At 38.7% G+C, this 144,179-nt stretch overlaps 7 protein-coding genes across 9 annotated transcripts; 3 read left to right on the top strand and 4 right to left on the bottom strand.

The window, feature by feature from the left end:
* Positions 1 to 4,316: 4,316 nt before the first annotated feature.
* Positions 4,317 to 6,179, top strand: dio3b (iodothyronine deiodinase 3b). Its single transcript, XM_036581827.1, has one exon. The coding sequence runs from the start codon at positions 4,501 to 4,503 to the stop codon at positions 5,392 to 5,394; it is 894 nt and encodes a 297-aa protein (XP_036437720.1). The 5' UTR covers positions 4,317 to 4,500; the 3' UTR covers positions 5,395 to 6,179.
* Positions 6,180 to 47,368: 41,189 nt separating this feature from the next.
* On the bottom strand, positions 47,369 to 73,481 carry ppp2r5cb (protein phosphatase 2, regulatory subunit B', gamma b). Of its 3 annotated transcripts, XM_036581824.1 has the most exons (16): positions 73,369 to 73,481; positions 72,520 to 72,579; positions 71,210 to 71,372; positions 62,026 to 62,225; positions 59,340 to 59,450; positions 59,154 to 59,246; positions 58,937 to 59,067; positions 58,781 to 58,840; positions 58,582 to 58,690; positions 57,566 to 57,619; positions 56,894 to 57,064; positions 54,842 to 54,969; positions 54,296 to 54,397; positions 54,129 to 54,201; positions 51,859 to 51,975; positions 47,369 to 50,014 (listed from the first exon to the last, which is right to left on the bottom strand). In XM_036581824.1, the coding sequence occupies exons 1-16, from the start codon at positions 73,402 to 73,404 to the stop codon at positions 49,880 to 49,882; spliced, it is 1,743 nt and encodes a 580-aa protein (XP_036437717.1). In that variant the 5' UTR covers positions 73,405 to 73,481; the 3' UTR covers positions 47,369 to 49,879. The 3 variants fall into 3 exon arrangements, with proteins under 3 accessions (XP_036437717.1, XP_036437718.1, XP_036437719.1); XM_036581825.1 differs by lacking the exons at positions 71,210 to 71,372; positions 72,520 to 72,579; positions 73,369 to 73,481 and adding an exon at positions 66,186 to 66,413 and having other exon boundaries at positions 49,867 to 50,014; XM_036581826.1 differs by lacking the exons at positions 71,210 to 71,372; positions 72,520 to 72,579; positions 73,369 to 73,481 and adding an exon at positions 62,374 to 63,289 and having other exon boundaries at positions 49,867 to 50,014.
* A 1,729-nt stretch (positions 73,482 to 75,210) lies between these two features.
* Positions 75,211 to 81,733, bottom strand: hsp90aa1.2 (heat shock protein 90, alpha (cytosolic), class A member 1, tandem duplicate 2). The gene is made up of 11 exons (XM_036581822.1): positions 81,579 to 81,733; positions 80,036 to 80,185; positions 79,468 to 79,834; positions 79,027 to 79,160; positions 78,248 to 78,568; positions 77,960 to 78,125; positions 77,680 to 77,870; positions 77,069 to 77,216; positions 76,676 to 76,944; positions 76,233 to 76,566; positions 75,211 to 76,084 (listed from the first exon to the last, which is right to left on the bottom strand). Exons 2-11 carry the CDS (start codon positions 80,183 to 80,185, stop codon positions 75,975 to 75,977), a joined length of 2,190 nt encoding a protein of 729 aa, XP_036437715.1. The 5' UTR covers positions 81,579 to 81,733; the 3' UTR covers positions 75,211 to 75,974.
* A 172-nt stretch (positions 81,734 to 81,905) lies between these two features.
* On the bottom strand, positions 81,906 to 86,478 carry hsp90aa1.1 (heat shock protein 90, alpha (cytosolic), class A member 1, tandem duplicate 1). Its single transcript, XM_036581823.1, has 11 exons — positions 86,351 to 86,478; positions 85,195 to 85,347; positions 84,714 to 85,080; positions 84,469 to 84,602; positions 84,077 to 84,376; positions 83,821 to 83,986; positions 83,478 to 83,668; positions 83,242 to 83,389; positions 82,858 to 83,126; positions 82,418 to 82,751; positions 81,906 to 82,307 (listed from the first exon to the last, which is right to left on the bottom strand). Exons 2-11 carry the CDS (start codon positions 85,345 to 85,347, stop codon positions 82,198 to 82,200), a joined length of 2,172 nt encoding a protein of 723 aa, XP_036437716.1. The 5' UTR covers positions 86,351 to 86,478; the 3' UTR covers positions 81,906 to 82,197.
* Positions 86,479 to 88,432: 1,954 nt separating this feature from the next.
* Positions 88,433 to 89,761, top strand: wdr20b (WD repeat domain 20b). The gene is given in 4 exon segments (XM_036582677.1): positions 88,433 to 89,385; positions 89,387 to 89,459; positions 89,462 to 89,539; positions 89,541 to 89,761. Coding segments are annotated over 4 exon segments (303 nt in total). The 5' UTR covers positions 88,433 to 89,317; the 3' UTR covers positions 89,625 to 89,761.
* A 4,985-nt stretch (positions 89,762 to 94,746) lies between these two features.
* On the bottom strand, positions 94,747 to 99,038 carry mgat2 (alpha-1,6-mannosyl-glycoprotein 2-beta-N-acetylglucosaminyltransferase). The gene is made up of 2 exons (XM_036581821.1): positions 98,837 to 99,038; positions 94,747 to 96,463 (listed from the first exon to the last, which is right to left on the bottom strand). Exon 2 carries the CDS (start codon positions 96,230 to 96,232, stop codon positions 94,892 to 94,894), a length of 1,341 nt encoding a protein of 446 aa, XP_036437714.1. The 5' UTR covers positions 96,233 to 96,463; positions 98,837 to 99,038; the 3' UTR covers positions 94,747 to 94,891.
* Positions 99,039 to 101,170: 2,132 nt separating this feature from the next.
* On the top strand, positions 101,171 to 102,438 carry rps29 (ribosomal protein S29). The gene is made up of 3 exons (XM_036582676.1): positions 101,171 to 101,301; positions 101,893 to 101,992; positions 102,324 to 102,438. The coding sequence occupies exons 1-3, from the start codon at positions 101,240 to 101,242 to the stop codon at positions 102,330 to 102,332; spliced, it is 171 nt and encodes a 56-aa protein (XP_036438569.1). The 5' UTR covers positions 101,171 to 101,239; the 3' UTR covers positions 102,333 to 102,438.
* Positions 102,439 to 144,179: the final 41,741 nt, after the last annotated feature.

Below are 144,179 nucleotides of genomic sequence, written 5' to 3'. Positions count from 1 at the left end.
ATGGAGCAATTTGAAGAAACAAGCCAAACACAAAAACATGTGTAGCACATAAAAGTGACCTATAAATTTCAAGTGTTGCAGACAGAGCACGGGTAATGGTAGGAATTTTAAATGGATTCAGTATTAGATTTATTTATTTATTTATTTATTTATTTATTTACTTATTTATTTATTTGAACCTTTTAAACCCTGAGGGCTTGTATGTGGGCCCACACTTGAGTTCCTCACTCTCATAACTACATACTTTATGAACTATGGGCCGGCTTCCCAGACAGGGAATAAGCCTAGTGCTGGACTACACAGATTTTGAACAGAGATTTCCATCAAAAAGAAAATATAGTCTAGAACTTGCCTTAATCCCTGTCCAGGAATCCAGCCCTACATATTCAAAAGTATACAGACACCTTCTAATTAGTGAAAACAGGCATTCAATTGCACACACTCAGCTTGTACAGTATAATCTCCATAGAACAGCATTGTTAACAGAGTGAGACTCTCTGGAGCAGCCGCACATGAACTTCAGTTCACCATGCTAAAGGCCAAGCATCGACTAGAGGGGTATAAAGCCCCCCAACACTGGACTGAAGAGCAGTGAAACTGTTCTCTGGAGTGATGGAGCTGCATCAGTGCCTTGCAAATTAACAAAACAGTTGTATGTGAATGTGTCACGCCAAAACAATGCTTGCCAAAAGAAGAAAATTGTAATTGTATTAATGTAAATGCCAAATTTATGCACATGTATTACTGACTAGGCCTGAAATAATGGAAACCTCTTAACTTAATGTCACTTATCCTTAATTAAGTGTTTCAAACTTGTTACACGTGTAGATTACTCAACAAAGGCTTAAAACATATTAGTCGATTTAAGTACATTTTCCTAGTAGTGGTTGCACAGGTTGCATTGTTGGGCATAACTGTAAATCCAGTACAAAGGACAAAAGCCAACTACTAGTAAATACTTCTCGATTATACTTCTTTTTCAACATATATAATTATCTTACAACTTGTACTAAATTATTGAAACTGAATATTCAGTTACATTTATAAGAGAAAGAAACATACTTTTTGCTTCTTAGTAAATAAAGGATTGGTACAAATTGCAAAGGCCATGAAACCATTTTCTTTCCAAATGAGTTACAGTTTTTCCTTTTTTTTCATTCATATCACTGTAAAATGTATGTAAACCCATTCCTGCCAAGTATAGGAGAAAAATATCTACACTTTTTCCTCCTTCTCTGTCTCTGGCTGCAATATGCTAAAATATCAACTTATTATTTTGAAATAACTTATTTTCTTGGGATTTTGAGATGTTGAAATGTACATTGACATAATGCTTTTTCACTTAATTTCAAGAAGGTGTGTAAATATTTTTGAATAATGAGCCATTATTATGAGATACTAAGTCAATATTCTGATTATCATAGTAAGTTTTTATTTAATTGTTTCAACATAGTAAGTCAAAGCTTTGACATACCACTGCTGGAAACAGAGAAGGAGAGAAATTTTTTTTTCTTCTTCAGCTGCTGGGAATGGGCTTCCATAACAATGAAAGTGTACTACTACTATGCTAATTCATTTTTGTTCAAGGTCCAGTATTGTTCATTAGTCACTGCACCAAACACATAGTTTGTTAAAATGTTTTAAAAAGGCAGATTCACTAATCTAGCCTATATAGAGTTTGATCCTCACACACAATATTAAAGTTACTTTAAAGTGTACATTAACTGAGCACTTTATTGGGAACACTATACTAAGGGCCTCCCTTTGTCCTCAAAACAGCCTCAGTTCCTGTGGCATGGGTGCCACATGATGTTGGAAATATTTATTTGAGATTTTGGTCCATGTTGACATGATTGCAATATACAATTCCTGCTGATTTTTCAGGTGCACTTTGATGCTGTGAATCTCCCAATCTACCACATCCCAAAGGTGTTCTACTGGATTTGGTGACTAGGAGGGCCACTGAAGAACATTGAATTCATTGTCATGTTCATGAAACCTGTTTGAGACGACTTTTACTTTGTGACATGGTGCATTGTCATGCTGGAAGTAGCCATTAGAATATGGTAAACTGTGTCCATGAAGGGATACCCATGGTCAGAAACATACTTAAATAGGCTGTGGCAACAGGTGCTAATTGATTGGTATAAACAGGCCCAAAATGTGCCAATAAAACATTTCCCACACCATCACACCACTTACACCAGCCTGTTGACACAAGGCGGGTTGGGTCCATGGAGTCATGCTATTGGTGCCAAATTCTGACCCTACCATCTGTGTACCTCAGCAGAAATGGAGACCAAGCTACATTTTGTCAGCCTTCAGCTGTCCAGTTTTGGTGAGCCTGTGCCCACTGCAGCTTTCTGTTCTGACAGAAGTGGAAGCTGATGTGTGTGGATGTTGTAGCCCATCCACCTCAACAGTCAATTTGTTTTCTGCTCACCACAGAGTGGTTATCTGAGTGACTTTAGCCTTTCTGCCAGCACAAACCAGTCTGGCCATTCTTCGTTGATGTCTCTCATCAACAAGGTGTAACTGTCTGCAGCACAATTCTGAGTAAACTCTAGAGACTATTATGCACAAAAAATGTCAGGAGATCAGCAGTTATAGAAATATTCAAACCAGCCTGTCTGGCACCAACAATCATACCATGATCAAAATCACTGAGATCACACTTATTCCCCAATTTGACGGTGGATGTGAACATTACCTGAAGCTGCTGGCCCGAATCTGCAGGATTTTATGCTCTGCACTGCTGCCACATGACTGACTGATTAGGTAATTAAATGAGAAGTTGCTCAGGTGTTCCCAATAAAGTGCTGGGTCAGTGTATTTGAAAATGTCCTGACTCTTAACTTTATTTGTTAAACCTTTTACTTTCATTTTTGAGCATGTTTAAATGGTGACACTTCTTGAGTTTCACTCAAATATATGTTAAACTCCATACAGTTCTGCTTTTAATTCAGTAGGACTTTGCCACAGCACCCATACTTTCACAAGTCTCTGCACTGCAGCTGAGCTACACCTAATCAGCATGTGGATTTCTAACCTACAGACTTTATCTTTCCACGAACGTACAGCCGTTTGAGGGCGGACAATTATGTGGAAGTGAATTACTGGGATGTTCGGTGTTCATTGCATCACCAACTCCTAAGAGTATTTTCTAAGAGTTTTACCATTTCAAAACTCAACATTTTAATGAGAGGGCAAGTGGGAGAGAGAGCGAGAGAGAGAGAGAGAGAGAAAGAGAGAGAGAGAGAGAGAGAGAGAGAGAGAGAGAGAGAGAGAGAGAAGAAATAAAAGAAGAGAGAGAGGAAAGAGAAAAAAAGGATAAAGGAACAGATAGAGAAAGAAACAGAATAAATAGAGAGATAAAAGAAATAAAGACAAAGACAGAGAAAAGACAGAGAAAAGAGGCATAGAGGGTATGAGGCAGAAAGAGAGGAAATGTGAGGGTGAGAAGGAATAAAAAAAGAAAAGAGAGAGAGAGAAGGAGAGTGTGAAGACAGAGAGAGAGAGAGAGAGAGAGAGAGAGAGAGACAAAGAGGGGGAGAAAGAGAGAAGAAATTAAAGAAAAGAGGAAAAAGAAAAGGGATGAAGGAACAGAAAGAGAAAGAGACAGAATAAATAGAGATAAAAGGAATAGATAATAATAAATATAGAAAAAAAGGAACAGTGACAGAGAGAAGAGGACAGAGAGAAGGAGAAAGAGAGTGCGAAGAAAGAGAGAGAGAGATAGAGAAAGAACGAGAAAGAGAAGGAACAGAGCAACACAGAGAGACCCCTAATTCGGTGAGTGTGAGCGCCCCCTGGCGGGATGAGCGCGCTCACTCTTCTTCTCCTGAGCGAAAGAGGGTAAAGAACGGAGAAGAGAATGAAAGCGGAGAAACGGTGACAGGCTGGTATCAGAGTAAGTGTTAACGCGCCTCTCCTCGCGCGCTGCACTCAGCCGTTTCTGAGCGATGACTAAACGAGCTGCGCCGTTTCTGCGCTTTGACCGAGCTCATCTCACTCAGAGCCGGCCGCTCTCCCGCGCGGCGCGCTCACTCCGCGCGCTGACGTTCAGAGCTGATCAGCGCGCGGCACAACACCATTAGCTCGCGGAGGAGAGACACGCAGATGTGAACGCGCGGAGGAGCCGGTGAGCAGCTTTCCCGCGCTTTTACTCTGTATGATCTTTAGAGGGTGATACATTACTGACCATAGCGCTCTCTCTCTTTTTCTCTCTCTCTCTCTCCCTCTCTCTCGCTAACAGGAGGTAATCCCCTCCATGTGAGGAGGCGGCCCGGCTTGCGGAGGCGTGTTGTTTTTCTTTTTTCTTTTACTTTCCTCCCTCGCCCTCATCCCCTCCACCCTCCACCCCCCCTCCTCATTCAAATCCTTTACTGGTCCTATATAAAGCGGGACTCCGGGCGCAGGAGCAGGAGGACAGGAGGAGGAGGAGGAGGAGGAGGAAGAAGAAGAAGAAGAGGAGGCTGCGCAGCCTGAAAACCCCCCGAGATGGAGAGAGTAGGCGAGAGGCGCGCGTGCGCGGCGGGCACGGCGAGCGCGGCGAGCGGCCGCAGGATGATGCAGGACGTGCAGGAGCTGGCGCGCGCGCACGCGGCCAAGGCTCTGCGGAGCGCGGCGGTGTGCGTGCTGCTGCTACCGCGCTTTTTGCTCGCCGCGCTGCTCCTGTGGCTCCTCGACTTCCTATGCATCCGACGGAAGGTGCTCGCGAGGATGCGGGAGCGCGAGGGCGCGGACGGTGACAGCGCGGACGACCCGGCCGTGCGCGTGTCCGACTCGAACCGGATGTTCACGCTGGCGTCGCTGCGCGCCGTGTGGCACGGCCACAAGCTGGACTTCTTCAAGACGGCGCGCGTGGGCGCCGCGGCTCCCAACAGCGAGGTGGTGCCGCTCGTCGAGCACAAGAGGGCGCGCATCCTGGACTACGCGCGCGGCCGCCGGCCGCTCATCCTCAACTTCGGCAGCTGCTCGTGACCGCCGTTCATGCGGCGCTTGGCGGCTTTCCGCCGCCTCGCCGACCAGTACGCGGACATCGCCGACTCGCTGCTCGTGTACATCGAGGAGGCGCACCCGTCGGACGGCTGGGCGAGCTCGGACGCGCCCTTCCAGATCCCGCGCCACCGCTGCCTGGAGGACCGGCTGCGCGCGGCGCAGTTCATGAACGCCACGGTGCCCGGCAGCATGATGGTGGTGGACACGATGGAGAACGCGGCGAACGCGGCGTACGGCGCCTACTTCGAGCGCCTCTACATCGTCAAGGACGAGGTGGTGGTGTACCAGGGCGGCAGGGGACCCGAGGGCTATCGGATATCCGAACTGAGATGCTGGCTCGAGCGCTACCGCAGCGAGCTCGAGGGCTCCAGGGCCGTGGTGGTGCACGTGTAGGACATGAAACAAAACAAAACAAACAAGAGAAGGAAACGGTGCACGAGGAGCGCGTGAACGGAAGGAGTGGTGATGGTGGTGGTGTTTCTGTTGTTATTTGTTATTGTTGTTGTTATTGTTGTTGTTGTCATCAGCGGTGCGAACGCATCATCCTCAGAGACTGACGACTAAGCTCAGACTAAAAAAAACTAATGGAATCCACTCTTATGTTTGTTCATGTTGATTATCTCCTTGTTGTGGAGCGGTTTATTTTTGTATGGTCTGTACTGTGTGTGTGTGCGTGTGTGTGTGTGTGTGTGTGTGTAAATAGAGAGACTGTGTGTGTGTGTGTACGTGAATGATGAGAATGTGTGTGTGTGTGTGTGTGTGTGTGTACGTGAATGATGAGAATGTGTGTGTGTGTGTGTGTACGTGAATGATGAGAATGTGTGTGTGTGTGTGTGTGTGTGTGTGTGTGTGTGTGCACGTGAATGATGAGAATGTGTGTGTGTGTGTGTGTAAATGGAGAGACTGTGTGTAAATGGGGAGACTGTTTGCTGTGTGTGTGTGTAAATGGGGAGACAGTGTGTGTGCGTGGCCATTAGGCTGTTTTATTGTACTCTGGTGTTGTTGTGAAGTTCGGTTTTTAAAAGGATTTGAGCCAGAAAACCGGTACTGATGTATTTTGACGCTAGAGTACTTGCAGACAGAAGAATGGCCTTTAATACTAAATTGCCAAACATTGTTTCGTAAATTGTGTATATTTTATTGAGCAAATATTTTTTAAATAAATAATAGAACACCTACTTATTACCTTATTATTATTATTATTATTATGTGTGCATGTTTTAGTGTATTTGAGTGTTCTGTATGCAGGCAATCAAATGCTATAAGCTTTGCAGTGGGGCTTTTCTTTTCTTGCTTCATATCTTTCCACTGAGGTCCACTTATAACATTTATGTGGTTTTATGAACCAAAAGCAGTTATCATTCATTTTTACCTGGCCATTTTTCAACCTCTCCTTTTTAAGCGTAGCTCTAAAATTAAACAAGCTGTGCCTTTATGACTGATATAGGCAAACGGCATTTGTTCTGATTGGCTGCCATGTATTATACCACATTCCAAAAGTAACTTCAGTGTGACATCACAAACACTATGAATTCAAAACGGGCTGTTTTTGGCAGCTTGTTTTACATATATGGGATGTACAGACTAATGAGTGATTGTGAAACTTCAACAATGCTCACATACTACACCAAACTCTTTTATTTATAAAAACGGAAAAAGTCAGTTTTTCATAATATGGGCCCTTTAAGATTCTTAATCAGCAAATGTTTGAAGGCTTGAAATTAATTGATGCAGCAATTTAGAGATTAATAATTACATGCTTCAGGCCTGAGAGTACGCTCTTTCTATCTTTTATTCTGCATAACACACACACAAGAAACTAGGCTAATATAAATAAGAATGAGAGTGCCACTTTTGCTAATTTACTCAAGATCCACAGGTTCAAGGGAAGTTTTAAATGCCACTAATTAACCCACCCACATTTAGTTGGATTACTGTAGTAATAATAAGGGTACATTTGGTTATCTCAGTGTTTCAGTTTGGCCGAAAGTAGCGGCTCACGATGCTCGGGTGATCTATCCACATGACTGTTTCTGTCTGGGCTTTTTTTTCCCTTTTGCAGCCTATGAAATTCAGACAGCAAACTTGCGTCATCCTCAAGGTTTCTATGCTGATTACTTTTAAGGGATTTGTACAACCAGCATTACAAGGGTGAATCACTTCAGCTTATAAATACTGAGACGCAGGCGGGTGGCTTCTTTGTAGAAACGGTAGGAACTGTCGCTACTTGGGAGGTTTTCTCGCAAGCAAGTTTTGTAGAATTACTGAGCGCTGCGGTTTTGAGGGCACTGTTAGGTAAGGTTTGATGTGGTACACATTTAACTTCACATGACTGTAAATGCTGATTTTGTAACACGCAAGCCTCCTAATCCTGCGCTTTACCTGTATAAACACGATAGCACAGCAGATCCCTTGGTACCTCTGCTACGATAGTCGTATTGCTTTCAAGATGAACGTGACCCGTCCAGTATCTAGGCAGATTAAAGCACAAATGAATGTTTTGGATAAGGACTGTTCATGCTGATTTCCTACCACTGAGTGTTTTTACGGGGTGACTTGTAATTATTGGGCCTTGGACACAAAGCAGTGCCCTTTGAATGAGAAGCCGAGTACACACACATGAACCCACACACACTCTCTCTCTCTCTCCTCTCTCGCTCTCTCGCCCTCTCTCTGAGCATCGAGCAGCAGGCAATGTGATTGGGTCCCACGTGGCAGCCGTCCGCGCTGCTTGATTTAATGTATTCAGTCCTGGGTGAGTAGCCCTTTAATCTGTGCGCAGTGTTAGCAGTGTGTGTTCCTCTCAGCTTCTGTCATGGAGCAGTGTGATCAGCCGGCCTGCTCGCTGTGAAGATGCTGCAGCGTTCAGGCTGAAGCCGCCCTCAGATACAGGGAGGGGCTGGTCACTCACCTATTAGGCTTGTCACTGTCCACTCCCTCCAGACACCTTTCCCCAATTCACCAAACAGTGCTGCGTGATGGATTTACCAAACATATGCAGCGACAGGCCCAGTCAGGCATTCACCTTAAGGATTTTGTGAATTTGATGGCACACCATTCGGGCTGCGGAAGCTCCCATGGCTCTCTGAGGTTCTGAGAAGTCATTTCTGCGTTATTCAAGGATGCTGCAGTGAATCACACAGACTCAAGAGGGCCTGGGAACGCTGAAGTGAATTCCAATGACACGAATACATAGTCACCATTCTGCTCACTGTATTTTTTTCTGAGTCAAGCCGGTCTGGTCTTTGTTGGTACCGTCTACAAAAACACTTTGAAATAAAATAAATGAAGGGTTTTTATTACAAAACACACTATTGATCATTTTCAGGAATTTTAATTTTTTTCATGACGTTGTTTGAAGAGGAATTTACAAATCTAAAATTTATCAATGCTATGTTATGATTAATATCAGTTTTATTAAAGAAATAAAAATTTGTTTTCTACATCAGTTGTTGTTCTTTTTGAAAAAAATGTTATATCCAAAATTGTTACAAACAGATATACAGTGTTTTGGAATTAAACCCTTCAAATATGAATACACCAAGAATCTGATTCATCTGTTCATGGTGTAAACATGTTATGATAAACACATCAGTAGAAATGGTTCAAAATTGGTTGAAATGCAATATTTTTATATTAACATACATCAGTGGTGTACACAGAATAAATGTTTGGGTAGGCCTGTGAAAAAGTGGATAGACCAACTTGGTAGATACAATTTCCAAACAAGCTAATGTCCTGTAATGTCATTAAATCAGGCTGTAGTCCATTCTTAACAGTATCACAATCATCACTCTCAACAAGTTAATACAAACCAATAGCAATCAACCAGAAAGCCAGATTCATATAAACACAATCAACACTGCAGCACCCTTCACTATGAAGCATGCACCCAACAGGCACATTTTCCCAATGAAGACAACACAACTAAGTTAAAATCAGGCAGCTGAGTTGTACAAAGACAAGTAAACAAAATCACAGCAAACTAAAAACCTAAAGCTAATCATCATAGGCTAAAGCATACTAGCATGGCAGGCATGAAAGATGTTTTTGAGTCATTTATGTCTTTCACAAAGCCCATGACAGCTTTTATAGTAAAAGAGCACTGTAAGTACCAAATTTTCAGATGGTGTTTTAAAATTTGTTTTAGCTCTGGATGTGTAGAAAATGACATACTTTGTGGAATGAAATCTCACTTTTAAATGTCTCCAAGTAACATCTTTGAGGGCAGTGACTAAAAGGCTAAGAGATGAAATCAACTTAAAAAATCAGATTAATAAATGTTCTGTCCCTATTTGATTAGGTAGGCCTGTGATCAATCTGTGTAGGCCATTTTCTTAAATAAAATCTGACCCTAAAGAAAGATTTCAATGAAAAAAAAATATGCATTGTAGCTATATGGGCCTAATTAGAAAGTATTTATTACTTCCAGTAACTCAATAACATGTTCATCATGTGAATGCAGGGTTCTCATAAACCTGTATATGAAGTTCACATGAGCTCAACAGAGTAAACACTGTTTCCAGTTTTCATCACCAGCATCCAGTGACAGCGACAGCGGCTGCATGTTCCATCTCCTCCACCACTGTAGTCTCTCACCCTCATATGACTATGGTGTATCTTGTTTCACAGGGAAACAAAGCTTTCAACTTCAATGTGGCTTTTGTGAGTTTGCTGCTTGTTTATTCATCTATATTTCTGCTGCAAGCACTGTCCAGTGTAATCTGCAGAAGATGTCCTCTGGTGCTCATGCTACTGCTTTTACTGATCAGTACGGTCACTGGCTAATAAAATGAACAAACTGTCTGCTCTAACATGGACACAATGGGAATACCGGGAATGCAGCATTCTGTGCTTCACAGAGTCTGTGCATACCAGACCCTCATGTTCATCTGAATGGTTTTACTCCTGTGAGGGCGGACAGAGTCTAACAAACTGGTAAAACGAAGGAGGTGGGCTGGCTGTGTTCATGAACGACAGATGGTGTAATCCTGGTCACATCACAGTTAAGGAAGTGGTATGCAAGCCAGACATTGAACTGTGTGTTGTTGCTATGTGCCCGTACTATCTGCTACTCAAATTTTTCCACGTCAGCCTGTGTGCTGTGTACATTCCACCTTCAGCCAATGATGACACAGCATGTGACGTCATCCACACGACCATTGCGACAGTGCAAAACCAGAGCCCTAGTGCATTCATTGCAGTGTCTGGAGAGACTTCAACCACGTTTCCCTCTCATCATGTCTGCCCACTTTCAGCGAGTTTGTGGGCTGCAAGATGAGACAGATCAAGACACAGGACCTGCTGTATGCCAGTGCTGAAGAAGCATATAATTCTACAGCTCTTCCCACGCTGGGCCGTTCAGACCATAACCTGGTTCACATCACTTCACGGTACAAGCCCATGCCTCTGAGACAGGTCTATCTACAAGGTATCTACAAGGACAGTGAGGAAGTGGTCACCTGAGACTCTAGAAACACTGAGGGGCTGTCTTGTGGCTACACAATGGGATGTCCTGTGTGAACCACATGGTGAAGACATCGGTGCAATAACATCATGCATCACTGACTACATCAGCTTCTGTATGGGCTCTGTTTTACCCTCCAAGACAGTCTGATGCTTTCCCAACAACAAACCCTGGGTTACCAGTGACTTGAAGTCTTTGCTGAACCAGAAGAATAGAGTATTTAGGGCAGGGGATAGGGAGGAACTGAAGAGGGTACAAAAAGAGCTTAAAAACAGGATTAAGAAGGCCAAAGAGGAATACAAGTCCAAGCTGGAAAACAAATTGGAGCTGAATAACACTCAGGAGGTGTGGAGAGGCCTGAAAGATATTACTGGCTTCAACCACCGCAGCCCTATCCCAGCAGAGGGTAAGTACGAATAGGAGAATAAGTTTGTTTTGTTTATACGGTTTGACATCGCTCCCTTGTTCCTGTTTCTTACACAGATTAACATACATGCAAAACAATGCCATGGGTCATTCACAGCCTCACTGTCCTCCACCACAACATTCACACCTATGGCCATCAGCAACCGCTGTCTTTAATATATGCCTCTCACCTGGACACATTAGGCAGGACTGTGAGGATCATGTTCTTCGATTTTTCCAGTGCATTCAACACCATACAGCCTGTGCTGTTAGGGGAGAAGCTTCGGCTGATGCAGGTGGATGATTGTATCATCTCATTGATAATGGACTATCTGACTGGACGACCTTGGTATGTGTGATAAATAAAGTCACCATTCCACCAGCTGGAAATAATTCCTGTAAAGATGCCATCAACTGGACTTGCAATTTAAAAGCTGCATTTGAACAAAAGAGCTATAGATTCTATCATAGCAGCATACAGCATACAAGCAGCTGGACTTCACACTGAACCTGTGGATGGTTCAAAAGGTCAAGCAAGGAAAACTTCTCGACCACGCCAAGCATTATACAATGACTTAATCATCCAAACATCATATTGTACCCCTCATCTAACTACAAGACAGGTTTTCTTAAATGTGCTATGTGTTCATACTTTGACAGGTCTTGCATGTAGCTACACAAAAAGCTTTATTGATGTAGTCAACACAATCTAGCTAGAGATGAAAAGGCTAGACACACATTGCAGTCTTTCTGGAACATCTGGATTGATGGGATGTAACTCCATGTGGAGCAGTGAAAAGATAAGATGAACTGAATATAAAAACTTCCAATGAAATTTATGACAGCCACTGTGCCCTGGCCACGTGTGGTAAATTACTGGGACATCCACAGACATGTTCTGCTGGTTTTGATCAGAAGTCTTTTTTAGAAGTTGGTCTTATCCTCTTTCACCCTTTGCCTTTTTGAGTCTTTCACATGTAAACAGTGGAAAGGTCTTTACAAGGTCTTTTAAAGTTTTCAGCCTATTTTCTGTGTCTTTATCACACCATCAGCGGTGTCTTATCAGCAGTATCTTAACCCATGATCTGCCTTCAGTTGGCCAATATTGAACAGAGAGTCCAGAGGGAGAAAATACAACAAAAATTAAAGGTGCAGTGTGTATTTAGATTAGGGGCATCTATTATCAGGAATTGAATATAGTACACAAAACCATGTTTTCATTAGCGTATAAGCACCTGTAACTACAAATTGTTGTGTTTTTGTTCGCTTAGAATGAGCCCTTCATATCTACATAGTGAGCGGGTCCTCTTCCAAGAGAGGCCACCATACTGCACCACCTGTTTCTGCAGTAGCCCAGAATAGACAAATCAAACGCTGTCTTTAGAGAGAGTCTTTCTTTTGATGGCAGAACTTGACGGCCACCATAGGTTCCACTGCACACTTGGAAAGGGAGGGGTCAGGGACGGGTTTTGCATTCTGCAATCTCACCACTGAATACATACTGCACCTTTAACTTAGAGTTAACCTAGAGTAGCTAGACTAAATAGACTCAAAAAGACTCAAGTAAGCACTGAATTAGACTCAAATAACTGTTAGTTTAGCACAGTGTGAAACAGTGTCAGGATTGATGCCAACCAAAACTATTGAGAGTGTTTTATTCATAACAGACATGGGATCTAAGACACAAAGAGAAATTTACCTTCAGCAAATAGAGAAATACTTTCTCCCAGTGCTAAGTTGCTTGTTACATGCAAATAGCCAAAACCACACACCTAATGTTTTGCAGCCCTACATGTAATTTATTGTGTGTCAAATGCAATTGAATACGCTATGCAGAGTGCTCTCATTTAGTAATTATAAGGGATTATAAAATCAGAAGTTTTCTTCATCCAGTTATGTTTAATTTTATTAAATAGTACGACATATATTTAGTAAAGCATATTGAATTAGATTAAACCAATAGAACTCACTTATATTGTCCTCATATTTTTGTTGTATGAAAAAAGTATCTTCAAAATGGTAACTTTACAGAGGAAGGTAAAAATATGCTTTGCTTTTGAACACTTCTATTGGTCCATTTATCCTGAACTTTGGCAAAGAACAACTGCTGTGCTCAAATCATGCAGAGATACATGTATGTTTGTTGGTTGGTTGTTTTGGGGTTTTTTGGGCATCACTAGTGATAAAATTACATTGATCTTGGGATGAGGCATGAAAGAAAAACAAAGAGAGAGAGAGAAAAATTAAAGCAACCAACAACGTCAAGAGAAAATGCACTGAGGCTTTTGCGTGACTGAAATTCAAAGCTGTATATGTTCATTTCACTGATTTTGCACCTTACATGAGTTCATTCTTCGACCAGTAAAACTCACTCTTGCTAAGCTTTACCTTAAACCTTAAACTCATCACAGTCACCCCCTCACACATATATGATGAGAGCACTTTATACATGTAGCTTAAAGTGCTTTACAAACAGTAAAATTAAGTAATAAAAATTTAAAAAACAGCAGGAAAAGAAACAACATGAATAAAACTAAAATGACCAAAGTATAAATTAAGGTAAATGACAAGTAAATAAAATAAATGGCAACAGTATTTTATGTAAAAACTAGGTTAAAAAGATACATTTTTGAAAAAAATGAAAAGCAGAAAAAGGAAAAAAGGAAGAAAACTAAAATGATCGAAGAATAAAATAAAATAAAATATGATGACAAGCTAATAAAATTAATGTTTTAAGTAAAACTTACAAGAGATAAAAAAGATTCATTTTCAAATGTTTCTTGAAAATGTGAACTGAACTTGACTGCCTAATTGTAAGAGGTGCAGAGTTTCACAGTTTAGAAGCCTGAAAACAGAAGGAAGCCTCTCTATTATTTCTGTAGTTCACACAGGGCATGTGGAGAAGGCCAGAATCTGCTGATCTAAGATCACATGTTGGAACAGAAAATGAGAGACATTCAGTGAGGTACACAGGTGCTGGACCATTTAGGGCTTTAAAACCCAATAAAAGTTTTTACAATCTATCCTGGAAGACCCAGGCAGCCAGCGCAGATTTTTGAAAATGAGAGTGATATGAGCTCTTCTTTGTCTTTGTTAGGATCCATGTTGCTGCATTTTGTGTGAGCTGTAGGGGATGGTTTGTTTTCTTAGGAAGCCCAGTAAGAAGATCTTTACAGTAATTAATTGTACTTGTGACAAATGCATGAACAAGTGTCTCTGTATCGCTCTGGGAAAAGGTCTGACTTAGATGAACGATATTTCTCAGTCGATTTAACATTTGATGCCAAAGCACCTAATTTCTCACAAATTAGTTCTCTCTGAGACTCTGAGTGCCATGAATCAGAATTTCAGTTTTGTCCTGATTAAGCTGCAGACAATTTTTTGACATGTACTTGGAGATGTAAGGCACACAGCTTGTTAGCCTGTCGACAGAGTCTTGACTTTCAGAGGGAAGGGAAATGTATAATTGTGTGTCATTATTAGCTATGAAAGTTTACTTTGTGTTTCCTGATCACATTTCCTAGAGGTAGCATGTACATTGAGAAAAGTAGCGGCCCTAAAATGGAACCTTGTGGAACTCCAGAGGAAACTTCAAAAATTCAAGTTTTGGATGAATTATTTACCAGTGCAATAGAACACTTTCTATTGATCAGATACAATTTAAACCACTCTAAGACAGTCCCTGAGATACCAACCCAGTTATCAAGTCGATGAATCAGGATCCCATGATCAACTGCACCTAGGTTAAGTGGGACCAGAATGAATGGTTTACGTGAATCAATGCTAAGTCTCAGGTCATTCACAACACAAACCATTACCGTCTCCGTATAATGATTGAAGCAAAATCCTGAGTGAAAATTTTCTAGTAAGTTATTAGAAACCCATTAATTTCATTGTTTATAAAACATTTTTTTCTAGGATTTTACTTAAAAATGGAAAATAATTTACCATGTGTATCCTAAGTTCCTGATCACCGATAACAGTAAAAGATGTCATAGCCGGTGTAGGTGGTGGACCAGGACAGTCATACTTTACTCTGTCTTTGTGTTTGTTGATTAGACTAGAGAAATATGGCTGTTGTGATTTTTCACTGGCTTGATTTTTTGTAAATTGAAATCTGTTACATAAGAAAATCATAATATATTGGCATTTTGTTTTTTCTCCATAAGCATTCAGCTTTATGACAGCTTCTCTTAAGTTGGCCTCTTTCCTCATTTATCCAAAGAATTTTTTGAGTATGTGAGTTTTTCTTCCATTTGTGACAGACTAGACCAAGACACGCTGTAAAAAATAAAAAGAAATAATAAAAAAGGAAAACAATTTATTTTAAACAGACCATTCCAAGACAATTTCTTTTTGGTATTCTTTTTAAAAAGGTGGCTGGTTTGTTTTGGATTGTCAAAATTGAGCAGTTTTTTTTTTTGCTGATTTTTATAGGTTTGCATCTAAAATGACTTTGTACCCTTCCAAGCTCATTATCCCACCAATAAACACAAGCTACGCAACACCATCACCCCAGATTTTGATGTTTCTACCTCTGTGCTCCCTTAGTACAGTCTGGTGGGAATTCTTGATGTTGTCCTAGAAGTGCGTTGATTTGCTCTGAAAAAAATATCAGGTTGTTAAACATTAGAAGTTGAGTTTACCAATAGTTAAATGGTTAAAGTGTCCAAATATATTTTGGGGCCACTGTATACATACATCTTGGTGCCATTGAAACAATGTCTTGCATCTTCATTTTTGTCATTTTTTATTTTATTACAGAATTTGGAAATGCTTGGAAAAAATCTTTAAACACCATTTAAACTGAGCAGCTTTTATCATTTTGGAAATATAAAGTTTTGTCCTGACAGTAATGATGTTCATATAGTGCTGTGCCAAAGCCAAGAAAAGATATGAAAGCTGCAGTACTGGTAGTAACAAGCAAAACTGGCAGTAAGTGTTTTTTTGCTGGTCAAAATACTATGCAACATTACAGTAAATACAAATAAACATAATACAGTAAAACTTAATATTTTAAAACATTATTGAGATCTTAGTTAGAAGCATAGAGTTAGAAAAACATGTTTGGCTCCTGACATCTTAGTGCACTTCACACATGCATTTGTTAAATTCTATCTGTAGCACACCTGATTTAAGTTAATGTAGGATTGATTAGATAAGCTAGTTATTGGATTGTAACTGTAAATACTGGGCTTCCTCAAGGAGATGTTTAGAAAAGGCTGCGACACACATTGTTTATTTTCTTACTCATATTAATTCTAATCTTAGTGTTTTATTTTTTTAAAGCTAGAGGCTTACTGTCCAGATAAATGGCTTTACACACGATTTTCTCACATGCCTCAGACTTGTGAACAATACTGTATCACTGAAAGACACAAAATGACCTTTTCAAATGTGGGAATCCTCCTACAAAAGCAGACTCAACGCATGTTAACCACATCTGACGAATGGAATATTCTCAAAGTGTGGGAGCATGTGATCATGTGGCTTCTGTGGAGCACGGAGAATTAAGAGGAGGTGAAGCTGGCAAATCTGGGACACTTCGGGACAAGAGCTCATCACAGCTCTGGCAGTGGGTGCGCGCATGCACACACGCACACACACACCCACACACACGCACACACACACACACACACACACACACACACATCTGAAAACAAGCTCGTCATCTGGCCCTGTTTGCTCCACTTAATTTGTTTAGCTCATTTTGACCAATCTGGAGTTGTCTAAGGAGGGCATGTGTTCTGTCAAAAATTTGTTCTAGTTTTACATAAAATGGGTGCCTTAAGTGTTCTGAAGCTCTGACTCCTGAGGAAGGGTAGGACTAGACGTCACTTTGCAGTTTTAGGCATGTGTCATGGGGGTAAAGTTCACAGAAATCCGAATCTGGGTCACTAGCTAATTGTTTAAGGAATTTGGAGCTTGGAACTTATTTTTGTAAATACTTGTATCGATTGCTATTGGTAAGTGACACAGCGCAGGCTCTCTGCAGGCACTATTTGCCTACCATAAAACTGTGCTTATGAAACCTGCCTAAAACACGCATTCTGTTGGTGGTAAACAAAGAACTTGATTTCTCCAATCAGAGTCACATTATTAAAGAGTTCAAAGAGGTCAGCTGAGATATCTATTAACTGTGCACACCGTACACATAAGTAAGCTGATAAAGCAGTGACACGCACATATGCACAGTCAAATGGCAAAACCCTCTCCAGAATTGGAAATGGGCTTAAAGAGTAGCGGAGTTCCGGAGCGATGACATTTCATTTTAATCTGATGACCTTTTATCATAATAATTCATGTTATCTCCTCGCACTGCAAACAATCTCCTTCACAGAAGCTCACACAGCTGACGATTACATGACAGAAAGTGAACAAAGAATGCTTTATGTCTTAAGTTCACTTCTGGAATGCCTTACTTACCAACTTCCAGTCCACACTGAAGAATCACAATGTTAAAATCCTGTTACAATTCGTCACTATGATATTTGCTAATAGTTAAGCAGTTACTGTATGGGCTATTAGCAGTGGCCTTTAGTTTGTGCCATAAATATTAAAACTTGATCAAAACGACAATGCTCATTTCTGCTAATACTTCTATGAGTATCTAGGAGAATGCTAGGGCTAAGCTAATGGCAATTTACATGAAGATTTTTGGCCATTCTAGATTAAACATGGACATTTAAAGCTTGTAAAAGACACTTCATGTTTTAGTTGAAGCTTGCATCAGACATATCAACATATATTTTACCTGGGTTTCCTTCCTACTGACTGAAGCCATTTTTGATGTATCTAGGCCTAGAGTGATGTTTGTTTTTTCTCAGTAAATTGATTCCACCCATTGGAAATCAAAACCTGATTAGTTGATTCCGCTGTCAGTTCCATAATGCATAATCTCGAAGGTCTAACCAATAGAAGAGAGCTCACTTGGCTGGATGTACCTAAATACCATGGAGAAAAAAACTTGATTGGATAATTGTATGTTGGGTATCATTTCATTCCATTAGTCAACAGTACAATTATACAGGTTCCTCCTAATACAAACACAAACAGCTCTGCTAGCTCTGCACTCCACTCACCAACTCATCAACACTGTTAAACAAGAGAACCTCACTGAATCTATTGAGTTTAATGTAAAAACAATGGCAGTTTCCTGGATAGCGTTGCGTATTGATATATATGCATGACTGATGAGTGACTGATATTAATTACATCCCAAGCATGGCAAACTCTTATAGTTCTCTAACGGTTATGTAGTTTGCCCTTTATTTATTATTACCTGTAAGACTGACTGGGTTGGAAAGGGGCACATTGCCCTTCGGTTTCCTCTGCACATCACACATTTAGAAGAAACTGCAATTCATTTATTAGTGTGCCGTTTTGTGTGTGAATGAAGTGAGTATCTTTTACTCACCATCATTAAGGCATGCATCCGTATTATTAGCTGTGTACTTCAGTTAGTGTCACATACACATTTGCGGCTGTAGAGAGTTATTCATTTGTAATTGCTGTAAGTAGTGCTTAGTGGTTAGCATTGAAGTTGCCCGTTTGTAAAGCTGCTTTGTGTTGTAGCGCTGTTAAAAATAAATGAATGATCTTACTGTGCTGTATGTGATCTGTGGCATGTGTTAGTGACTATTTTGTTGTTTCCTGTTCATTTTACAGCCATAGAATCTCACACTCTCACACAAAGTTCATTCCTGTTCATGTTTATGCTCTTAGCAGCACTCCAAAGTGAAACTAAAAGACTGGCCTGTCGTCAGGTTTCCAAATGTTTTAGAACCAGTTTATTACTGCAATACATGAAGAGTTTAAATATGAGAAGTTTGGTTATAAACTTCTTGAATTTATTAAAATGAAGGACAAATTACCAGCATGTATTTTTATAACTTACAGAAATGAATATACCTTCCCCACTGTATATTCGACACAGGAAACCGAAGAAAGATATATTTTTTGTATCCAAGAAAGATTTGATTTGATGTGATGTATAGCGTCAAACAAAACAGAGCACTAAGATTTAATTCTGAACTGGATGCATGGATCGTTTTTTTCAGTTTTCTTAAAAGCTATAGCTATTTCGATTGGGCTCACCTGATTTCATTAGAGATAAATTAGTTAAAATTAATAACATAAGTTAGTTATTAAGACTGTTATGTTCCAATTCATTTGAACTTGAATGGAGCAGGAGACTGCAGATAGCATCTAAATCATCAGCCCACAACAGAATGACCACTGTCTTCTCAAAGATGTATAATGGTGTTTGTAGACAGATTGTATCTAAATCTCTGTTATTTATTGTAGATCTATGATTGTGCCTCTGTAATTATGGTGGTTAATGTTTTTTTTATTTATTTTTTTTAATTTCATTCTATTTTTAATGTCCCTTGTTTAAACCCATTTAATTCAAATCTGGCAGGTCTGGCAAGACCTGGAAGGGAAAGCTCTACATTGTGTACAGAAAGGGAACACTAGAAACAATAGTGCATGAGGTTTTTGCTTTGTTAATGCTATTAATTTCAGTCTGTGACATTCTGCGACAAGCTTTTTCACAGAACATAATCCTAAGTGTGTATACCACAAAAGCAGAATTCTTGAGATACAATCTACCTTTGTGTTTAACTGTACCATGAAACTGGCTTGATTACAGGAATAGAATCCTAGAAGTGTTAATAATGTATGTGGAAATGTTAGCTGTCAATTTTAATGCCTAAACAGGTTGTACGTAGCCTGTGTTAAATCTTTTCCATCTATTCTTCCTGCAGTTGAATGTAGCATATAAAAATGTATTAGCTTTACTAATACCCAGCATGAACCTAGCATAGATCAGAATGCACTTTTAAAACATTTTATTTCTGCAACAAATGCGCCAAGTAAGAAATTTTATACAAAACATACAAAATACAGTTTGAGACATTTGGTGAACTTCCAGTGTAACAGGATCAGTGCAGCCCATTTTTATTGCGCCACCATTAGGCCAAAGAATGCAGTAAGAGTCCCTTTTCAATTTGCCACAGAATCATGAATGTGCAAGACTCAACCCTACACTCCTAAAAAAACAGGTGCCAAAAAGAGTTCTTTCTTGTGATTCCATGGAAGAGCTACTTAAAAAAACTTAAAGGTGAAAACATTAGTTGCTTGAAATTGACATGAAACTAAATTTTACTTGAGTTGCATCATGTAAAGCTTCCAGCAACTCACTTTTGTCAGTCATGACAACAAACGTGAAATTCTCAAAGCTAACATTTTTGTAACCTGCTGCGTTAACTAGCCAGCCAAAGCTAACAGATGTTTAAATGTCTGCGTGTGCCAGCGCTTGTTCTTCTTTAGCCTGCTGTTTGCGAGTTTGGACCATGCTCCACTCTAAGAACTTGGGCAGTAGTTCTGAGAAACTTTTTTGTGGTTGAATAAGCTGGACCTCCCCATCACTCGGAAAGAGAGAGTGGTCTGAAAGAGTGGGAGGAGATGGGCGGTGGTGGGATATGAAGTTTTCATCACAGGAAACTGAAAGGAGAGGGGAAAATTTATAGGATGTGATGGATTAATGGATACATGAAGTGGGCTATAACCACAAATGGCTACTTAAACACTAAGGCTAAAGTTATGTTAAAGCCTCAACATACAAACCAGCTACAAAATATATGGTAGAAAAACAAACATATAAGAGTAGATAAATTACAGCTATATAGGTATGGAAATGGGACATAAAGATAACAAAAATGCTGCAAATATGTAAATCAAATCTCATTGATGACATCAAAAATATGAACTAGTGAAGTGATTGAATGTATTACACAGCTTTGATTGTTGTGTAAGCTGTTGTGTAAGATAACTATTTTTGTAAATGAGTGAGTGTGATGAACCTCTCTGTAATGTACAAGTTCTAGAAGAACCCTTAATTAGTACAGAACCTTTACTTTATGTGAAGGCTTTTTAACCTTTAAAAGTTCTTCACATTCACAAATCTCAAAATGGTTCTTTAAGGAAACAAAAATAGTTCTTCTATGGCAGGGCTGTCCAAAGTCCGGCCCCAGGGCTTATTGGCCCTGGCTTCTGTTTAAAAAGTGTGTTATTAATGACTCACCAGCCAGTGCGCTGCAGTTTTTTCTTTCACCTGATGGTGGCAGATTACAGTGTAATGCACCACACCGTGGTAACAAAGTTAGCTAAAGTTTAAGAGTTTTTTTTTCTCTGACTAGACCTGCAGCTTCATTTACTGAATACTTCTTATCAGCGCAAATTCAGTAGATCAGCAAATATTAACCGTTTAAAGATATTTATGCTGCTAATCGGTAAACAGCGATTTCTGAATGCAGTTGCTGCATTTACTTGATACATAAAGAACATTATCTAACAAAACTAAACAATGTATACATTTCGTCTAGGTTTTCTAACAAATTATATTTTTTAAACAAGTAAACACTTGAATAGAAATATACTTAACATTAAACCAATTTTATTGTTCCTCTTAAACAAGTTAATTATCTGTCCTGAGCACTTACTGATCCAAATTGCTCTGACCAATCCAACAATGAAAGAAGCTTCGTGCATCTTTTATGCAGTGATAGGAAACACGGTAGCACACAAGAAGCTCCGATTATACACAGTGATATTTTGAAAACTTTTGTGAAGAATATGTCAGCCCTCAGATATTTTGACACAGTACGACCTCGCCCTATTTGGAAAAAGTTTAGACACCCCTGTTCTATGACATTGCTCAAAAACCTTGTAATATGAATCTAGCTTAACTAGCACTGCATGGTTTAGATGAAGCTAAATGTGCTGAGCTTCATCCTTGATACACCTCTCGTCTCACCAGATTGATTTAATAGACTGGGTTCAACTGCCCTTTTTCTGTCATCGGCTAGATTGGAGATAGACTGGAGCCATGGCTTTGTTTTTTTGAGGGTCACGTAGCAGTGCATGAGATTAAAATGGGCGAGTTTTTACACCGTACTGTCTGCGCCACCGAAGAACAATCTCTGTGGTACTTCCAAGAAGCCTTGTATGTGATAAGCAGTGGATGTACCAGAACCTGTTACATTCACTGCTTATATCAGCTGTGATAGTAATTGGAAAACATGTAGCTTCCACAGAGCCAATTCTCAGAATGATATCCAAAACAGAGCATTATATTCAAAATACATAATGTCTGGCCTTGAAGCCAGTTTGGAGGACTAAACATTTCCTGGGTTATCAAACTACCAGGTATTAGTGATCATGTGACTTAATTACTTTGAACAGGACAATGAATGCCTATAGTGAAAAAGAAGGAGTTCCATAAAAACAATTAGTTGCTGAAATTAGCAGATTTTACAGCATCACCAAATCCCATTACTATTAATTTCACTGCTAGATTTTGTCCATCCTTAGAGTGCTTCAGGCTAAATTCCTCCATATTGATTTGACAGTCATGAATCACATATTAACTATGAATAGCCTCTTCAATGTAGTGTTACTTGCAACCTCTCAACAAGTAAAACCTAACAAATGAGTTAAGATTTGAAACCCATTTTCTTAAAGTATTGATTCCAAAAATTTCAAATGTATACAATTTTCCTCTAACCTCAGATACAGTCGGTCAGCCAGGGCATGTTTGGTGTCTAAATTTTCCTTCTTTAGTTCAGCACTGCAGCTACAAGGCTAACATTGCTAACAAGCAATAGATCTCAATAGTCACCCAAATCTTTTCCATAAATACATCTATGAAAAAAACTGCATCCAGGTCTTCATTAAGGCTGTGCAGGGTTGTCAATATAAGGTACACTTTGACTTATTACAAATTTAAAAAAATTATTTTTATATAAAGCTTTTTTTAAATGCTATGCAGCAGCCTGTTTGGCATATAATTACAGAAACATTTGAGTGATTATTGACTAGTGTTAGCAAAGTTAGTCTTTTAGTGCTAAAAGTGAACTAAAGAAACAAAATACCACATGTATCTTGGCTGATCAAGTAAGTCTGGGACAGATGGAAAACTGTATAAATTAGATTTTTTGCTGAACGCTTCCTTTAGAAATAAAGCGTCTTGAATGGTTCTTGATATGGAAATATAGTTCTAGGAAAAACTTTTACATTATGTGGAAGTTTTAAACTTTAAAAAGGTTTGTCACTCTCGCACAACACATTCTCATAATATATTAATATAAATGTATATTTTTTTAATAACAATAATCCACAAAACGTTTCTTTTTTAATAAGGGAACCAAGCATCACACCAAAGAATCATTTGGGCACCTATATATTTAAGAGTACAGGTGTGCTATAAGGTCATTTTGGACCTTTGAGGTTACATATTGGATTTTCTCTTAGAAGGAATGACCAGGCATGTGGGTTGTATCAGAACCAACTAATTAATGTTTTTTTTTTCATTCCCATAAAGTGTTTTACAATACTGAATGCAGTAGTGAGACCGGCTTCACATGCATCTAAGGAACTATATGCTTAATGCTAGATTTGTGGGGCAAGACTGCAATGAGGGAGAGCCATGGTGTACTAGGAACAGGTGATTAATGAACTGCATTTAAATGATAGGAAAATTAAAAAAATGTTTTGAACAAAGAAAATCTATGTTGTTGTAACAGAGTATCTCATTAATCCAATCTGATGCATTCGTCATTCATCTATCTGTGAGAGCATACAGAAGGTAAAAAAGGACCCTGATTTTCAGTTTTGGCAGAGAGAGAGAGAGACTGCCCGGCAGACATCTAATCCCTCCTGGACCACTCTGGTCTGACATCTGCATCCCATGTTGCCATGGGGACCATGTTGCTATGAGATCAATCTATTTGTGCCACCGTGGATGGCACTGAGTGCCTTTGTAAAGCAGTGGGTCTTGTTGCAATGGTACTTGCTTTTATTCAAATTCACATTTCACAGATGTAGCCCTATTTTCTAATTCCTTATGGTGGTTTATCTCCATTATCTTTTTATAGCGGTTCCTTTGACTTTTGGTGAAATATTGCAGTACATGTGGGACTTGAATTAATCAGAAGACACATGTTTGCATATACTTCCAAATTTTATAATGGTATAATTGTATATTATTTTATATAACAAACACTTTCAGGGATTGGGGAAAACATTCATTACAAAAATAGTTAGGCAATGGCCAACTGCAGGAATAATAATCTTTGTCTCTTTTTCTTGCAGATGACAGAAGCCCATGGCAATCTTAGATAGTAGGACATGCTACAGGTACATGCTACAGCACTGGGGGGCTAGCTTGCAGCAGTCCTTCTCACCTTATTTCTCCAGAGCGCCTAAATCTTTATCAGCAAACTGTCCCAAAGGTGTTAGTGTGGGAATCACCTTGACCACTAAAGAAGGCCAGTGACATTTGCTGAGAGAAAAAGAAAAAAACTGAGGTTGTTGTGTGGCAAGATGCAGTATGGCAGCTGAGTGCCAAATCCTCCTAGTTAAATTGGCCAGGAAAGTGAATATTAGGTTCTGATAATCAACAATTCGACCCACGGACACAAGTGAGAAACAAAAACCATACTGCATGGTACCACTTGAGAACAATAGGGTAGCCAAGTGCCCCCTTGAACAGTTAAGCCGTCAATCCTCTTAACTGGGAAGATTTCCAAACAATTTGAAGAAAGGAAAATTCAGGCTCTTTAACAGAGTGCAGCAACTTATGAAACAAATAATTCTCAAGAGGTAAATTAATGACTAAAGAGTCATGATGACCACAACAATTATGTCACTGACAACAACAATGATGACAACAAACTGTGACATTGTCACCAGTGACAACAGGTTTGACTACATTTGCCATGAAGGAAAGTAGCTGTATCAAGAGTTGGATTTAATATGACAAAGTTGGGTTGAGCTGGCTATTGGGTACCATTTGTTTCTTTTTCGGTCTTTGTGAGTTTTGAGATGTGGCTGCCAGGTGGCCAGTGAATAGAGTGACCACAAGATTCAGATTGAGCAGTGGAGTTTGAGCAATGTGGTGCACGCAAAAGGAAATCATAAACTGTCCAGCTTTTTTTGAAAGAGCCTCTTTCAACAACTGGGGCATGCAATAACTATGATTAAGTATGATCATCCAGGCCAGTGATAAAAGGTTGGAATCTGACATTTGCAGTGGTGTGCAGTTCACCAAAGGTGGAGGTTAAAGACTGCTGTATGAGGACCCCAGTAACAATCTAGAGAACCAGTGATCATTGCACCTCACACTGAGGCTGTTTTGTAGGTCCACACACACTATGCAGTGAGGCCTATGACTATGACTGAGGAATACCGCAATGCTCCACACCATTCCAACTGGTGATTGTCACCTTTATTCATGGACTGTATGGGCCAGTGGCACCAACCCTTCATATCCTTAGACCTTTCTTCAGGAAATGTTGGAGAGCTTTAATCCCTAGAATGAACCAGCTGTAGTAGTGCGGAAAAAAAGAAGGAACTGTGAGGATCATAGTTAAATGCTATCACAGTCCTTGACTAGCTTTAACAAGAAAAAATGGCTAATGGACGAATTAAGAAATGAATCAAGAGCTGGGGAGAGCCGACATGAATAAAAGCAAGACAGTCTTAAGTCTTTCTTAGGCTGACTTTGCACTGCTGCGTGTACTGTTAACAGCCTCCAAACATCAGATGGTGTTTTGGTCCAAGTACAGGATGAATGGGATAAAATCATTGCATATTCCAGCCAACGCCTGAACAATGAGCAATGAGAGAAATAAGCAATATAACCGTTCCTTTAAAGTTTGGTTTTTGCCTCTGAACTCAGCTGTAACCAAGAGGTTTAAAGATCCTACCGTGCTCTAGACAAAACGTAGAGTTGTAACAATTTGAAGTGGCTTTTACAGCATCTATGAGTATCTGGCCCTTGATCCACCTGCAGACTGATGAAAGGTGGGGGCAAAATTGACAAATTATAGACTTCTTAACGCTGGAATAATGATTCCTTGTCCTGGCTCCATTAAGTTACTTTTGATAGTAGGGCAAAGGCTAAGAGCTTCTGCTTGAGGGCCTACTATGGGCAGACACAAGAATGTGGGTCTGGAGCTGGCTCAGGTATGACAGTGGCATCAAATTGGAATGGAACCAGCTCCAAAGGAGCCCCAAACCCTTGGAAGCAGACAGCAGCCACAACAGCTCAGGCACTGTAAAAGCAAGCATTCTAGCCATCTGGGGGCTTGGAGATGATTGTGGTGACATGGGGCCAGCATTAAAGGCTGCACCAGTAAATGTGTTTTCTTTAAAAGAGTTGCGAGATTTAAATGACTCTCTGTCATCCCTAGGGGAATTGTGCTTCTGTACACGGTTCCTTCATTTGCTACTGATGAGTGTTTCATTGATATGAACCTTGTATATCTCAAATGGACTACATTCTCATCTCTCTGTGGATATGGTCTACAAATATTCTGTATGATATCTAGTAATTGGTTTTGAGAAATATCTGTTGCATTCTTAACTAAAATGAGTAACGAGTAAAAAAAAACGCAACCTCAGTTTTTAACTCTAGACTAAAAACATACTTGTGTAGTTGAGCCTTTGATAATTAGTTTTAGATGATGCAGATCTGGTGGTTGATGGACTTAGAGTATTATAGTAAACTGTGAATGCTGGTGCTGTCTTCCCACTGGTCTCACACACTCAATCAGGTTTGTTGACAGTGACGCAGAGGGGCACTGAAATCTCAGGGATCCCTCGTTTCTTTGCTATCTTGTGGCTCTCCCTTTTTAGTTAGGCTGTAATAGCTAGGCCTGTCAAAGTCACCACTTGCACTCTGTTAACACTATATATTGTGGTAAGTGATCCCAAACAGAACTAACAGTCTGTGTGTTTCTTTGCTGAGCTGAATGACTGCCCATCCTGTGAGGTCTGATGCTGTTGCTTCATCTGTTTTGATCAGGTGCCCCTGCTCACCTCCACTTGAGGGAGATTTTTCTTGCCACTGTTGCCCAGTGTTGCATCGTACAAAGCTCATACCTTATGTGTAAATTCATCAGAGGAACTGCAATAGATTACAGTTGCACCTTGCTGGTTAAATGGTCAGATTGGTGGTGAACTACGCTGTACCAGGATACAAAAATAAATGGAGAAAATACAGTATGGTGCATTTTTTCAGTTGCCAAGTACCAGAAATCCTGAAGTAGTGGCTAATTGTTTTAAGCTACACACAGATACCAAAGTTGAACACCTCTACAAACTTAGGGATTAGTGATCACTTTCCCAGATGAACACTACTTAAGACCAGTGAAAAAATGCAAAGCAGATTTTTTTCAAATGCCAGCTGCTAAAGAAAACTGCTGTTCCCTCTATTGTATTTTCCACCACAGAAACTCGAATCAAAGAAAGATTTGTGATTGAAATAAATTAGTCATCTTTAGCCACTGTATATATATATATACATACATATTATGGCAAGTCAAACAGGAAATATTTAATGAACATTGATATATATACAATCAACTTTGATATATATACAATGAACATTGATATATATGGAATGAACTTTGATATATATATATATTGAATGAACATTGATATATATAGCATGAACTTTGATATATATTGAATGAAAGTTGCTGTTGAAGGGTTGAGGATGGCCAAGAAAAACTACATCAATAAATGGGCATTAACAGTTAAAAGTTATTTAAAGTTATTTAAAGTTATTTAATGTTGCTGTGTTGTTGTTCTTCACTTACAGTGTGTGTTTGTGTTTACTGTGTTATTTTGTGTCCAGCTCAGAGTTAGGGAGAGTGTGTTTGTGTTTGGTGACCATCAGAAGAAAGAGTGGGGCTAGGAGTGACCTACCTCAATTTTCAGTTGCTTTTCAAGTGGCATTGTTTTCCCTTGCTCTCAGTAAAAGAGCATTTTTCAAACAGAAGTTATGGCCTCATCTGACTCTTCTTCTGCACCATGTCAAATTATGTATATATTAAAACTCCACCCATCTGTGTCTTCACATCATATATCAGCCACTCTCAGGTCACTCTGTCCATGATAGGTCACTGTGTATAGATACTGGTCAGAATTCCCTTCCTTTAAGCTCCACCTGGAGTTTGTTATGCCCATTTATTGATGTACAGTTTTTCTTGGCCATCCTCAACCCTTCAACAGCAACTTTCATTCAATATATATCAATGATCATTCCATATATATCAAAGTTCATTGTATATTTATCAATGTTCATTCCTTATATATCAATGTTCATTGTATATATATCAAAGTTCATTCCATATATATCAATGTTCATTCCATATATATCAATGTTCATTTCATATATATCAAAATTCATTAGATATATATCAATGTTCATTAAATATTTCCTGTTTGGCCTACAAAGTAAGCTTATATCTAAAGTAGGCCATGCAATAAAATAACTATCTACCTTGCTAAAGCTGCTCAGAGTACATATTGTGCGTCTGCACTCTGTTTATTACATTAATAGAGTTATTTGCAACCTTTTTTACTCACCATCCTTGAAGAAATATCTTTTTTCAAAGTGATGCCCCTAAAATTCAACTGTGAAAACAATACTTCTTCAAAAGAAGAATACTTCTTCTGTTTTTTATTTAAGACCATATATTTTTAATATAAGATCTTTTTTATTTATTTGAAAGTTAAAAGATTTAATTTTATCATGAGTAAATGTTTAAATAATAAACTTAAAAAAATGTTGTCCCACATTTTCAAGTCACTATCCAAACCCAAAGGGTTTTAATCCATAGGCGGAGCCTTATTTTAGCCACAGCCCTGCGTTTTAAGCAGAAAGTGAGACTGCATCCCTGTCCCTCATGGCCACAAGGTGAGCAGCTAGATCCCATTATTTAAAGTAAATGTGTCTCAGAGTCTGAAAATCATTGTGTAACCTTACGAATTATCACTCCCAAAACACACATTTTTTCTAATTTATTAAACTTCTTGATTTTATGTGTGTACAGCTGTGTTTGCTGGTCATGTACTAGCTAGTGTTTTTGAATTCTGCTCAAAATGAGCTAAAATGTTCAGAAACAGTCACTACTGAAAATTTTGGCAATGTTTTGGTAGTATTATTATGTGTTAGCAACAAAATATTATATATTCAATCATTCATTTTAATACCAATAAACATAACTAAGGCATAAGGTCACTCAAACCTAAAGGATTTTAGTCCAAAGTCCAAGTCAGTTAAAAGTCTGAAATGTGTTTTAAACTCTATATCCCACACTGCACATAGGATGGCTATACAATTCTCTATAATAATAGTTCTCCAGCTTGAAATGTATTGTTTTAGGTTAAGAGGTAATAACAATTGAATTATTATAGGTGAATTATTTTAGAAAAAGGAATGCAACTACTAATTACTTTACTAAAACTGTAATGGGATTACTTTACTATTTACTTCCAGGAAATAGTAATCTTATTACTTTACTTCTGTGTTACTCTGTAAAAGCCAAACAAAACTGTACCAGTGGGGAAGTACTGGGGAAAATCCAATAGTCCCTTTCAGTATTTAATTTAGATAAAAATAGTCTGTCACAGTAAACATCATTTAAAAAGCCTGTCACTGTCCCAGCCTTTAAACAACACTCTTACGTTACACTGACTGAAATTATGAATGGCTGATGCTGTTTGAAAACCTAGAAACCAGCTAGTAGAAACATTTCAAAGTTCACTGAAATAAAATCGTTCTGAATAAAATGTAAAGCTTACAGAGCTGGTTCTGTATGACCTGTTTGGTGAGGCCTGTTTAGGTGAGGGTTGTGACTCTCTCTTTATCAATTTCATATTTGCGAGATCAGACAGTGCCTTCAACATATGGTGGCAGTATGAGGGAAGACTGATCAAGGGGAGTGAACTCAGAACATGGGCTGGAGCTCCGGGCAGCTTCTGCTTGGAGCTAGAAGTCACCCCCACCCCCCACACACACCCCTGGTTTTTAACTGTGCTGGGCTGATGTACAACTGAGCAACAAGGAGGAGTTGGTGTTGGTGGTGGAGATTGCGAAAACATTGTCACGGGAAATGGAAGGTAGGAATGGGAATTTATAGGGTGTTAGATTGGAAGCAGGAGGGGTTTTGGGCAAAGTCCTCCCTTTGAATTTCTGTTATTCCACAACTCCATTTAGTGAGAGTAGATGCTTCGACAGATTGTTCTCAGAGTTTACAGTGCTGCACTGCTCACATTCACAATCAGTGTCGGGAGGAGTTTAATGTGTTAAACTACGTTGTCACTAGAAAAAACATCACGTTACACATTGCTTGTCACCCCCCAGCACAGGGTGGCAATAGACCCTGCTTTTAGATTTGAGTTTGGTGGTTTTAGAGATTTTAGTCTTATGCATTAATATTTTCAGGCTCTCAGGGAAAAGTTGCATAAAGCTCAACAACAGTGATGCTCCAATGCGTTGGAGATACTTTGCCACTCAAATTCTCTAGAAGCATTTTGACTTTGAGATTATTATTATTTTTTAAATAATAATAATAATAATAATAATAATAATAATAATAATACTTTCTTTGTTCAAAGCAGTGAAAGTAAGCACCTTTAAGTTTAAAAAATGGCTTTAAATATTACAGTGTGTGGCTAAATGCTGAATGTGCTGTGACTATAGCTAAGGGCCCCTTATTGGCAATGAGCCTCCTTCTTCTGGAGTACTGCCAAAGTTGTCACCCCTCTGCTGTGCCCCATAATCCCAAGTTGCAATAAGAAGGTAAAAAAGAAAAATGCATTTTTGGAATAGGGTTAGTGTTTCTGAAACCTCTGGAGAACATTTCAAGATACATTGGCAATGCATAGGATAATAAACCCTCTAATGCCCCTTTAACTGTGGATTGCACTGTAGAATTGCTTTTAATTTAGAATTTTAATCGAACATTAGAGTTTGCTGCATAGCTCTTACTTTAGTTCCTTAAGATGGGATGAGTAAATGTGATGTTTTTGTGCTTGCTCCTTCAGTATCATGTGGAGGAGGATTTCTTGGAAAAGCGTGCGCTGCTGCACGTTGCCAGAGAGCTGTCAGTAATGCCATTCATGAACGAAATGAGCTTACCTCTGTGTCGTGCCCTGGAAGTGACCCTGTGTCTTTGGTGACTCCATCTGCAACTGTTTCTCTTCCTCTAAGCTATACACTAAGGATAATCCACTTCCTCATGAGAAAGTATTCCCTTATCAAACCCCTGAAAAAAATAGTGTTACACAACAATGGGTGATAGGAGCATGGCATCTGCCCTCAGTGTAATCACTGTGGATGAAACTGCTGATTGAATCTGGTGCTGTTGTATATGGACAAGAGTGTATGTTCTAACATGACTTACAGCTTAGAATAGGAGCATCATTTAATCAGTTATCATCATTTTAATGCTCCTGTTCTAAGCTGTAAGTCATGTCAGGACATATACTTATGTCCATACAGCAGCGCTGGATTCAATTAGCAGTCTCAGCCAAAATGACTGCTAATAGCATAATGTCTGTGGTAGTGTGAAGATTACTGGAGCAGCCTTTTTTTAGTGGGTTTACTTTTTACGCTTTCCAAGTATAGGGAAAAAGAAAGTGTCATACTGACCTGTTTCATTAAAGTGGAATTTACAAAATGTCTGTGTAATTAAATGATTAAGGTTTAATTAAAGCCATTCAGTCTGCTTTGATATGAAATGCGCTGTCCAGGGGAAAATTAATAGGTCAGAATTGTTGACAATGATAAAACCAGATAACTGAAAGCTACCTTATTACATGAAATGCCTGAAGTCTGAGACATTGTTTTAAGTTGCCTGAGATGACATTTTGGCCTAAAACGTATTTTAAAAAGTCATTTATGTTGGGTGTTGTAAGGCACAATGGTCACCAAAGAACACTGATGCTTTCAGATGTATAACTTTTTTACCATTATCAACCTTACATACAATACTCAGAAGACACGTAGAGATTCACAGGTTGTTTTGAGAGCAAATGTAATAGCTATATTTGCATTTACATTGCAACACTTCCTATCATTCCACTGCACAGATATCAGAGTCAGTAAGTTTCTCTACAATGAGCCATTCCACACAAAAACACTCTGAATGACTTTACATCTCAATGAATGGCCTGTGTACATTTTGAAAAAGTCATTTGAGTCCCCCTTTAACTCTCTCTGAATGACAAAAACTCATTTATTCTAACAACTGTGTTCTCCGAAGACATTCATTCTTTCTAAAATTACCACGCATAACAATGAAATGAATGTGATTTTACTGGTTCACTGAAAAAGTACAGGATCTATTCTATTTCAAGCAATGGAGTAATTTTACCAACATAGCTCTTCACAGAAGGCCGTCTAGGAGGACAAACACAGTGCAGATACTTATCTGAACATCATTTGATAGTGTTTATTACTTCATTTAACATAATCGAACCTGTGTTATTTGTAGACTTGGAAAATCAGACACTGGGCCTATGCTGTAATCCAAATGTGTGAGCAGGAATCCAGAATATCGGGTTAGATCTGTTATTCATGCGTTCCCCTGTGCTAACCTGCAGATCAGCCTTTAAGACCTGCAAGCCTCTAAAGCCCAACTTTCAGCCTATACCTATTACTCTGAACCTTAATGTAATCTTATTGCTCAGTATCACGGAAACAGTTTGCTGTCATTTTTTTTTGTATTGCATGTACTGAGATGTCAAAGATATATTATATAAGCTCGTCTGAGGAAGGAAAGAATGCATTTTTGGGTAAGATGATGTTCTAATGACATCTCTGGCGTGCCTTTCAGTTCAGGCTAATTGTGCCTTCTGTCATACACGTTTTCATTTCCTGAGCTGAAAGAAACATACTCTTTAAAAATAAGGATAATTGCAGCCTCCCAAACCAATTAGATCCTTTTGGTTTCTTTGACCATTAGCCGGTTCTTTCAGACCGCTGATGTTGACCTGCTCTGTTGTTGGGCAGAGTTGAGTGAACAGACTGTCTCTGTGTCCTCAGGCCGCCCCCCCTCAGCACTGGTTGAGTGGCACGCTGCCTCTCAGACAGCCGCTCTAACCTCCCCTGTTGATTGGATTAGCGAAGGAGACACTGCAGGAGCTTTAGCGTTCTGCTCTCGCCTCAGGTCACCTACGGCTCACCTTCCGTCACCTCAGCTGACCTCATGAGGCCAAACATATGAACCCTTCTGGCCTGCTTGTCATTTGTACTCCTTTCTTTTCCTTTTTTCTCTCCTTCTGCCCTTGGCACACAGTTAAAGAGATGTTCTGTCCCTGGAACACTCTGGAGAATAAAGGTGCCAAAAAGGGTTCTGTAGAGCTATGACAGTTCGCAAACTGGTCCTCAGGGTCCCCCAGATGGTCTACATTTTTACTCTACCTCTACATGTTTGGAACAAAAATGTAAACTATCTGTGTGGCCTTGACGACCAGTTTGAGAACCACTGCCATACAAGAACCACTAAAGAACATTTCAGTGGATGGTTCCTTTTTAAGGTCTCAGCAGGTAAATGTTTTGCTAGAATCACAGGTACAGTCCAAGAACCATTTAGAAATCTTTAAGAGTGAAAGAAAGAAATAAAATTGGGTAATTTAGCTAAGGCACTGTTTGGTGCAGAGGGCAGTACTGGGACTGGACTTCAAGCTCCACTTGTCTATAGACTCCCCCCCACCCCCCCACCCCCAAAACAAAAAAAAAAACATATATTTTGTGTCATATGTCAACATATGTCAGTGGTCTGTCAATGCCAAGTGAGAAGGATATCAAGGTTCCTCAGCAATGGTCCAGCATGCTTGTGTTCCAAATACATTATGTAAACAGTCTTTGCCTGTCTGTAGCCTAATTGAACTAAATAAAAAGTGGTTCTATAACACACTTCAGAGGATTAATGATTTTACATTAAGCACTCCATGAACACCACGTGACATACATGGGTCATTCTACATAAGTGGCATGGCATACACTGTAATTTACTTATACATTTATACTAATGTCAATTTATATAACTAACGTAAATATTCATTCAGAAGTTCTTTGTTAAATGTCATGCTGAAATGTTGAAATGTAGTCATGTAGTCTGCTGTTCTCTTGGAGATATTTGCTTCTCCTTAAAAGCCATTTTCTGTGAAAAATTATGAAATTTTACTTCGTTCTACAGTGTGCAGTGCATTATTTTTAATAAAAGAAATTGTGAATTAACAAATAAATGTCACTACTGAAATGAATATTTCAATACTAAACATACAAAAGTACTTTTGTAGTGACATTTGTTTCAGTTGTGAGAAAATACAAAATAATTTTGTACTTATTTTCAAATGGACATTTTATTTTCATATCAAAAATCTAGCAGCAATTCATTTTTCACAGATAAGAAAAAAATCTTTAATTCTTAAAAACATGTTTGGATTTTCTGATTTGCAGCAGTTTTATTTCAAAATTTTAGAAGACATCTATGCGCTATGCGGTAAGATCTATTTTTTCTCTCTGGTCACATATTTAGTGGCAGGGCCACATTCAGTCCAGAGAGATTATTGGTGTTTATTTCAGTAGTGACTTGAAAATATTTTTCAATTTCAATTCATATTTTATTCAGTTTTTAAAATTAATGTATTTTAAATGTGTTGCTCAAATCTTTAGTGAATATATATACTTAATCAGGAAAATATTTTTGAAATTGATATTTTTGAAATTGATATTTTTCAATGTAATTGTAGTAATTAGGCTTGGGGACATGCAATACACAATATAGAACAGCATGTGAACACATTTTTTTTTCAAATGTATAAAAAATAGTTTTAAATGTGTTACTATGTATAAAACAAAGTGTGTAAATATGTTTACATTTTTCCAATAATTCACATATTGTCACTGTCTATCTTTACATGAGAAGGAAAAAATAACTCTAAACATTCAATATATGTTAATATAATAAAATTGTATTCATAATAAATTTTGACCATTTCTGTTGGTGCATTCATCATGAAATTTTCCCACAGTGTAAAAGGAAGCTGGTATTTTCAAATTACACCAAAAAATGAAAAATGACAAAACACAATGACGATATGTTTTGAAAGAGGGACAATCTTTTGAACTTCTTGTGTAGAATGACCAGAATAGAACTTCAATGACTTTAACAATCCTACGTCATTTGCAAAATATGAGAAAAGTAATACATTTAAATGTAGATCACCTCCACATAAATATGTGAATACATTTTTTGTCTATCATTTTACTTACCTTAGGTAACAACTTTCTTAAATCAAATGAAATCAATTCATGTTTATCATCACATCATGTTTACAAAGTTGCAAAATAAAGTTGTAAAAATATTTGGTGCAAAGTCTTATTGTAGTACTTAAATATTCAACAAAATATATAAGAAAAGAAACAATATATATATATATATATATATATATATATATATATATATATATATATATATATATATATATATATATATATATACACACATTAGACTCTAAACATATCCACATATTCACTATATGCACAATAATATACACCAGTGTTGCACCATTCCAATATGCAGTTTTTGTACAGTGATATGTTATGAAATAAAAGTTATATTGTATTGTATTAGTGTATACTGTATTGTCTTGTTTGAATCCATTAAATTTAAAGCATCTCTTTTTTAAGTGGCCACTGTAAGACAGGGATTTGTTGGCAAGATAACTGGATGAAATGAGTCAATAACTTGTTTACTGTGCATTTCAGAACCAAGATGTTACTTTGTTTTTCATGGAGGTTGTGTACAATGCAGAAATGGCCTTGAGTGTGTTTACTGATAATTAGTCACATACAGGTCAGAAACTCAACATCATTACCAGAGCAGGAATAAATCTGATTAAAATTCTATTTGATTTTGTATTTAAGCTGTAAAACTTTATGAAATTTTGCTTAGTCAGGACCTACATCCTCAATGTGGCCTGAAGAGTGGACCTTTTATGACGAGAGAGAAGAGTCCGGTCTGATGGCTGTTGTCCTTTTGTGTCCTGCGGGTTCTCTGGTTAAGAATAACTTATGCGGCTATGTAGCTATTCTGAGCCTGGGCACAATTCGCACGAAGACATCCCTCCTTCTTTGTCCCTGATTTTTTGACCTGTCATTATGTCCTTAATTCTTTGGCAGAGTCAAAACTATATTAATATTGTATATTTTTGTTATTACAGTGGACAGATGTATACTGCATGTCCTAAAGTATCCAGACACCCCATCTAATTAATCTAATTAGTGAATTCAGCTACTTTAAAGTGCACATATTACTGATACAGGTGTTCAGTGAGATGCTCTGGAGCAGCTGCACATAGGCCTAAGTTCCCGATGCCCAGTGCCAAGTGTTTGCAAGAGGGTTTCAAGACCCCCCAGCGTTGGGCTGTGGAGCAATGGGACTGCATTCTATGGAGTGATAGAGCTCCACCCAGTCCCTTTGGGATGAGTTGGAGTGGTGTTTGTGATCCAGAACTGATCATCCAACATCAGTACCTGACCTCACTAATGTTCTTGCGAATGAATGCAATCAAATCCTCACAGCAATGTTCCAACATCTAGTGTAAAGCCTTCCCAGAAGAGTAGACGCTGTTAGTGCAGTAAAGGAGGACAAACTTCTTTTCAGTACCCTTGATTGGGGAAGAAGTGCCGTCATTTTCGCAGCAGAAGCGGTTTACCATTAAGTTGAGTGCTGACGTCTCTAGCCGACTCTCTTTCTGCAACATTTTGAGTGGATGATGATGAGAGAGGAGTGCGCCAGCAGCATGTTGGCTTGCTCTTTAAGAAAAGTCACTGGCTTTGTTCTTTTTTTCTATCTCTCTCTCTTTCCTCTCTCCTCTCTCTCTCTCCACCCTCCCCACTTCTGCCTTCACCTCAGAAGAACCGCGTCAGTGTCAGGCCCAAATAACCATATCTAGGAGCCTTATCACATAAGCAACAAACAGAAAGTAGGTCAGCACAAGCTGAACTGGCTGTGTGGCGCAGGGCTTGGTAGAAAAGGAGCAGAGCTCTTTTTTGCAGAGCAGCTGGTGGTTGCGGTTACAGGGACGGGTCACATAGACCTGTGGGTGTGGAGAGATAGAGAGATGAGAAAAGAAGACAACAGGGACACGGATATGATGGTGTAGCCTAACCTGAACTAGCTCTTCTTCCCCCAGGGCCACAGTGACTCAGGGGCCTTCTCCCCCCCGCCCCCTGCCCCCCTTCTCCTCACCTCTCCTCACCTCTCCTCAAGGGAACACAGCCCACCCCCCTCCCCTCCCCCCACCCATTTCTGTTTCGTCCGGATATAGAGTGTGAGGAGCTGAGTCACAGAGAGGTGGGGGTGGAAGACTGGAAGACACACAACAGAGAGAGAGAGAGAGAGAGAGAGAGAGAGAGATGAGGAGAGGGGAGTGAGAGAACAGGGGAGAGAGAGAAGAAAAGACAGGAAAAAAGCAAAAAAGAGGAGAGTGAAGGAAAGGAGAGAGGATGCAATAGAAAGAGAGTAGGTGGGAAGGAAAAGGAGAGAGACAGACAGCGAGAAAGAAAGACAGAGAGAGGAGCAGGAGTGAGAGATCATGAGAGAGAGAGAGAAAGATGGAGAAGAAAGAAAAAGAAGAGAGAAATGAGAGAGCGAGAGAAGAAAGAAAAAGAAGAGAAGAAGGAAAGAGAGAGAGAGAAAAGAAAGAAAAAGAAGAAAGAAAAGCTAGAGAGAGAGAGAAGAAGCAAAGAGAGAGAGAGAAAGAAAAGAGAAACGTGAGAGAGAGAGAGAGAGCAGGAAGAAAAAGAAGAGAAATTAGAGAGAGAAAGATAGAGAAGAAAGAAAAAAGAAAGAACTAGGGAGAGAAAAAGAGAGAGAGAGAAGAAAGAAAAAAGACAGAAAGAGGGAGAGCGAGAGAGAGAGAGAGAAAGAGAGAGACAGAGAAGAAAGAAAAAAAAAGAAATAGGGAGAGAGAGAGAGTGAGAGAGAGAGAGAGCACCAAACAGCTGATATGTGTTGGTGGATTTTGCTTCAACACGATTGGATACATTCGCAATGAGGTTGATGCTTAAAAGTTCTGATGCTTGTTACCATGGCAATAAGAGCTGACACCATCCCGTGATGTTTTTTAGGATACGGAGGCCCTGGGTTTCGGGAATGAAGCTTTTTAACTGCAGTGGCACAGAAGCAAATGCAAACGGGGGAGAGAAAAAAAATTGAATTAATGTGGTGAAAAAGGAAAAGACGAAGAAGAAGAAGCAGCAAGGCATTTTGGCTGTCAGTGCATGTATTCAATGAACTCATAGACCCAGCTGAGGACTGAGTCAGGAAAACAACTAGAAGGGATTGGTTAAGAAGGTGAAAAAAAAAAGAAAAAGAAGCAGTCATAGAAAGAGGCTGAGGCAGAAAGCGAGCAGAGGGAGGTTGAAAGAGTGCAGTCTAAAAGAGATGCAGACTGAAACTCACATGACCTGCTTCTCTGTGCGTGTGTGACATCCGATTTTCGTCACAGGGAGCTCCTATCTCCATCCATATCATGAGCAGTGATGGTATTTGTTGGAGGCAAATACTTTAAAGGAGTCAGAGGAGGTGACTAATCTGTTTACATAAAGGAGCTATTTTTCCTATTTCCAAAAAAAAGAAAAACAACACTTGGACAGCCCATCTCAGAACAAGTGTGACCAGTGCCTCAATGCATGCATCTATGTGAGAGAGGCTCATCTAGGATATGTCCTGCACTGAACCTGAACCTGTGGGATGGTTCCTGTGACCGTTCCTCCCAAGGTGCTTCAGAAAAGCAGCAGACGGAGCAGCGGACACGCCTCGGTTTGTCAACAAAATCGACTTTCTAATGAGTGACGCAGAAGCTTGAGCATTCCAGGATTCAGAGGCATTAAAGCCTGGTAGAGAGCAGCGGAATACGTGTGAAGTGAACTCGGTGAACTCACAGCAGAGGCCTTGAGTGGGCTGCTCATTTGTTGTTATTATGAAGCTGTGTGAACTGATGCTGTGAGATCAGCTTGGATGTTTTTTATTAATCAATGAAAGCATGCCCCTGCTCTCATCTTAAGCCCACTGAAGCCCTCACAATCTCCATTCCAGCCTTCATGCAGTGACACTTCAATTCAATGCAATTTTACTGTAGATCTGAGTGAAGTGGATCTGATGTATACGGTCAATACACTATAGAAAACAACCACCTGACATCTATGATCTAATATCCATATACTGTTCTCTGAGTCACACCAGGATGGTTATATGATTGGAATTCCATCTGAAACAATCATTTTCCTTTTTTTAGGGAATCCCAGTCTAGTGATTGATGTAGTTCTAAAAATGTTCATCAATGATTAGCTAACCTGTCTGAATAATTGTACCGATTAGGATGACGATGAATTGATAAATCCTCATTCTAGATCACTTTTTTTTTCATTTGTAGTCGTATGCAAAAGTTTGGGCATCCCAGTCAAATGATGTTTTGTTGATTGAAGTGCAAATCAGTTAACACATCCTTCACAGAGAACACACTTAAATATGGCATTTTTCTGTGAATTTTAGTGCACAATTTACTGCAACAAAACTGGTTTTATATAATTGAAACAGTGATTCCACTTACATTATATCTACACTCATTGTCCATTTATCAGCTCCACTTACCATACAGGAGGACTATGTAGTTCTACAATTACAGACTGCAGACTGTAGTCCATCGGTTTCTCTGCCCTCTCACTCTGCTTTTCAATGGTCAGGACCCACCACAGAGCACATATTATTTGGGTCATTCTCAGCACTGTAGTGACACTGACGTGCTGCTGGAGTTTTTAAACAGTGTACTCAATGTCACACAGATTAGCTATCAGCTCATATATATATATATATATATATATATATATATATATATATATATATATATACTATATATATATACACACATACATACGTATAGTGTGTAATATATGATATCTGTATATGTAATATATGAACTATGACATGTACATAGTTTAATGATGTCATCAGCAGTGTCCTTAAATGCTGCTAACTACTACAGGACACTAATGCTCTTGATAATGAGTAAAAGTGAGACCAATCAGTTAAAAAACTGTAGAACGAAGTTGTGTTCCTGCTCCACTCAGGCCTTCATTCAGCCATGTTTACAAATTTGGGGTGATGAATATTGGCATGAACATTTAATAATGGAGAAGATGTACGCTGATAAGACCCAGAGCCTGAATTTAAAATAGTTCCTCCACCACATACAATTACACACGTTCTGCATCATGTAAGGTTTCCTGGATAGTGTTTAGAAGTTTGTCAGAAATCCCATGTTTTTCCAGTTAAGAATGTTAAATGGAAGCATTTTAAAACTCTTGGAAACCCCCTGGAGAGCAACACAGTCAGGCCGTCAGTTTCCTCCGTCTGCTTACAACCTTCGGCTTATTTTTCTGCTACTATTTAAGGGAAAGGTCACAAATGAGATAACATTCCGCAATTAAAACACACAGCGAGTTCTCCTCCACAAACAGCGTTCAAATATTCTCTCTGAACATCATTAATTTAACTAAACCTAACATACGTTACATTTTCCATGATCAGATTAAAGTACGAATTTTACATAATTATTCAACCTATTTTTACTTGTTTTAAGTAATGTTATCTATAGAAATTGTGCCTCTACATTGACATAAATGTGCCACAAAGATATCCTACCAGACATGTCATGAGTTGTAATGATTGGTTTTGCTCAGTAAAATAACAGTGCAGTGTTACCATTACTGATAATTGTCATGACAGATTTCACATCTGTTTAATGTTTGACAGCTAACCAGAGAATACAGGTAAAATGAGCATGTGACACTAACAGAGCTAATACAGTCCTGAAAATTTCATTAGTTTTTGTTATGTAGTTTCTCATTTTAGTGTTCAGTGATTTTTTGGTTTCATTTAGTCTTAAAAGCACATTCATAGTTTTAGTTTAGCTTTTATTCAGTTTCAGTTGTAGTTTTAGCTTTTAATATTATGATGAACACTGATAAGCAGGTATTTGATGGCCGAACACAGAAGAGATCCACTTCTTAACTCTCATTACCACAATGAAAAAAAATAAATACATAAACAAAATAATGTTTTTTTTTTTCTCAGTAATTCCGTTTCATTTTACTTTGTTTTTCAGTGGACAGTTTTCGTGTCATTTTCATTACAGTTAACAAGCACATTTTCTCACTACTAGTTTTCATCTTAGTAATAGTTGTAGTTAACTGTAATAACCCTGTTCTCATAACGAAAAACAATATGGCAACTGTCATGACATTTACAGGTAATGATAACATGACACTGACATATTACTGAACAGAATTTCTCAATTCATGACAGCATACAGTAATACTAAAAATAACACTCTTTATTATAGCACCTTTCATTTGATTTCATTTAAAACACAGTGCAAAGTGCTTTGCAGTGTGAAGTAAAAATAACAGAGAAAGAAACCAAACAAGACGTAACAAATAAAAGCAGTGACCAAAAAACAACACCTATTAAAACAGTAAAAATAGAATGAAAGAGCAAAAATGAAAATGATACAAAAATAACATAATTCCAGGAAAAAGTAATGAAAATAATGAAAGCTAGTTAAAGTGAAAAATAAGTTTTTAACTGTTGTTCAAATCAATGACTGAAGGAACTTGAATGAATGTTTACTGGTGATGTGTTTTATTTTATATATATTACATTATATATTACATTAATACACACACACACACACACACACACACACACACACACACACATATATATATATATATATATATATATATATATATATATATATATATATATATATATATAGCATGACATCTTCAATGGCATGTTTACTGCATGCTTATGTCAATGTTATAGCAGGGTTCAATGTAAAGTGCTACTGAAATTGTCAATGTTTTGGCAGCTAATAATCTTCAAGAAAAAAAATGCAGATCATTTTCATCATTTTTGGAAATGCTTTAAAAGGATCAATATTATCAGCCAGTGGAATAAGACTGTTTCACTGGATAAAATGACTTCAGCATTCTGGAAATTGGCTAATCGTATCCTTACAACAATCTCACAATGAAATGAATATTATGAGAAACATTAGATATATTGACCAGATTCAAGATGATGTGAAGATGACATTTTTCGCACAGAGCAATAAACAGTATCTGAGCGCTGGCCCATACAGAAATCTGATATATCGCCATACATGTATCATAAGGGTCCAGCATGTATTTTAAATATATATGTACATATATGTTGTATACATATATGTGAATATCATATATTGGTTATGTATGTCAGTGAAGTTATAATTGTTACTATGTTATCCATTTGCTTTTAATTATTAAATTATTTACGTGTCAAGGAACAATATTTTCATTTATTACATGGTTTAATAATTGTATTGCAAAAACAAAGATCCATAAAAATCTTACATTATATAACATGAAACTAGCATATATGAGTAATATATCGCATCCATATATGAATGTGTTCTCTCATATATTGTTAAATATGTATTACACATGCATGTTTGTGTATGTTGATATATAGCTGAAATCTATGTTACATATTTGAAAATATGTCAAGTTGGTATGTATGTCACATACATATCTGTATGTGACTAGTATAATTTGGATATAATTGAAATCCATATGTGCTAAAATATGTCATATATTTGACAACAATATATTTTGCCCTTTATCAGATTATTTTTTGGGAGAGTTTTCGAGGGAGATGAACAGGGAAACAGATTTTGACTGTTGTATCCTAGTGATTGTTTAGGCCACTGGATGGCAGCAGAGGGCAAACAAGGGACATAAGGGACCTGCTATACTAATGAACATATTCTCAGTCAGAACTCGTGTAATAATGTGGATGTTCTCAGTTACGCCTCTGTAAGGCCTTTGTTTAGGTTTCCACCCTCCGCTTCAGTTTGTCCCAAATGGAAAAAATATATATATTCCAAAAGTATTTATCAACTATATATTTGCAATTTATGAAAATGGCCAAAATGTATTTGCTAAAAATATTTTTTAAATGCATTAATTTGTTTTTGTTATTATATGTTTCAATCATATGTAGTTTTAACAAAGATTGCAGATATAACTAAATATACATGATCTGAATGAGTAGTACTGACTTCTTCGTTTCGCACTGCACTTTGCATTAACCGTATGTACACACGTGGACAAAATTGTTGGTACACTTCTGTTAAGAAAAAGAAAAAAAAATTACTGAACATCAACTAATGAAAATCAGACAGTGCTTTTGAATTGTGGTTCAAAAGAATAATTTTAAAAAACAAACTAATTAAACTGGCCTGGACAAAAATGATGGTACCCTTAACTGAATATTTTGTTACACAAGCTTTTGAGGCAATCACTGCAATCAAGTGATTTCTGCAACTCTCAGTGAGACTTCTGCACCTGTCCACAGGTATTTTGGCCCACTGCTCATGAGCAAACTACTCCAGCTGTCTCAGGTTTTAAGGGTGCCTTCTCCAGACTGCATGTTTCAGCTCCTTCCACAGATGTTCAACAGGATTTAGATCAGGGCGCATAGAAGGCCACTTCAGTACAGTCCAATGCTTTGCTCTTAGCCATTCTTGGATGTTTTTAGCTGTGTGTTTTGGGTCATTATCCTCTAGGAGGACCCATGACCTGCGACTAAGACCAAGCTTTCTGACACTGGGCAGCACATTTCGCTCCAGAATGCCTTGATAGTCTTGAGATTTCATTGTACCCTGCACAGATTCAAAACACCCTGTGCCAGATGCAGCAAAGCAGCCTCAAAACATAACCGAGCCTCCTCCATGTTTCACAGTAGATACAATGTTCTTTTCTTTGTATGCTTTTTTTTTGGCTTATCAATATGCATTTTGGCAAATTCCAGTCTCACTTTTTTTATGATTTGTTTTCAACAGTGGTTTCCTCCTCGGTCGTCTTCCAATAAGTCCACTTTGGCTAAAACAGCGGTGGATGGTGCGATCTGTCACTGATGTACCTTGACCTTGGAGTTCACCTCTAATCTCTTTAGAAGTTGTTCTGGGCTCTTGGGTTACCATTCGTATTATCTGTCTCTTCAATTTGTCATCAATTTTTCTCTTGCGGCCATATCCAGGGAGGTTGGCTACAGTCCCGTAGACCTTAAACTTCTGAATAATATTTGCAGCTGTAGTAACAGGAACATCAAGCTGCTTGGAGATGTTACAGTCTTACAGCCTTTACCTTTAACATTTTTGTCTATAATTTTCTTTCTAATCTCCTGAGACAGCTCTCTCCTTAGCTTTCTGTGGTCCATGTTCAGTGTGGTACACACCATGATACCAAACAGCACAGTGACTACTTTTCACCCTTCAAATAGGCAGATTGACTGATTACAAGTTTGAAGACAACTGTAATGCTAATTACAGGACACACCTTAGTTTAACATGTCCCTATTGTCAAATTATTTCTAGGGGTACCATCATTTTTGTCCAGGCTGGCTTCATTAGTTTGTTTATTAAAATTATTCTGTTGAACCACAATTTAAAAGCAATGTCTGATTTTCATTCGTTGATTTTCAGTAAATTTTTATTTATTATTACTTTTGTCAGTTTCAAGTTATTTCAGTGACCGTTGTGAGTTTTTCTTTCTTTAACGGAAAGGTACCAGCAATTTTGTCCACGTGTGTATGTAATTGGTAAAACACTCACATGAAATGTGTTTCAAATAAAACAAGTTATCAAATCAGAACTGCATTGTCACAGCGTATCAGTACCTACAACACTTTCTTTTGCCATGTTGAAGATTATTTGCTAATACTTACGACAGTGGAGTCCAAATTCATTTCAAAAGGTATCCAAACAGTGCACTGGGCAGTATTTTGGCTATTTTTACACATTTTCAAATGCATTTGATAAATACATTTACATACTTACATTTTTTGCATGGTATGTTTTTATGTGTAATATTTCCCCATACATTTAAAAACAAATGTATTTTGAAATATACTCTGAAATATATTTTAGTAGAATGTATTTTGTCATGGGTTGCAATGTATCTGTAATGTATTTCTAATATATAAAACTATAAATTTCTTTCTTTAAGGGGTTGTATGGAACAGAAGCAGGCAATATAAAGAGTGGCCTGTTGAAAAACTGATGGATGCCAGCACAGAGGAGAGCCAAATACCACCAGAGCACACACAGGATCACATACAGGACTCAATACAATGTATGCCTGTAAGTTGTTAATGGCATTAACTTACATTGAAAGTTCGGAATTTTTTTCCTTCCTCTGTAAAGTTGATAGATAGATAGATAGATAGATAGATAGATAGATAGATAGATAGATAGATAGATAGATAGGTAGGTAGGTAGATAGATAGATAGATAGATAGATAGATAGATAGATAGATAGATAGATAGATAGATAGATATAAAGCATTGAAAGATACACTAGAAAGGCTACCTTTTTTGCTACATGTATTTTTAAAGTGCAGGTAAGTGGCTCAGTACATGCACCTGTGTTTAATGCTGAATGAACAGTTGATGTCAGTCTCTGCAACTATATTTTGCCATCAATCAAAAGTAATCAGTTACACTGGGAGAGGACAGTTGGGTTGGTGGACAAAGCTCCTGAAGTAACTCCATGGGTTTTTAAAAGGATTAGGGTCAGGGCTCTAACTGAGCTACTCACAAGGACTTGCCACTGTTGCTTTTGGTAATGTGCCTAAAAAGGAGTTCCACCCATTTCTCATAATTCCATAATTACATAACTCAGTGGTTGAGATGTAAACAGTCATTCAGAGTGGTCTAATATGAAATGTGTCGTTGCAGAGAAACTTAACAAAACTTACTGATTTCTTTACAGTGGTGGTGATCCAGAAACCAGGGGTCACTATGTGAACTACACAAATATAACCAGTTTATTTCATTCTAAAGGAACAGTGAACCAACAAACTGTCCTCTGAGCTTTTATATGAATGTTAATAATGAAAAATCAGATGGTAAATCTGAAAAAAACGTTACATTTCTTTAGGTACTATTTTGCTTTACAATGGCATGCATGTATCTTTCTGCCATGAATGGACTACAAAAAATAGAAGCTTTAAGCCAAAATCTTCTCAAAACTACTGTAAAACTCTGTCTCACACATCAGGGAGTGTGTTTGTAACCATGTCATGTACCAGCTTTCTGTGAGGGAGATTTAAGAGACAGTAAGCTCTTCAGACGTCTTATTCCTATCAGCACCACCGTGAACAATTCTGACTCTCTAGGAATTGTAGAGCCCCCAGCTCACTCTCAGCTCCAGTCCTATAGCAATGAGAAACAGATTCCCATCAAACAGTCTACATTCTGCACCATCCATTCATGTGCAGCATTCCCACAGGTATCCCAAAGAGGAACTCCCACCTAAAAGAAGGTTTTCCTTGAGTGACGCAGGCTATGTACTTTTCAGCACACATATTTTACAAGGACGGCAAAAAGGTTATTCATTTTAGTTTAGTAGATCACAAATTCTTACCCAATAGCACTAACATGTTGCTTCTTGTCTTAAAGCAGGCCTGCCCAAAAGTACATGATTTGGCCCACCAGAATGTTGCCTTTAAAAGGAATTCCACCAATTTTTCCAGATTTTCTGCATAATGATTAAGATGTAAAATAAGTCATTTGGAGTTGATATGAAATGCTCTATTCCAAAGATACTTACAGAACTGTTCAGAGTGGTGATGACAACCAAACATCTGAAGCTTCTAATGCCTCTAAAAAGTTCCCTCACAGAAATACACCGAAGAAATACAATCACATGAGAAGCTTACAAATACACTTTGCTGACACTGTTCAACGATATGCTTTAGACTTCTAACATTATTAAAATACATTCATGGCAGAGAGGTATATGCAGGGTGTTGTAAGGCAAAATAGTCCCCAGAGAAAACTCCCCCCACCCTGCTGTATCACTATTTTACCATCAAAACCAACACTTCTGAAAACAGACGTGTAGGTTCACTGGTCATCTTGGATAATAAATAAAATGGCTGCTTGTGTTGCAGAGATCACAACCCCTGGTCCCCATCACTACCACTGTAAAGAAATCTTAAGTGGTAATTTTCTCTAGAATGCAACATTTCACACTACACCAGTCTGAATGACTTTGTTGACATCTCAACCTTTGAATTATGCAGTAATTTTCACTGGAATTCCCCTTTAACCCTCCAAAACTTCAGTCTGCAGACTGGTTCAGCACAGGGTTTACCAGATGAGCAGGGGATGAATTCAAACTAAAAAGGATGGTAATCCTTTCAGCATTCTTGCCTCAATTTGTAGTAACTACTGAGAGGCAGAACACCTAACTGGCTACATACAGCTTCTAGAGGTAGATAACATTTACCCATTATGTCTTTCACTGTAGCAGCAGTAACATCTAGGCTTTAAGACTTAACAACTCGATTCTCTCTTACTTCAAATTGTTCTCAATAAATGTCAAATTACACCACCTACTGTTTGAGCGTAAAAACATCTGCTGGCTCCAGCTTAAAGAATTCATGAACATTCACACACACTTACCTCCCCCCAGCCACACACAAGTACAAGCCACTGTGTTTCCTCTCTGAATGAAAATATAAAACTCACAAGTTTTCTTTATTTACTATATATAGATGTACACCAATTGAGAATTGGTTAAAAGCACACAAATGCTAACATAGGACAGATCTCATCACAGATGACAGAATGCTGAAAATTAAAAGTTCTGAATTACAAATTGATAAAAAAAAAAAGTAGCATTTAAAACCTAGATATTTCTAATGCAAACAGTACCATGTACAGAAGTCTGTGCCACTTTATCAGCTGTCTGCAGTTGCTAATAACCTTTTTTATCTGTACATGACAATTTGTACAAAGAGATCTACCATTTAATAATAGATAGAACATAAAATAAAAGTACATAATATGTACAATATTACATGAAGCCATTTAATAGGGGGCACATACTAAAGGACACTTTGCAATATTTGTTTTTTTTGAAGGAAAAAAAAGCCTCCAGAGATTTTCATTTAAAGCCATTTAATGCAGGAAAACGACCACCAAAACAAGCTGCAGTGTGCACGGGGAGGGATGATACTGACTTTAGTAGTGCTTTAATACATTACATCTTGTAAAGCACTAGCGTAAGTATGAAAATTAAAACGCACTAATCTTAAAAAAAAACAAAAAAAAAAAAAACAGCCCAATACCAGGAAGGAGGAACAAACTCTTGTACTTTTAGGACAATAAAAAAAGAGAATGTGATTGTGGTAGTTCTATATACAGTTTGCACATTCAGATTGAACATTAAAAAGCTAATGCAGGCAAAAAAAAAAAATAATAATAATATATAAAAAGAAACAAAACTTGCAAGCATTTTGAGCCCTAGAATGTCATGAGCTTCTCTTCAGTTCCAGCCACATATCAGAGAATGGAAGTTCAAACAATGGTTCAGATTGAATACCACTAAAAGAAACTGGAAGTAAATGGGAAAAAAAAAACTAGAAGCAGGCCAAACTCTTCTGTTTTAGAACACAAGACAGAGCATACTGACTCAGCATGACCTGATGTGTTTAGCTGTTCTCTTATCTATATTTTTCTTCAAGTTTCATCAGGAAGTGCCTTCTCAGTTGTTTATGAAGTTACTCCACCACCCACTCATATTTCGACCCTTTCAGCCACTGTAACAGACCAGCCTAGTCTCACCCACAGCTAAAACGTAGCAGAGAGCATCTTCTCCAGCTACTCTGGGTGCATTCTGCAATAGAAAATTGCTTCTAAATGAAAGACTTTTGACATTTAGATAATAGAGTTACATGCATCTAACCTGAACAGTATTTTTCTAAAGTCTTCCACTATGTAAAAGGCACTCTATGCAAATAAAGGCTTTGTTTTCCTTTTGGATGTAAGCAAAACTGGTCTTTTATAAATCCGTAAAGCACAAGTATAGGGAGCTTTAATGCTTACAAACGGAACGACTTGCAACAAATGTCTGCACAGCTAACTCTGAGGAACATCCGCAGAAAATGACAAGCTCTGAAAGGAGATCTCTGAATGTACCAAGACCTCTTAATGCCTCGGTAATCCTAGGAAAAACGGTTTAAGGTCCAAATATATTGCTAGATGATTCCTCAACACGTTTCAGGTTCCACAGATTTATTCCATTAAAACAGTGCAAAATACACACAGGAGAAGCACCCAACTATTTACCATTGTTTGAACAACCACACTCAGTCAGGGTGAACTTATTGCCAGCTGTATTGTGTAGCATTTAAAACATATTTAAAATAAAAGAAAGAAATTGGCACAAAACCTAATTCCTACAGAGGAATACTCTCCTTCAGAGATCTACCATGGATAGAAGCCTCCAAAAGACAGGCAAGCTCATCTGAAAAGAAAAATACATACCATAAAGTTTCTGTTGCCAGTGACACTTGGCTGACAGTCCCCATTGCTGGACAAGATAACACTCAAAAACAAACACACATAAAATGACATGAACCACCAGTCTGAGGCACAAAGCTGGAGGCAATAGCAGCTGTGTCCTAGCACTGAGGAAAAAAACAAGGTTGGAGATGTACATGCGTTTCCACCCAAAAACTGCGCTCTATCGTCTTCAAACGGGGTAGAAAGGCTTTCGCTCATTTTAACACAATGGTCAGCAGTTGTACTGCAAGTGCTCCTTTGTCAAAAACACAACCTGTTCACATTTTTCACCCTAGCACCTACATTTCAATGATCAACAACGATAACCGATGGTGGGGAAGCGGGGGGGGCACTGTGGAAAAATACCACAAAAAAGTAAAAGTACACCTGAGAAAGTCTTTTTAAAATGAAAGAAAGAGGAAAGAGACAGAGAGAGACACAGAGAGACAGAGAGAGAGAGAGAGACACAGAGAGAAAGATGACCAGCGTAGGGGTCTGGGCAAGAGAGGGTCACTGTGGCTGTTCTTGGGAGCAGAGCTGGGTGTTTCTCAGGCCACATCAGGCTGTCCTGTACTGCTGCTGCTGCTGCCATCAGTGCTATGCTGGGGCACTTTGCACTGGGCGTGCTGTGCCCGGCCAAAGGAGGCTGGGTTGAGTCTGGGCTTCTCTGGTCCTTTAGTGGCCGTCGTGGGTGGTTATCATTTCCTCTGCACGCCGGTGCGTTTCTAGGGCCTTAACTGTAGACATGTCCTGAGGCAGCTCTGATTTGCGGCGCATCAAAGGGCGCTCTTTCCTCTGGTCCCTCTGAGGCTAAAGCACAAAAATAATCATGCTGGTGAATCTGCTATTGTAACTGTTTATAAGGGCATTAAAGAAAAATATGGGGAAAAACACCCAAAACAAGTATCACTGGATGTTGGTCAAGTGCCTCACTGTCACTTCCAAAGTACCAATTTCAGAGTTTCAGAGTAGGCTAGACCCATGACTGAAGACAAGACAGTGATTAGACTAATCAGAGTTAACTTTTACAACTTAAGTAAAATATCTTGTTGTGCAGAACAGTTAAAACAGAACAGAACAATATATAAACCTGCAGTGTGTACCCATAAGCACACAGTAGTTTCTCGGGCTCTACAAAAACGGTGCTGAATGTTGTTTCACATCTGAATTTTTCAAGTTATCTGTCTGATATCTGTACTTTTAAAAGAAAAACATGCATCTCCAAAATAGCAAATATATAGGAGATGGCAAAAAATGTTTAATTATAATGTAAGTTAATATAATGAAATTTTATTTCAAGCGATTTTGGAGCATTTCTGAAGGTCCATACATCATGAAATTTACAGAATGTGAAGGGCAGTTGCTGAGTGCAAATGATGCAGAACACACACACACACACACACACACACACACACACACACACACACACACACACACACACAAAAAAAAATTCACAGTGACGTGTCCCCCTTTACTCACGTTTACGTCTCTGATGCATGCTTGCATCAGAAATTGCTTTGTGTTGTCGGTCACTAATTTCGATATCCCCATAGCCAATTTTGATACTACGTTTAAGTGCCAGTATCGGCACAACACCAACAATTACATAACATTACATGACAATGTGCTTTTCTGAGCATAACATGGATATCATAAGTACTTAAAAGCTGCAGTGTGTACGATTTAGTGGCATCTAGTGGTGAGATTGCAGACTGCAACCAACTAAAGACTCCTATCTCACCCCTCTCTTTCCAGGTGTGTTCTAAAACCTACAGTGGCTGGCATGTTTCTGCTTCTTTGATGACAAAAATTCACCCTCCCTTGCTTTTTCTTGTGCTAAATAACCAGTATGAACCTCCATTCGACAAACTTCTCACAAGACAAAACGGTTAGCCAGCACCGACAGCAACCACTGATTTTTCTTTCTCCATCTTTCAATCAGTGCTACTAAATTCAAGCTGCCTCTTCAATATGAAAACAGAGCCAGCGTTTAGTTTGTCCATTCTGGGATAATGTGGAACGAGGTTGCAACATAGCAGCCTCTGCTGGAAGAGGACCAGCTCCCTATGAAGGTATGAAAGGCTCATGCTAAGCAAATGAAAGCACAACGATTTGTAGTTACAAGTGATTATACAATAATGATCACTTGTAACTACAAATCGCTGTGCTTTCGTTTGCTTAGCATGAGCCTTTCATACTTTCATAGGGAGCTGGTCCTCTTCCAGCAGAGGCTGCTATGTTGCAACCCCGTTCCACATTATCATTTCTGCTAACAAATGCATAACATGCATAACCTTTCAAAGATTCTGAAATATTTCATTGAAAAGAAAAAATAAATTAAAAACATTACATGGCAAAACAATTAAACTTTTCTTCATACTCTGGTTGAGACAAGCAAAAGAAACATCTGAATTGGTGATCTTTTGTAAATGAGTAAACTTGACTACCTTAAAATGTTTTAATTGAACTTAAATGTGCTAAGCTTTCCTTAGCATGACATACAACATCAACTATACTGGGAAACGCTGGCCATCTCACTAGCCATGATCAAAATGTGTCAAGCTACAGGATTAGAAACGTAGTTAAAAGTTATTGGCAGCATAAAACCTTCTCCTTTCTAAAATCAAGACAATTAAAGGGCACTGGGTAATTACCTGAGTAGCTTCCTCTTCCACTGTCTTTTTAAGCATCATGACATCATCCATCATTGCGCCATCTGTTTCAATCTCCATTGGACTGCTCAAGCTGGTGGAGTCAATATACATGAGGAACTATAAAACACAAATTAGCAACAAAAATTAATAAACTGTACCAAATCTTAACGTAGCACTAAAAACACATGCTATACTGTGTCTTTTTAAATCCGTTTTTCAATCTAAACAGAAGCTGAAACGTAATAACTAAATTTAAATAAAGTCTGTTTACACTTATCCACTTCATGCATCCTGGGCTCACTGGACTACTATCTGATCATGAAACAGCCAAGTGTAACTAAGACACATTGGAGATGGTCTGCTATCTGACTGCTCAAATCACTTCAGGAGCTGGTTTAAGACACAAAAGCCAAGTGTAAATGTCTGTTTCTTTAAGATGAATATGTAATCGCTACCCCCCTCAAATGGAACTGCTTCAGTAGACGTTAGCTATTGCTAAATGGCTACAACAGGTCGATTTTAATAAGCATCTCCAGAGGTATGACCAGGCAGAGATGAGAATTCCATCTAGACAAATGGATCTGCAATCGATTGTGTAAGAAAGCAAACATTCTAAGCTGCATAGCCTTTCAGGGAATGTACCCAACATTATCCTCTCCCACCTGTATCGACTCCTCTGTCTCTCACGCACAGAGCGCTTTCATTAGTGAAATTAATCATGGATAACAACACAAAAGCTGCACGCAACAACTCCTGCACCTTTTACACTATAAGCATCATAAAAACTGAGCTCTTTCCATGGCTCCAGGCATCACCTTGGCAGATGCTGGAAGACAATTCCCTGGATTTGCATATAACATAGGAAAAATAGCACTAATGCACTAGCACTAATACTGGATTTCTGTCTTTTATCAAGTGTACATGTAATGTGGCTAAATCTTACGAGGACATTATCTGCAAATGAAATGTGTGAAATGGCAATGTGTAAATACGCTGAATAAAATGTTGTGCTTTTTTGCAACTCATTTGCATCTACAGGCATCACCAGACATTAAATATATTCCCTAATTGTGCTTTGGTAGGTATGTAATGCTAAAATTTTAAATTATGGCTTATTTAAGGAATGTTTCAGCATCCATTTCATCTTTAGTACGTGAAATGTTCAACAGTGAGTTTGAGTTGGGCCACTGACTTCACCAGTTAAGAACAATGCACTTTTGGTCCTGAAAACTTTTGCAGCGGCCTGGGTTTTGAGTCACTACCTTATTGTAAGATGTAGCCCTATCCACTCCAAGTTTTAAAGCACTTCAGAATTCTTTCTGTTGCTGCCATCACCAATCACATGAATAAAAACCAGTAAGCCAGTGCCACTGATAGCAATACTTTCACATGTCAAGTTTCACAGATTAGCAGAAACAGTCTGAATAATGGTCAGCCACCCCCCACACACATGTATCGTGCTGTCGATCTGTTTTCTCTCTATTAATTAATCCAATTAACCACTGCTGTGGTGTTCCATGTGCTGCCGTTTTGTTTGTCAGTAGGGCTGCAACAACGACCTGAATAAATTGCTAAGATTGTTAAGTTAGTTAGCAACAAATCTCATCACTGAATAGTTGGCTTGACAATGCTTATGACAGTTTCTCGTAAACTCCAAGATCGACCTCACCTGGCACGGCTGAATTACTATCATGAGTGAGAGAAAAAACCCTGCAGGCAGAAGCTTAGCAGGGTGAGCAAGATAATAATAATAAAACTGTAGTCAAATGTCAAAAAAGCTGCATTTCGAAATAGTTTGTCTAAACTGAACGGCTAAATTAGACTGTTCCATTGCTTCAGTTAAGTTCTGAAATGTTGCTTTTTCCTCTGTGTTTTGGCATCCTGGCTACACAAAACAGTGTTTTAGGTCACTGAAAACTGAGCTTTTGGATAATGTTCTTCATACTGAAGATTTTTTAGTATTTTCTCTGCAGAAGGGTACAACTCGTCTTTAAAAGTGCTGGCCTAATGCCTGTGGTCAGTGCTGTTTTACTAATGTTAAAGAGAAAATTGGATTAAAGTAGTATTTTCAGAAGTAATACAAAAGATCTGTTAACACTGCCTTGGAAATAGTCCTTTTTTGATGGTAAATGCCATTTAGAAGATCTAATGATGCAGCAACACACAGGTGTCCAAGAAACAACTAAGCAGGGAACTGTCTAATTACTTTTCCAGCCAGGGCTATGTTGAGTACTATGAATTTTGCCTTTACAGTCGAGAGAAATACTCACCTGTGGATTTGACTTGGCAAGGTTCTCTATCTTTATCCATGCTTCCTCACGCTCTTTCCATTTTAGCTTCTCTCTAAAAGACACAAAAGACAAAAACACTCACGTAAGCTTGAATGTGTAGAAGTGAAAACAAGACTGGAACTAAAAGATGATGAGAACTGTCATACTTATTTTTCTCTGCTCTAAACTGCTGCGTGCAGTCATCAAAGAGTTTCTGATTCATCTCCATAAAGAGCTTCAGTGCATTGTAGATCAAGCCATGGATGGTCCTGAAGGAAAGGATGGCAAGAAGAAGGAACACTTAATGTTATGCCCAGATTATTTACCTCAGGTCACTCAACATTTGACAGTAGCATGAAAGCTAGGTTTTTAAAAAACTGGCCAACAGAACAAGATAAAATCAACAAAAGAATCAACATAATTTTACACTAAAGGTTTGTCTGAAAACAAGACAAAGAATAGTTAAGAAGACAATGTTACTGCAGTAGTTGAACAGTTTTTGTAGCTACACTTCTCTTGCATGCACAAATTCTATTACATTAACACATATCTGATTTGGATAAATTCATATGCTAGGATTTTTGTTTTGTCCCATACATCTTTCAGTACAAGATTTTCTTCTTCACAGGACTACTCTGAAACCACTTCGCAACCCATCAAGAGTTTCTTTACCAGAAACAAAGTTCTGGCCTGGTGAAGAGGATCTGACTCACTTGTTCCAGTGGGTTTTGGAGTTGCGGTAAAGAGCAGGGAACATGATGGGCAGGATTCTGGCTGCATTGTCACTGATCAGACTCATTATGTACTCATTGTTCCAGTAGTACAGGGCCCGCTCTGCAACCTGTGGCAATACAGCTTGTCAAAGTCTGGCAAACAAACATGTGACTACAGGACAAACACTGTACACAGAATTCCTTAATAACCCAGAATTTAATCTAAGATAGTTATTATAGTTTCCCCCGTGTGCTAAATGACAAATCTGCTAGAACTACGTAACCCCTTGCACGCTAGACTTATTAATCAAGTTATTAATCTTAAAACATATTATTCATCAACTTTATTTGGTCACTCCTATAAACTAACAATAAAATTATGCATGTGAAGAACTGAACAATCAGCCCACAAACAGACCTTTAGAGTAAAAGGAGTTAATCGATTATTTATCAATACTTATGCCTACATGCAAATAGAGATGGCAAACATCAGCAGAAATGTCAAAAAATATCATCTATACACCTTCATATATCATGAGATTCCTTATGTTGGACAAAGAACCTATAGTTATGTTTACATTACAAGTCTCATTTCCTAATTTAGATTTTTTACTCAGATATCATCTTTCCATCTTTGTAACATTATATTCACATCATATCTGTAATAAGGTGAACAAACTCATGCTCTGAAAAGCCCTGCATGCGCACTTCTAACCCAATAACGTCACCTCATGAATGTATCTGGTCTAGGACCTCATATGAAAGTGGTTCAGATCAAAGTCCACACAGCTCTGAAAACATCTATCTGCATCATATTAAGGCAGAAAAGAAACCGATTTGTGTCACTTCATCTCAGTAACGTGAACATAGTTTACTTGTCAGAAAGTGGACAAAAAAATAATGGTGCAGGGGCCAGATTTAACGAAAGGCCTATTTACACCTCGCATTAAGATGTATTTTTGGTGACTGAACCACTTTTGGATTTTACTTGATCATGAGAAAAGCCAGGTGTAAACACACCCAGGATGCGTTGTACGTATATATCGTCTCGATCACTCAAACCACATTCAGAGGTTGTCAGAGATGAAAGCTGACTGCATTTAACACAAGTGTAAACACAATGCATTTTCGCTATCTGTATTCAATTACGAGAGCAGAAATGCGTCTGCCAGAGTAAACAATAAAATGAAAGATGGAGGATACGCAAGGTTGAAGTTAGCCCCAAACCAAGAGCCTTCATGCTGACAAAAGCGTTTTGTCACCTCATATCGTAATGGGGAAAGAATAAACAAAGGTAAAATGGAAACAACATGAGCGTTTACGTGCTTTTTATGCAGGAAAAGTACAATCAGATCAGATCTGGTCAAACTGGGAATACATTTTAGTGAAAAGTTTAAATGGAATCTGGCTAAAGTTTATCCAGAAACGATCTGGACACAAAACACTAATTCAAGGTGTAAAACAGGCTCACAGAGAGAGATGTGGAGGTTTGATTGTCCAATTCCAATACCTCAATGGGATTTAAATCCGAACTTTGACCAGGCCATTCAAAATATGACCAAACTGTGCTTCAGTTGCAGTTCAATTGTGCCACACTTTCATCTGTTACTATAATTATTAAATCTATTAACTATTGATTAATAAATTAATCTAAACAGAATGCCTACTTTGGTCCCTCTTTCATTGTCATTATTCAAAATTCCATCTGAGCGACTAGGAATTTCTTCTTTTATGATGCAGGGATCCTATACAGATACCTCATAGTGTCTGTGAAGTAAGATTCTCGCCTCCCAAAGTCATCTCATTGTTTACAGAAGTCTTCCAATAGCAATTCTGCAAAATTCTCTACAGCTGAGTTGGCCAGATACCTTTGCACACATGACTACATGTCTAAATGCGATGTCTTTTTCCATTACCTTTCCTAGCCACAGAATGGGGGCTGATATTCAATGCAAAAATGCAGAAAATGAAACTACGCAAATACATAGTACAGCTTTGTGCCTACAACATATTTCCCTTTATTCAAATATTCTGAAAACAGTGTAGGCTGACCTGAAAGTGTGGACTGGAGACACATTTAGCTAACTGCCTGAAGAGTGGCTCCATTACTTTGACAAATTCGGAAGGTTCGATGACATCCAGGATCTCCTCCAGCTCATTGAGGAACATCACCTCCTTTGGACTATGAGTCTTTGGCCAGTACTTCAGAAGAGCCATGACCACCTTTGGAAAAAAACGTTCTGTAACTCCAGGTTTAAAAAATACAATATACAGAGCAAAAAAGACAGCACATTACTGAAATTCATTTAAGTTACCAAAAACCATGACCATAGATGGTCATTTTGTTGTTGGTTTTCATCCCCCCCCCCACCCCCACAAACCTGTCAGCACCAACTACCTAACTCAGTTGATGCTTCAGTTTACAGAGAGTATATGAATAGAAAGCAAACAGCATGTTATGCAAACCTACATAGGAAATAAGGCTGCCTGACTGCCAAAGGCCAGATACAATCACACTTCAGATACAGCAACTACCAAAGGTTACTAAAACGAATAAAGTTAAACTCATTTAAAGAATTCTAGTAACTCTAGTATTTTCAGGGAAGTTCTGATAGCTTTTTGAAGTCTGTACAGCACTGCCTGCCTACAGCAATGCTTTATAGCTTATTCATAAAGTGTCAAACATTTGGCGAGTAATACTGTGAACAAAGAGGCAGAACGTACTGGCTCAGTGAGGGTGCTGTCCTTCTCCAAAAACTGTACCACACAGTATGCCAGCTACACAGACAAAACAAAGAGAAAATGAGAGAGAGGGAAAAAGTGAGTGCTACAGTGCCATTTGCTCATGCATCTATCTATCTATCTATATCTATCCATATCTATATATATATATATATATCTATATATATCTATATATATATATATATATATATATATATCTATATATATATATATATATATATATATATATATATATATATATATATATATATATTCACTTTTCTGACCTGAAAAATCTATCACCATCCTCACATTTCACCTACAAATCACACTACTACTGTCCATGACCTGCTGCTAGGTTACTGCCAGGGCACAGAAGTTAATTCTCCTGTGCAGTTTGCTGGCAAAAAAAGGACATCTGATATAAAGAAGGTTGAATTTTTTTTTAATTACTTATACTAAAAAGTGTTTGTCAGCAAGCTAAGCTACAGGTTAGATAACACTCATTGACTACAACATACGTTTGTTAGAAAAAAAGTGATATGTGGGGAAACTGTCCTCTAAACAGTGTAAAGAAAGTAAAGTAAAAGAAAACATTCATATTTGTAGAAGAAAAATACACTTAAACACACACAAACCACACATTTTTTGGGAGTTGTTTTTTCCCTTAGTAAAAGTATTGTTTTTCTTTTAGGAGTACGAGTAAAAATATGAACAATGGAATTCTTTCCAATTTGTCTGAATGCATGTCCAAAAAACAAATAAATAAATAAATAAATAAATAAATAAATAATAGACGACAGCGTTCTGGTCACAATAAGCCCACATTTACTTAGACACAAATCTGTTAGAAAGTCTAAAGGTCATGTCCCGTGCGGTGCTCCTCCACACTGTGTGGGCTGTGGGAGTGTCTTGTGCATCACTAGTTTTCATTTCTCTATAATTCCATTAAGTTTACAGCCAAAGTACAGTTAGCTTCTGAAGACAGATAAAAGCACATTATGACACATAATTCATACCTGTGGGTGGTAAACACTGAGAGACTTGACTTTATGCAAAGGCAACAAAACTTTCAATAGGAAAATCTTGTGCTCTTCTTTCAGCGGTAAGGCAAACCCGTTGATTATGCTGGAAAAAAGACAGAGGCATTATAACTCTCATACGGATACTGTAAAAAGATTTGCAAAAACTTTATGAAAAAGGTTTGAAGTAACACACCTTCCTAATATTTCCAGTAACTCAGCTATTCCGTTATGATGTTCAGTTTCATAAATGAACCTGAAATTAGACAGTTTTGGGGGGAACATTTTTAGAGATTTAGCCAGACTGCCAGCTCACAAACAACTTCACTGGTTGCAATTTCTAATGCCTTACCTATAGAAAATGTTATTAATTTGCTTCCTGATGTAGGCTCTAAGGCCTAGAAATTTGCCATAAATACGATGCAGAGTGGTCTTCAGGAAGTCTCTTTCCCGAGGGTCTTCACTGTCAAAGAGTTCTAAAAGCTGAAAACAAACCCACAATTACTGGGTTTTACTTTTAAAGGATAACAACGCAGGACACAAACACCAAAAACACTGTAAAGTCATACCTGCATGACAAATCTCTGGTCGATGTACTTTTTGGCTATGTTTGGCTGGAAGTCTGGGGACTCTAAGAACCGCAGAAAAAATTCATAGACAAGCTGAGGAAGGAAAAAGACAAAGCACAAAGTGAATGAGCAGTGTAGTGTGGACCGATGTTGAGTGTATATATGTGAGTATGCATGTACACATACCTGCAGGTGTGGCCAAGCAGCCTCTAACGTGGGCTCATCTTCTTCTGGGTCAAATTCTGCCCCTGTTGGGTTGGATGAGGGCGGTAATGTCCTAAACATGTTAACTGCAAACTGCAAAAGACAAAAAATAATATTGAGCTAATCAGATGGAGTAATTCGTTCCCCTGACAATACTACGCACTGATTACACAAAATAAATAATTAAATTTAATACTTTCTTTTTTACATTTCAGTATAGCATTTTAGAAAAAATACTGAACTCACTGTGGCTCACAGAATTGGAGTCTGTCACAAGTGCAGGATCACAAATTTAGTCATAGTGGCATAATATTTGTTTAATCTATAATACTTCATTAAATGTGGGAATATTTTTAGTGGAAAAAATGCATTTTAGATATAATTAAACAGCGACATTAACCACTTATCAATGTAAGGTGTTACGCTGCGTTGTTATGGCACAGGCAGTGATGAGACAGCATGTACCTACAAACCCATTTATAAACTTTTGAATTCACAGATAGGGAGTGAATGAGTGTCAAGAGACTGACAAAATACCAACTAACAATATTTTCACACTTTCACACTAGGTTTCTTCCACACCCAAAGCCACTTGCACCGAGTGTTCGGTACATACGGGCAACTGTGAAAGCTGTTTTCAAACTTGAGTGCGGTCCATAAAACAGCACTGGGCGTGCAATAATGTGTCATGTTACTTCCTGTTTCAAATTTTATTTCTTCTTTATGTACACAGTGTGGTCCAAATAATTTTTACTTTCCTCAAAATGCACAATTTAACATGAATGAATTACCAACTGCAATTTATTTTATTAAATGCGAAGTCCTGAGACCACTGCACAAAACACAGTTCTTGTCACTGCCTGCATCTTCAAGTGAGCAATGTACGTCATTTATTGGTGTTGTTGCATGAAATGTGCCATGCTCCCAGCAATAATTTCTAATCATCACAGTTTGGCAAGTGACACAGAATTGCACAATCCATCCATGCTTTCAGAAGGAACTTTCCAGTGTAAACAAAAACTTGTGATAACGCACCCCTCACCCAAACAAGCCATGAACCAGGTTACAGAGCTAAGTGTTCAGACAAAGAATAAAGCAAACTGCTAAACTGCTAAAAATCACACTGCAAAGACACTCTTCAAGTCTCAAACATTTGAAATGACAGCTTTTGGAAAACCACTGCATTGTGTTGTATTTTGTACAAACCTGTTCCTATTCATTTGTTCTCAAAAAGCACAGAAGTTTTAACTGGAATGTATAGGAGCCTGTACAAACAAGTTAGCACTGAAACCGTTCCTCACATGAGCACGCTGAGCCAATATGAAAACCTACTTGTTTCCCGCAGTTACTTTGGAATAATAAATCATGTTTTCAATTGTACTTCTTTGTGTGCTAAATTGTTGTGCAACACCAGTGCTGATACTTAAAAATGCAAGTTTGCTGTTGTTCTCAAAATTAGTCGGAATGCACAACCATAGCTCAGACAGCAGAAATGCTGCATTTTTGCAGAGTTTCAGTGCCTCACACTTTTCAGAAAAACATTAAGGTTTAGCATTATGAATATTTATATCATAACAAATTTACTTTTCCAACTTGGTTAATAAACAAAGCCCATTATCTCAGTGCCTAATAAACGGCTTAGGTTTCACCATACTGAACCTTAATTACTGTCTTGCCTGACAAAGGCAACGCAGTATACACACAAAGAAAATAAACGTAAGACTGCACTCTTCAGGGTTCAGACTCTTCCCTCCACTTTGATGATAAAAGCAGAGAACTTCAAAGTGTATGTTTTTAATGGGGTGGGATGAGGGAACTCTAGGGTAAGAGTATATTATCATGCTGATTTTGCAGGGCTTTGCATTTTTTTTTATTCTCCTGCACTGATCAAATACAAGCAGAATCAGAAGAATGAGTCAATTTGCACTTCGATCAGCAGTGGTTTCCTGCTTAACATGAAGCTCAGTCTTTGATAAATATCAAAGGGATGTTATTCAGCACGGAAATGGCTAACGTTGGCACCAGAACACTTTGGCCAGGTCCACTAAAGCGCTCCCTGCAAAACGAAAAGTCTCTGGCCAATGCTCCATAAAAGGAAAGGTAAGGAAAGATCTGATGCACAGTCCAACAAATGAGCTCTAGCTTTTAATATAACCTTTTTAGGGCTGACTGATGACTATTAACAACTTAAGATTTTGATTTGGAGGAGCCCCTACACAAGAGTGTAAGCACTGCCTACAAAGAATTCAACAGAAAGACCAATGAAAAGAACATGACCTACAGGCTCAACACTGAGCCATATTTTAAACACACTGATTTCCAGCTTTTCAGGCTGGTCTGAATTAAATTGCACCCCTCCACTAGAGATTTACCACAGTAAACCTCAGGTGCTCGAGCCAATCACATTACATGTTATTGACTTACTGAGAGTCTGTCCTATTATATGCACTTTGTGGCATCAGTATCTGTGACCATTTGTAAGAATAAATCTGTAACCACGTATAAAGAGACTGCAATATGGAACACCACTGTGCTACTTTGATTACTGGAGAAGATACTCCGTGTACCTGAGAACACAATGCTAAATGAGAACTCCAACACCAAGCAAAACCATGATGGACAACATCCTGGGAGAAATCAGTGCTCCAGAAAATGGTAATTCACTCACCATGTGTACAACCTCTGGGTAGATGGGCTCGGTGATTACGTTCCTGTTGTGCGTGATATATTCCACCATCTCGCTGAGCGCCGCCCGCTTTACCTCCTTCCATTTCAGGTCACTCAGCGGGTCGGATACAAAGTCAAAGAGCACACAGCACTGGCGCAACTTCTGCACGAACAGCTTCTCCTGCTCTGCTGGGGGCACATCTATAGCAAGACAGGAAGAAAGGCATAGACTGAAAATGTATTTTTGACATTTTCTGTGCATCCATTTTCATGGTGTTGGTTTAGAAATAACAATAAATAAATAAGTAAATAAATATATAAATAAACATTAAAACGTTTAAGATTTTACCTAAAGGGTTTACTTGGGGATACGCAGATATGTGGGCCAACATCCAATAATCTTCATGCACACATCTATCAATGCATAACCATCAATTTTGTGTGGACATTGGTACTAGATATGCATAGATTAGCACTGCAGACAAATAATACTTTTTTCACTAGGGTTACAAATGCAGTAAAAGGCATCACCTAAACTTTCTGTTCTAATAGAGCACAATAAACATGTCATCAAATATCGGTCAAATCAAAACTTTAAGCAAACACCTGCTGATACTGATATGATCCCAAAACCACTGCACATCCCTAGTCTTACTCTATGAAATAGCATAAAGTCAGCCAGACAAATCTTGACAATACACGGATCAGGCATGCGCCGATACCATTTTTTTCGGGCTGAGTACGAGTAGACATTTTTAGTACTCGCTGATTCCAATACCATACTGAGTAACCTACTTAGAATAAGGTAGTTGTCAGTGTAAATGAGTGCAATGTTCCTTAACAGTCAAATCATTACAACCTAACCGGACTAAATGAAGTACAATAGCTAGCTACGTGATTAGTTACTCTGGATTGAGTAGTGCTGCAGTGGAGAAGAGTGGATTTTGTTCCTCACCAGAAAAGTTGTAAGTACGGTATGTAATGTACAGTATGTTATGCAGGTTTAAACCCTGATCTGTCTCTCTGAACAACAGTCTCTGTAGCGCAGCAACAGCAAGAATCACATCCAAGGCCAACGGACCGGAAGAGCTCACTTGTGGAGTTTCACGTCTGAAGTATTGTGTATGACTGGTTGAGCTGTAGTTGAACGTGCTCTAAATCCAGGCGTACACTGTGTGATTTCAGAGATCTTGTTCTTTGGTGACACTGTATGTCTAAATAGTCCATAATGTATGGATAAATCCTACAGTTTATATCCGCACACTGCATTACACGCTGTTACTTCTATGTGAAACATGCTGTCCATGGACAATTTCAAATAACATACAACATTGGGCACTGAAGCTAAAAGTCAGGCGGTGATGTACACGGTAGGACAATACTCTTTACAAGTCTCTTTACAGCCTATAAAATCACTGTATTAACGTTTACACCTTTTAAGTCTATTCGGTCAAACAGAGTAAAGTCGGCACAGATGGACATTGGTAAAAAATGTCTCCATGTCTCCACCCATACTGGGGACACAGCTGTGATTGTGTGTTTAAAAATGGGCTAAAATCACACAGTGCAGGTCTGGTGGGAATCTGCCAAGGAGAATAGCTGAAAGTGAACAGCAGCTTTGTGTCCGACTGTCACGTGGTCTGTAAGTCCTTTGTGTGTGAGCAGAGCCTCCTTCGCCGCGTCTGTTCATTAGTGAGACAGCTACACTCGGCTAACGTCAGACTGTCAGCGGATATCGGAACATTAGTATCAGTGCATTTTTATGAGTAACAGTACGAAAACAATGTGCACGGTATCAGCTCCATACCCGATACCAGTATCGGTATCGATGCTTCCCCAACAAGCATAAATGATTTGCGCTTTCTTTGTGGCTACAGCAATTGTGGCACAATAACTATGCCAATAGCCATGCACACCCACCCATTACAAGACACTATAACAACAACTGGTGAATAGGAAGAGTGCAAAACCTGTGATCTTTGTTTTGTCTCTCACTCACTGTACTTTCTTTAAGTCAACGGAAATACTGGTTGATGTTACGCTGCATCTTTTTTTTCACTTCACACTGCCTTCAAAAGGTCATTTAAATGGGAGTGGCTAGAAGTGTTTAGCTCTGTGGTTGAGGTGCAAAGTGAAAGAAAAAAAAATTATGAATGTTTAAAAGGGTGTTCTACACTACCTTAAAAAATTCATTAGTGTACAAAGAATGCTTGGCTTTAAATCAAAAGTAATAACTAGTAGCTTTCCTTTTCACTGAAGTCCAGGAACTCAAGCCTGGAACCTTAGCACCAGAGCTCGATTTTCTGATATCGTTCCACGGGGATTACGCCCTGCTGTCTGTCTGGAACCTGTAACTGTAGAAACATCAGTGTATTGTAAAGAGAGTCTCAGAGGCAGTTCATTTGCTCTCAAACTAACATCACTAAAAGCGAATCCTCTATAATTTGACTGGCTTTAATGTCAAAACCCCCCTTGAGTACACAAGAGGGGTTCTTTCTGGTCAATCTACTACTTAAGCTTTTATGAAACTGTATCTCAAAATGATGGTCACCTTGAAAAATACATTACTATGTTTCCCATATTTTCATAACACAACAGTAAGTTGTGTGTTTGCGTGCAAGAACGGAGTCAGGGTTCCTAATTTATTATTACACAGAGAGAAATTTGAAAAAGATCACAACCCCAATTCAACACAAGGAACTTCATTCCGTAAGCAGGACATTGTAACTGGCAACTCTTATTAAAGAAAAAAAAGAAAACCCAGATCTCTTCCAAAGAAGAGAATCACAATGAAGTTGTTAGCACACCAGAATAAAAAAGATTTTTAAATTCTAAAATTAAAATTACAAATTACACCTACTGTGTATTTGTTACTGTCCCCTTCAATGTGTAATCCGCTGATGCAGTTCAGTGTTAAAGATGATGCATTTTGTTTCAAAAACCAACAGACAACTGTCATTTCAGGACAATAAACATATTAAAAGTCCTGCTTTAAATGCAGCTCTGACGCTGTACTTTTGATCCAAAACTTCCTACATTCTGGCTCATACAGTGTTCAAAACGATCTTAATGAAAACAACAATACTTTTCCTTGAGTAACATGTCTGAGTGCTCGATACACCTCTGCGCAGCTGTCAGACCTGTTTTTGCATACTTTTCCACTACCAGACACACAGAATTGTAGGACTAGAAGAGGGGTCTAGTTACATACTTCCACTGTAAGTTGCAGGCCATATACCAAACTATTAAAAGACCTGAAAGCCTCAAAAGGAGAAACCTTCCACAGTTTTGATTACAATATATCCACAGGATACAAAACACTATGACTGAACAAGTGACATTTTCCTTTTGGTTTAACATCCACACAGAGGTAAGACACTACTTGCGGCCTTTGATACAGCATAGCATCAGGAGAAGTAAACACATAACTGGCACTATAACAAATCACATTTCAAGGAATTCAAGGAAAGTGGGTCAAGCACCTTATGGGACTGTTTGGTCATCAATGTCCTCTCTGTCTTGAGCATTTTAAACAATATATGAGAGGGACAGAGAATGGGTGCATTCAAAATAAAGATGCCCATCTTAAGGGACCCCCACTATAAACAGCAGGTTTTCAAAAGACAGCTTGGTGGATTTGAGAAAAGCATGAACAGAGAATAGCAGCCTATTTGAAAAACAACAAAGAAATTGGGTTTACACAAAAAGGATGGCTGGGCTGAAACTACAACAAGTCTAACTGCTTCAGAGGGATAGTCCCTCTCTATACACATACACACACTTCCCCAAGCTGTGACCTCACTTCCTTTGACATCGGCAGTCTCAGTGGGGGGATGGGAGAGGCAGAAGACAGTAAAACAGCTCCAACCCCCACCACTCTACCTTCTTGCTCACACTTTCAACTATGCTCCAACTGAGGCTTCCTTGTTTGTTTATTAGCAACATGCATTGTTCCTTTAGTCCTTTTTAACAAAAACAGAATCAGAGCCTAAACCTAGAACACAAAGCAAGCTATTTGCTTTGAAATAAGATGTAGTAAAATATATTATTTTAACCCCAGGACAAAAAATCTCCTTTCTACTCGAGCAAACACAAGAGGGTGCACAGCAACATTCCTATCCCTACCCCCTCCTCCACGGACAATGAAACAGAATGGCTCACCTCTAAAGTGCATGAGGGCCACAGGCTGAAAAGGCCCGTTGGAGCTTGGCGCGTCCAGAACCATCTTGCTCTCCTCCTTAGAGCATGTTAACATTTATCAGTCCAAAAGGAGGAAAGGAGAAGGTTGCTCAGCTAACGCGAGGAGCTAGCATCCATTTCAGCACCACCACTCTCAGCAGAAAATGAAGCTCCACTGCCGCTGGAGGGAATCAGCTAGCTAGTGATGTCATGCACCAAGAGGGTACTGGCAATTGGCTGAGCAGAATCACATGACTTGGCCATGGGCGGGCAAGCTGAGAAGGCTTGTGATTGGCTGTCGAGTTTAAAATAGGGCGGGACATTTGGAGCAAGAAATGCACTGAGCAGACATGTGGATTTCAAGGAAAGTACAGCCAGCTTTCTGCTAACCTTTTCCACAGTTGTTCTCGCACGTCTTGGGCAAAGAACCTTCCAACTAAAATGTCCTATTTAAGTGGGAAAGGAAAAGATGTCATGCTGGGGAGATGGTGATGGAGATGATTTTTTTGGAGGGTCCTGTACATTGTTTCAGTAGAACTTTTACAAATTGAGTAAATAAATAAAACTATTTTAAAAAAAAATAAACAAAAAAGATATATTAACTATAATATATAGACAGCACCACAATGTTCAATTTCCATGATAAATCACATGCAGTTCAGACAAAAAAAACTGAAAAAAAAGAACACACATGTAACTATGTAACTGACCAAGACCCAACACAGCACAGCCTTCCACAAATCACCATCACATACAGCAGCACTGAAAACATATTACACTTCCATAAATGACATCATCTTTTTATTTTTAGTTTTCTGCTGCAGTTTAGGTGTAGCTCACTGCAACTTGTTTGATATTGTCACAGTTGTGACAAATCTTGTAACTCTAAAATGAGAGCGGTGCAGAAAAAGGAAAAAAGTTATTAACTTTGAACTGAAGTTAATAGAATAAGGAACAAGATTTTCGCTGCCATATCAAAACTGCAGATTGGAGGAGTTGCAATTTTAATAGCCTACATTTAGAAAATTAAACCCAACAACACAAAGCTTGTACACTGATGCCTGTAGATGATGACAACATGCTCTGCCCATTTTTGTGTTCTCCCTACAATGCCTACCTGACCCAGCAAACAAGGAGCTTGTTAATTAGAGTAGAATCAGGTGTGTAGAACATGCACAAATATGTGCACAGTCCCAATGACTGGAACTGGGAACCGCTGAATTTGACCAATCAGAAGCAATGAGCTGTGTACATGACAACACAACTACAACTAACTGCCAATGTGGCACAGTATGTTTAGCCTTCAAATTTAAGCCAGAAAAGTGTATGTGCTGGTATTTTTGGAGAAAATAACAGGCCTGAACCCTAATTTCTAGAAAACAGTCACAATTTAAAAACATTTGATCACCAAAAAGAAAAATAAAATCTCAATTTAAAGCCACAGTCACAATATCAGTCAGAAAACCTGCAATTAGATACATTCCCTAAATCATTCAGCCCTAGTAGACAGTGCAAAGTGAGCTCTTCAGACAGAATTACCACTGACACTTTTACTGCTGATGGTGAAAGGAAAAAAAAGACAACACAACACTTTTGCTGCCATGCCACTGTGACATAATTTCAAATATGCAAGATAAACAAGCAACCACACTGAAGCAGTGAAGTGCTGACAGGAAACCACACATCAGCTCGTTCTCAGCAGCGGGCCTGCAGCTGCCATACGTCGCCTCATCCGAGCTGAGACACAGATGATACAGCGCAAGAGGAAGACACCCACTCCCTACCACTGAGTGACAGGGTAATTTAAGCTACATCACAGCCTGAAAGGTTTATTTCTGATGCATCTGTAAGGAGACTCCATTATTATGACTGAAGTCTAAAATACTGAAAAAAGTGCTTATTCAAACTGTACGTCTGTTTTTAATATAACTCTAACATGCATTTCAACTAGAAAAAAAAAGGCCTTCTAAAGAAATACAGCTGCGATAAAAAAGCAATGCATTGTCCTTAGTGTAGTTTGACAAACAGTAGAGGCAATGTATTACAGCAATCGCTCTACAGAAGACAACCCGCAGCATCTGACAATCAATAAACATGGGAGTAGGTAAAATGACAAAGGGCTTGGTTCTTTTAACAGCTAGTGTTCAACAAGTTGAATTACACCACAGGCTCTTCTACTCCATCTGAAGTCAAAACAGAGGGGAGCAGACTAAAAACAGCACTGAGACAGAGGCATTGATCGGCATCAAAGCATATGACCTGAACATAATGTTTCAGAGAGAGGACACTGCAATTCTGGGTCATATATTACAGGAGACTCATGTCTGCAGGGCCCCCTCATAAAAGGCTTATCTGCGCTTGTGGTTCATTTTAAAAGAGCTCCTGTTGTTCTTACATCCCATTACAGTCATGAACTGCCCCTGTGACGAGTTTTGCTTTATTTTCAGCCACATTCAGAACTAAAACAGACTTCAGTACAATACTCTGTTCTTTAGTCTATCAAGAAATAATCGCCATTAGTTGGTATTACAGTGGATTAATCTATGTATTCACTTAAAGCTGTTTAAAATAAGAAAACTGCCTGACTATAAGGCTGACACAGTGTGTTAAGTGTAGTTGAATTGTCAGTGAAGATCTTTTATGATTAACTCCATACAAATTTACTTAAGAGCAGACTACAATGCTTCAAACCCAAGCAAGTCAAACATATGCATCTGCACCTGTAAGAGCAACAGTAACATGTACAGAAATAAAGCCTGTAAACTGTTATTTTGCTTCTGCTGTGGACACTCAAGCATGGTATTTGCTATCAGACAACGCTCACTTTTACCACTAGAGGGAAGCATTCCTGAAGAGCAGCTATGGTCAAGCAAGTCTGCCCTATTGGTCAGTCAAATCAAATCAACACAGATTCATTAGAGGCAGTCTTGCACTGAAAAGATGATATTTTGTACAGATCTAAAACACTATGCCCAGTTTTTTATTAAGAGCAAAATTAAAAGTCACATAAAACTAGATAATTCGTTTTCAGCAAGTCTGTAAATAAATACAAATATGAAACAACTGTTCAGTTGAAAACAATATTTACTAATATTTACAAATTTTGTATTAAATATTAACTTAAACAAGACTAAGTTACTAAGTTCAAATTCATATTCTTTCACTAATTTCACAGAGTTGCTTCTTAAATCAACTCTAGTAAATAGTTGCTGAATGCAATGGTTCAAAACAGAACACACTATAACTGTATACACTAAACTGGAGCACATTATAAGTTATGCACTGTACACTGTATGCAACTACACTGTTTACAAGTGCTTTATGAGCTTTTACAGAGAAAGAAAGACAGTGGGTCTGTACTTGTCTTGGCATCAGCACATCCAGAAACATAAGGACCAGAGAATTAAAGTTATCTAAGGATTAGCCCTAAATATAGCCACTTGAGTTAAACCCAGGACGAAGTCTCATCCCCTTACGCCTATGGTTGTTTCCATGATTTTGTATTACATAACTCAGCTTCAAAGGAGGTGCCAAGATCACTTATACTACTTTTAGTCTGAATGTAAAACCTATCAAATGTGAAAGTGTTTAAATGCCATTTGTCTAGAATTCTTTTCTTCCCCAATACTTCAAGTATGCAGTCCATATGACCTGACTGCTCCAATGTTAACTACAGTTCCTTGGGAGAATAGTACACATAAAGCTTTACTGAAATACTTATTGACATGTTAGATATGTTTCTAGAGTCTCACATGAAGAGTAATTTCTAAATTCAGGATTTTTCCTCTGCTCCTTTACCCTGACCTAACAGAAGAGACAGTCACTCTTAAAGCCATGTGAAATCAAAAGGGCAAGGAAGTTTAAGCAAATGTTTGAATACTTTTGTTTTTAGTAAAGAATATTACCACTCACTTCATGAAGATCATTTTTAGAAATTACAGAACGTTACACAAATACATCCACCTCATCTAAGGGAACCGAATGCACTGGGACATTTGACTTTGTACAAGACGGTAACTGATGGAGGCTTTGTTACGGGTGATGTGACAACACAAACCAAAAACAATCAATGCAACCAAAGGCAGTTGAATAACAATATATAAATTAGGAACAGGAATTAAAATTCGCCCAAATACATTTGGTGCTTGAAAATAGCATAATCTTTTCTAGACTGTTACTCTAAGAAGGGAGCAAATAATGTTACACTAAAATAGGACTCTACACTGTAATGTTCATAGTTATGTATACAAAACAATACAGTACGAAATTTCAATTAAAGCCATCTTCTATTCAAGTACATTTATTAAAAGGTGCCATTTTTACGTCATACAGGATTATGTTTTTGTTTATTTATTTTTTTTGCTTCACAGCTTTAAAACTTTTAAGCTTCTCAGAAACCCTTAATAACACTGACGTACAGCCTGCAGGCCAAATAGGTCAAATGTAGACAAACACATCTAGTGTTTAAAATTAGACAGGACATGTACACAGGCTCAGTTTGGAACATCTCATTCACTGTTCATTCAGCCAGAGAGTCATGCTCACATCAATATCCCAGGGATTCACAGGCTAAGATAAAAACAATGTACAGTGAGCCTATACTGTCAGCCTGCACTGCCACGGTGATGCTTAAAATAAAAGAAGACAATCATACGTAAATGTTTTCTTTTATGGAAAATCCTCTACAGCCAGCCTCTATTAAATAGCAATGTGTCTCTAAGCTCTGAACAAATTGTTCTCAAACATTTTCAGAACAAGGTCATCAAAACTGTAGACCACGCTCTTTCATTCACACCACTACAAAAGTAAGTTTCCTTCAGAAAGACGCTGTAAAATAAAATTCATACCGAAAAGATACAATGCTGTGCGTTCCATCACATGCAGTGAGTTATACTGTGAATCTATAGAGTGACTCATCATTTGAGGTAAGGAGCGAGTGGGTTGTTTTCATTGCTTTGCCTGAAGGACTTATTTAAGTAGGTGCATGTAAACCTACTGAGCTTTACCTTTGAAAGCAGGCAGTTTTTGGAGCTCCCTGTTATTGCTGAGGCTAAAGCGAGAGGAGCTTTGCCTCTTTTCCTTTTTGACAGGGGCTTGGGATCCAGACTGCTTCCCCTTCAGCAGCTGTGTGGTGGGTGGCACGCTATTGCTGCCTTTCCTGTTTGATCCCTGAAGGGAGGAGAGGAAGAGCAGAAGAGAGACACATCAAGTCGTTGTTTTATTTTTTCATATTTAGCCTTTCACCTTTCAGTATCAAGTAGAAAGGGATATCTCAGGAGATCATCCCACACTCTCATGCAGTTAAAGTTTAAGTCTCACAGACTACACAGGCAGACACCCAAGGGTTCAGTGTTGCATACTTCAGCCGCTTGTCTGAACAGCACAAAATCTCTGTGCAGCCATGGCTACTTGTTAAAAATTACCTGCAAATGAGTCATCAGTTTCACAAAAATGTCCTTCAATATTTCCTTTTGTAAAAGTCTGATTGCAAAGATTCTTTGCACTAAAAACATTATTACAGTGATAAGCAGCATCTGATTTTTCAAGAACCAAGCATCCACATCATTAGCCAGCCTGGCAATCCTGGTTTTTTTTGTGTTTTTTTTAACTGAATGATACGCGCTGAGGCGCAAGATTGGATTTCACAGGCCAACAGTCAAGTCTCTTTGACTTAAACCAAGCCACAAAAGTCTAATGCTATTAGGCAATGTATCATATTTCATGTAAATAAAGCCTCATAGCAACAGCTTGTGTGGATTCGAACAGGATGAAGTAATATTAATAGTTCAGCAGAGTGTCTGCACACACTGGCGAGATAACTGTGGATGACTGCAGAAAGGGAAGGCTGTTTTCAAACGTCTAGTTAGTGGGCTGTACCTATACAGTCGGGGCTTTTCAAGCATCTTTTCTTGCCTCTAATAGCATGAGGTGTGTAGCTTAAGTGCTTACTTTGGGGTTCCTCTGGCTGTTATTAATGTAGACCTACCTATAATTCTACCTTGTCAGCAAACTTCATAATTCCCTAACTACATAAGCATCACTCCAGAGTCATTTGAAGAGATGGAGGCTTTTTCTAAGATGTTGTCAGAATTTGTACGTGTCCAGTCTGTGAAAATAAACTCATTCATAGGAATCTGAATTTTCGCTCAAATTCAAGGGAGCATAAAGTAGAGTCGCATCAACCAGCAGAACATGGTAGTTAGCGTTATTTAGTCAGCTAGCAAGGTTAGCTATGTGCACGGCTAGCTCGCTATGTGAGTTTGCTAGCCTTAGCTATCCACCGTTAGGTTATATATTAAGTTAACGTTAACGTTACCTCATGATCCGAGTTTTCTTGTCCTGCAGATTTACCGACTTTTCCAGACTTCGGCGTATCCTAACAGAGAACAGAAATCAGAAATGGAGTATAGTTGACAATGTTCTCAAGCAAAATAAATAAGCCACTAATCTAATTAAGCTTACTTGAAGGTAAATGTAGAAATAAATATGACCAGAATATAAAGGGAGCAGCTAACTTAGCGTTAGTGGTTGCAAACCAGCTAACCGTTAACTTGGCTGACAATTTAGTTGCAGCTATGCTGGCTACTCAGCTGATGCAGCTATACAGCTAATAGCACGTCCGAGAGTATTTTAAGTGAAGAAGCTAAACTAAGGCTTCAACCCTATACATGACAAACACTGCAGAAAATGTACAACTTTCTAACGTTAGCAATAGCTCAACAGCTCCAAGCTAACTGTCAGGCTAAGCTGTTCAATATAAGGTAACTGAAGCGTTAACGTCAGCTAAGCTAGCTAACTGGCTAAGCAGGATACTCCCATGAATATCATGCACTATTATTTTACTTTGTGTCTCTTCTGTAATTTGGTACAATGTGTGGAACGAACTCCAAACAAATTTCCCTCTGCCTTGGTACAAATATGTTAGCTAACCAGGTAAACGGCAGACAAACTCTCTAGCGTTAGTCAGTGATACAACACTAGCTTCAGCTAGCTATATTAGCTCTACGCCCCACCGACCTGGGCAGAGGAAGAAGACTACGAGTGAACTAATGTTAGTGTTTGAGGCTGCTTTTGTCTGCTCGCATGCCAAGTAGTCTATGTTACGTTAATTATGAATCGTTAACTAGCGTTCAAACCTAAAGGAAAATCTCAAAAGCGAACTTACCTTGTCTTTTTTCGTTTTGTTCGGCATCGCATTCATGTGTCCGACCGACCCTACCCTACAGACTCAGACTCGCTCCGCTCCGCGACAGCAGTTAGTTAGCGACTCGTCTTTCCCCTCATATCTGATAGGCTGCTGATAGCCAGCTAGCACAAACTGTCAGTGTCACGCCGAAATTCCCCTCTCCTGGTTGGTAGGAGGACATGCCTAGATTTTCTCGCTAAAAGAAAAAATGTGCAGGTAGTCGTGCTTAAAACCGTTTCTTGTTTCTTTAGGCTGGCGGCGTTGATCAGGTCCGCGTGACGTGAAATATATATAAAAAATTGTCTGGCAGCGTATTTACGTGATTCAAGTACTAACTACAAGTGTTGTGTAAATGCTATACTTTCTGTTTATTCTCCAACGACATCAGAGCAGGCAAACGCACAGGTATAACTGATGTTAGATTTGTCGGACTGTCTCGACAAATTGAATTTTACAAGGTTTCAATGGCAGTAATAACTCCTTGTTTGTGTCAGCACAAGCTGTCGCTAAGTAATTTCACTGAAACATAGGACAGAGAGGCGATCCCAAAAAGAGTCGACCCACTGATTCTACGCATTTGGGATTCGAGAGTCGACTCCACAGCTTGGGACTCGAGTCAACACAGTGACGTTCAAGCTTGCCCACGCCCACGCGCACACGTTAGGAGTGTGGGATATTCTGCCGCCACCAGTGACTGTATGTGTATGACTCACATATATTCAACGCTCTAGACAGCCTGTCTGAAAAATGCATCCTTCCATAACTCACGCACGTCAGTAGATTTGCTGTGTTATGCTTTGGTCAAAGTTTCCCGCTGTAACAAAAAGTGGCTTAAATGAATTTCTCCAGTTCTGAAACATCTAACCACCAGTTTTCACCTAGCCCCTGACAAACACCTAAGTTAGCTCTACAAACTACCTTGCTAAGGTCAAATATGCCATATAAATGGACATCTTATTCCATGAGATTAACATAGCAAGATCCACTGTCAATCATATCATCAATAATGTTTTATGTCCTTATTATGGTACTTTGTGTTACCATATTTCCTTCTGTATGTTTTGAATTTTATAATTAAGGGCCCCCCTGCAATCTCCCACTGCCTGTACGGCACTGCACCACTCCCCCATGCTGGACCTTGCGAGTGGTGGGCCCACATGGTCCCCCCACGTTGCCTCTTCGGGCTGAGCCCGGCCGGGTTACGTGGGCTGCCCGGCCACCAGGCGCTCGCCAAGGGACGCTACCCCCAGGCCTGGCTCCAGGGGTAGGTCCCGGTGACCCTCTCCCGGGCAGGGTACACGATGTTCTGTGTCCGTTTATCATGGAGGTTTTTGTGTGAATTGTTGTGTGGAATCAACTCCATCAATTCCTGTTATTCGGAATGGAAATCAAGAGTTGCCTCTAAAATTGGACACCCTGATACAGAATGATGCAGGGTACTAAATACACTTATCATTAACACAATTCCTTCAGCCTTGCAGCAAAAGGAGGAATATAGAATTACCACAAAGAAATAACCTTAATTGGGGAGAAGGTTCTGGTGCCACCTGCTGCTCAAAATAGAAGCTTTCATAGGTTTCTTTGATTGAAATGGCTGGTCCAGCTTCAGTTAGGTGTGGTGAGGTATGTGTGGTCCAAATTATTTTATCTGAGGCAGTCAAATAAATGTTTTAACTGATGCCATAGTAACATTGCAACACTGTACAATTATACATGATTTTATCTTTATTGGTTTTGAGAATTTGTTAAACTTGAACACGTCACTATATTTGGGAAACAAATGAAATGATTGTGGAGAAACACTAAGAGATTCAAGCGTAATTGATTCAATATGGCAAATTTTATTTGAGGGTCCCACCATTTCAAGTTACAGTATCAGATTCAATATACATAACTGAGTAGTATCACACTTTAAAAAAACAAAAAAGGGAAACAAATCTGTGGAATGTGAGTAAATAAAAAAATGCATACACATCTCTATACAAAAACAAAAATTAGGGAAAAAAGCAATGGAAACTGGTGCTCTGAAACCAGCACTGTTTCTCTGGGAATGGATTTTAACAGCCACATAAGAAAGCAGGAACATCAACAATTAAGATCATTAACACTGAGTGGGCTTAATTTGCACCCAGGCACCTAGACAGGTACGGCTTCACAGTGCAAGGTTGACTAAAAAGAACTGTGGTTTCTCCCTCATGTCCTTTTTACAAGAATGAATATTGGGGATAACCGTTACTAGCCCATTCTTTACACTCTGCACTGAGTTTACACACACAAGGACTGTCTAATCCTAGATTAAAGGTTTTTAAAAGGAGCATCCATATCGACATTGCCTTTTAATCCAAAACTAGACCTAATCAGTGTCTGGAAACCTCTTACTTACAAGTTTAACTTTTGAATACGTACAACTTTGCCGTTACATACATGCGTCTTTCCACACATGGAAAAGTCATGCAACTGTTTTCCTGATGCCCTCACCGTTTACCCTAACTGCAGCCACCCAGGTACAAGTCAAGCCCAACCATTAAATAAACGCTGTACATTTTTATAGAACTATGAACTGACAAACTAGCAAACTTGATGCTTTAGTCCACCTCCTCCATGCGAGATGTGTCATCATCCCCTTCCAATGGGGGCATGTCCTCAATGGGTGCAGAGGACGGCTCTTCAGCGGACAGGTCATCTTCATCAATGCCTGAAAGGGAAAAGAAACACAAGTTAAGAATGCAATGCTGATATGGTCTTTCAGGGTCTGATATGGGCTTACTGAAGTCTCAATGCCTGTACTGGTGGTTAAAACTGAACTAACAAATGTAATCTGACAGCATTAACTGTACTCTTACCCAAGCCCAGCTTGATCATCCTGTAGATGCGGTTAGAATGCGTCTGAGGATCGTCAAGCGTGAACCCAGAGGAAAGCAGTGCAGTCTCAAACAGCAAGATGACCAGATCCTTTACAGATTTGTCGTTCTTGTCAGCCTCTGCTTTCTGCCTGAGTGTTTCAACAATAGGGTGATCAGGGTTAATCTCTAGGTGCTTCTTGGCAGCCATGTAACCCATGGTGGAGTTGTCCCTCAGAGCCTGGGCCTTCATAATCCTCTCCATGTTGGCTGTCCAGCCATACGTGCTGGTGACAATACAGCATGGGGAAGACACCAGACGGTTTGAGACGGTAACCTAAAAGAGCGATAAGAAAAAATGGGTTATAAGCCAAATATCTCAAGATCAAGCCACTCAGGTTACTTCTGATATTGACAGCATTTAACATTTCAGCAAGTCCTCTCACCTTTTCAACCTTCTTCTCAAGGATGTCCTTCATGATTTTGCACAAGTTCTCAAACTGTGCCTTTTTCTCCTCCTGCTTCTTTTTTTCTTCCTCATCCTCAGGGAGCTCCAGACCCTCCTTGGTTACAGACACTAAGTTCTTGCCCTCAAACTCCTTCAACTGCTGAACACAGTATTCATCAATGGGCTCGATCATGTAGATAACCTCCAGACCAGCTTTGCGTAGGCGTTCCACGAAGGCTGAGTTGGCCACCTGATCTTTGGTCTCACCTGCAGCAAATTTGTATCAATGTTTTAACAAAGATATTCATTGATGCCTATAAAAGGTTTACAACAAAACCCCTCAAAGCTTTATTTACAGCTTAGTATCTTTGCTATTCAGCTTAGTATTCACCTGTAATGTAGTAGATGTGCTTCTGAGTGTCCTTCATGCGAGTGACATAATCTTTAAGGGACACCATCTCATCTCCGGAGGCAGACGTGTAGTACCGCAGCAGCTCTGACAGTTTTTTCCTGTTTTGAGAGTCTTCATGGATACCAAGCTATAAAAGAAGCAAAATAAAGGATTTTAGAAGAAACTTATTAAAATTTTACACTAAGCTACAATTTCCTCTCTTTCTAAACATTCACAGTGTATTATGAGGATAAACTGATTAGACAGGTTTACAGGATCAAAATGGAGGACGAACAGGTGGCAGGCAGGTGACATGTAGTTAGCAGGGCATATGGTAGGGTTCTCTAATTCCAGTCCCGAAGGATCACCGCACTGCTTAGTGTAGAGTTTCACCCTTTCTACCACATCTAATACAGGCCTTTAGAACGAAGGACACACCTAGTGAAAGGCTTACATTTGCTGACACTTTGAAACAGGAGTGTTGTAACAATACTAGTGTAATGCTGTAGCTCTTTAGAACAACCGACAGATTTTCAAGTTTTATAATACATTTTAAATGCAAAGTCCACCTGCCAATAATTTTAAAAAACACTCACATGAACATAACCTACCTTGATATTCTTGGAGAACTGTTCATAGAATTTCTTGTAGTTGTCCTTGTCTTCAGCAAGTTCAGTGAAGAGCTCAAGGCACTTCTTGACCAGGTTCTTTCGGATGACTTTAAGGATCTTGCTCTGTTGCAGCATCTCTCTGGAGATGTTAAGGGGCAGATCCTCAGAGTCTACCACACCCCTGATGAAGTCTAAAAGAAAAAGGGTAAGAGTTGTAACAGGTGCGCTCAGTACTGTATGTGTGCTCATTCCGTTGTACTATAAATGAAATGTTACTTACTGAGATATTCTGGAATGAGTTCATCACAGTTGTCCATGATGAAGACCCTGCGCACGTAAAGCTTAATGTTGTTCTTCTTTTTCTTGTTCTCAAAGAGGTCAAAAGGAGCTCTGCGGGGTACAAACAGTAGTGCCCGGAACTCCAGCTGGCCTTCCACTGAGAAGTGCTGTAAAAAGAGTAAATACAACCAGTGTTGTTTGTATGTAATTAACACTGTGATACTAATTTTCATAGAGCGCACTTATCAGGTGCTTACTGAACTCCTCTTCAAAATAATTGTTTACTCACCTTGACTGCAAGGTGGTCCTCCCAATCATTTGTTAGACTCTTGTAGAACTCGCCATACTCCTCATTAGTGATGTCATCAGGATTGCGGGTCCACAGAGGCTTGGTCTTATTGAGCTCTTCCTGGTCAATGTACTTCTCCTTGATTTTCTTCTTCTTCTTCTTTTTCTTGTCTGAGTCCTTGTCATGGTCTTCCTCATCATCTGAGCCAACATCCTCAATCTCTGGCTTATCTTCATCTTTCTCTCCTTCTTCATCCTTTTCCTTCTCCTTTTCTTCTTCAGCCTCATCATCACTCACCTCCTTGTCACGTTCTTTCTCCACCTTTACAGTCAGAAAATTGCTAAGGGTCACTTATTTGTAAAAGCACTGAACTATTCAGACATCAAAAAGTACACCTGCGAAATATATTAACAATGGGCCTTATTCGCTAATCATTCTTAGGAAGAATTTTTCTTCCTTGGAACCCACTTTTTACAAAGATTCTGACATGCAATGTCTTCTTACTTGAAATTTGTTCTTAGGTAAGAGTAGAATCTATGTGCACTTAAAAGCACAAAGGTGCGAACAATTCTGTGGTTTCAGAATATCATGAATCTAATGTACCCATTTTCTTAGGACCTTTCACAAAAACGTTTTTTTTAGAAACAACTTAGGAAGATATTGGTGAATTAGGCCCAATGTATACACAATCACAACTGAGTGATTAAAGCTCATTCAGGCTAAAACAATATCCTTTGGAAATTTGCTGTGAAATGAAATTTATGGTTAAGGCTACTCACATAAAGAGTGATGGGGTAGCCAATGAACTGAGAGTGCTTCTTCACAATCTCCTTAATTCGCCGCTCTTCAATGTATTCTGTCTGATCCTCCTTCAGATGCAAAACCACTTTTGTGCCACGCTTAATTGGCTCAGCTAAAAAAAAAATTACAAATATTTAATAGGGTGACAATGCAAACTAAAATTATCGTTATAAGTCCTGCAAATACATAAGTACTCCCAGACAGAGCAAACAATTTAGAAAATCCTATCTTGAAAAAAAAAGAGATTTCCCCGTTGTAAGTTGTAAAATCTTTATAATCAGTGATAACTTCATTATAGTTAAGGCGTTTTCTGCCTCATGCAAATCTGATAGCATCTATCATCATCTTGGTTCACACTAAAAATAAAATGGAAAAATTCCTCATATAAAATGACTAAAACTGAAGTATTTAATACTTACAGTTATCCACCTTTACGGTAAAAGAGCCTCCAGCAGATGACTCCCAGGCATACTGTTCATCATCATTGTGTTTAGTGATGACTGTGACCTTCTCTGCTACCAGGTAGGCCGAGTAGAAACCCACACCAAACTGGCCGATCATGGAGATGTCAGCTCCAGCCTGCAGAGCCTCCATGAATGCCTTGGTTCCAGACTTGGCGATGGTGCCCAAGTTGTTGATGAGATCGGCTTTGGTCATGCCAATGCCGGTGTCAATGATGGTCAGTGTGCGCTCTGCTTTGTTGGGAATTATTTCAATTTTTAAGTCTTTTCCAGAATCCAGCTTGCTTGGGTCAGTGAGACTTTCATATCGGATTTTGTCCAAAGCCTAAATAAAGGAAAAACATTGCTTTATGTATATGTATATTCTATAAAACATATACAGTTAATTCTGTAGTAGACTTGTGCAGTATTTTAATAACTTGAACATAACTACCATTCCTACTGTGTTTGCATGCGGGCTACATCACAGAGACCTTGTGTGTAACTTTATCACACTTTACATGGCTGCTTATAAATTATTACTTACATCTGAGGAGTTTGAAATGAGCTCCCTGAGGAAGATCTCTTTATTTGAGTAGAATGTGTTGATGATGAGAGACATCAGTTGGGCAATTTCTGCCTGGAAGGCAAAGGTCTCTGCCTCCTCCTCCATTGGTTGGTCATGTGCTTCAGGCATCTGCATGAGACACATAAGGCCAGAGTGAGGACTAATGCTGAAGTTGAACTGTCATTTTTAACTATAAAATTATAGAACTGTTTCAACATGTAGTATTTCCCAGATGTGTAGAATAAATGACAATAGTAGCACAAGAACCAATGCACTAAAATTCAATTTGACTCAAAATATCCTAATAATTAATCTATAATAAGGCACGTTCTACACTGATTATTTAAAAATTCTGGTATTTTAGCTGCTACTTTCATCAGGAGGCAAAAGCCTTTCCACTTGTATGTTCTGAATTAATATGACTCACGCTCAATTTAGTACAGGCTATGAGCAAGTGTTATTACATAGTAATAACGTAATCCTCACATTATCTAATGTTTTCCTGTTGTAACATATTCTTATTTGTTCATTCAAGGGAAGGACGTTATTAATCTCTATTAAACGTTAATAGGTAAGACCGCTCGTCGATCATTTTTCCGGAAAAGTCTATGACCACATGGCTCGGCGCACCATTGCCAGTAAAACGGCGCCATCTGCTGGTCGGATCGATTAACAACAACCTTCTAGAACATACCGACCTCGCAGCGCAGCACATGGATACCAGTTCTGAGCTACAAACTAATTTCACCCACAGGTAAAGGAAGCCACTATCTGGCATGCAGAATTACAACAGAACTGGTTAGACAGCTATATAACTTTGCAGTAAAACGCATGATAAATAATTCTCGACGAAAACCCTGTGTTGTCTGCAAACGCGATATTTCAGAAAAGCAGCTGTCAGAGTTCTTCTTCGCGATCTTCCAAAAACATTTATGCTCTTCGGGAACATTAATTTACTAATTAAATGATTGTCAACGTTACCCATAAGCAAAGACTTAAAGCAACATAGCAAACGTTATCTGATGGTCATACTCCACTTTTTCCTATTCTTAAAAAGTTGACTTAATTAACAGTAACCATAAAACAAAGCCAGTTTGTACGTTGTGCAAATCAACATAAGCCAGTTTTGTGATGACCACGTTCATTCAGTATGTGCTGCTGGTCTGCTTACAGTGATGCGAAATTCATTGAGGCCAGTCAGCCATCTGTCAGGCCGGCTAGATAATGCTAATGCTAACTAGCGGGTTATTCCAGACAAACCACCTCAGCTTAACGGACAGCTAACGTCCAAAGTTAGCGTTGCGGTTCTACAGGACTAATACCTGCCGCAAGAACTCTTGAGAACAATTAGGCTCTTGATGGAAGGACAGTTTGGACGGTTTTATCGAAAACAGCCATCAGCACCGGCCGTTCAAAACGTTAGCTCTGTCAAGTTGGCTGGAATGATATAGTTATGTGGTCAAAATTAAAATCGATGTGATCATTCGGCTCATTAACTGACAACCCAAGCTTCATCACTTACCTTGACCGATACTGTCAAGTCACTTAGACTGGAATGCTCTGTTGTAGGTTTGAGTCCAAAGTATGTGTCTCGCTCTAATACGCGGTCGAGCTGCGCGAATCTGTGCGCACCGCTTATATAGCGTTTACCTCAGAGTGTTCGAGAACCCTGGTGTTCCCGAACACTCTCGAATCTTCCCTACGCGCTTTGTTGCGGGAGCGGGGCGGGACTTCATGTGTCAGTCAGAGGGGATGAGGAAGGCGGGACCTCTTCATAGGATGTCATTAAAGTGTTATGAAGAACATTTTAGACAATTATTAAATGAATAAATTTGCTTAAAACTCAAAATGTTTTCTGGAGAATATTTTATTAGAAATATTATAAGTTCCCTTCTTTTCTTAAAAAAAGGTTACAATTAAAAAACACCAGAAAATTCAATTTTCCGATGACTAATTCCAACAAGCACAAAACGTATTCAAATAAAACAATTAAAATGAAAAAGTAGAGAATAAATATGCTATCAATAACATTACTAGCCCTTAAGCTCTATAGCTGTTACCAACCACAATGTGTGTTCAAAACAAGCAATGTTCAAGTTAAATACATTTACATTTTTTTTGTGCTATTTGTATTAAAAATCTTAGTCGACTTCTTCCATTCTAGAAGTGTCGTCATCTCCCTCTAGAACAGGCATGTCCTCCTCACTGGGCTGAAGAACATCCTCGACGGCTGAATCATCGTCATCAATGCCTGCATAAGTAGAGGATGGAGGGTTTAGAAAATGTGCATTTACAGTTTGTAATTGATTTTGCTTTTAGTACATTCTAGAGCAGCATGTTATTAAATGGACTGCAACTCACCAAGACCAAGTTTGATCATTCTGTAGATGCGGTTAGCATGTGTCTGTGGGTCCTCCAGGGTGAATCCAGAAGACAACAAGGAGGTCTCGAAGAGCAAGATCACAAGGTCTTTCACAGCTTTGTCGTTCTTGTCAGCCTCTGCCTTCTCTCTAAGAGTCTCAATAATGGGGTGCAGGGGGTTGATCTCCAAGTGCTTCTTGGCAGTCATGTATCCCATGGTGGAGTTGTCCCTCAGAGCCTGAGACTTCATGATCCTCTCCATGTTGGCTGTCCAGCCGTATGTACTGGTGACTATGCAGCAAGGGGAGGCAACCAGGCGGTTGGACACAGTAACCTTGATGGAGAAAAGGAGATCGGTCATTGAAATAGTTTTAATCTTAAGCTGTATGATGTTTTTATTTAATAAGTTGCTTAATCATGATACAGGCCTGTGCTTTTACCTTTTCAATCTTTTTGTCCAGGATGTCCTTCATGATCTTGCAAAGGTTTTCATACTTGGCTTTAAGTTCCTCCTGCTTTTTCTTTTCCTCTTCATCCTCAGGGAGCTCCAGACCCTCCTTGGTGACTGACACCAGGTTTTTGCCATCATATTCTTTCAGCTGCTGAACACAGTACTCATCAATGGGCTCGATCATGTAGATCACCTCTAGACCAGCTTTGCGAAGGCGTTCCACAAAGGCGGAGTTGGCCACCTGTTCCTTTGTCTCACCTTGGGGAGAAGGAGTAACAAATATTTTAATTGACTGATATTTAAGAATAAAATTGTTTTTTTGTGGTATTGCATGAAGAAAAATGCATCCAAGATTTAATCTCAAGATATTAACCAGTAATGTAGTAGATGTGCTTCTGGTTTTCCTTCATGCGGGACACGTAGTCCTTCAGAGACACCATCTCATCTGCGGAGTTGGAGGTGTAGTAGCGCAGAAGTTCAGAGAGCTTCTTACGGTTCTGAGAATCTTCATGGATACCAAGCTGGAACAGAACAGCAAGTGTGAGATAGTGCTGTTTCCATTTTAAGTTATTTTGTGCATGAATTTGAATATGAGTAATGTAAATGTACCTTAATGTTTTTGGAGAACTGCTCATAGTACTTCTTGTAGTTGTCTTTGTCCTCAGAGATTTCAGTGAACAGCTCAAGGCACTTCTTAACCAGGTTCTTTCGAATAACTTTGAGGATCTTGCTCTGTTGCAGCATCTCTCTGGAGATGTTCAGCGGTAGATCCTCAGAGTCCACCACACCCTTCATGAAATCTAATATGATAAGAGAAGGAAAAGTCAGGTCATGTCACCATTATAATGGATTTTGCTGCATAAATCTGAATACATTTTTTTTTCTTTTGTTTTTGGATGTTTATGTCTAAATAACTGTCACAGATTAGCAGCTGATTTAGTGGAACACTTACTAAGATATTCAGGCATAAGCTCTTCACAGTTGTCCATGATGAAGACCCTGCGCACATACAGTTTAATGTTGTTTCTTTTCTTCCTGTTCTCAAAAAGGTCAAAAGCTGCCCTTCTTGGGACAAACAGCAAAGCACGGAACTCCAGCTGGCCCTCTACTGAGAAGTGCTGTAAGAGTAAAAATTCATGAGTAATCATTGAAAATGGATGCAAATATAACACATTTAAATATTCTTTTTATTAGTTATTCTACCTCACCTTAACTGCAAGGTGGTCCTCCCAGTCATTAGTAAGGCTTTTGTAGAACTCGCCATATTCCTCATTAGTGATGTCATCAGGGTTACGGGTCCAGATAGGCTTGGTCTTGTTCAACTCTTGGGCATCAATGTACTTTTCCTTGACCTTCTTCTTCCTCTTGTTTTTTCCATCTTTGCTGTCCTCATCCTCGTCAGATCCCACATCCTCAATCTTGGGCTTGTCTTTGTCATCACCAGCTGCTGCCTCCTCCTCCTTCTCTCCCTCGTCAAGATCGACCTCCTTTTCTCTCTGTTTCTCAACCTATAAAGTGATGGTAGAAAAGCATTAAACCATTTACATTAAAGCTACAAAGGTAGGAATATGTGAATGTCTAAACATATCATGGCACTTACAAAGAGAGTGATGGGATATCCGATAAACTGAGAGTGTTTCTTAACAACGTCCTTGATACGCTTCTCCTCAGTATATTCAGACTGGTCTTCCTTCAGGTGAAGAATCACCTTTGTGCCACGACCAAGAGGCTCACCTGCAAATCCAAATGCCAAAGAAAGTTTAATCCAATGATTTACCACTGTAGAGCTCTTTAGTGCAATTGTGTTATTCGCTTATAATTGCTATATTCGTTTTGAAATCCTACCATTATCAGGCCGCACTGTGAAGGATCCACCAGCCGCAGACTCCCAGACATACTGTTCATCATCATTGTGTTTAGTGATGACTGTGACCTTCTCTGCTACCAGGTAGGCTGAGTAGAAACCCACACCAAACTGGCCAATCATGGAGATGTCAGCTCCAGCCTGCAGAGCCTCCATGAATGCCTTGGTTCCAGACTTGGCGATGGTGCCCAGGTTGTTGATGAGATCGGCCTTAGTCATGCCAATGCCAGTGTCGACAATGGTCAGGGTACGAGTCTTCTGGTCAGGAATGATATCAATCTTCAGGTCTTTGCAGGACTCAAGTTTGCTTGGATCTGTCAAGCTCTCATATCTGATCTTGTCCAAAGCCTGTGTATGAAGGGTAAAGCACAGTAAAGTATTAATTCAAATAACCAAAGGCCAGAACAATGGCTTTAAACCTTAGAACTGTTGCTGTTGTCGAACTTAGAATGATGAACTTACATCTGAGGAGTTTGAGATTAACTCTCTGAGGAAGATTTCTTTGTTGGAATAGAAAGTGTTGATGATCAGAGACATCAGCTGAGCAATTTCAGCCTGAAAGGCGAAAGTCTCCACCTCCTCCTCCATCATGGGCTGGGCAGCTTTCTCTGGCATCTGTAAGAAATTTTAAAATATATGTAAATAAATGAAGTTTATTCATAAGTCTTAAGTCTACTAATTCTTAATGAGTAGCAGACATTTATTAGTTGTATTATTTGTCACTTATTGGAATTCAGTATGTCTGTCTTTACAAAGTAGCTTTTGTTTTGTGAAGATGTTACAATTAATACAAAATTCAGTTACTTTTTATAGAACTGCAATTGCATTGTGATTAACAGGTGTATTTTTTGCACAATGTCATTACTACTCGAAAAACTACTTATTAAGTGTAAAAGCTTTTTAATAATTTATTTTGAGATCAAAAATGTGCTAGAATAAAAAAAACAATAATATACAAATTCTTATAACTTGCCAAATAATTGCTGTTCTCTTATATAATTCCCTTATAGGACATCATGGGTTTGAAAGAGCAGGCTAGTGAGACTTGCAAAATGCAGCTGCCATCATTCCTCTACAAATTTGGCACCAGCTGCACTTTTTGCACCTGTCAGTCTTTGAATAGGATGTCACAGGTTCCTCATAAGATGATCATAAAGTGGTACATTATGGGTTAAATTTGAATAATTTTCAGTAGATGTTCCAGCTCAATCAATCTAATCCAGCCTGCTCATGTTTCACAGGACAGCCTGCAGCTGCCATGCCTGCATGATCGTTACCATGCTGTTCACCACATGCTTTCTGACCTTTTGTCACGAAACTGTTCAAGATTATTGCAAACATGGTCAATCTCCCTTGAGTCTATTGCCTGTATGTTGCTCAATTTGAAAGGTTTTAAAGTTTAATTTCTTTAAAATGTATGTTCAAAAGAACTATTTATCATTGTTTTTCATCATGCAATGCATTATGAATTTAGAATTTGATTAACAGGAAGACAAATAATGCCCACATATTAATCACATATTTCATTTTCAAAAAGAATTAGATGCATATCTAATGAGGCCTCTTTGAAACCTCAGACAACAGCAGCCAGGTATGTGGTTAGTTAGTGATCTCTTACCTTGTCTTCTTCAAAAGCTTCTATGTGAAATTATATATAAAAGAGTCTTCAGGTTTATGGAGGGTCCCTCCACTTGGTGTGAGTCTTCTCGTGTCTTGTGCGTTGAGCTGTGCTCTCTGCAGTTCTTCTGAATGCTATCTGGCAAGCAGTGGGCCCGCTTCAGTCTTTTTATACATGGAGGACGTGTTTCTCGAAGCTCCCATTCAGAAAGTTCCAGAAGGAATACCCACTGGAGTAGACAGGAGAGACAGGCTGGGGTGTGCATTTGGGGTGGAGGTATGGGAGGTGGTCTACGTACCCACACTATGTGTCCTTTTAGGGCTAAAGGAGTCACAAGAGGTGTCTGTCAATCAAAGCAAGAACCTTCCGGATGGTCAGTGGCACATGGGCCTGTGAGCGTCACAGCTGGGGGCAGTGATTTCCTCCACAGCAGCAGCACCTTATTGGCCACAGGAGTGTTATCTTCAGCAGATTGTCACTGGAACCTAAATTCAAAGTGCCGGTATTCACAGTTAAGACAAATGCCAGGCACAGGCCTCAGGAAATAACAGGCCCTCCTGGAATGTCACAATTAAACAAAGAGGAACATTTGAGGAATTTCATTACAAAATGCTGTTTATCCATTTGTAATCATTTTGGATATAAGTTTGTGGAAAAACAAACAGCTGACGTATATGACATAAAATATACAAATTTTTTTCTCTAATAAAGGTGGTATTAATTATTATATGGCATTGATGTTTCTTGTATGTACAAAGCCCACACCCAACAATATATATCATGAAAAAAAAATTCTTGTGGTTTTGGAACAAAAACCTTCATTTGTATTATTTCTCTTTCATATCATTCATAGAATTTTATTTGAAAGTAAATCACATAGTAAAAATAACATTGGTTGAAATATTTTAATTCTGTCTGGGGATTTATGAACATTAATTTTCCCCCAAAAGTGTTATTTTACTTTGACAATAATTACCTAATTACTTAATCTAGCTTACTACAGGATGTTATAAAGTATCATAAATTATAACACAGTACTAATACTGACATTATACTTACTGACTCTTTATTTCTTTACAGTGGTGGTGATAAGAACCAGGGATTATGTTGTCTATAATGCAAATATATCCATTTTATTTACTATCTAAAATGACCACTGAATTTCCTGGGGAATGTATCTTTTGAATTGTATATGTAACAACAACAACAACAACAATAATAATCATCATCATCATCATCATCATCATATTAATAAATAATCATGGTGAGTCTGAAAAAATATGTTTTCTTTGGAGTCTTGTTTACTTTTACAATGCCCTGTACGTGTGTCTCCACAATGAATGAATAAATAAAACACACACAGACATATTTTAGGCCAAAATCTCAATCTCAGAACCATCGTAAATCAATGTCTCAAGCATTAGGCAGCTATTTGTAAGCATTTAGTGTAATAGCATTCTGTGAGGTAGATATTAGAGGCATTAACTGCTGCTGGTTCCTGTCACCCCAGCTATGAACAATTCTTACTCTGTAAGATAATTCCAGAAATTAGCATTATACGTCAAACCACTCTGACTGAGATTACATCTTAACAACTTCACTATGTGGACATTTTGAAACATTGGTGGAATTCTCTTTTATGAGTGGTGAGTCATCAAAAGTGATTAGAAAAAATGTAATAGAGAATAATCTTTAATCCTGGGCCTGCAAATCAAGAAGTACCAACATACACGCATTTCAACCCATTGCTGCCCTTAATTCACTCTGATATAGTTTAATTATTAGAGGATGCAGCAACAGACAAGCCAGATTCACTGTTTGAGTGGTTGAGCTGAGGCTTAAACACTTCTGCAGCCTAAATGAAATTAACTGGATTGATGCAAATAGTCAGGTGTTATATCTTTATTTTAAACGTACAAATGTGTTTCATTTATTATGGTGTGTATTCTGCTGCAGAGTGCCAGTGCTATCTAGAAACAAACAAGAATATCAGACTGGAACAATCGAGGGCTTTCCTGCGCTTCTTGCCCACCCTGGGTTGGCCCTCCTCCCTTTCCCAGCGTGCATTACGTAACAGCTCGTGTTTGCTGCTGGTTCCTGAATTACACAGCCCGTGTTCGAGAAGCTCCACGTGTTTCTAGACCTGCCGTGGAGAACTGAGTACCTTAAACATTTCTCCACTTCTTAACGGAACTGCACATGCACCGGCTCCCAGACCTCGATCACAAATGTAGTAGCACTCCTGCTCATTCCTTACAGGACTGGAAGGACCAGAAGTTTCCTCAAGTTTGCCATAATTATGCAGGCGCCTTGTGGATTCGTAATTAAGGGTTCCGTATTTTGTATTTTGCACCTGGATATTGTATTTTATTTTCACTTTCTGGGGTTACGTGAGCCATGTGTACAACCAGAAGATCTCCGAGGAGGAGGGTATATGGCTAAACATGCAGCATGTAGCTTTTTCTGTCAGAGGAGCAGATGTTCGCGACTGACACCACCGAGAAATAAAAGCCCACAGCTAAATGCGACAATGAGAAATATTTATTGTCATAGTGGTGCAGTGCTTGAAATGCAAGGTGCGCAAACGTACAGTATTTAGCATTTAAGGCAGCCAGTTGTAGAAAACTTGTCCGGTATGTAGCTCTCATTCTGTAGCGTTAGCGCTGTAGTAGGGCTGAGAATCGATCCCAAAAAACGATTCTCCGATTCCAGACATTTGAGAATCAAGAGTCGACCCCACAGCTTTGGATTCGATTCCACATTGTAACGTTGAAAATTGCCCGTGTGAATAAGACTAAGACCGTGAATTAAGATAATCATTTCTGTGTGAAATCAACTCCATCGACCGGAATCGCAGTGAGAGTCGACTCCAGAATCTCTGGAATCGAACAGCCCTACCCAGAAACCAGTTATTCCACCCGCCGCGCATGCGCAGATCCCGGCGCGGTGTGGCGCAGGGCAGGATGAATGGTGAACTCGAAGATGGCTACTGAGAGAATATTACAGGAAATGAACGAAATAAAAACTCAGTTCACTGCAGGGCATCTATTAACGCTTTCCCAACTCTGAATACAGTCATCCTAATCAGAGTGTCTTTGACTTCATGGGGTTTCCAGCCCAGTTAAAGTATCTTTTGTCAACATCAAGGATCAGTCTAGCAACAGCGTAGAAACATGCTTCAGTGTCCTGTGTAGGCCGAGAATCATAATTCTATAGGTACAAAGGGGTGGGAAAATTAATTGGGATTAACCCAGTTATGCCCGTGAGCCTCTGAAAAGGTTTCAAAGGTTAAAAGAGGTTTGATTTTGATGAAGCAGAAGTCTTCAAATTATAGGAATTTATGATTTCAATGACTGCTCCTGCAGCCTGGATCAGCAGAGTAACTCTCAGACCAGTTGAGTGCATGCGGGTTAACCTGTTCCATGAATTTACTTACGTTTTCTTTTTAGCAAAATTATTATTATTATTATTATTATTATTACTTCTTTATCTTTTGCTACATTTTACTTTTTTTTATATCTTACTCTTGCCAGTTCTTGGCATGTGATTTTGAATCATTTTCTCTGACTCCCAAAGTATGATATTATGCCAGTTGTCTTTTATTGCATGTAAATTCAATAAAAAGACTTTGGGGGGAAAGAAAAGTTAGGGATTGTTATGGCAAAGCAATAATTGGGTTGTTTACAAATGTTTAATCAGTCTGAACTCGCAGTTCACTCCGAGTGGAGTTCTTTAGCTGTTGGTATTGAGACACCAGCCGCGTCTGTGTTGTGTCTTAAAGGCACAGTAACAAATACAGCTTGTTTAAGTGTAAAGGATGACGAGAGGTTGAAAATGTTCATGTAAAAAGTAATTATGACGGTTTCTGGCACATAAAACCACACAAATGTCAGCAGGGGGAAAATGTAAAATATGAGTTCTTTAAGGATTTTGCTTTTTTGTTACAATAGTATGCTGTGCAAAGTGCTAGTTGTTTTATAAACAATAACTTTTAATTTAAAGATGTAATGAGTAACATTCTGCACATAAGCGATTACTGTAGCTGGACAGAAAACTCATTCTTTTTTGTTTCTGTAGTGAATTTCTTGTTTGATACATTTAACTCGTTCTTTGGCTAACATTATAATTCTGTGAGGCATCAATGAATATCAGTGTTTTCTGACAAATGGCACAAGGCTATAGGATACATTTTCATACTATATATATATATATATATATATATATATATATATATATATATATATATATATATATATATTCCACAGCCATTCATCTAACACTTGTAAATTGTAAATGCACAGTTTATGTCAGGATTCTTCGGTTCCAGTGCTGGGGACCTGGTTCTCCAGCACACTTTGGTGATTTCAAACTTTAGTATACAAAACATGAGTGCCTTAACGTAACAGCAATATCAGATCAGGATTATTACATATTCACCTGATTGCAATTATTTGAGCCAATTGCAGTTATTTAAGCTGATTGCAATTATATCCACAATCATTCTCCGTATTAAGCTAATCAGCCCATTCAGCTGCTTTAGGCTTATTCATTGATAGTTGCATTAATAGTTGGATTGATGCATCCCTCAAGGCTGATATGGGTTGTCCCGCCTGCATTGTGTTCCCCATGGTCTCTCTGAGTTTGAGTCAGAAAAGCTTACAGAGAGAAAGCTAACCTAACAAGCATAACTGAGCTATTCGTCCATTCATCTGTTTGTTCATTCAGCCGGCCAAATCTGCATTCCTGAGATGCACATCCAGAGATTAAGAGATTATGAATCTTACCTACTGTAAGATGTTGCCATATAAATGCCAAATAATATTTTTAGTAAGTCATGGACACAGCGGGGTCTGCAACACAACCTGCTTATGAAGAGTCAGTTTTGTTCTTTTCTCCCTGCTGTCATACTGGGCTGAGAGTGTTGGATTGAAGGCTGTCAATCACTGGTGCTCATCAGAATATATGCTCATAATCTGACAGCTCGGTGTTTATTTTGGTGTTTTTCTATTCAAACTTTGCTAAATGTTTAATATAATGCTCAATTATAGTATCATACAAACTTTTTAGACTAATTTCAAACCTTTCTTTTTAAAGTAAAGTCTTAGAAAAAGTTGTTTTCAAACAATTTAATGAGTAATATTAAACAAGTTATATAAAAAGTTTCAATCAGGTTTAAATATAGTACTGAGAAAGCACTGGTTCACGTGTGACCATCAGCTCAGCCCAACAGCAGGCCCAAAGCTTTACTATACACTTTTATAACCTAAGAACTCAACTAGTTTGCATTGTAGCCTGTATAATAAGCCTTGGTATGTCATATGTTTGTAAATCATAGGAAATCATTAGTTTGTGCCAAAATCTCCAAGCAAAAACACAAAAAAAGACTAGACTTTGCTGACATCATAAAGATCTGTCATTGGCCATACATATAAAAAACTTTGGTCACCTAAGAAACTGAATTTTCATATACCATGAGTTTCATATTGCATGTAGTACATTAACATTACTGATGTTATTTCAGTGTGGTGCATATTGAAGATACTACCTTTCCTCTTCACTACTACTGACTGTCCTGAGTTTTAGAAGACATTTCATTGGTGTAACCCTTAACCCACAGAGAAGAGTCTACCTTGCTACATTGCTATCCTCTTCCTCTTGGACAGTTATCTGACTTTTCAGGTTCTGAGATGCGGCTATTCCAAAATCAATACTATTAGTGTTAAAACCGCAGTGATGGACACAGAGCTCTGCTCAGCTTTTTACATGACTGATCAAATCATTATTACTATTTGAGTGGCTGACGAGCAGCATCCATAGGGTAATTATGCAGGCAGCTATTTGAACCATATCATTAATCTTTAGGAGATCTGGATCTTGGGTGATTTTTGTATCTGCTTATTATACAGTCCACTTAGAAGAAACAAATGGAAGTTCTAAACTGGGATAAATATAAATTTGTTAGCGTTTGGTCATATTTATTTTGTGAGGATGTAGCTGGCCACAAAGTAACTTTCCCCACTGATGTCATTTTCATTTTTTGAATATCCCTCCATATTGATCTGTCCTTCGTTTTTCCACAATTAATGATTAATAAGAAACATTTCAAACAATATGTTTTACTGAACCAATGAAAGTGGACTGTGTAGCTGTATGCATTTTCTTTAATGCCATGACACAGCTTGTATACGGCCTCTTACTTTAATAACTATGAGGATGTCAGAACTGACATTTTCTAAGCTATTTTTTGCCTTTCCTCCGTCTATATTTTTGGTCATTTTTATTTTTCTTCATCACCTGAACACAGTAGGTGTCCTTTACATAAAATGTGTGTAAATTTCATGATGAATGGAACTATATAAATGCTCCAAAACTGCTTAAAATAAAATCTCTTTACATTAGCTTATATTTAAATTTAAGAACGTTTTTGCCTTCTCATGTAAAGCTATTTTGAAGATTTCTCTTTGGACAGCAAGGATAGTTTTAATATTACACGATAAACCCATTTTTTTCCTATGTACAATGTCTAGCTTTCTGTATTTGTAGCCCTGTGCTTAAATGGACCTATCATCTAAGTGTCTACGGTGAATGAGTATATTCCATATACACATATGTAACTATGATACCACATATTGCATGATGTGACTGAAAGTCTTGTAAGATGCAACAGTGTTGAAAACATTGAATGCCCATCAAAGGGGCCATATTCTACATTTTTCTTGTTTTATTTTTCTCTCTGAGGTGTACCTACATTATTTGTATGGGTTCATGTACCAAATCGAACCCAGGCCCTTCTTGTTATAAAGCAACAGTGCTACCCACTGCAGCACCACACCATTGGCACCCATGTACCAAAAACAAACAGTCAAAAAATTCATTCTGACGTGACCATTTTCCAACCTTAATTCTCCAAATTAAACAGGCGGTTTTGGTACTGGGCCTATAAGACTGATACATGCAAATCATCTGGGCTCTAATTGGTTGCTCCGCATTGTGCCCTCATTCAGAAAGTAGTCTGAGCTGAAACAGTCCGTATAAGTCTACGAAGAATAAAATGTTTTGGATTTATGTGACATCACAAAAAGTCATTTCATAACAGCTGTTTCCATCAGTTTCCATATACAGCCGTATGCAAAAGTTTGGGCGTCCCTGGTCAAATTACATCCACTACAGAGAACACACTTCTCCACATTTTAATGCACAACTATTATTTATTTGCTGAATTTAACATATTGGGGAAAAATTGGGCCTGTGCAATGCTTATGGCACATTTTATGTTTTATTTCTTTTTCCAACATGTTAAACTCTAGAAATAAAGTGAAACTGTGCAACTGAAACATGAAACTGCCATATTTGTGTTATTTTAACTTCTTATCTCTTAAACTTCTGCATACAATTGTATGAACAGTACACTGGGGAGTGAATAGTACATTTATAGTATCTAGATACTAAATTAAGTTTTTTTTTTCATATTGTGATGAGTCCTTTAGATCTGCTACTCCATCTGTTTGATATCTCACATTGCATGTTCAGAATGATGTGCGTAAACATAATCACACAAATGTATATCATAAAAATCTTGTTCTGCAGATGTTTTACATTTCAAAGAAGTCTAAAAAAGCATGTAAATTAATTACAGTTAACTTGCTATGAGCTCTAATTGCTTTTTCACAGTTTGAAACCATTCATGCTGTATAATTAGCTTGAACTGAAGCCATTTGGAGCTTCTGAAACCTTGGAAGGCAAAAATAAATCAATACAACCTCTGCTACTTTGCTGAGGCTCAAGTATCCAAAAAGCACACATTTAAAACACTAATTCTCTCAATCGAGAGACAAAAATCAGCAGCATGACATAGCCCCTTGTAGCTTAGCACGATTAATCTATTAAATGGCATGCAATTGGCTGGGTTTTACTTTTTCACACTTGGCTAGAACTATGAGGCTGCAAGGAGCTCTGGCAAGGCTAAATGATAGCTCCTGAAACTGGGACAGGATGTCTCAGAAGACCTCATGTCTCATTTAATTGGCAAAAATATATCTATGGGATTTAAATACCCCATGGATTGCTGCGCACAAATATGTCCTATCACAGAGGAAATGAAATGGTGTGCGAGCTTTTATGCTATAATGCAGATAAACTGCAAATATACATCTAGAAGATTTTCCAAGTCAAAGTGGGGCAAAACACTTTGAGGTTGCTATTAATGGACAAACCAGACTTCATATGAATATAAGTTAAAAAACGTGTGCATGCATTTGTTCAGCAAACAGTACCATCACCCCGATTGTGCTTATTCTGCAACTACATTCAAATGAGCTACATTTTTGCAAAACAAGCCTAACACTAATTTTGTCCATTTTGTTCTCTTTCGTATTAAAGGACAATCACCAAACCCAAACCCCACATACTTTTTTATTTGGAATATTTCAACAAAACAGGCAATATAAAGATATAGTCCATTAAGAATTTGTAAAGGCTTTCATTAGAGGATGCAAAAAAAACAACCAAACAAACCAAACGAACAAACAAAAGAGAATAAGGTCACTGTAACCGAAGATAGCTCTTGCAGAGTTCATGGTCCCTGATATCCCCCCATCCTCCATTTTTAACATGAGGGGCCACTCCCCCAGCCCCTGACGCAGGCAGTCTCTTTGTGATGAGCAAAGTTTTTGGGAACAGCTGGTTGGTGCTGCTCTGAAGAATGTTTTCTATCTTTGTCTTCTGACTGTTGGGCATACAGGTTGACTTCTTATGGTGCATGCCGCAATCGCCAGCATGAAAGATGCGAGGTGCTTCACTCACCATGACCTTCCAAAAAGTGGGCAAACAAGCCACGGTGAGGTGCTGTAGGGACCAATCCCAGTTGTAATCGTCATAAGTGCAGAAGGCATCTGTGCATTGGAGGAGTTTCTCATACGTCTCTCTGTTCATGACCATGCCCATGTTGTGCTCTGTGGATTTCCAGGCCTTCACCTCCACTCTGTTGGCTTTGCTGGCATAGCCAATATGCCCATAGCTCCCCAGTGAAAGAATATCACAGTCAGCGCACTGCTCTCGCTTCAGAGATGTCATCAGCTTGATAAGATGGTAGAAGTCTGGTGCTAAATAGTGGTCTTCTTCAATAAGCATGACTAGTCCTTTGTGATCCTTCAACGCACGTACTCTGTCCCACACAAAATGCAACTTCCACCACCAGTGATGTTTGGTTTGAGAAAATTTGGCCTCACGGTAGTGGCCAAACGAGTCCGGGTACTCTGCATTTATGCAGCCGAGTTTTAAGGCGTCTTTCTTGGAAATGTCTCTGGGGCAGTCTCTGGGGTCATTTCCAGGGAACTCGTGAGGGTAGAGCTGGATGCTGAAAGGAAAAAATATTTGGAGTACAAGGCAGAAGTCGATGGATGATACTACTTGATTGATCTCTGGAGACCAGAAGTCATGGCTGAATATTAGCAGGACATTCTCTATGCCTTTTGCTTTTCTCAAGCTTTCTACAAGCAGCCTCAGGTACTCTGGCCGGTTGTGAACCTGAACCACTACCACCAGGTCATCCTTCTGCCGCACTGAGCCGAACTTCTCCTCATTTCTCAAAGTCTGGTCAAAGTTGAGTTGGAACACAATGCCCCGATACACCAGAGTGCTATTATCCACCTCAGGCTTGGGGGCCACTTGTTTTTCTGGAGGCGTTTCGTTGACTGGTTTCCGAGTTACAGGTACTGTGACCTGTGCCTGGCTGCTAATGCTACTCCTCTTAACAGTCTCTGCTTCCTTAGGAAATACAGCACTTCCTTTTTTCTGTTTCCCACTACTCCAAAAGGCAAATCCACAGATTACAACCACCAGAGTCAGTATTACAACTTTCCTCTTGTAGATTCGGAATCTCATGATAAGCCTTAACCCAGCGGGACAGTAAGAAAAATAGCAAAAACACAATAGTAGGTTTGTTATCAAAAGTGACCTGTGCTCCAGAATTGCTAAGAAATTTTATTGTAGAAAGCTGAGCTTTTTTCCCAGGTCTCTAATATTGGAATGTAAACTTTGATGGGATATCAGTGTTGCCAAGGAATAATCCCATAAGGCATGCTGCTTAGAGGCAGGAGGGTTGCATCTTAAAATCTGTGAAAGAGAACAGAAAGGCAGATTTAAATTCCCATATTTCAGATTTACTCTGCTAGTTTTACTAATGACAGGGTACTGCTTATTACATGATCACCAAATATACAACAGAACTGCATCACAGACATAATTTCACAAAATACTATATTATGTTCATACTGAAGTATGAAAGTATTATTAATACCACTGAACAAATTAAAAACTGTCATCTACATTATTTTTTACTTTTTGGCTGTACTCAGTAATAAACAGAATATTAAAACAAAAAATACATGTATATGAAGAGTCTCCTGTCACTACACAGTCATCTAAAACATTTAAAAGCAGTTGTTTTAAAGCAAATCATTTTTAATTGTGTGTTGTACCAACAGGTCCTCATCCACACTAAATATGTAAGTTTAAATCTGAGATAAATAATGTGTCTTCATGACTTCATAATGTGAAATTATTACAAAGAAATGAACTACATTAGAATGGTTAAATACAAACAACATTATTCTCTAGATAAATAAGAGTAAAGTTGCTAGACTTTGCAGTAAGGTGCAATATCCAATATATTCTATCTTCTTCAGACTATGTATTTCTTTGTGCACAGCAGACGATACAACATTATCAATGAATAGTATTGGTGATGATCTGTGAAAGCTTTAGCCTAGGTTATTAAATCATGGTGATTTGTCTACCTATGGTCTTTGACAGCGGAATAATATGAAATGCCAGTCAGCCACTATCCAAGATATTTCTATGACTGGAAAAAATCATGTTGCAAGATGTGACGTACGGAGAGGAATTTGTGCCAAATTGAAAAGCAGTTACTACAGCGGAAAAACGTGAAATGCAATGCACACGATATTACTTTTCTGCAGTGACATGCAGAATACAAAAACAGAATGAAAACCAAACCCTTTTTTACATTGTTTTCACGTAGCTTTATCTCTTTACTGGAAAACAATGTAAGAGAATTTGCATCTTAAAAATAAAATGCTGAATTAATGTCAGAATTAAATACAATCTGCTTTGATATGTAATGAAGGCACAACTATATTGCTTTTCTCTGTGCAATACTTAAAACAACGTTGAATCAACATAATGAATCTTTTACTTTTTATTTGGTCATGTTTTCAACATGTTACACTTTAATTCATGTGTGAATCGCATTTCACTGTTTTGGTTTCATCTCAATGAGGCAAATACATTTGAAATACAAAAAAGAGGTAAAGCAACATGAAAACAATGAAACAGAGGGTTTATTTTTCATTTTGGCACATATTTCGAATGTCACATATGGAAAAGTGTGAGGTGTATGTGCATGTGGGCATTGTATTTCACTGTCATTACATTTTAAAGTGGATTGTATTCAATTCAGACATGAATTCGGCATTTCGTTTTTTTTTTTTTTTTTTTATAAATGCAAATCCGCGCGCGTTGTTTCCGGTAAAGAAAAATGCAAATCCGGATGCACTGTTCTCCAACTACGAACACAAAGAAATAGAGGGTTTGGTTTTCATTTTGGCACGTATTCTGCATGTCACTATGGAAAAGTAATGCCATGTGTGCACTGCATTTTACGTTTTTCTACAAAAGTGACTGCTTATCACTTTGGCACGAATTCCTCACCATAGTAATGAAGGACGTTCAGTATGACTGACAGTTAAGCGACCATGAAAGTTATGTGTTTGATACGTTTGAAACATGAAGCAACTGGAAGTTGCATTTCCTCATGAAAATTCTTGTGCTGACGGGTTTTGAATTACAATATTGTTCTTACAACGTATAAATATAACTAGTTACAGCTAACGTTATTTATAAACGATAACAACTTCATGTTCAGGTAAAACGGTCATCATCATTTTACATAACTAACGTTATGTTTGACCAGAAGTGTGGTTGTGTTAGGCTGAACTAAAGCCAGTTTTGTCTTGATCGTACAGCAGTCAGATCAGGGAGAAAAGCAGCCCAGCCGAGTTGAGTCCAGCTGCACAAACTCTGCCAGCGCCAAGCCAGCTAGCTACGGGTTTACGAGAGACAGCTAATCGGCTAACGCGCTAACTGGCTGCCTAACATTCGCCGTTAACAGACAAATCACGCATTACCACCGCAAACGTGAACGTTAACCTCTTTTTCCTATGTCTGTCACGGAGCTATTCTCGCAAACGTTGTCTGTGTAGCGATTTGTCGTGGAAGGTTGCTGGTAGCTTAGCCAGCTAGCTGGCAGTTCCAGATGTACAACAACCGCGACGCTACGGTTAGAGCTAGCGAGGTAGCGAGCAAAATGCCAAGCTGTAAACCAGCCAAAATGATCAACCAGTTCCGCAACCAGTCCGAAATTAAAACTATTTCGGGTCACAGACACGTTTAGAGAACACTACTTACAGCTGACGAGGCTGTGCACTGCGGCTATCATAGCCAGAGTCGTTGCAGCACGGGTCTGATGAATTCATTTCAATCCATTTCTGTTTCAGCGCCCCTGTTCTTCCATCTACAGAGGAAAAAAGCCTGGCTGGCTGGCGCACAAATACAGCTTCGCAGAAAACTGGCCCCGCTGACGACCTATTTCCCATCATGCATTACACCTCTGGGGGTTTGTGGTGTTATGACAGCGCTGATGTCACAGCCTAGCTCGTATTTCTAATGTACATGTATAATTATCCGAAAAAACTAATATGCAATCATCAATGTACAGTGTGTACGAATTCTATGGGGAATCTTTTACTAGGCTGTGCTAATTATTTAAACAAACACATCATTAGACACAATTTCATCAGTGATTGACTTTTCGTGAAAAAATGGGTTCTGACACAGTGTGATCACATCTCACATCAACAATCAGGTTTTCACAATACAAGACAATAGTGCTGATTGTTCTTGTGCATGTTGGCTTGCATGACTGGGAGGGTATTGGCAGTATTTGGGATAGCTCTGGCTGATTGGGGTTCTTTGGCGTACCTCTTACTGTGCTGCAATGACATTTATCAAAGTTTCCAAGAACCAGTTGTGTTACATCCAAGTAACTGGCACTGAGAAGCACTGGCCACTGTTTGGGCACTTTAAAAGGTTAAATTAAACTACCAAAATATGTGTTTGTTTGTTTGCTTGTTTGTTTGTTTAATGTACACAACAGCAAACTTGAGATACCCAAGGTTTATCATTGGGGCCCAGCGGTATAAACTGGAGTGATGTAATCAGCAGTTAGACTACATATCCCCAGCAACAGGTAGTTTGGACCATGGCAACTGAAACATCTGGAATAAAACACCTGGATTGTGAACTTTAACTCAAACTTTAAATGAAAGGTGAGATCAAACCAAAATTAGGCTATGTGACCACCCACACCAATGGTACATTTGGGATTTATTAAGTGGCAGAACATTCTGGCCCGACACCAGGATCATTGGATATCTGAGCTCAAGCCTCATAAGCTCCTGGTGCCATCTGATCCCTAATACTGACACAACCTCTGTGGTCAGCAAACACAAGTCAACAACATGTTTTGCCAACATCCTTTATGTCTAAATAGGAACCTATGTGGTAATGCAGAAATGAACATACCGAATCACAAATAATATTTACTGACCATCCCAAACATGCCTGACAATTTGCAGACAAGTGCAAACATGAACGTGTGAGGTGGTGCGAATGAACTGTGAAGGATTTCATTTAGCAAAAAGAACATGCCCGATAACATGATAATAAACCAAAGGTGAAAAAAATGGTTTAGGGCTTTGCCCACCCCTGGTGCCACCCATGCCAAACACCTTGGCTGCAATTGGACCTTCCAATATAGTAACAGCCATTTCATGTTTTTAATTAATATCTGATTAAAGACTAAATCAGTGAGAGTAGTCCATACATGAGCTAAAGATATATAAAATGATTCTGGCTAGAAGAAATTGTTCGAGATCTTTTCTGTTCAGATCTCCCACCCTGTTAAAGCAACAATGCTTGTCAGTGGTTTTGAGTACTAAAAGCATGAATGAGGATAATTGTGAACCTGTTACTGGGAAAATAACTTCACAGATAAATATTCTTAAAAGTTCTTTTACAGTTAAGCGTGATCAGTTGTGTTTGAGCAGGTAAATCACCAAACTGTGCTGAAAACTGGTCCTCCAAGACCATTTTTTCTTATATGAAGACAATGACAGATCAATACTGATCTCATACCATTCAACTGAATTATAGCTGCAGCACAATTAAATAAAACGTAGTAAACAAACACAGTAAGTAATCCTTTTCAGGATTTGATTTTAGAGCTCTCAATACGTGTTTCTCTTTTTCTGGTAGCAGTATACTGAATATGTCGAAAAAATAACTTAAACATGACTTATTATTTTGAAATAATGACTTCTAGAAATTGACTTAATATCTTGAAATAACAACTTATTCTGAAATAATTTCAACAAAAAATCCACTCTGAAGATAATAGGTCAGAGAAAAAAATATTTATTTTAACATAGTATGTCAAAAGTTATTTCATTATTTCGAGAGAAACAATTATTTCGACATACTAAGTCAAAATTTTGACATACTGCTTCCAGAAACAGAGAGTGAGAAAAAACAGTCGATTTTTCTCCTCTCTCTGGTGGGAATATAAAGGAAACCTGTCAGTCAATCCCTGTTTGTGATGAAACTCTGCGGGTCTCCGTCTCGGCCTGAAGGGGGAGAGGTTCCCAGTTCAGTCTGTAAAATCACTGGTTATTTGCTGAGAAGAAGAACGGTTTATTCGCGCATGCGCTCTGGTGTTCCTTCCTTTTCGACATCCCGAGCGAGAGAGACAAGATGGGCCACCAGCAGCTCTATTGGAGTCACCCGCGCAAATTCGGCCAGGGATCTCGATCCTGGTCAGTAACAGCACCGTTACATACATGATAACGCTTAGTTTTTACCGGTTCGCGGATTTCATAGTCCGTCTCTGATGAAGTTTGTTTTAAGGCGAGTTGCATTGAGACCACATGGATGGAGCGCCCGAGCTAACATGGCGGTCTCGGTTGGGGCTTAGCGCGGTGCAGCTAGCTTAGCTGCCCGTCTCAGCTCAGGAATGTGATTTTGTGGTTTTTACAAGAAAAATGTTTTACCTAATAAGGTGTTTTTCGATGTTTTAAATCACGTAGAACGTGAGCCACTGATAGTTATTTCTTACGGTTTCCATTAAAATATAGGTTACATTTTAGGTGTAGCCGGTGAGCTACGAGTAAGTAGTCTCGGCTCTAACAGCTACTGGCGCTCGTTTGCCTCTGTGTCTAAAACTGATACTACAGTGCTGTGAATTAATAAGTAAATACATTTTTGTTCCCATATGAAATCTGAGTAGTTTGTTGGTACGCGCCAACAGTTGAGTGTGGGTAGCTAGTCGTGTTTCCTCTTGTAACATTACAGGCCTTCAGTTGTGGAAGTTGTTTCATGCATAACTGACATTTTTTTGATCTTCACAGCCGTGTGTGCTCAAACAGACATGGTCTGATCCGCAAATATGGGCTGAACATGTGCCGTCAGTGCTTCAGACAATACGCAAAAGACATCGGCTTTGTGAAGGCAAGTATTTCCTCTTCTTAATGCTTTTATTGTGTCCACAAAGTATAACAGTGCGAATGAGGGCAAGATAATCAGTACAGCATGTATGAAAGTAAACAAGGATGAACAAGTGACAGAAATAACACGTTATGTAGGGATGCAAGACCCCCCCCCTTACTGTTTCTGAGGGTGTTGGGGAGGATAGGAAGCATTTAACCAGTTGGTCATCTTCACTAGTTAGGGATCCAGTTTTTGTTTAGAGTGTAGAAATTGAATATTTGCTTTCAAAGGATAATTTTCTGAAGGTTTAAAGAGGTCTTCTAATTTTTCATTTCTATTTATTTTATTCCAGCTGGATTAAGCTTGTGGATTGCAGAGCTTCAGCCATGTGGAAACAACATCCCCCCCCAGGCAACCAAAATGACATCGTTTTGGAATTATCAATAAACACTTTTTTCTGGTTATAACTTTTTTGTCTTTCTTGAAGTACATACAAAAATGTATTGACTTTGATACCATTTATTTGGTCAGATTGTTGACTTAATGGTATTTTGTATATATTTAGTTGTTAGTCATAATATTCAGGCCTTCTCTGGTTTACTTAACATCCCTTAGATACTTTTGCTGCTCTACTTTTGTTTGGATGCACATAATCCAGAAAAACTAGCCTGACAAGTGCTTTGACAGTACCTGCTCTTTTTGAAGAACTCAGGTTGTTCATTCAGCTGTGAATTTCCTAGTAGGAATTGATTAGTGGCCCACTTTCCTAGATCTTTTAATAACATATGTGTACATGAGGGTAGGAGAGCAGCATAGAAAAAAAGATCAGGTTTGCTGTCATCAATTACCTTTTTCCTGCTTAGGATAATTGGTTTTATTGCTAATCCATGGCTGAACCTGTATGTTTTGAATTTCAGCAGGTAATATAAATCAAGTAGATATTTATGTGCAACCCATAATGCCTGCATATTCAAATCCTCTGTCAAAGCCAAATTTCAATGTTGTATAAAAACTACTAAAATTGATGCTTACTTTAAAAAATAGGGCATGAATCTAGAGTAAGTGCTTCTGAGAGGTTCTATATCTTACTATAGTACAGGTTTAGGCCTAATTTAGACTGTATAATGACAAAATATTGTTTTGGGCAATTTGTTTTAAGTAAAATAGTCCCTTAATTTATCATAATAGATGATTCACATCCAATTGCGTTGATGTGAAATTTTCCTGTTTGAAATGTTGCCTTTAATGTTATTTAAAGTCAACACTCTGGTAGCATTAGCATTTTTTGGCTTTCAGCAGTAAAGAAGTAATATAGAGATAAAGTGTACAGGAGAAGGGAGTCATTTGAGATTCAGCCTGTCTCTTCGGGTTATTTGTAAAACCTGACCTTGCTTTCTCTTAATTCTAAACAAAAACAATATGGATATAAACCTACACAAATGATCTGTGATAGATGAGCGATGGTTTATGAACCAAGGGTGTTGAAAAATCTATCAGGATTATTCAATAGTAAATTAAATTTTGCCAACAGCAAGTAGAGCATGAGTATTCATGTTCAAGTGGCCAGATGAGTCGGTCTTAAAGTGCTTGCTTCACTCTTGGTGACACAGAGGGTGTGTTTGTCAGGATTATGTTCCCTTGAAATGGCCAGGGTTTGTTCAAAAATGTGTTTTGTCCATCTCTATAAAAAAGTGGTAGGAATATGTAATCATTTACAATACACTTACTCTTCTTTCTCCTTTACCTCCTTTTACTACTTCTTGTTGTAATTAGTGTTGAAGTGTTCATCTTGCTGTTGTCCTCGAAATTCAGATTCTAGCAGGAAAATCTTTAAAAGAACTCAAAACAAGCCTGCAGTCAAAGGAGGTTGCAGTAAATTAGGCAAACTTATAATGCCTGCTGACATGCTATCCTGGGTGGTGCTGTTTTTTATTATTATTATTATTATTATTATTATTAGCTGTTATTTAGACTGTTAACACAACATTTTACAACTAATAGTATGGATCAAGCCTGGATCTAGCCCATTTAACTACATATAAATTTTAGATTATTAAAAAAAAAAAATCTAATTGATTTGTCCATGCATTGATTTCACACAAGATAAGAAATAAACAGAATTTTATCAACAGGATAATTTCTTTCTACAACCAGCCAGCAGGAACACTGAACCCACTGTCACAGAAAACCCACCGGACCTCTCAATAACCAATAGCGAAGCACTCTGAATTATGCCCCTCCCATTTGGAGCTATGCCCCCCAAACAGAAATCAGCTCATTGTCCATTTTACCAGCTCCACTTACTGTATCAGTGCACTTTGTAGTTCTACAATTACAGACTGTAGTCCATCTGTTTCTCTACATACTTTGTTAGCCCCCTTTTACCCTGTTCTTCAGTGGTCAGGACCCCAATGGCCCTCACAGAGCAGGTATTATTTGGGTAGTGGATCATTCTTAGTGTAAGTTCATGTAACAATGAACAATCTCATGAATATTTGACACAATGTAATTCAGTTTGCATTTTAAAATTACATAAAACATATGACAAACTGAGACTTGTGTGTGTGTGTTTGTGTGTGTGTGTGTGTGTGTGTGTGTGTGTGTGTGTCATGTTCAGTAAATAAGCAGTAATTGTGCATTAAAATGTGCAGAAATGTGTTCTCTGTAGAAGATGTGTACTTGGCACCAGTTAGAAAATAAAAACCGTAATTTGTCCAGGGCAAACTTTTGCATACAATGTATCTACACCAGCATTGCTCAAATCTAACATTGTCTGACATTGAAATCTTGATTGCCATCAGGACAGATGCAATCTATCAGTGATTCCTGACATTATTGCAAATCTGATCAAGCCTACTGTGAATTACACAACAGCAGGCTTTTCTGAACATGTCATAGATATTGTGAGTTAAACAACTGCATGTTTCAATAAAAAGAGCTTTAGGAGGGAGTAGCTGTCTAAAGCCAGATTACTTTTACCTGTGCAGGTGCTGCAGTCTGAGTGATTACAGATGAGATCTGTGATTTCAATCCAGTATGGTTCTGCATTTGTTTTACACTCTGATTGTAATAATTGTGGAGTGAATTGCCTTCTGGGACTGGCTGAACTTGAACCTGTTTGAATTTCCCTCACAGTAGGCTTGAGCAGATTTGTGATAATGTGGCAATCAAGTTGGAACATTTCAATGTCAGACAATTATGTAAGGAAACGAAGTCATTAGATGATCAAAGTCATGATAAATTTACATATAGTATACATGTTAGTGCATTTGAAAGGCTACTGTCCACTTTTTTTAATTTGAAGTAATGAAGTGGTGAGCCCCACGACCCAGAAGGAGAAGCAGCTTAGAAGACGTGTGTGTGTGAAGTGGTGAGAGACTTTTGGCCACAGCAAACTAGACAGAATTGAAGATTATAAATTTGGGAAGTTTTTGAGATTTAAAGGATTTTTTAAATGATTATGAAGTGCTAATAAATATAAAGTTTTGATGAGAATTTGCCAGGTGGACAGTGAGTGTTTTTGTCTTTTTGGGACTGTTGTACATAATATTTTGAAAATTAATGGCAGTAAACCCATGGATCTTTTTTTCTCAACTTCCGCCTTGTGTCAGGATACTTCCTGCCTAATTTCATGCCTCTGTGACTATTTATGCCATTGTAGTGCTTCAGTATTTTCAGTATTTAAATCTACATCATTTTTGCAGAAATGTGTCGAAAAAGGGGGGTTTTGGGCCCCCCCAGAGCAAACTGCCCTGGGGTTGAGGTTGCTCATTATCACCTTGTGATGGACCAAGATACAGACCAACAGAAAATAATAGCGAAGAAAACGTAGCAGAAAACATTCTGAGTGCTGTGTATTCTGGCCTTTAGACAAACACAGTGCTGTTAACAAATGACTGTAAACTTGCTCTGAAGTTCAGCAGTTTCAAAGATTTTCAGAAAACGTTCTCAAAAGTAGCAGGTGTTTTTCACCTCTATTGCAAAGTTGTTTATTAATCTCTAAAGCAGTCCAGAAACAACCACACAGAGAAATTTCTAACTGGATGTAATCCTGCAGTTTAACACTAGATGGGACAAGTGTTCAACATTTGAAAAGCTGGTCTGCTGCAGCTAAATACATTGGAAGATAAGTGGTGTGAATGACATAGTCTATGTTATATATACATGTGAAAACATACTCTTATACTGATAAATTGACAAAGAGCCAGAGCTCATGTCTGATTGTGTTTATGCCTGCTGACCGTGAAGGCCATGGCACATGGCTTATGTGGGTGAGCAACACATTAGTGATCTGGCCTACGCTACTGTAAGTGGGTGGAGGCAGGTTCACCATGAAGAGCTCTTCTCGCAGCAGGAAGGCAGATATGATCAGCTGGCACCATTAAGCTGTGATTAGCACTGACCTTGCCCTTCACAGCAATCAGTACAGCTACACATCTCAGGAATATGCTCCTTTCATTTAAACATGTAAAAGGCTGGAAGTTTGTTATATGGGAATGAATGTGTTTAGAATATGTTGTATAGCATTATATATACATTGTTTGTATTCTGTATTTAGGTTGAGTGTACATACGTATTTATCACATTGTACTGCTCTTCATTGGAAATTTAAACACTTTAGGAATTGTTTAAGCTGTACTTGTGAAGTGGGATGTCCATTTCAATCAGCTGCAATACGCATTGACATATACCATCAAAAATATTTCTGCTGCAGAGTTTTTTTTTTTTACAATAGCAAGACAAAGATAAAAAATTAGAAATGTATGAAAAACACTCAGTTATAATTGCTCTAATTAAAAAAAGAGAACAAATGAGAATAATAAAAAAAGAAAGAATAAAATGTAATAGAAAAACTTTAGAGAATTTACAAAATGGATAAAAGTACAGGTTGAAGGGTTATCAGCAATAAAAACAGGAAAATTCATCTCAATAGGTTTGCATATAAACACAAACCCACACATGTAAATGCTTAACAAAACTACATTAGGACCAAAAAGAAATCAGCAGACCTCCAAGAACTCCAAGAACCAAATGAGAGAGAGAGCGCAAGAGGTGGTGGGGGTGATGGTGGGGGGGTGGTGTTGAGAGCACTCTCAGGTCCCCCCCAATGCACACTTGGCCAAAGCAATTACACCTTTATACAAATTATGTAAATTAAACAAACCATGCATACAGTTGTGGATTCCTCATTACATATAAAGGCTGTAATAATGGCCACTGGGATTGGTCTACAAACATTACTAAACACAATGTCTGGAAGGTTCTCAAATAACCTCCTTAAAAGTCATCTTTCACCGTTCTACAATGAAAGAAATACCCAGTTCCACTAACAGAGGCTGTGCTGCCATGTCTCATAGGATAGTTTTTAAACTGGTACTAGTAAATGGTTTATCTCAATCACAATGACATACACGTAAACCAACATAGAGTCTTAGTAAGGTGTTGGGCCACTGCCACCCAACAGAACAGCGCAGCGCACTTTGACATACAGTGCTGTGAAAAAGTATATGGCCCCTTCCCAATTCATTCTATTTTTGCAAATTTGTCACACTTGAGTGTTACTTTAGTGTGTACTTTAGATATTAGACAAAGACAACCCAAGTAAACAAAAATGCTCTTTGCAAATTATGATTTCTTTTATTATAAGAAAAATGCTGTTCAGTCCTACCTGGCCCTATGTGAAAAAGTAATTGCCCCCTCAGTTACTAAATCAACCAGATAAGCAAATTCTATTGACTATTGGGTTCAATTTCATTAGCCACACCCAGGCATGATTACTGTCAGACCTGTTGAATATAAACATCACAGAAATAGGACCTGTCTGACAATGTGAAGCAGGCTAGAGGGTCTCAAAAAGCAGCACATGATGCCACATTAAAAAAAAATTCAAATACAGATGCGAAACAAAGTCATTAAAGGCAACCAGTCTGAAAAGGGTTACAAAGCCATTGCTAAGACTCTGGGACTCCAGCCAACCACAGTGCAAGCCATTATCTACAAATGGAGAAAGCTTGGAACAGTGGTGAACCTTCCCAGGAGTGGCTAGCCTATCAAAATTTCACAAAGAGCGTATCAACGACTCATCCAAGAGGTCGCAAGAAAATTTAGACAAACATTTAAAAAACTGCAGGACTAAATTGCCTCAGTTAAGGTCAATGTACACGATTCCACAATAAAAACACTGGGCAAAAATGGCATTCATGGTGAAGTTGCAGGGTGCAAACCACTGCTGACCAAAAAGAACACAAAAGTTTGTCTTGCATTTGCCAAAAAACGTATAGATGACCTTTGGGATAATGTTCTGTGGATTGAAGAGTCAAAGGTGGAACTTTTTGGAAGACATGGTTCTCGTTACATCTGGCATAAAGATAACACAGCATTCCACCATAAGAACATCACACCAGCAGTTACACATGATGGTGGTAGAGTTACACTCCACTCCATATTTTGTAGCTGTTTTGTCTGTGTCTCTAGTCCCAATAGAGTCTGGCTGCAGACATGCACTCTCAGCTAGATGCACTCTCAGCCGTCACATGCACATGCACTCTCTGCCACAATGGCAGAAGCAGCCCAACGGCACGTTAACTCTTGGCTGCTGCTGCTTAGCGATATCATCACTTAATCCATTGTTCGTCCATAACACAGCTAGAGAGTTACATTTAATGTACCTCCCTGTTGAAAAAAATCATAGAACCCATTAAAAGTGTCTGTTGGTTCCTGGTGGTTTTCAGTAGTCGTTAATGGTATTCTGTGTTTTCCTGATGGGTTGATATCACAGTGTAAAGGATTCTAATTGTTTAATCAGGTCTTCTGGGATTGATTCCACATACATTTGTTCGTGTTACGAATGGTCTGTAATGGCAACCATCAAGCCAATTCCCGTTAGGAAGCAAAACCATTAGGTTTTATTCCAAACGGCCCTGCAAACACAGTTACGTTGTGACAATGTACTGTTTCGGTGCCCACAATGCTGTCTGCTTGGTGCTCTCTACATTGTCACAACATTGACATATAATTCCTCAGAAAGTTAGGAACGTTGTCTGACAACTTTCTAGGAGGTTGTGACAACGTTGACGAGACAGCAAAAGTAATCGGTACTATGTTGACTGTATGTCGTCACAACCTCCTGGAATCCTTATTGAGTTCTATATTAATCAATAGTACAGTTTTTGATAACCGGTTCTGATTGTCTTCAGCATGGCTTTCATGAGTTTCAGTAGCCATTTGTTTTTTTATGCAAATAAACCCGACATTCATGTCTTATTATCGTGGTAGGTTTTATTTTGAAAGTTTCCTCTTTTAATCACCTTATTATCAGTATGGCAACGTTAATATACATTCAGTGTAAGTCTTGTTGCCCAGCAGTACGTGGTTCACTGTTTTTCCTCATAAAACTGACAAAAACACTGTTGTGGCAGAGCGTGCACTGACGTCATCAATAGGCTGCTGGTGCATGTCAGGCTGAGACTGCATGTGTGCAGCTGGACCCTTCTCCGTCTTCCCAGTTGTATCCTCATTCCATGATCCAGTCCGTGTTTTCAACTCATCACCACTCGCTCCAGTCCATGCTCCAGTTAATTTCTGGTTATGACATCTTTGGGCGGGAAGAACAAAAGAGGCCTCCTCAGCTCAACCAACAGCTTTTGCTCCCTTTGATTAATCTCTGACTGTTCGGCCTTTTGACTGCTTTGTTTTGACATCAATTTAGCCAAGCCCATTTAAACCTGCTAGCTTGTCGTATATTTTGTTGTATATTTCCCTTTTTATAGATTTCGTAAATAGCTTTACCAGGTGTAGGATTTGGCTGCCATGTTGTTTGGGTTTTGTCTGTGTTTTGTTTCAGTCAGGGAGCTGTTTGTCTTTGGTTTATTCTTTTGTTTTGGTTAAGGCTAGTTAGTATCTATCTTGGAGTTAATATGGGTTCTCTTTGTTGTTTTGTACTTGGCCAAACCTAATGACAAACTGGTAATTGCACTGCACAGTTAATACACTGTGAATTTGCTATTAAGAACAATTTGCTGTTTGTGCTGTCATTGTTATACACTACACTGCATGCACATTCACAAAGCATACATTTTGCACCACACCATTCTTTTACGACCTGACCCTAGACCAGGTCATAACAGTAGTGAGACGGTCTGGAGCTGCTTTGCTTCTGCAGAACCTGGATGACTTGTCATAATTGATGGAACCATGAATTCTGTCCTGTCAGAAGATCTTGAAGGGGAATGTCCGCTATCAGTTTGTGATGCTCCAGTGCAGTTGAGTTATGCAGCAGAACAATGATCCGGAGCACAAAAGGAAGTCCACCACTGAATGGATTAGAAGAAACAAAAATGAAGGTTTTGGAGTGGCTGGGTCAAAGTCTTGACTTGAATCCCATTGAGGTGCAGCAGCAAGACCTTAAACGGGCAGTTCATGCTAGAAAACCCTCCACTGTAGCCGATTTATAACAATTACACAAAGGAGAAAGGGCCAAAATTCCTCCACAGCAATGTAAAAGACTCATCACAGGTTTCCGCAAACATGTGATTGCTGTCGTTACTGTGGCACAACCAGTTAATAGGTTTGGGGGAGCAATTACTTTTTCACATGGGTGATATAGGTTTCGAATAAATAAATAATCAATAAATGGAATAATCATTTAAGTGCTGTATTTTATGTTTACTTGTGTTGTCTTTATGCTATATTAAAATTAGCTGGATCTGAAACATTTCAATGCGACAAATTAGCAATGAAAGAAAAAAAACAGAGATTCTGTCTTTGAAACTGGAGGGATGGAACAACATTCTTCCCAAAGATATTCCCTCAGTTGGTGCTTTGATGATGGAGAGCACTGTCTAATGCGTCAGTGCAAAACGTCCCATAGGTGTCTAACTGGGTTAAGATCTGGTGACTGTGGAGGCCAGATTTACATCATTTAATACTCATCAAACCATTCAGTGACCCCTTGTGCCCTGTGATGGGGGCACTGTCAACCTGGAAGAGACCACTCCCATCAGGATAGAAATATTTCATCACAGGATAAAAGTGATCAGTCAGAATAACCTTGACTTGATTTGCAGTGACCTTTCCCTCTAAGGGGACAAGTGGACTCAAACATGCCATCAGAATGCCACCCAGAGCATATTAAAGCAACCAGATCCCCCCACCGTAGGCGTCAAACATTTAGGCCCGTTCTCTCGGTGTATACAACATCACCCAGTTATTGAGAGTAAGTTGAAGGATGACTCATCCAACTAGATCACTTCCACATCCCACATCTCTGTAGACCACTGCTGATGGTTTCTGTACCACTGAACTCTCAAATGTGCATTTGTCTTTGTAATGAGAGGTTTATACACTGCTGCACCACTATAATATCCCTCTCTACGTAATTCTTGGTGGGCTGTTCCTTTTGACACAGTCTGATCATGTCCTATATTGACTTTCTCAGTCATCTCAGGAACAACTGCCCAACCTGTGTGGTCTGATGCTGCAGCTTCATGTGCCTTGATCTGGTGCCCACTGCTCCTCGACCTTCTGGACCAGGTTGACCACCATGGAGCTTCCTGCTGTAGAGCACTGTGCAAACCTCACCTGCATGAACTGACCCTGCTGATGATACTGCTGCAATTTTAAAAAATCATAGACATTTCTTCTCCAGTTTTTCCCCTTTTCTGTATTTCATACTTATAGTAATGGTCAAACCTCATTCTCTGCTGTTATGGTTTGCTATCTGGTGTCGACCAGAGAAGAATGGGATCCCCTTTTGAGTCTCGTTTTCTCCCAAGGTTTCTTCCTCTTGTTCTTAGGGAGTTTTTTTTTTGCTTGCTGCTCATGGAGGCTCGGAACCAGATTTTTCTGTAAAGCTGCTCTGTGACAATAATATATACTATATATATAGCCTATATAAATAAACTTTGATTTGACTTCAACAGCTGCCCTTCTGTTTTCTTACATATCACACTAATGCACAAGCGTCATGGTCAGTGAACGTGTGCTTTTGACTACAATCTCCCTGTTTACTGATGTTTTTCCCCATAGATCTAAATGCAGATGGCACTTTAGTCACTGCTCCTATTAAAACTCCAGCAAGTTGATGAGTCTTTGTGACTGAAACTCCTGCCACCCATGCCTCAATAATGAACCTTCTTCAAAGTCACTTAAATCTTTTTCTCTTGTCATCTCGATCCAAGATGTCACCTGAGCCTGTTCAGCATTTTTATACATGCCAAAGTGCAAAGCAGGATGTTAGTTGCTTAGCTGTATCATGCACTACACTGTCTTGAAGGATCTGCGCTTGTTATGTTTCCCTTTATTTATGTCTCTGATCATGTATTCAGGTTTTTCTTTAAACAGCCCTGTCAAACTGCATGTTATGTTGACACAGAACAGACTTCTGCACATTTTAATGCACAATTACTGTCTATTTGATGTGTTTAGCCTGTGCAAAAGTTAAGGCACAATTTATATTATGTGTTATTACGTTCCAATATGTTAAACGTAACTAATACACAGGCATTGTACCCTAAAATTAGCAGAAAATGGCATATTTAAGTTTGTAGAGTATGAGTTTACTTATTTTTACTTAGAAAATCAACAAAGCATTAGGGTGTTCAAACTTTTGTGTATGACTGTAGCTACAAAGGTAACACTGTACTGCACAGCAAGATGTGCAGGTTGAAAGAGGCATGTACAATGGAAGGAAGATATGAGGCATGTTAGAAGAGGAGGTGGGTGCAAAACGCTTAAGCTCTTTAGTTCCTTCAGCCTTAAGCCAAATATCAGATTTTGTTTAGAAGTCGTTCATAATTTTCAAAGATGAATAATAAAGAAAAGAAGTAAAGTATGCATGTGAATACACCCAAAGGTTAGATTGCCTGTAACTATGCTATTTTCAACTTTTCTAACTTCAAAGCCATATGAGCATAAGCTATTCCAATATACTTTTACATTTATTCTTTAAGCTAGGGGATTTGCGACATGGATGAAAGAAAGAAAAGATAGGATAAAGTATGTTAACAATAAGTAGGCAGCAATCTAAATTAGAATGATCTGTGGCTGTGGCTTGGCTCTCCTTGCTCCAGTGAGACTTGAAGTAGTCCAAATGATGAGTCTGTATGGAGAGATCACAGGAAAATGAAAAAAGAATATTAATCAGAGCTGAAATGGCCTGAAGCTATAAAGAATGTTTGGTGCTTCTAGCTTGAAATCTTTATGAAGCAGCTCACAAAGGTCAAATCTCCATTCAAGTCTGTTTATATATCAATCTCTCCTATTTTTGTCGCAGCAGTAAAGCTTGTTAAAAGTAGCTGGAGTGACTGTGGCCTATGCAGGGAAAAGTATAGAACACTGGACACTCAGTGATGCTGAAAGAAGGTAGAGTGTAGTCAATATTACTTTGATTTACTCTATTTACAATTAGAAAGTTATAGGGTGAAGTACATAACACTGATTCATAACACTTCAAGGAAGTTTTCTGCTGGAGGGACACGAGTGCAGGAAGTGCCCCAGGCAAAGCCTTGAGAAAGACTTAATTCACAAAAAATGCACATTTTAATTTGATGATGTCTGGCATAGATAATAATAATCCACACTGATTAAAATATCACATTTGAAAATGTATTAATGCTAGACTCCTCATATTAAATTCACTTTGTTGGAAATGGAAAAGCTCCAAATGTCATCCATTCTGCTCTTATGTGTCATGCTATGTGCTTCTCGTCTGTCATGGATAACGACTGTAACCTCCAACACTGTCCAGGAGATGGGCTCTTTGAGGGCATTTGTTCACGATCGTTTGTCTTTGATGTTTCATTTGTTCATGCTGGTGGACCAGATGAAACACTTGTGCTTACAAAGTGTGCCCACCCACATACATGATAATGAACAAGATCCTAGCAAAGACTTGTCTATTGGCCATTGGCTGGTGGATATTAATACAGTCTTGACATTTTGCACAAAAAGTCTCTGTCAGTATTCATATTTAATAATGATTGTCTTGGTGAAGAAAAATGTCCTGAAACCTCTCTTTGACATTCCTGAAAGTCAAAACCAATTATGGAGTCGAGCACTCTGGGAGGCCTGGCAACCTTCCTATCCAGCAACAGTAACAAGGGGAGAGCCAGCAAAGCCTGTTTTTGCTGCATATGAACCCTGCCAATGATGCTTTCTACCAGCCATGCAGCATTGGTGTGCACCACAACATGCTCGGAGAAGAACGATGCGGTTGACTCAATCATGCAGACTCCAGGCTGGAACACTGCAGAGTGGTAGAGGAGAGATAAAAATGTGCTGTTGTTCTCTTCCGGTGAGGAAAAATGATGAAACCTAGGCTTAGAAGAAGCGTGAGGGAGTAGCAGAGTACCCTATAGATGCTGGTAAGCAGGAAGTAAATGGTGAAAAAATGTTCTATTTTGGAACAAACTGCTGCCTTTCTTTTTTTCTCTATTGAAAACCACAACAAATCCAATAAAATGACTTTTGTTTAATGCTAGACCTTTAGGGTATTCTAGGCCTTTAGAGACGATTTCTGCAAACCAAAAAATACATTTCTGTAATTTTCTGATCTATTTTTACTTAATAGTATCAACATGCTTGTTGTATTAACTCTGCAGTGATATTCTTATTTCATTGCTAGGGTGTGGTAAATAAAGAGGCTGAAATCTTGAAACACCCAATGAAACATTGCCAATTAAACATTTTTTTTATGATGGTATCTCGGGAGTAGCACCAAGGTAGCTCTCTCTTTGGTTAGGACTTCAGAAGCTGCACTGAAGGCCTAATGAGTCTGATTACCCAATTACAGTGAAATCAACCAATCACATTTTGATCTACAAAGGTTGAGATCAATTTTGTGAGGAAAACAGGTCACTTCAGGTATGTTGCACTGACTGTGAACAGAACCAAAAGTCTAACCAGGTTGCAGTCAGTTGACAGAAATGAAAAACAGTGGCAGCTCAATGGTAGGACTGTATATTAAAAATGTCACTATAAAACTGCAACATACAGGTAATGTATATGTTAATGTATGTTACAATAAAATATATGGCTTTAAATATTTGTGTTTAATCTAGAATGACCAGAAATGGTTAATGCACACCAGCATTAATACTGACATACCATTATACATCCTGTAGGTGCACTAGCAGAAATTGGGATTATCGTAAAGGTGTGTTTTTGTTTTTGCTGAGTTTTGACATTCATGGCCTAAACTTAAGGCTTAGGTGTCATAGTCATGGTTCACCACTGATGGTATGTCATACATAGTTTTATTTGTAAACCTAAATGATTGTTTAAAATGTTTATATTGCAATCATTAAAGTTCTTCATTATATCTGTATATTGTACACATTTTAAAATCTTCACCAGAACTTCAGTCCTGTTGTGATTTCCCTGCTTAAGCACATCTGATTAAACTCTTCTGTTAATTGCCAGGTTTAGTTTGTGTGTGAGTGGTGGAATTACCAAACTGTGTTGGACACTGACCATCAAGGAGTGGAATTCCCCAAATCTACTCCCCTAAAGTTGCACTATGTAAGATTTTTTTTGTTCAAATTGAAAGAAGTAGGATTACTGAGTCAGGAGGAAAAAATGCTAAAAAATAGTTTGCCTGTGCTGCTGTAAAGCCACCCTGTAAAGCCTTATTTAATAATTTTAAAGTTACAAGTGGGTTGGATGTGGTGGGAGCTTTTCAGACCACATTATGCGTGAGCACAGGCTCAAAAATGTCAAACTCAATGTTTAGGCCTCAAAAGTAAAATCAACATCAGATTAATCTTTAGAGGACGGGTCCTTCACCAAGTTGTGTCTGAGTTCTCTTTGAATCCTCTTTCGATGTGCACGCAGACATCACATTCATCCACTTGTTGGGGTTCAAAGCATAACCGATGTTACAAAATATTTTTCTGTACATTGGGTGCAGTTACACATCTCCACCACAGAGGTCTCCAAATCCACAAATCTTACATAGTACAGCTTTAAAAAGGTTTTTTTTTCAAAAGACAGTGGTTAAATATAGAACCATGGTAACTCAACTTCATACTTAAATGCTTGAATCATTCTTTGCATGGCTAAATGGTTCTTCTCCATGATAGAGAACCTGTTGTCTTTCATACTTACAGCACCAATAAGGATTCCACTACTGTTACACATTTTATATCCTTGTTGTCAGTAGAAAACCTCCAAAATGGCAACTATACAGGAGAAGGAAAAAACCTACTTTACTTTTAATGTAAGTCAATGGAACCAGACATTTTTCCAAGTAATTTTAGCCTGTTCTACACAATGTAAAGAACAACAGGCATTTTCAAATTTCGTCAAAAACTGAAAAACAACAAAAATGGAGATACGAGGTTTTCTTCTGACAGCAGTGATATACTACATAGAATCATTTTTGATAATGTTATACATGATACACAGTTCAGAATGTAGGGTAGAGATTAGAACCATTTGTTTTATTCCTACATATCCAGAGACTTTGAAAGGGCTGCATACGGTATGGGTTGCTACAAACATAAACAGGCTTTTACCAGATTCATCTGTGTTAATTGGGCAATATAAATAATTGTTAAATATGCACTAGCAATAATTTAGTAATTAGTAATTGGTCTTTTGCTTTTAGAGGCTGCCCTTTTGCTGATAATAAAGTATGCTTTTAGCACATGAATGTTTGAGCCAGCTAACCATCCTTCACTGTTTGGTCAGTGCAATCATGGCATTTTGAAAAATACACACAACCGTGGCATTTTTATGGATCGGTGAGGTAGGGGCATTCAGAACATCTCAACTCTCAGAACTGAGGTGGCAAATGACAGGAAGTGACTTTCTTATTAACTGATTTATTATATTTACAAACAAAACCTTTTTAAACAAAATATTGAAATAGTGTTCTTTTCATGTGGTCACCACACATATGTTATCTACTTTACAACGGGCAAAGCTGCTATCAGAATGACTGACCAGTATGACTGACTGACTAAATTATTTATGTACATAAATAGAGCAGGAAACTGTGAATGCTGGAAACCAGGCTTAGGAGGGGAGCGTACCCCTTTACCGTGCTGATTTAGACTGTCAGACACACACATCTCACCCCATCTCTCTCTCTCTCTGCTCACCATCTATTTCCAAGATTAAAAAATAAACGAATTTCAAATGTTCCTCCCTGCCTGGTTGGCATGGTAACATTTCATAGGGTTTGTACCTGCTCAATACTAAAGCACACGCAGATACATTATTTTCCTCTGGGTTCCCCCACAGGGCTTGACCTTTGTCCACATCTTTGTGTTTTTCAGTAACTCAGGACATGTGAACATGTTTCCTGTAGGTTAACAGGAAACCTGGAAAAAGATTTTCCTTCGGGCAGTTATGACTGTCCAACAATCCTTAGCCATCTTCACTTAATTTAATCAGAATCTCTCTCAGTTTTTATCTCTCTCTCTCTCTCTTTATTGTCCCTTTTCTCATTCCCTAAATGTGGTGAAATATTAAAATATAATTTGGAACAAAAATACTGTCCATCACGTCACATTTTGTGTATCATCAAATTTTCGTTACTGCCCTCCTTAACTTATTTTCTCAGTCTTATAGTTTATCTGGCTTGTCTGTAAAAAACTAGTAAATTTTAAAGGAAAACTCCAGCATTTTCAAGCTAATCTCTGTCTGCTGTATCTCTAGCATAAACAATACTGGGAAAAAATAGAGACTGTGCAAAAGGCAGAGACCAGTTAATTTAATCTTCAGTCAAAATGAAAAGATATATTTTGCAGGAGATATTTCTATGGAGATTAGACATGAGATACTCCACTTACATAAGGAAGAAGGAAGTCCTATTAAAATGATTAAAAATTATGGAGAAAATGGGACTCCTACGCACCGTGCAAGACCTGGTAGACCACCATTAGATAAACAGTACTTAAAATGTTCATATCTGAAATATCTGAGAAAATCAAGCTCCACTATTAGTTCAGATCTGAAAAAATCCACAGATGTTTCTGTCCATCCTTCTACCTTGAGAAAACAACTAAACAACATGAGTCTGAAAGGATGTGCAGCTGACAAGAAGCTGTTACTGAGAAAAAAAAATACAAATCAAAGAAAGAAGCTGCTGGTGTTCTCAGAACAGTGGACTGGTCACTGAATGTGAATAAAAAAAAAAGAAAATGTGACCAACATCTAGGACTGAACTCTGGAGCTGTGGAAAAAAGATTCCTTTGAAAAACTGAAGCTGTAATAAAGGCAAAGGATGAACACATTAAATACTTGAAAATGTAATATTATATCTATTTGTTGAGGCTTCTGTGTAATTTTCTGTGTGTCTTTTGCTTTTTTCTTGATGCTGAAAAAATAAATAAATAATCAAAATAAATAAATAATCAAAATAAATAAATAATCACCTCTGACTTTTGCAGTGTATTGTAGTTAATTACCCTGAACAACAATTGCATCTCATTTCTTTGTATATAGTAAAAGAATAGAAAAGCTGTTGACTCAAAACAGAACTTATAAAAGGAGCCTCTGGGCAGATTCTGAAAGCACCTTCCCATTGGCTCCAAATCAATGTCTTCATATTAATGCAGTGAACTAACTTTAGATTTTTAAGCAGTTCTATTACCAGTATAGCCCATTAGTGAACACTGCTAGGCTAGCTAGTGCTAGCAACTGCAAACTAGAAAGGTGGTGCAGCTTCATTCATTCATAAAAAAAGTTTAAGTTCTTCAATGCCCAAAATAACAGGAGCCACAAACCTGTGTTGAAGGAATATATCACGCATTGCTCATAATGTCAGAAATGCCAGTACAATGCTGGACCTAAAGCAGTACTCAGTGTGACGCATTCTGCCATGCTGGGGGTGGTTCATGCTGAGTGGCTATGTGTTCAGGAGACCTGTCACTCCAAATCAGTTGACCAATAGAAAATGCAGGTAATCTAAGACCCGCCCCCTGTTAAAAACGCCAAAAGTCAGAAGCAAAACAAAAATTTCAAAAGCAAAAAAGCGATTCCAGAAGTAATACATTTATATCAGAATGACTGAAAATGAGTAGAAATCTTTTTGAAAAAATAAGTTTGATTTAACTCTTCTTACTTGTATTTGCAACAAATTTTGCTTGTGGATTTTATCATTTTATTTGAAACCTTTGGCACTAAATGAACTCTATATAAGCTCGTTATCCCGAAAACAAATACTCAAAGGCTGAAATTACTTAAAATGCCCATCACTACTAGTAGCCATGATAAATTAGTTAAGGTTAGCTAACCTTAGCTGAAGCTCAATGCTCAGCTTAAAATTAGCCAATTTGGCATCCATCATAAAGTCCTTCTGGGCTAAAAGCTGTCTCCATCAAATGCTTCACCAATATTTACTGGTGTTCTCTTGTCATGGAGCTTTTTAGAAGGATGCTGAGGCTTTTGAGGTCAGGTAGAATCTAACGTTATCGCTGTCGATTCAGTTCGTTTTTTTGCCTCCACAGATGCAGCACGCTGTGTTTGCCAGCCAATTTGTTTTATATCTCGCAACCCGGGGTGTCGAAATGGTACTGGGAAATGGGCAGTGAGCGGGATCACAGGCTAAAACATAAACAGACTTTCCGCTTTGGAACGGAAATTTTTAAAGGAGAACAACCTGGGTGTATCATTGTTGTCGGAGAAGCCAGTATTTTAACTTGGCATGTTTCCTTAATCTCTGATGATATATCATGGCCTTTTTATGATTTAGTACAGTAAATTTATTAAACATTGTTCCTTTAAATGATTGCATGTGGTAACTGATTATACAACAGATGTGGCAGATATAAAATACTGGAGTGTTTCTTTACCCAGAGTTCTGCGGGAGAGTGTGCCTACAATGCAGTGTCAGTTTTCAGAAGTTTTATTCCAAAAGCTCAAGTTTATGGCTTCATAATAGGTTTCCAAAATGTTTTCAGGAGCATCCTAGCTGTCTGTATTGAAGCAATACCTCCGGCGTCCTCAGGAAGTGCTGAAAGCTCACTGAAAGCTGCCTGAGTATTCAAAGGCATGCTAATGCAGAGTGGGTGGGTGGTGCTGAAGATGTGTTGGGGGGGGTGGGGGGGGTGTTGAGCTTAAGGGACCTGACTGCTTCTATCCCCTGAAGAGAGCCTCTGAACCCCACTGTTAAAAAAGACATGCAAATGGCCTAAGTTAAGAGTCAGCCATGATAAGACTATCAGCAGAGGCAGAGCTAATTAAATATTCCATGCCATTTGAAGTGTTCTGCACGGCTAGCAAGCAGTGGAACCAAGAGGAAAGCTCACCATAGGGAGGAAGCCAACGTGAAGGCCACTGTAAACAGAAGCTGAGAGTGTGTGCGTATGAGTGAGTGATATAGTGTGTATGTGTGAATGTTTGTTTGTGTGTGAGCATGCGCGCGCATACTTGAGCAGCCCTGGGAAGGGGCAGAGTTGCACCCACAGCAGCAAAACGGGGAAAAAAAAGAGCAGACTCACTATGGGGTCCCTGTGGTTTAACAGATATCTGAGGAAAAACAGTGGCATGCAAATACACATGAATATTCCAAGGCTGATCAAATGAGCAAGCCGCAACTCAGCTTCCACCTTAGCACAACAACAGATGGTCAGCGTGTGGCACAACACATTGAACCGCATATTGACTTCACAAGCACATAAACACAATAGTACGGCCTGAAATACACATGACTACAATAATATGTCTGATATGTCAGTGATCACAAATGATGCATCAAGGCTTTCATATCAAAACCTTATAACTCAATTTTTCTGGTTTGTATGGTTTTACACCATTTTAACAAGCCAGCTGTCATTTATATTGCGCAAACATTTCCTGCCAAATTGACCAGTTGAAATTATCCAAAATTGAATGGAATAAAATCCTGTTATACTAATACACACTTACTGAGCACTTTATTAGGAACACCTGTGTAGCCACTCAGTAATGCAGTTATCAAAGCAGCCAATCATGTGGCAGCAGTGCAGTGCATAAAATCATGCAGATACAGGTCAGCAGTTTCAGGTAATTTTCACATTCCCTAGTCAGAATGAAAAAAAAGTGATCTCAGTAATTTTGATTGTGACATGATTGTTGTTGCCAGACAGGCTGGTTTGAGTATTTCTATAACTGCTGATCTCCTGGGATTTTCCCACACAACAGCCTACAGAGTTTACTCAGAATGGTGCAATAAAGATACAACATCCAGTGAGTGGCAGTTCTGTGGACAGAAATGCCTTGTTGATAAGAGAGGTCAATAAAGAAAGGCCAGACTGGTTTGAGCTGACAGAAAGGCTACAGTAACTCAGATAACCACTCTGTACAACTGTGGCGAGCAGAAAAGCACCTCAGAATGCACAATACGTCAAACCTTGAGGCAGATGGGCTACAACAGCAGAAGAGCTGTTTCACTTCTGACAGCCAAGAACAGAAAGCTGAGGCTGCAGTGGGCACAGGCTCACCAAAACTGTAAAAAAACAGTTCAAGACATCTGTTCACACTGGAAAATGTAGCCTGGTTTGATGAATCTCAATTTTTGCTGAGGTACACAGATGGTACAGTCAAATTGGCCACCAACAGCATCAACCCAATTTGCCTTGTTTCAACAGTCCAGACTGGTCCCATTAATACCAATCTATCGTCTCTTGAATGCCACAGCCTGTTTGATTGTTGTTGCTAACCAAGTGCGTCACTACATGGCCAGTTTACCCATCTTTTAATGGCTATTTTCAACATGATAATGCACCATGTCACAAAGCATAAGTCATCTCAAACTGGTTTTATGAATATGAAAATGTGCTGTTTTTCAGTGGCCCTCCATTGGATTTGAAACTTTCTCACTGGATCTGAATCGAATAGAACACCTTTGGGATGCGGTAGAATTGGAGATTTGCAGCATGAAAGTGCACCTGAAAATCTGCAGGAATTGCATGATGCAATCATGTCAGTGTGGATCAGAATCTCAAAGGAATATTTCCACCGTTTTGTGGAATCTGTGCCATGAAGAATTAAAGCTGTTTTGAGACCAGAGGCCCTAACCAGTGTTAGTATAGTGTTCCTAATATAGAGCTTGGTGATTGTACATTAAAGTTATGAACGTTCACATTTACAATTATGGCATTCAGGAGACAAGCTTGTCTTATGTATCCTTAAGATAGTACAAATAGTCTAGAGTCCAAAGATACACTTGAGTTACAGCTTGAAATACAGCTTGGTTTCACTTGGGTTTAGATGTCATTTTCCAAATATGTTGGGCTTGGGCTCAGATTTTCACAGCCTGCCTTTCACTTTTATTTTTACTTTATCATGACATTTGTTATGACATCCCCCCCTACTTAGACCTTCTGTCTTCTTCCTTCCTACATTCACTACCTTTAAATAGTCTGTAATCTGCTGTGGGAAATAAACACCAAATCAATTAGAGAAAGAACAGACTGGTGCAGCCAAAATGATGTTTAGACAGTCTCAGACAGTTTTGTACTCTGGTCAGTTTTGGAAGCTTGATGACGTGGTTGAGGTCCAGTGAAGTCAGGTTTGTACAGAATTTTGTCGAGGTGTTGGGTCAGGTCGGGCTGGAAATTTTTGAGTTGTATTCAAGTTAAGACGAAAATTTCAGACCTGTTTAAGTTCCACCTTAAGTTGTCACTGCAGGTACACAAACCCTGTTTACACATGGCCACTTCATGTAGAATCTGGATTGTATCCTGGTAAGATTTTAGCCACATGCATTTACACTTGGCAGTCAAATGCATCTTTGGTTAGTTGGACCGAAATCCGAGTGCTGTGTGGGATGGAACATGCACATCTGCTTACTACATGGCAACCAATTACAAACTGTTTATCCATTCTGTCTCTTTGTCTGCAGTTTGTTTTGCACAGTAGTGTCTGTCCATATTGCTATTAAGCATTTGCGTGTCCTCAATGATTATCTCCCTCGCAAATTCGGATCACGTGCCCAGTGACGTACTGTATGGGGAGGAGTTTTACTGTACTATGTTTATGCTGCTATAACATGTGGCTCAAATGCATCTCAGACCACATCCTGAAGTGGTTTGAGAGTTCGGATTTATATCTGTTTTAAAAGCGTCTAGGGTGCATTTACATTTGCATTTTATGTGACTTGGCCACATTTAGATGTAATCCTGATACTCAAGACGCATGAACTGGCCAGGTGTAAATGGGATTAAAGATACAAAGATACACAATACATAGATCTGCAACATATTTCAATTAGTGCAAATACAAGACAATTAATCAGTTGAAGATTACTATTTATTAAAATGCCTTTTAAAAAGATGGTTATTCTGTCGGCCTTTGCAGGCAACAAGGGACTCTGCAGTACGGACAGCTAAAAGAAATTTGTGAAGTCCAGAACAAAGAAGTCTTCATGCTTGTCATGAGTCTTGAATCTTGAGTCTTGGTGAGTCAAGTCAGGCTGGGGCTGGTCCATTTTTGGATTAGCAGGCATGCATCAGTGTTTTAAATTTGATTCTGGCAACTACAAAAAGCCAGTGAAAGGAATGCAGCAGAGAAATGACATAGTTGTGCTTAGATTGAAGGCAAGTCATGCTGTCACATTCTGGATCAGCTGCAAGGGCCTAATCTCATGCATAAGAAGGCCTGCCAAAGATGGAGTCACAGTAGTCCAGTCTTGAGATGATGAAGACAAAGACGAAGTTCTGATCAAGCACCTGGGTAGCTTACCTTACGAGAAATCTAAAGAATCCTCTAGATGTTGAGAAGGAGAATCCTGTATGATGTAGATTCCTACACTTTTGGAGCTAAGAGTTCTTGAAGGAGATGACAAGACAAGACACCCCCGTCATTCTGTGATTGCGTTTCATGTGATGGTCCATTATGAGATGTCAGTCACATATGCCAAGATGTGACTAGAAACCCAAATGGCTGGAGGTGAGAAACAGACTATGAGTTGAGTGTCATTTAGGCTATGTTCACAGTACCATGCTGAAGTGGCACAAATTATTTTTTTTTGCCTCAATGTGACACAAATCCAATCTTTTCAAATCAGGTCTGAGCCACTTTCATATCACTGTTGTCGGAAGAAAACCTTGTATTTCCAAAATGGTAACTTTACAGGAGAAGGAAAAAACCTACTTTACTTTTAATGTAAGTCAATGGAACCAGAATTTTTTCCAAGTAATTTTGGGCTGTTTCTGTTGGTCCATTCTTCATGAAATTAACACACAATGTAAAAAGCAACAGGCATTTTCAAATTATGTCAAAAACTGAAAAACAGCAAAAGTGGAAATACGAGGTTTTATTCCGACAACAGCGATATGTGTGCCTAAATATCTGGTTTGTGGTCATGCAACCTTAATGAGGACACTCTTATCAAAATGAACGTGACTTTTTGAGTTAATGTGGCACCAGCACCTAATCTGATGTATGTGTCAGTAAACATTGCAAAAGCAAAGCATCTGAACCTTTTTCACCTTAGTCTCGCTCTAATAATGATCAGCTGAGAGCTGTTCAGAGCAAATTATCTTCGTGAGGAAGGCCTGTTCTGCTGGTTAGTTGAATGACGTTATTAATTAGGATGTGTGCATGCAAGTCATTTCAGGTCACAGTTTTTTTCACATTAATGAAAGATCTGAATCACTTACCTACACCAATGTGGACCAAGTTAGAAAGATTTTATCTGAGCAAATAATTGAAATTGAGCAATGAGGCTTGTAATATGAGCAGAGCCTAAGCTGCAAACTCCAAAGTGCTATATAATTATTTTGGGTGAATTGATGTTACGTTATTCCCGGCCGGGCAACCAGGGTCGTTTCTGTGTGGAGTTTGCCTGTTCTCCCCGTGTCTGCGTGGGTTTCCTCCGGGTACTCCGGTTTCCTCCCACAGTCCAAAAACATGCAGTCAGGCCAATTGGACATGCTAAATTGCCCCTAGGTGTGAGTGTGTGTGTGAATGTGTATGTCTGTCTGTCTGCCCTGCGATGGACTGGCGAACCTGTCCAGGGTGTATCCTGCCTTCCGCCCAGTGACAGCTGGGATAGGCTCCAGCACCCCACTGCGACCCAGAAGGATAAGCGGTTTAGATGATGTGTGTGTGTGTGTGTGTGTGTGCGTGTGTGTGTGTGTGTGTGTGTGATGTTACATTGTAGATATTAAGCTGATAAAGGACATGCAAACCATCTACTAAATTGATAATTACATGGAGTAATGAGGTGATAAGTACAAATTTACTTTAAATTTCACTGTAATCTTACATTTTTTAGCAGCAAAGTCAATCAGAATATTCTCTAGGTACTAGATAGTTATATGGAGTTATCTAGAAATTAATAAACCTGTCTCATAGTTCTACAGTAAGCTTTTCCTCTAGATGTTGATAAGGAGAATGATTTGAAATAAATAGGAGCACACATAAAAAATCCATGAGCCTACGCTTAACATGAGCTTTTTTGTTTCTTCTTTTTCCCTTATTGCCTCTATCAGTCAGAGAGGATATTTAACTCAGCAATCAGATTTTTCTTACATTTTCTAAGCACTTATGGTTTACCTGAGCAGTACCAGCAGTATAAATTTGGCCTCCAAGCCTGTTTGCTGGACAGCTATTTCTTCCTGTAGAGACATAGAGTTTTACAATAAAACGCCATTTTAGAAATGCTAATTTAGCTCATTTAGGGAAAAACATGTCAATGCTACTGAATGAAGAGCTGTTGGGGAGCTGAGAGTCAGCTCTTACTAGTGAGCTGAGCTGTTTTATTTGGCTCCCTGAAAAAGCATAATGCCCATCACTTGTGCAGCAGAGGTGGGTGGAGTAGCCTAAATCTACACTCAGGTAAAAATATTGATATTTAGGTAAAATAATTACTCAAATAAAAATAAAAGTACCTTCCCAAAAAAACATTTTAGGAAAAGTACAAACATACTGGGTCAAAAAGCTACTCAGCAAGTAGTCTTGAGCAACTTATAGTAAAGTATAGTAAAACAAAACAAAACAAATCTATTTAATCTATGATATTTATATTCACTGCCTTAAGACCAAAGACAAAAGAAGGGTATCTTACATACATTAAACTATGAAATACTCCACTCTCAATTTAAAAATGAGAGTTAAAAAATGCCATCAGCTCTGCTGGTCTACTGGGCTTGACCTTGATCAGCTAATTTACTTCATGTATTTAATGAGGGAACTGCATAGCCAGTGTTGTAAAAGCCATTAATATGTTTCATTAATAACCACTGAGAGTAAGCAACGATTTGCACAGTTCAGAAAAGACTAACTTACTTTTTTTAGCATACCAGCTAAAATAACACCAGGGTTCAAAATCTGCGACAGACTTTTTGCGAGAGTATCTTCATATACATGGATTATTCAGTCAAACTAGCTCATATCATCAACTAACCAGCAAATGAAACAACTCACCGTTGAGCAGACATTGTCTCTGATATGCATGTTCAGCTGATGGTGATATGAACCACACAAATAAATCCAAAGATGTCTTTTATTTCTGTTTTATCTTTGGAAATGGGTAAATATAACATCACTCAGTCTGTCAGACTATCTGCTGCAGTCACATTTTATCACCGTATCTGAAGTTTTACATTCAAACCTGCTGTGCTGGCTGAACTAAAGCCTTGACTGAGTGGCAAATAAATGGCTACTAAACAGTGATCGGAGGGCCAAGAAAACAAGGTGGGACTGGAGGATGGTCAGTCAAAGACAGGGACAGTTAAGCACACATGTGGCACATACTGTTCCATCAGCAAGAAAAGATAATAGTACAGTAATAATCCAGAGGTTCTTAGAGGGCTGCCTGGTTGCTGCGGGGCCCTAAGCAGTTGCTTCTGGTGTTAATAGGCACTGTTGGTGTTACATCCAATTCAGTTCCCCCTCAAACTTTCCCATGTTGAATCATGGTCACTGGCACTCACATTCACGCTGCACTAAAACAATGAAGAGTAATTGGCCTTTTTGCTTTTCTGTAGTTCCAGTGTTGTTTGGTGCTGATTTCTGGTCTGTGAATGTGGTCTGTGAATGCTGGTGTGTGAACTTCTGAGGACTTGACTCATGAGGGGGAACGTGAATTTGTAGGGGAATTGAATTAGATGCGACACTGGCACTGGCCAGAGACTTTGCAAACATGTAGTGCAAACAGAGTGAATTTAAGGGGAGTAAGTAATGCAGAACAGGTGTGCTGAGTAACAGGAGTGTGGAGCTGGTGATCAATAAGCCAAGCACTGGAGAGTGAGAGGGGTCCTGAGGAGGAGTCCCGAGTCTTGACACCCACACTGTAGAACTCTGAAGTGTCTATTCCTCCTATGGTTTTAGGACATCGTCAGAGGAAAATGTAATATATTGTGTAAAAGCATCTGCAGTGATCTCAATGACAGCCAACTCCATTAAGTTAAGCCCATAAAATTAACCAAACTTATAAAAATAAATTCTATATCATAAAAACTATATCATTGTAACTCTATTCTAAAATATGTATGAAGTGCAATACATGTTTGTTGCAAGTTTGTTATAATCAATGGCAACTCAAACATTTCATTATTTTAATAATGAAACATATTCATTATTATTAATAAAAGGGTAAATAAATCTGCTTTGTACCTCCTTCATTTAGAGTAACTTAATAACTGACAAAGCTTTCAGTGCACAATAGCTCTCAGAATTCACTCATTATTTCCCTCTCCATCAACATTTTATTACTGTTTGGTGTCTTTAGACTTATAAAAGTTTGTTTGGGAATGATAAACTAAAGGAAATCCATGTATAATATAATCTTTCAGTTAAAATGGCCCTTTTATGAATATAAATTAATGACTCATTAGAGTCCCTTAAGTGCCCAGATTGCTTTATTATTTCTGTTGCCCTTTTCTCTATTGAGTTTTCTGTTCAACCATACAATCAATGACAACCTGCCTGGTGCCTTTGACTAAACTATTATTCTGAATTATGATGTGTTAGACAGCATCACCACCACCATCATCAAAAGACCAACTGAGGGAGTTTACTTTAGAAGAATGGTATTCCATCCCTCCAGTACAGTTTCAGAGACTTAAATATATGCCAAGGCAAACTGAAGCTTTTGGTGGCTCATGTTGGCACAATACCTTTCTAAAACACTTTATGTTGATTTTTCCATTAATTTGTCGCCCATCTGTATATTGCCTACTCTCAAAAAATGTGTTATATTAACTTAATTCAAATATGCCAACATTTCATTGTTGATGAAACAAAGTTAAATTATTTCAGTGCAATTTATTTCAGTTTCATTGGAATGGAATTATCTCCAGCTCAACATCAACCATTTTCATTTATTGAAATGCACTTTCATTCATTTTTTGGCCATTTTGCATAAAGAGTTACTTAAATTCAACATGATTAATGTATTTAATGTTGAGATATTTTCAGTTAGTAAGTCCAACAACCCTGCTGGTTCTTTTAAATGTATGTGTCTGATATTCTGATAAATTAAGTGAAATTAATTCAACAAAATGCACATTACTAACCACTGCATTGCATGAGAAGGATTCTTAGAAGAGTATTCAAGTGGAAAAATCAACAGTATGACTGCCAGGTAAAGAAAAAAATTAAGCTGTGCTCTTTTATCTTATAAACCCACAGGCCTTAAAAGTTTAGAAGGTTAAAGGCCTTGTGGGCTTTGGACTCCAACAAAGTCATAAGTGAAATATTCTAAAGACATGTAACTACATAATAAAACCTGTCAGCATATTCAGAGTAGAGGAAGTATGCTTGCACATATGAGAGTGTGTGTGCATGTCCTATGTATGTGTACACAGCTTTGAAAATTCTCCGTGGCAGCCAATCTGCATTTGAAATGAGTGTGAAGTGCTTCCACACTCCATTTATTGAACCAAGGTTAAGGAATTATGATTCACGGCCAATTCACCTTCACATCAAGAAAAAACGAAGTATGTGAAATTTGAATAAAATTCAGTATTATGAACAGGCGAGTATGCATGAATTACATACTTTCATAAGTGACATGCTACACAGAGACAAAAATCCTTCTATGGATGTCAGGACTTGAGCATTGTTAGCAGTTAGCAGAACTACAGTACGTGGAAATGGTAATGATAATGGCATTTGGGGATATAGTTCATCCAGGTTCAAGGCTGTGATTATCTCTTTGTGCTGGAGACATGAGTGCCACTCGATGGGCTAATCAACTCTCGTTTCTTGAATACATTCAGTGAGTTTTACGTAATGAGGCTCAGTTCAGGATAAAGTATTCTATATAAACAAAAGCAAGATTATATAAAGCTTCTATGTCCTAAAAAACATATCTAAAAACATAATTGTGTTGTTTGTTCACTACATAGAAAAAGCAGCCCTCTTTGTAACAGCTAAAATGCATTTTTTCATTTTGAAGCACATCCATGCAGAAAACAACAAGAATAACCTAAATTGTGTACAAAAATATATATATAACAAGCAGAGATGAAGAAATCTGTGTAAGTGAACGTCTTCTATTTTTCTAGCTTCCCACTACTGTTACTAGCCATGGAACAATGTAGAAGAACAGACAGAATAAAGTGGTCAAGTTCAAATCAAGCCATTCCATCCAAACTTGATTGAGGCTGACAGAGACAAAAGGCCAGAAGTGGGGTTCCGGTCATTTCATTTCACCCACTTGAAAGAAATGTGTTTTGCTTTCTTGTCATATGCATCGGTCTCATACTTTTTTGGGGCGGAATATGCCATTCCTAAACTGGCTCTTTGTGCAACTGGCCCTCTGAAGATGACAGATCCATTTTTTTTAATGTATTGCCTTCATGAAAGTTCTGTGCTGTCATTATTAAATGAAGGTAATCTGACGAGGTAATCTGACTGAATACAATGTGGACATATGGCAGTTATTTCGGGATAGGATCATACACTCCATACACTCTTCACTAGAGTCCCACACGTCTTTTCCCTTTTAGAGCTGCTTCTAGAAACTTCAGAAGGCTTCAAAACGCATTTGATGAGTAACGGTTGGTTTGTTTGATGTACCAAACAGTTTTTCACTGGATCATTTACTCAAACCTAATCTTATAACTTATTAATGCTAAACTCTTCATATGTTCAAATGAAAATGAGCATCTGAGCATCTGAGTTAGCCAGTATCTGCAATGCTAGGCTAGTGAGTCACTGTTTAATTTGCTCTCAGAAAATAATGTAAGAAATGATAAAATTAATAATTTGTTTTTAATTATCACTTTAAAATTGGAATGACGATGTCAAACCCCTGTTCTAAATGTAATAAATGGTGAAGCTTAGCTAACATTTGCAGGCTAGACAACAGCTCTGCTGGAAGACAGCGGCTGGTCTTGGAGCAACAGAAAAGCAAAAGGTAGCCAGGATCTGTGATGTGTGGGGCTGTTAGTTTGCTGACTAGCAGGCTAATGGTTTCACACACCACAGACCAGGTTTGATGTTTCTCTCACACAAGTTTAGAGGATAAAAACACAAATCTGAGAAAGTGAGTCGAGTGACTGCTGCTGGATACAGTTACAGTTGCACACTCATCTAGGTAAGTAAGCCAAATATGTCATTAATGTGAACAGACCTGTGCCCTGAAATGACCTGCATGCGCACATCCTAGTCAAAAACATCATGTGAATGAACCATGTGCGTCATGAGCAAGAGAAAGGTGAAAAAGGGTCAGATGCATTGATTTTGCACCATTCACTGGCACTTCAGGTTAATTGCTGCTGCCATGTTAACACTAAATGATGGTGCATGCGCAGTGAAAAAAAAAACACATGAATTTCAAGGTTGCATGGCCACAAATCAGATATGTATTTGATCTAGGACCACATGGCTTAGATCTGAATTAAACCTGGTGATGTGAATGTAGCCTTACACGTACAGTCGTGTGCAATATCTCAAACTAGCCAGGGGTCTCCCAACAGACACTTGTGTTGACCAGCATCACAATGGGGGGAGAGGGAGGCCCATCCTACTCACCCAGAGAGAATGAGGCCAGTTGTGCTGTCTTGGACTCCTGGCCATAGATGACTGTAGCATCACCAGAGATTGACTATCCTGATGATAGTGTCATCGCTTAGACGGAGACCCTACACTTAGCCAGTTAATACCTAGAACCTGTTTGTGTAATTTTATTGGATAGTCTTGGAATTCACTCATCATGATTCACAAAATAATTATCTAGTACTTCAGAGTTTGTACCTCACATTTACCCTAGTTAATACTAGATTATGAAAACTCAAAACCAGATTGTGGCATAAACTGGCAGCTAAAACTGTTCTCCTTTTCTTGAATACTTTCTTATCTATAATAATTCAGGAGTAAGAAAAAAAATGCATTTCATTAAAATAATGGCTAGCAGCAGCAGAGGGCATATTACCACTAGTGAATGTGTTGAAAGCGCAGTAACAAGATCCTGCATCTGGTGTGGACTATATTTAGCAGTTAAATATTAGTCTGCACATCAACAGTTCTATCAAAAAATAGAAGAATGTTAAAAAAAAATGTGCTGTTATCTTAAATGTTCTTAAAACATTCCAAAATCAATGGTGTCCTGACAAGTAAAGCATAAATAAACTGCATTATTACAACACTTTCTAACAGGTCTAGGCATCACTCAGTTAATTAAGTGGCACTGGCTGTTAAATTCTATCAGGCAAAGTTAATTATTGAGCAGAGGTGATCGTTTCATGAGGATGAAATCTAAACCATCATCATTTCCAGCTCCGAAGCTGCAGCGAGCAGCCAAGCAGGAGAGCCCAGAGCAAAACGCAGGGCAAGAAGCATAGAAGCTGGCTGCTAGGTGAGGTGGAGTGAACGCACACAGAGGGAAAAAAAACACACAGCACAGTCTCGAGATAACGCTTTCACATCACTGTGGATGACATGTGGATTCCATAGGAGCTTATCAGCTCCTGTCAGGGTGCATCAGCATCTGTCATGTCTGGAACCAAGAAGCCTCACCTCGTCATCTGTGCCTGCCCTCTAGCTATCGCTCAACCAAGTGCAAAGCGCCCAAACAAACAGGTGCAACCACATGAAAAGGGAAAAAACAGAGAAGAATTCTAGGGCATCTATCACCCACGCTTTACAGATGGCCTGTATGGTGCTGTCATAATTACTGATACTTAGAGAAGGCAGGTATTTGCAGGTAGAGGATTCTGATTTAAACTTTAGAGTTTTTAAACCCAGAGTATGCCTAAAGTATGCACTCGGTCAAACTCTTCAGAAATACAGAAGCGCGTCTACTTCCAAATTCAGCTTTAAGTGCCTTGTGCCTTCTGTGGGTGCAGGTCTCGGTGGACGCAATTGTTCACTTTCTCATTGGGATGAAAAGATGGCAGGGTTCTTCTTCCTCATCATTACAAGTCTAGTGTCGGAATGGTCTCCCTCTATAGTCTAGCGCTTGATGTTCTCCTGTTTTTGTCTGTGACCTATAGTTCAAAAAGATGCAGTACCATGCGTCATACATCTGAGGAGGCAAGTGCACATCTTCCAGCTTCCTGGTATGAATGTTCTAGTGTGATGGGGAGACACACACCAGAAACTAAAATGAAATCATTGTTGTTTTTTGTTTTCAAGCTTCTATTACACTTTTAGAAAAAAAATAACTCTGTCATGTCAACAGTGTGTCAGTTATAATGTTTTACAGAAGATTACAAACAGAAGATTATCGTTTTTTTCTGTCCGAAAAGAAGTTAACAACAGAATTTTCACTTTTTCTTCTTAACACACTTAATGTAATTTTATTCGTTTTGGCTGACTAGTTGATACTGTTTCATAATTTTTTGAAACTTACAGTAAGTCAGACCTGAGCTTGCAAATACTTCAGGTTGTATTCTGAAAATATTTTAATATCTTATGCACACAATATGGACAATAGTATTGGGACACCTACACATCAGACCTACAGGAGCTTTTATGACATCCCATTCTAAATCCATAGGCATTAATAATTAGTTTTTCCACAAAATGAGTTTGCACTGCTCCAGAGTCTGGTGGCAATGTGCTTTACACCAGTACCCCCCCAGTACTCAGCATTGTGCATTTTGATCTTAAGCTTGTGTGTAGCTGCTCGGCCATCGAAACCCATTTCGCGAAGCTCCTATCACACAGTGTATTTGCTGATGTCACTTCCAGAAGTAATTTGGAACTCTTTAGTGAGTGATTCAACAGAGAATAGGCACTGTGTGCTTTAGCACTCATCGGCCCCACTCTGTGAGTTTGCTAGGTGTAGCACTTGAAGGCTGTTTTTGTTGCTCCTAGATGCTTCCATTTCACAATAATAGCACTTACAGTTGACAGGGGGCAGACCTAACAGGGCAGAAAAATTTACAAACTGACTTGTGGCAGAGGTTGCATTCTATGACAGTGCCATGTTTAAAGTCATTGAGCTCTACTGCCAGTGTTTGTATATGGAGATTGCAAGGCTATCAAGCTACCAAGATGGGCCAAAAAGTGAACTACACAAGTGAGATTTTTGTCAGCATTCATAGTTAAAATTATTTAATTTTTAATTAAAGTGTTAGTGATGAGCCTTAGAAGGCTTATAGTAATTGAGGAGTAATTCCCTCATGTAGCCCACATTGTTTAATTTGTGGTAGCTGTAGTTTATGGTGACAAGTTTTATTTTAGTCACTGAAAAGTGTTTTAGATTTGGGTTAAAGGTGAAAGATGCAGAAGCAAGCAAGGCTGGTTATTACTGTTTTAAAGCAATGCAAATACTTTGCAAATTGCTTTTGTGATAAAGGTTTGTGAATGTAAACATACAGGCATTTGTAAGATCTTGATGATGTGATTTTATGCCAGTTTCTTCCCTTTCAATAGTACTGGAATGTGTTCTCCGCTGTGGAGAATATTCAGCTTGCTATGCATGAGTGAGAGTTCTGTAGGGTGTGTCCAAAACCACATACTATACTATACTATACTATAACATTCTGCCAGGGTTTTTTGGGGAGACAATTAGTATTCAATGTCCAAACTAAACTAAACTCTCTACTTGGCACAGATATAATAATACAAATTTCTTTACAACCACAAGCAGGTCAAATCTTTTTATAGTACACAAAGGAAATAAAATTCAATGCCAGCGGTCTGCATATTCTATTATGCCAATAAATCTTTCCACTGCATTATGTTGGTGCACCCTTAAATAAATCATATCCCACCAGTGACGATTAGTAAAAGAAATAACATGAGTTTATACCTTTGGGTTAAAGCTAAGAGGACCTTTTTGATTGGGTTCTTTACAGAATATCTGTGAAAGAGACCTATTGATGCTAGAGTGGGCTCCTTGAGATGACACACCATGACATGGTTCTACCTGGAGCATTTTCATTTAAAAACACAGTATTTAAAATGCGTCAATAGAGACCGAGGAACTGAGGAAGAAGCACAAGGCTGATCCTCAAAGCGCCAGGCAGGCTGAATCATAAGCGTGAATCACCTGAGCGTGCATTTCTGTGTGAATTATGAACGTTTCATCCTCTGATAAATTTACAGAACATTACTAAGAAGATTTAGGCTATGTTGACAGTGGAAGTCTGACATAATGTTGGGTTTTACAAAAGAATTTGCTCTCGCCTACATTTATTGTTTGTCATGAAACCACATTTATTCCCACAAGAAGCATGCAGAGAAGCTTTTATCACATCAGTGTAATGCTCTGTTTAAGACTGTATGCATGCACCTCATACCAGCTAACTAATTAATTGGCTTGTATGTTACTGTGTGTTCAAGCATGCATGTGTGATAAGAGGCAGCACGCGAGCATAAGCATGTCTGTGCTCCGCAGGCAAACCTACAAATAGACACCCTGACATTCCGCTGGCTTTTTTTTATTCATAAATGTCACGGATGATCACTGTGCTACAACACTGATGACTTGTTATATGAATTTAAAAGTCATGCTCACAGGAGGAATACATGTATGCTGCATACGTGAGTAGCTGACATCTGAGGAAACTGACGGCCTGGAATCATTTGTGTTATACTGTATTCCGAAAGGAAGGTTCCTAGATGGTTCTGGGCTTGGACCTACAATCAAAGGAGAAACCTTTAACTGGTATAGGACCTTTATGTTACGTGAAAGGTTCTTCAAAAGGTTCTTTTAAGAGATTCTTTGTGTCTCATTTCTTAAAAAAGAGAACATCCATTGGAATCAAAGGTGGTTCTTCTATAGCAGGGTTCTTCCACTTCAGACCTTGAGAGACAGTGTCCTGCAGTTTGGTGATTTTCCAGCTCAAACACAACTGCTAAACCTTGCAAATAACAGATGAGTTGAATCAGGTGTGTTTGAGCAGAGAGAGAACCATCTTTGACACTGGCCCTCTAAGACTGGAACTGAAGAACGTAGTTCTATAGCATTGCTCCAAAGAACGCTTTTTGTATCTTTGTTTTTAAGAATTGTACCTAATTTACAGTATTTGTTGATCTAGAACTCATCAGTTCAAGGTATACAAAAGGCACATTCTTTAAAATGTAAGATATACTAAGTGCGCACTTGAAGAATTTAACATGAATTATATTAGGTGTGATTGTATTCAAACTAGTGGCAGAATACTGTGCAAATGTCAGAGACCACCTTTCATTTGTTTAATTTCCTGCCGAAACAGCCATTAAATACAAGTTATTTAATTTTCATGAAACATCTATGAAATCTATGAAAATAGATTATATGTATTCAAAACATGTTCAATAGCAAAAAAATGCAGAAGCTCCAAAAACTAAATAATATTTCATTTTTGTCAGTATTTAGTGTGTCCACACTTTGCCTTTATTAGGGCCTCCATTTATTTCTGGAAACTTTCAGTTTCAGTTTTTTCAAAGAAACCTACAGGAATATTTTTCCACACCTCTGAAGTTCAGTTGTTGGTTGCATTTTCTGCATCTTACAATCAAAGTAAACCTAAATGCATTCAGTGATGTTGAGGTCTGGACTCCATTGTTCTGAAAACACCAGCAGCTTTTTGGTTTGATTTGCAACTTTTCTACTTTTTTGTCTATTTCTTTTTCTCAATAACAGCTTCTTCACGCATACACTATACATCCTTTTAGGCTCATAGCATTGTGTTGTCTTCTTACAGTGGAAGGGATGGACAGATGGACAAACATTTGTAGTTCAAGAGTGGAGCTTGATTTTCTCTCAAAGATGAAAGCTGTAAGTACTGTTGATCTGATGATAACAGTTTTGGTGGTCTAGAAGGTCCTTCCTTCCTTCTATCCTTCTGTCCTTCTTTCATTCCTTCCTTCCTTCCTTCCTGTCTGTCTGTCTGTATATATAATCTGCTCAGAAACACTGAAAAATGAAGAACTTATACTTAATGGCTGTTTTGACTGGAAATTAAATAAATAATGGGTGGTCTCTGCACAGTGCTGTATATGACATATACTATGAATTTCAAATGAAACCGTCATAAACACACTTTGACTTTTAAATGTATCATGAGGTTGCCAGGAAAGGTTATGCATGTAGCTTGAATTACTTATACATTAGTTGCATGCTTGGCCAGTTTAAATGTATCTACTGTTCTGTACAGCAGAAGTTTTGAAAAATAAATCAAAATGACCCTTATCTTTGTGAGATGTATCATCATGGACTGTTTGTTCATTACTTCATTAATGCACTGCATGAATAACTTTACACTAGACTAGCATAAAACATGAAACACAACATGAAACAATGCAGTGAAGCTAAGAAGAAGAATTGGCACCCAGTAGATTTCCTTCATACTGCCTCTTGAGAGACCATGGTGAATGATTCACAGAGGGTAATTGTTCACATTATACATGTATGGAAATATTGGAATTCATTTGCTTCTCCACTAATGAAACATGAATTATTCACTGGGACTGGACCTGGAGGTGTCTTGGAAAATCATACAAGGCTACAACATGTAATTTATGATTTATGAAGAGCAGGATGTAGGACGGTATCTCATGCTGTCATAATTATGAGCTAGATATTTTGACGATGCGAGAGTGGACCGTGGCTAATCCTGCTGAGGTCAGAATGTTATTATCCATTCCTGACCGAACCTGTGGTGCAAGAAAGAATTCATGATTCCACACACAGAAGAGCTAATTATGGTGTTTCAACTTTAGCAATGTTTAAAGTCTTTTTACTTTTTCAGTACAAAAAGCTACTGTAGAGGCAAAAATCAGATGACGATGTAGAGGACAGCTGTGACAAAACTGAAATGAAATGTATTTGTAATATATAACTGAGCGAATGTGAAAGTATGATGGCAAAAACTGTCAGGAGGAACTTTTGATTTGCTTTGATTTGCAGTCTTTTGGAGTAATGCTTTGCTTTAACCCTCTGGGGTCCACAAACTCACCCATGCATCAAATGTAATGTTTCTATATGTATTTCTCTATCTTTGTGATAATACAGTGCAGAAACACAGCTCAAACATTTCCTGAATCTGTAGAGTCACCCTTTCGATTACATGACTCACATCTGGAGTTAAGAGGCTATCAAGAGGGGTTGAGAAACACGTCATCTGCCCCTCAACGTGTGTAATTGGTGGATTCATGTGTCTGTCTACATTTTGTGTGAAACCCAACCAAGGGAGAAGACTGACCCATCATGTTGGAAACCCTTCATTCTTCATGAAGTCAATGTCAAACGTGTGAAATGGCATGCAAAGCGTTTACAGCTGCTGAAGTTGTAGCAGTGGTTTTGGAGCGTAGCGACAAAGATAACAGAGTATTTTGATATGAAACATATGAGTATCATATTATATGTAAGTGCCTTTAAAGGAGAATTTAAGAAGATATGCAAAAACCGAGAATATGTCCTTAGACCCCAGTGGGTTAAGGTATTTTTCCTTTCTCCCAAGAGGTTATAGTTATAGTCAAGCATCAGTGTAGGTGTCGCCCATTTTATTCATTCATTTTGGACAATCATTTTCCAACGGATATGCTGGGGAAATCTCAGAGATCAACCTTCATTTATTTAATTTTCAGTCAAAACGGCCCTCAAGTTCAAGTGATTAAATCTTTAGTGTCAGGAAAAAGCAGAAAGCACATTTAACAGAAAATTACATAAATAGTGAAAATACTAATATTGTATTAAGTTGCGCCTTCGGTGTAATTTTCAGTTAAATGTGGTTTCTGCTTTTTTGCCTTTATTACAGCTTCTATTCCTTTCAGGGATTTAGTTTCAGTTTGAGGATATTTTTCCACACCTCCAAGTTGGTTGCATTTTCTGCTTCTCATGATCAAAGCATGTCATGTAATTGAGATGCAAATTTTCTTTTTTAAATATAATTTTTAGTATAATCAGTAGATTACGTTATATCTAATCTCCTCAGCAATACCTCCTAAAAAATGAATAACACTTTCTTAATGGCACTTGTGACTGGATGTTAAATAATTGAAGGGTGGTCTCTGACTTTTGCACAGCACTATATAACTGAGGGAATGTAATGTTATGATGTCTGCAGAATTATTCATTTATTTATTTTTTACTTCTATTTCTTATTTCTTATTTCTCCTAAGTAGTAAAATGTAGAAAGTATTGTAGCGTACTGCTGCTTGCTGGCGCTGGCACCTGAGACTCTGGAGATGTGGCTAGCTCAGGGGTCGGCAATGTGAGGGTCAGTAGCCACATGCGGCTCTTTTACTGACTTGGTGTTGCTCCACATCAGAATTAGATGTTTAGGTAAAAATTAAATAATCCTCCTTTGTAGTTAAATAAAGCTCTGCTGATCATTCTAACAGTTTTAATAATAAATGGTCTTTATCATTGCAGTTAATGTATCTGCTAATTCACCAACCTTTAATCCCTGACGGTTAGCGCAGACTGCTGGGCACATAGCAACGCAAACAGTATCGCCTAGCTAGTAGCTAATGGAAAGAAAAAGAGAAAGATTTAAGACGAACATCGATAATTCAGAGACAAATTGACTTATTTGCATTTATTAGCACTCCAGCTGGTTTCCTGATACATTTATTCTGCAACGACAAACTGTCAAACACAAGAAACTCACGAAGCTGAAATCAGCCTCTTGTTCACCAGCTTCTTGTTTGAATTTTCCTGTTCCATCTTAAATGGCGCAGCAGTTGCATTCTGGTGCCTCAGGCACCATTTAAGGAGGAATGGCAAAATTCGAACAAGAAGCTGGTGAACAAGAAGCGACTTCAGCCTCGTAAAAAGTCAAACATTGAGAGACATTTTACAAGAAACCATTCTACTTTTGTGGCAAAGTTTCCTGCCGGAGAAGCAAGAAAAGCAGTTATAGCTGAGTTAAAACTCAAAGCAAAGCAGTGCATTTTCTTTTATAGGCTGTTATATTTTTTAGTCTATATTAGCACATAATGAGACATATTTACAGCCAAGATGGTAAAATGGAAATAATTTTTGTGGCTCCTAAGATGGTTTGATTTTTGTTGAAAAGAAAAAATAGCTCTTCTTAATATTTGGGTTGCTGACCCCTGGGCTGGGCAGATGACCACATGCAAAGGCTCATAGTAGCACTTGCCCTCTGACAGGGGGTCTTATGATATTGTTTAATGTTATTGTCTGTTAGTTTGGGTTGTATATACATGTTGTATTATTTAGTGCTGGGGGTTGTGGGTTTTGTGTGTGGGGGGGGTTACCGTCAGGGTGAAGACGGTGGCTAGAGGTGACCTCCCCCTCGAGTTCATTGTCCTATATATGTCTCTTTCTGCAGGTGTGTTCAATAAAGAGCAGTTGTTGCTGCAGATCATGGCTTCCCCTGTGTGTCTTCTTCTGCCGATCCTCCAGTATTGTCCCTTTTGGTCAGAACACTCATTCTCCCTTTCTTATAGTCACTGTCTTATTTCAAACCTTTATAACTTTTCTAATCTTTTAGGTTTCAAGTTTGAAGTTTTAAATACTATTTTAAAAAAACAGCTGCTCCTTACAATGTGTGAACATTTTATGAACCAATAGAAATGGCCCAAAATAATTTAATGTTACATTAATAGACATAAAATTTTTTCTTTAGGTTAAATGTAACCAATTTGGAGAGGTTTTGTCACTCGTTTATAGTTTGGAGATCACTGTCAATGATCTACATTAAGCATCTGGGTACATCTATCAGAGTGGGTGGGATAGGGAGGGGCTTATGCACACACCCATGCTCGAATGACTGGGCGTTGTTTCAGAAGTCACTTAAAAATTGTAGGGGTTTGCGATCATTGGGGCTTTCTTTAGAATTATTTTTAAAGAATAAAATATTAAAAGTCAAACCTTGACCTCAGCCTTCCACCCAATGGTCGCTGCGATAGGCTCCAGCTCCTCCTGCAACCCAGCAGGATAAGTGGTGTAGAAAGTGTGTGTGTGTGTGTGTGTGTGTGTGTGTGTGTGTGTGTGTGTGTGTGTGTGTGTAGAAAAACCTTGACCTCAGATTGAAAATGGTATCAAACCTCAACATATGTATAATCATTACAGCTCTATTTCTTACAGCAGTGATGTTATGCAGCCTGCTGAGTCTTTTCAAAATCCTGATCAAACTGCATCGTTGGATGCGCACTCAGAGGAAAACACTAAATCTTTGTCTTTGTTTTACGATCACGTACATGCCTGATTGCCTGTGGTGTATATAGTGATGAGGAAAAAGGGTGACTCCCACGAGAGCACAGTTGTGTTCTTCTGGTCACACACCTCACACGGCTCAGCTGGGTCTCAAGCCTGGATCCCTAGTGGCTCAGGAGGGCCGCAGGAAATGCCCACAGGGGCACAAATCACACTCTCTGGAGTATACGGTGCCGCTTTTAAAGCCATCTGAACATGCAGTGGATGATAGATGTTTAATTTGTGCACTTCTTTGTGCTACGCATGTTCATGCCTGTGAGACTGCTCTCAGTCTGCAGAGCTCGCTAATGAAGTGGATTAAAAGGTGGATAGGGGAGAGGGATACAGACATTGTTTACTCTCTGTGATAAGAGAAGCTCGGCACAGAAGATGACTGGAATTCCTGATAAGAGAGAAACAGACGAAAAATTCCACTGACCTTCAGCAAAATTCTTCTCGACATGGATGCGAGGATCTTTGTGATTGTTGTACAGACCTACAAACAAATGTGAAATTTAACTGTTGCTCACTTCTGTGAAAAGAAACACTCATATGCAACAAATGAAATGGTACTTTTAGGCTCCTTTCATCAAGAGATACTTTGCTGTTCTTTACTGAGATAAAAAATATTAAACACAAAATATGAATGTGAAACATTCACACTTAGTAACTATTACTGCTATTCACATCATAGCTAGGACTAAATAGGGCTTAGACTCTTTTCAATTTTTCAGCATTATCACACATTTCTCTGCAAATTGAAGTTGCGCAGCATGGTCTGTACCCAAATGATCCTTCAAGGGACACTAACACTCAGTATTTTCAGTTTTAGCACTGTTCATTTTTTATATTATTATCCTGCCTTGAAATGTAATACAAGAAGCCACTAGCATCTGTAGCGCAAACATAATAGACTTTCAGTCCATTTGCTTCCAATGGTAAGCTATAATATCCATTCAAGGGTAGAATATAATGCAATACATTATATTTCTACATTATGAAAGAAGGAATCTGTAAAACTCTAGTACTTCCATATAGGGTCAAATGCATTCAAATTCATAAAGGGGCATTCTGACCAAAAACTACCATTTAATATGTTATTTGTCATGTTTGGTAATATTCTGTCATGCAGCATTGGATCCCTCAGTCTTACTTGTTTGACAGAACCGATGATTTTGTGTTCTTTTTAAGTTTTCATTCGTCTGTGATCTCTCCCTTTCTGGACTATTCAGACACCACTGTTAGGGGTGAGTAGGCATGTTTACAATGGAGATAGCCAGCTACATTTTTCATTGTGGCCAGAATGTCCTTTTAAAGTCAACCTAAAATCAAAACTGACCTTTCTGAGTTCATGTCTTGGTCATATTAAGCACAATTAATCATGTCATTTAAAAGACCAAATTCTTCTTTTCCTGTAATCTTCTATCAAAATAAATAACATTTGCTCGCCAGTAAAACATCTTTTAGGTTTAGTCTATGTTACTGTGCACCAGCAGTTGGAGAAAAATAATATAAACCAATTACATCACCTCCCTTTCCCACCTATCACTGAGCAAAACCACTGAGCTCACTCCAACATTTTATGCGGAAATGTGTCACATTTCTCAATGTAATGCATTAGGTTTCTAATCTACAGTACTGTGCAAAAGTCAGAGACCACCGTTCATTAATTTAATTTCCAGTCAAAACTGATATTAAGCATGCTATGAAAAAAGTCAAACAGGAGGTCCTCAAACAGGAGTTCAAACGATTAAGATATACAGAGAAAATGGGACTCCCAACAACTGTGCAAGACCTGGTAGACCACCAACACTATCACCATCGGATGAACAGCACTTAAAGCTTTCATATTTGAGAGAGAGGATAAAATCAAGCTTCACTCTTGCTGTAGATTTTTTTTCTCTGAACTATTGGGCTCAACCCACCACCTCCTTCCCACTCCTCCTTCCCGCCCCTCCCTCCCATCAAGAGCCCAGACCTGAACAACATTAAATCTCCTCTTAAAAATACTGTATTTAGGACCAGGCTATGTCACAGTGCTTCTGCGGATTACCCACAGCTCCCCTCACATCAGCTTGAATCTGGCTGAGCACTGCGGCAACCAGAGATCCGCTCCACACTCTCTACTGGGTAATTAATTCACGGTGAGCGCTGCAGTGGACAGCCTGCTTTAATCTGCTCGAGATGTCATTCTGTTTGTGTAAGTAACAATGCTAAGTCTTCATTTGCCACTCTCTCCAGCCCCCTCATAAATAAACTAATTAACTTTGGCCTGGCACAGTGGCTGGAGGAGGAGAAGTAAATTGTCTCGATGCCTTCTCAAAGCTTCCTTCACCACATAATGCAGCACCTTACATGAATACCAATGACCTCGCTGCCTGTCTCTCAGCATCAGGACATACAACCACTGTGAGAACAACATAAACAATCAGGTCACAAACGGAGAAGGCCGCAGACTCCTGATAGGTGCCCCTGCAGATACCGCAGCAAAACAGCGGTACTATTTGAATAACAATAAAGAAAGCCCTGAACTGTCACTGTTTATTTTTGTTAGTAACAGGTATTCTGGATACTACTTATGTCAGGATATCACTTCTTTTGGAAATGGTTCAGGGGTTTCAAGCTAGACTTATGAACGAGTAGCTTTTTGTGCTAGAGAAGCTCACTGTGAATTTGCTCATTCATTTTAAGTGGGCCTGTGAATCATAGGAAGGTTGTGTCAGGTAAAATGATAGGGAGTAAATAAGCTAGTTTGAGAATGCCACATCATGGCAGTTGTATGAAAACAAATTATTTTCAAGGTGAAGATCAAGAAGACCTTTTTTTCAAACCATATTTCCAATGACGCTCTTCACATGGAATTTAGACCAGGCACTGGTATTAACTGAATGTGGCTACACAGCTAAAGCAATTACAACATACAATCCATTAAAAAGATTTAGCAATAATGGTGCACTAAAGTGGAATAACACAGGAAAAAGCATTGAACACAGTGTGAAAAAGCACTAAACCAGACTATTCTACTAATTAGTTCTCCTACCTGTGCTAATTCTTCCACTTCCCCTTTGAAAAAGGGGTCCCCACCTCTGAATGCAAGTTAACAAATCAGTTGCTACCAAGCTGTCATGCAACAAACATCTCAACCAGACCTTTGGACAAGATATCTGAGCAGCATACCTATGGCACCGTTAACCGACCAATTTTTCCTCCTATTAGCACTGCTGGGGCCATTATATGCAAGTGGAACATCACTTGACCATCAACCGGACATGCACAGGAGCTTCTTACAAGATTTTTTGACTGGGCAGTGAGAAAGTAGGTCAGAAGAGTAGCTGAAAAGCCAAGGAACATTTGAAAAGAGCTCCAGAGAGACCTGGAAGGAGTGAGTACAGTCATTACTGCATAAACAGCAGGCAATGCACTCCACTGAAACAGTCTCCATTTTATCCTGAAACGGGTGGATTAGTAATTCTGGGGCCCTTGGCAAAGGACAGGAATGGGGCCCCTAGGATGCACTTTTTTAATTAGTTGAGGCTCTGGGCTCCTAAGCTGTGTGTCCGTTTACACTACAAAAAAAATGATATCATGGGAAGCGACCTCATCTAGTTGATAATTTCTAATATTTCTCATTTTGAGATTGTTGTAAAATAGTATAATATCATTTCATTTATGTATACATTTGCATTTTATTCTCACTATATTAGTAGGTAATTGTGCTTGTTTTAAGAA

The sequence above is a fragment of the Colossoma macropomum genome, unplaced genomic scaffold, assembly GCF_904425465.1.
Source record: "Colossoma macropomum unplaced genomic scaffold, Colossoma_macropomum, whole genome shotgun sequence".
NCBI classification, from domain to species: domain Eukaryota; kingdom Metazoa; phylum Chordata; class Actinopteri; order Characiformes; family Serrasalmidae; genus Colossoma; species Colossoma macropomum.
The sequence above is the reverse complement of the archived record's forward strand: the minus strand, read 5'-3'. Positions and strand labels throughout refer to the sequence as shown.

Bases quoted from the DNA above. Each gene is read 5' to 3' on its own strand.
- ppp2r5cb (XM_036581824.1), bottom strand. From the start codon at position 73,404: ATGAATGCGATGCCGAACAAAACGAAAAAAGACAAG. The intron at 57,620-58,581 runs GTATGAATTATG...TTGTCTGTGTAG, and splicing joins TCAGTGTTTACCACCCACAG to CTGGCATACTGTGTGGTACA. The intron at 51,976-54,128 runs GTGAGTATTTCT...TGTGTTTTATAG, and splicing joins TTGCCAAGTCAAATCCACAG to TTCCTCATGTATATTGACTC.
- hsp90aa1.2 (XM_036581822.1), bottom strand. From the start codon at position 80,185: ATGCCTGAAGCACATGACCAACCAATGGAGGAGGAGGCAGAGACCTTT. The intron at 79,161-79,467 runs GTAAGTATTAAA...TTTTTTTTTTAG, and splicing joins TACCGTAAAGGTGGATAACT to CTGAGCCAATTAAGCGTGGC. The intron at 78,126-78,247 runs GTGAGTAAACAA...CTCTTTTTACAG, and splicing joins AGGACCACCTTGCAGTCAAG to CACTTCTCAGTGGAAGGCCA.
- hsp90aa1.1 (XM_036581823.1), bottom strand. From the start codon at position 85,347: ATGCCAGAGAAAGCTGCCCAGCCCATGATGGAGGAGGAGGTGGAGACT. The intron at 85,081-85,194 runs GTAAGTTCATCA...CTTCATACACAG, and splicing joins TAATCTCAAACTCCTCAGAT to GCTTTGGACAAGATCAGATA. The intron at 84,603-84,713 runs GTAGGATTTCAA...TTGGATTTGCAG, and splicing joins CACAGTGCGGCCTGATAATG to GTGAGCCTCTTGGTCGTGGC.
- mgat2 (XM_036581821.1), bottom strand. From the start codon at position 96,232: ATGAGATTCCGAATCTACAAGAGGAAAGTTGTAATACTGACTCTGGTG.
- rps29 (XM_036582676.1), top strand. From the start codon at position 101,240: ATGGGCCACCAGCAGCTCTATTGGAGTCACCCGCGCAAATTCGGCCAG. The intron at 101,302-101,892 runs GTCAGTAACAGC...TGATCTTCACAG, and splicing joins GGCCAGGGATCTCGATCCTG to CCGTGTGTGCTCAAACAGAC.